At 42.7% G+C, this 144,179-nt stretch overlaps 3 protein-coding genes across 5 annotated transcripts; 1 reads left to right on the forward strand and 2 right to left on the reverse strand.

The window, feature by feature from the left end:
• Positions 1-350: 350 nt before the first annotated feature.
• Positions 351-19,087, reverse strand: ERLEC1 (endoplasmic reticulum lectin 1). The gene is made up of 14 exons (XM_048518775.1): positions 18,700-19,087; positions 15,587-15,691; positions 14,900-14,980; positions 13,662-13,739; positions 13,446-13,509; positions 12,640-12,680; positions 12,049-12,272; positions 10,327-10,456; positions 9,538-9,705; positions 8,678-8,737; positions 7,376-7,500; positions 5,615-5,692; positions 2,340-2,415; positions 351-649 (listed from the first exon to the last, which is right to left on the reverse strand). The coding sequence occupies exons 1-14, from the start codon at positions 18,859-18,861 to the stop codon at positions 578-580; spliced, it is 1,464 nt and encodes a 487-aa protein (XP_048374732.1). The 5' UTR covers positions 18,862-19,087; the 3' UTR covers positions 351-577.
• Positions 19,088-19,183: 96 nt separating this feature from the next.
• ASB3 (ankyrin repeat and SOCS box containing 3) lies at positions 19,184-66,781 on the forward strand. Of its 3 annotated transcripts, none has more exons than XM_048518753.1 (10): positions 19,184-19,295; positions 47,357-47,562; positions 50,115-50,273; positions 51,004-51,116; positions 52,534-52,669; positions 56,453-56,630; positions 58,569-58,766; positions 61,533-61,775; positions 63,135-63,268; positions 66,217-66,781. In XM_048518753.1, the coding sequence occupies exons 2-10, from the start codon at positions 47,367-47,369 to the stop codon at positions 66,465-66,467; spliced, it is 1,608 nt and encodes a 535-aa protein (XP_048374710.1). In that variant the 5' UTR covers positions 19,184-19,295; positions 47,357-47,366; the 3' UTR covers positions 66,468-66,781. The 3 variants fall into 3 exon arrangements, with proteins under 3 accessions (XP_048374710.1, XP_048374700.1, XP_048374719.1); XM_048518743.1 differs by lacking the exon at positions 19,184-19,295 and adding an exon at positions 45,213-45,404; XM_048518762.1 differs by lacking the exon at positions 19,184-19,295 and adding an exon at positions 48,223-48,298 and having other exon boundaries at positions 47,420-47,562.
• CHAC2 (ChaC glutathione specific gamma-glutamylcyclotransferase 2) lies at positions 29,012-45,167 on the reverse strand. The gene is made up of 3 exons (XM_048518789.1): positions 44,808-45,167; positions 36,393-36,428; positions 29,012-33,516 (listed from the first exon to the last, which is right to left on the reverse strand). Exons 1-3 carry the CDS (start codon positions 45,015-45,017, stop codon positions 33,127-33,129), a joined length of 636 nt encoding a protein of 211 aa, XP_048374746.1. The 5' UTR covers positions 45,018-45,167; the 3' UTR covers positions 29,012-33,126.
• Positions 66,782-144,179: the final 77,398 nt, after the last annotated feature.

Raw genomic sequence — 144,179 nt, forward strand, 5'->3', positions numbered from 1 at the left:
AACGGGCAGTTATTTCATCTATTGTGACCAAAAGAAGACTAATCTTAGTGGATTTACATTATATGAATAATGATAGATAAGAGTGGATTTATATAATTTAGAATATGATAAAAATCAAGACTCATTGACTAACCCACAACAACCAGTTGAGTCCAGCCGTGAAAACCTTCGACAAAGCCCTAACATTGGTTGCTTGTGTCTCCATAGTCTAAGAACAGAAGTTTCAAGTTTCGTTCTCATTCAAACAAAATTGCTGAATTATCTTTTAAATGGACAGTTATTTCAATCAAGCTTACAATGCAGACTTTGCATAACGGACTACATCCCCACAATGACAAAGGACCAATGAAAATGTTCAATATAAGATTTTACTTTTAAAAGGTTTATCAATAGCCTCTTATATACATATAATATTCACAAAGTGGTCATGATAATTCTTTGCTTCTTATATGGGTCTGCTGGTGTGGTCTTTCTGGCTCATCTCTCCTCTCTGCTGTTGGCTCAGGGGGAGAGTACTCTGTGTCCTTTTCTTTCTGCAGCTTTCAAGGCTCCGAACTTTTATATCTTCTGCGCTCTGCTAACTGGGCACTGAAAGCAGTCCATATTCATCTGCAGTATCCAAAATTTTGCAGATTACTGGTGACTCCACCTGAAAAAAGTCACCAAAACATTAGGTGAACCACCAACAAATGATCTGCGACCAGCTGAGGATTCCAAGATCTTTTAATATTCCTGTATACCAGTCTTATTTTAATCCTGTTCTCTGTCATTCATATGCACCGCAGATTTCTTATATACCAATGTTAACGAACAATTTAGATCCTTATATACCAATGTTAACTAACGATTTAGATCCATTGGCGGAATGTAGCCGGGGAAATTTTCTGATGATTCTCCTCTCCTTCTACAGACCTCCCATATGCTGTTCCCAAGAGCCCCCTGACCCCTGGGGCACAGCTGCAGACAGCACAGCAGGATGCAGCAGGAGGAGGGAAGCTGGAATAAAGCTGCCTTCTGAGAGCATTGCTCTGCTGATCTTAGATTGAACCATCCAAGTCCCGTCTCAGAGAACAGAACAAGGAGGCTGTGCAGAGAAGCAGGCATTATTCTTTCATTTAAAAGTTTTTTATTATTAAAACTTTAAAAGCTTAGATGCGAAAAGAAACAAAATAACAGAAAATAAAACTGTAGCAAGTATTAACACACTTAAGAAATTAATATTTGCTCTTTAGCTACCTTTATACAATTATTTCTTAATTATTATTATTTCTAAAAAGTTTTACAGGAAGCAGCTTCATTCTTAATGGCTGGTATCACCATGGAATAGTGCATACATTTTCCTGTGAAAATGGAGTGGGGTGAGTACAAAACATGTCAATCCCTCATCATTAAGTGCCTTGATACTAATTAACATGGGCCCCATATTCCCCTCCCCACTCCTGAATAATTCTTGACCTCTGCACATAGCCCTCTTGTCAGGACAAGTGATGCTGCCAACACTGAATGTCTGCATTAGACAGATACCCATACATATCCAAAATGTTGTGTATGTTCAGTCTTAATGGTGGGCATCTATTCCTGAATAGTAACTCAGCAAAGAACTGCTTTCCTCTGGGTTTCTGCTGCTTAGCTAACCAATGGGCCCAGGGACTTGGATGTACTGCACAAGAAAAAAACAAGAAAATGTCCCACTTCTTTCAATGGGGTGTGTGTAATCCACACTGAAAGGAACTTTTACATGGATGGTGTCCAGTTTGGTTTTGGTATTGTTCAAAAGTTTTTCCTTTAATAAGGGAGAAAATCTCCTTTCCCCCAAAAAAGTTCCATGTTAATTCTAGTGTTAGAACTAGACAAAGCATGCTTAGTACCTCTCAAAGTAAAGAAAACTGAATGTGAAATAGCAGCCTCTTAACTGGCCTCTTCCAATTTTTAAAATGCAAAATGGTTTAGAACTACTTCACCCAAAATGGCATTTGAACTCTTTCCACGAGGAAGGGTGCCTAAAAGGTTTTTAATGAGCTCTTACAATCAATTTTGTGCTATTATGATGACCATTAACTTTAAATCAAGGCTCTTGGGAAATGTGCCATGGTTCTGCATGCTGTTTGTTCTCCCCCCATCTGCATTCCAGATAAAAGCATTTAGAGTGGGCAAACAGCCACAAGGGAAAAAAGTGTACCCTTTACAGGGACAATACACTCCCAATCTCAAAATGATGGAAAACAGAAAACTCCACCTGAGCACTCAGGTTTTCTGTAGGTGAAAGACATCATTGTGACAAACTGTTTCTAGGAAACCAGCAAAGTTCAGAGCAAGTTCAAAAAAACAGCTATACATACCCCAAGGATGTACAGGCAGATCTGTGGTTCTAACATATACACGGTTACTGCATGAGGAGAATCCGATTCTTTACACCTTAAGACAGAAATTATTGTTAGTGGGCTCTCTGAAATCTACAGGAATCTGATTATGATTATTTTGCAGGTTTACAACCAATTCTTATGTTTGTGAAGTAATCTTAATGCTAAGATACTAGTATCATATATCTAATTGCAAACTAGGCCATAAAGCGTGGATCAAAAAAATAAAAAAAATTGAGATGGGGTAGTCAGGGAAGATTCAGGCGTGCAGAAAAATCAGAAAGCTTAAAAAAAAAAGACACGGGGGGACTAAAATTCCCCAAAAGAGAAACAACACTTGCAGCTTTAAGAAAAGAATGCCTACTGAGACAACATTCTGAGATCTCAGGGCTATTTTGTAGGTTCCTAGGCAACCTCAATAATATCGTTCAGCTTTACAAGACTTGGTTTCTGTAAAACGCCATGGGAGGGCGGAAGGGACTCAGAGGTCAAAACAGCATTGGAAAACGTCATTTCCCCTATCCCTATCATGTATCCTGATGAAGGAGGACTGACCGCAGACAGGGCCAGCAGCGACCACTGGAAACTCACTACCCACATAATCTGCCTGGGACTAGTGGTCAGCCTTTTTTTCAGGGAAAGAGAAAGCTAAAGAAGGGAGCACACAAAGACAGTTGGGTCAGGAGATGGGAAGGAGAGAAGGATGCAGGAAAAGAACAGAGGCTAAGGGTCTGCCAGGGAAGGGAAAGAAGAAATACTGGGAGATACGGCTGATAATTTGGGTACACCCAAATAGGAATACCACCCCCAAAGACCATTTTGGCTTTCTTTGGGTTGTGTTCAGATGAAAAAAGAGGCACCACTTTAATGAAGCCGAAATGGAAAGCTGAAAAAAAATCAGTTTTTTAGGTTCATTATCATTGTAGGGCTCTGGTTTTTTGAGACAGAGATGCCAAATTTGCTGCATAGCTGCAGATGACTCTCCTTAGGAAAAAAACCAAGTTTGATTTAAGAGTCCAATTTTATGGGCTCCCAAAGGGGATGCCCCCATTCATCCTCTATAGGACACAATGGTAGAAAATGTGGGAGCCCATAAAATTGGAACTCCAACACAATCTTCACCCAACTTGGGGGACTCTTGTAAGAGAGGCACCAGCAACTGTGCTGCAAATTTGGTGGCTCTACCTTAAAAAAACGGTCCCCCTAGAATCCTGCAAACTTTTCCCATCAGCTAACAGGCCAGCTGACATGAAAACTAAGTTGGGGGTGCGAACACAATGAGCGTAAACCAGCGAGCTCACACTGGGCCTCCTTACGTTCAGGTTCAGACTGAATATCCCCAGCCTGCCTATTGAGGGCAGCAGATCCCAGGCCTGCCTCCTCAGTATGGTGCTTACAATGGTCCAGTGGCAGGATACCAGCAGATGGGCCTTCCTCAAGGTTCTCTAAAAGCTCCTCCCACCTCTGGACTCCAAGTTCTTTCTGGACTGCCTATCTGTGGTCAATTTGGGAAAGGAGATGTGCACAATGAGATTCCTGCTCTGACAGTGCTGGCACATAGACTTTCTGATTCTCTGCAATTCATGCTTGGCACAGTACCAACCCCAGCTTTCCTGTCAGCTAGTTTCCAATATCTGTCACCTCCAACGAGTACACAGCAGCTGACCAATCGTATGGCAGGGATGCAAACAGGCAATGCTTCAACTTTAACTCCTCCCCCAGTTATGGGCTATGGTCCTCCTGTGTCAGTTCCCCTGCCTCAGGAAGTTTTAGCGCAACAGGATCTAGCCAGTATGCATCTTATGCCAGCCGGGGAACCCTTCCTTTTAGCTGTCCAATGGATTGCCTCCTACCAGTTTGTTTCAGGTCCTTCCCATGGCACAGCCTGCACTTTCTGGTCCTCTGTCCACACTATACCTTCCCTCTCAAGTGCCAGGCTCTGCCCCACCACCAATTTCTGCTGTGGCTGGAGTTTCCAATTACCTATCTGTGGAAGGAGCTTCAAGGTCCCTGGTGATGCAGGGTGCATTAGGTAACATAGAAGAAGAGTTTGGATTTATACCCCACCTTTCTCTCCTGTAAGGACTCAAGATGGCTTACAAGATCCTTTCCCTTCCTCTCCCCACAACAGATACCCTGTGAGGTAGGTGAGGCTGAGAGAGTTTGGAAGTCCTGTGACTAGCCCAAGATCACCCAGCAGGAATGTAGGAGTGCGGAAACACATCTGGTTCACCAGATAGGTCTCTGCCACTCAGGTGGAGGAGTGGGGAATCAAACCTGGTTCTCCAGATTAGAATCCACCTGCTCTTAACCACTACACTGCACAGTTCTCTTTAACTTTTAAAAGGAACAGATTCTCAGGATGTCACTATTTTTCAAGGTAGAGGCACTAAAATTTCAATGGAAATGCAGGTACCTCTCCTTATGAGAGCCCACAGGTTTGGTGAAGATTGGATTAGGGGGTCCAGTGTTATGGGCCCCCAAATGACAAACATGACTGCCTATAAAATTGGACCCTTGCCCCAAACTTAAGGGATCTTAAGTAAAAAGAGGCACCTGAAATTAACGCTGAAAATTTGGTGCCTCTATCTCAAAATCAGGGCTCCCCCAGAACTTTGCACAGACTTTAGTTTGGTGGAGAGAAGATTAAGAAGTGACATGATAGCCATGTTTAGATATCTGAAGGGATGTCATGTTGGTGAGGGAGCAAGCTTGTTTTCTGCTGCTCCAGAGACTAGGACCAGGAGTAATGGGTTCAAGGTGAAGGAAAAAAAGATTCCACCTATACATCAGGAAAAACTTCCTGACAGTAAGAGCTGTTCGACAGTGGAATGCACTACCTCGGAGTGTGGTGGAGTGTCCTTCTTCGGAGGTTTTTATAGAGAGGCTGGATGGCCATCTGTCTGGAGTGCTCTGATTATGTGTTCCTGCATTGCAGGGGGTTGGACTTGATGGCCCTTGGGGTCTCTTCCAACTCTATGATTCTATGATTCCCAAAAAGTGCTATGCTGCTGAAAATTTTTCCTACCACTGTGAGAATAGTGGGTAAATTTGTCTTAGTTTTATTCTCTGGTTTAAAATTGCTTGATTGGCCAAGCTATTTTAGACCAGAAAATCCAGCTGAGACAAATTTCCCCACCATTCTTGCAATCTCAGCTTGCAATCTCACGTACCACAAGCACTGTCATTATGGCCAAATCCCAATCTATGTAAGTCAGTCTTGAACGGAATAATTTGTTCAGGATGCCACTCACTTCAACTTCACTGTCACCTGTCGGGGCTTGCCAGTTAAGTCGCATGGATCTCCGTTTCCATAATAGTGAGACACTGTTCTGGCAGAAAAAAGAATTAAAGAGTTTAATCACAACATTCTTTTCCAATTTACCCCTTAAGTAACAAGAATTAGCCAGTCATCCCCTAGCCTCCACAACACTAGTGTAAAGCATCAAAGCCAAATTGCTGCAAGTCCTAACTCTGTGTAGAACTTGGTAAAATGTCTGTAATGTTATAGTGAGACCTGTAGTCCTTGCCCAACTTGACTACATATGATGAGAGACAAAAAGAGCCACACCAAGACAAAATGAAAGCAGGAAACAAATGGTGCAGACAGAAACAAATGTTTTAATAACATTTGCAACTCCTACACATTTCGCATATAGATTCATCAGGGGGAATCTTTCAGATTCTTTTTAGTAATGTTCCCATGCATGCACTTGGCTGCATGGTAGACACAACCAGATCCCCTGGTGATTACACACACATCATATAAAGTTGTCATCTAGTTAATGGCCCTCAGTGAGATGGCTTGCAGGTGTACATAATAACCCAGCTAACTTGATTCAATGGGAAGCACTCTTTTCTCCTTTAGATAATCCAGTGTAGGGGCAAGATTCACAACCCTGTCCTGGGTTTGTCATGTGATCTTCTAGTAATCACTTTAGCCTGAGTTATTAGATAATCTTGCTTTATTACATTACAATGCCAAAGTTGCTGCACTGTAACTCAAAAATCAAAATACTCAAGAGATGGGGATGGATCTAACAGTTTCTTAGTAGAAGGAACAGACTATCTTTCCTTCATGCCCACCCCCTGGTCACTTCTCACTCTGGCTAAGTTGATTTCCAGGTTGGTAGAACACACATAGATGCCCAAGTGGGTCAGGAGGGTTGCAGTGTGAAGGGAAAAAATTGTTCTTCCTGCCTCTTCTATCAGTGCAGCTGTGCAGATGGAAGGAGGGTGATTTCACTCCCTTTTCCTCCTCAGCACAGCCCATGGCTATTAGTCCATGTAGGTCCCACAACCCTTGGAATCAATTTTCCTGGAACTGGAAAGACTTGGGGGGGGGGGGAATGTAGGGACATTTTGTGATCTTTGTACCCACAGATCACTCAATCTAACCCACCTTTCCCATGAAATCACTGGCACAAAAGCTGACTTTAAGCTACTTTAATGCAGAGGCTTGGAAGTAGCCGCTCATAGGTTGCAAATAAAGTCTTATCTGGGTGACGTGTCAAGAAAATTCTTGTAAAGTGGAAGACAGCTGGCTCTTTGTTTCCTCTCAGGCCATTCAAGTTTAATGTGCAACTAACTTCTGTAGATTCATGCACAACCTGCCTTAATAAACTGCTGAACAATGCAACAGTCGTGAGTCTGAACTTTTAAGTTGTCCTGTTGTGTAATTTTGATTTTCAAGATGGAGCCTAAACAGAAGCAGTGCAATAAAGCGGTTGGAGCAGCAGATTAGAATGGGGGAGATCTGGGTTCAAATACCTCATCAGCCATGACACTCATGGAGTGACCTGGAGCAAGTCACTCTTTTACCTCAGCCCACAGGGCTGATGCAAGGATACAACACAGCAGGGAATAGTCACCTTGACTTACTTGGAGGAAGGGTGGAATGAAATATAACACAAAGAAGAAAGACTGTCTTTCCTGCGCTGGTTTTAAGGCAGGTGCTAGAATAAAGTGACAATCTCTTTTTCTGCAGGTTTACATGAAAACTGATGCAGACGTACTTCACAGCTTTCTGGCCATCATCTCTTAGCTGATATGCTCGGGCCTCATTGTTCTGTGCCCAGTGATTATGTTCTGCCTTATTCCAGGTCCCCACAACTACTGTTGTTTTGCCCTTTTCCTTATCCTTAAAAAGAAAAAGAAAAGATAAATAAGGGTTACTTAATAACAGGGGTGTGAAATGGTATAGTATTGCCCGATCTTGTCAGATTTCAGAAGCTAAACAGCATCAGTACTTGGATGGAGGATCGCCAAAGAAGTCTCTGCAGAGGAAGGCTATTTCTAACTTGCCTTGAAAGCCCCTTACTGGGGTCACCATGGCACATGCATATGAAAGCTAGCAACACCAGTTTCTCATCCAGTCACATGGAAACCCAAGACAACAATATTCTTGTGAAAAAACCCCAGTGTGAAAAGAGCATCCACCACATCCTGAAAAGTGTTAGAAAGTGCAGATTTTTCAGGCATAGTAACATTATTTTATAAAGGTGGGAGTGCTTTCACGAGCCATTTAAACCACATGACTCAAAAAGATAATATCATGTTACAGTGACTCTCCCACTGCCAAACTGATTGTGTGCTTTCTGTGTACAGATCTTGAGAACACCAGGAAGTGCAAATGCAAGGGGAAGTTCTCATGCACAAGTCCCATTTAAATGAATGTGTGCTGTGTAAGGTGTAGGTGCCCAAAGTAAAAAGATCCCAGAATGCATAATATTCTGGGGAAAAGTTAGGCCAGTGATGTTTAGCTGTTCAAGGGTACATCTTGCTGTATCTGAGAGGCTTGCAAATACAGACTAGGTATGGCCATTCCAGATTGATGCCATCCAGATATCTAATTTCACTACATTTTTTCATGGAATACTTTCTGCACCTCAAGTCCTGACCTTATTTGGATGGGCCAAGCTAACCCTATCTTGATAGGTCTTGGAAATAAAGCAGGATTTGCCTTTGTTAGTACTTAGATGGGACACCACCAAGGAAGTCCAGCGTTGCAGCCAGTGGCAAACCACCTGTATTCCTCTTGCCTTGAAAAGTCCACAGGGTTACAAGCTGACTGTGACTTGATGGCACTTTCTATCACCATCTTGAGTCTGAGCAACAAAGGCAAGACTACAAATACAATACATAAAATTCCTAAATCTCTGAACTTGTCATCTCATCTACAGTGGTGAAATTTTGGACCAATATCATGCCTCAAAAAGAAGCCAGCCACAAGAGTTTACACTCTGCTTTCAAGAGCTTTCAAAAAGCAACATGTGGCCATCCAGTGGCAGAACCTTTCAAACATCATTTCTACTTACCTCGTGATACTGATGTACGTATTTGCCGTAGCAGAATTCATACTTCCACCAGCCAACTCCCTACAAAAGGCATGGGGGAAAAAGTGATGAAACATTATGCATCTTCTTTAGAACAGTGATTCAGCATGCACTTATCACTACAGCTTGTACATTTTAAGCAGAGACATAATTATTGCATAGTGGAGGCATTTGCAATGCCTGGTATATCCACCAGCTTTAATTAAAAGTTTCCTGGGCATCACCCAGCTACTCCCCATACACTGTTGCTGAACAGCTGATCAGCACTAAGCTCCTTCTTAAAGGGTCTAGCACCCCCACCCAAGTGTGTTGGACAGTGTTTTTACAGTGCCTGTTCCCCATAATGGAAGCTCAAATGGGTGGTGATGTATTTTGCCAAACTACTTTTTAAATTTGGGAGATTAAAGAGCACTTTCAGGGCTCAATGTGGTAGGCAGGACTTTATGAAAGGAAATTTAGGAAAAACTTGGTGAATATTTTCAATGCAGACTACCATTCACTAAATCCCATTTGTGATACTTATTAGGAAGTAATAAAATGACATTCAGGAGAGGAAAAAATGGAAGGTTTAGAGGTTCAACACTATTTGTCATCTCAATTTGTGTTATTTATGAGTTTTTTTGTTTTTAGGAACAGCATGCAGTAATCTCATCAAATATATTCTCAGACACAGGAAATATTTTTCAAGCCAATTTGCACTCAGCATTAAATTAGAAAATGGTACTTGTGCACGATGAAATGGCACTGAGATTTTTTCAGCTTTGAGGGAAAACTGGATGTCATTCAAAACCAGTAACAAGTGCAAGTGCACAGATGTGCAAAATCCAGTGTGTAAAGCTCACCCCATGGAAACAGTAAGAACCACTAAGGAATTCTTTGATGAGCTGTTCATCTGTCAGTTTGGAGATGTGTGTTGTGCCAACTGTCAACAGCTGGTTACTTCCAACAGCAACTGGTTTGTGAATGGATGAAAATTTATCTTCCTTTGCTGAACTAGTTTCTTCCTGAAACTAAAAACAAGAGGGTTTTTTGCAAACACTTTTCTTGCACACCGGATATCAGAAGTGAGCTGGGCAACTCGTTTGGGGAGGCATAGCTGTAATCTCCCAATCCTTCAGTCTTTGGGCAAACCAGTATTACAATGCCTGGCAGAAATTAAGCTTCAACATCCAAGATAAACTAGTCATTTTGTTCCGTAACTGGACATTTCATAGGAAGTCCCCTGCAGGTATATACATACGTAAGTGCCATCTTGCTGCAACTGACTTATGCCTGTCCAGGCAAGAAAGAAGAAGCAGTGGTTTGTCATTGCCTTTCTCTGCAAAGAGAATGTTTATATAAAGAATGTCTGGCAATCTTTGTGAATAACTTTGTGATATACTGTGCCTCTAAAAGTTAACAGAAGCAGAAACTTGCCTGGTTACAAAATGCAAGTTTTTCCTTGATCAGTGATGGTATATAAAATAAATAATTTGGCTAACTGGATGTGACATCCATGTTTGGCCTTCAACCAGACAAGATGTCATGGAGGAACCTGGGACCCAGATTTTCAAATGGCAGGGGGTGCAGATTATCCGACACAATCTGCGATCTGCATTTGTAATGTCATCATTGAGCTTCAGTATTCTTACCTCTTTGGCCCTTCTCAAAGGCATCTTCAGCATTTCTTGCTGCTTCTCCAGCTGCTCCAAGTTATGAGGCTTCAGAGGGGAGCCTGGCAGCGATTGACAAAATATGTCGTTCACAGGAGAAGATCTGAACCTGTCCAGAGAACAGCAATGAAAATGGAAGAGGCACACCACGTCAGTACTATATGCACAAACACATTGGACACATATTTCTACTAACATTTGTAACAAGTAAAGAGCTGAACATGAGACAGGGACTGAAACTGAGAGACTGATTTCACCCAAGTCCCCACCTCCAGTGAGGTCAGAATGGGATTGGAGTTTTAACACTTGTACCAGGTATTTTAACCGCTTTTATTTCCATCCCACAAACTACCAAATAAAATGTGTTCCTGATATTATAGGCTTTGTGGGAGTGAAAAAATGCCAGGGTGGTCAAATGTAGTTTGAGCCACCTATGTAAACACTAATAAGAGTCCTATTGTCAGTAATAAACACTAAACTTTGAGGCAATCACCACTAATATTTGTGCCAGAATGGTGGTGGTAGTCTGCATTGCACCCCATTTTGTGTTTGTGTGCTGCATTTCTTTGCGTTGGCAGTTTTTTTTCACACAACATTAAATATGTGCAAATAACTTTCCAGGGAAGCTGCTGTGATCTTCTATGAGAACCTCCTCTGATGTCACATGGCTCAAATGAGTAGATATTATCAGCAAGCCCTAACACTGTCTGAGCAGGCTTTTAACAGGCTATGAATGCCTCAGTGAAACACCCAAGAGCAAGAAGATTAAAGGGCGAGAGCAGTTCTTGGACGTTCTTTTTCACTGACCATATGTACATAAACTTTTTTTGTTGAGAGATGAAGGTTAAATTGACCTTTAATCTCAAAATCCTCAGCAAGTTCCACGAAATCAATGGAGCTGATTTCCAAGTCAACTGTTGGAAATCCAGTGCACACTTCAGTGCTCAACCACGTGTTAGACTGAAGTCAGCCAGACATGCTTAGGATTCCCAGTATTCAAGGAAAGGCAGTGAGCTCTTTCTTTTTCCACAGCTGACAGACGGAAAGCCCCAGTTATCCTTCATGCATCTCATCTTCTGAATCATGGGAAAGGAGGCACTTTAAAGAAAACTAAAAACAAATTTAAATCCCACTTATATAAGGACACAAGGCTTAGGCACACTGAACTTTTCCTCATTATGACCCTGAGTAACATTAACTGCAGATAATATATATTTTGGTTCAGATGTTTTTGTGAAGGTATTGCCTGTTGCCTTTCAACACTTTAAGGCAGAAAGATGCTTTGTGCCAAGCTTTCCCAACACACAATAATCTGGATTAGGGTCAGGAAAGCACACAAATGGAATACATCGCAATGCCGGTAAGCAATTAAGCAGGAGAGCTCAGCCTTGGGGATACTGTTATTGGTAGAACCACATAAAATGCCATGAATCTCCACTGGACAGATGAAACAGCAGTGAGTTTCTTTGGGATCAGCTCCTAGGAAGAAACCTATTAAAACAAGCCCTCTGGATCTAATTGATTAGGTTCTTAATACACCTTTCTGCTAGTATGCTCAAGCTGGTTAGCTAAACAAAATTGGACAAACAAATCACATCAAAACAAAATAATAGAAAATTGAGAACTGCTTCCCTCTCTCCTGGTGGAAGCTGACTCCTGTAACCACACAACCTTAGCTGAAGTTTTATTTGAAATACTTACCTATATTTTGGATGGCTGCATAACAAGGGGGTTAAAATGACGGCTTCATATTCACATGTAGTGACCTCTGCTACAGATAAGATCTCATGCTTTGACTCAGGATGGCACACATACATAACTGTACTTGATCTGGGTTGGTTTTGTCTCAAGCTACATGGTGTGCCATTGCCCATTTCGACTGGATAGTACGCAGTCATCTGTCCTTCTATATTTTTTGTAGGAATCTAGATTAGAAAGCAAAGGAAAACAAAAAAACCAAGCATTGGTTTGGAAAGTATCACATACGTACTTATACTAAGCTGGTTTCCCCAAACTTATTTTCACATGAAGTTGAGTGAAGTTGAATTGTTATATTAGCCAAAGAAGGAAAGGGGAACTGTAATAGTCTACAGAGTTGTATCCCATGGGTCTTTCCCTCTAATGACAACTCTTTCCCCCAGTGCAAGAAGTTTGTGTGAAGGGAGGGCTGAATGTGTGAAAGAAAAGGGCCACTGACAGCAGGAAGAACCCACAGGGCCTGAATTCTTCAGTAAAACAGCTCGTGAGGAGAACTATTTGGAGCGGGGGAGGGAGAGAGCATTTCCTACTTGCCTCTTTTCCACTGTCTTTTTCATTGTCATTATCCTCTTGTTCTAGAAAACATTAAGAAAAGCACATGCATCAGATTCAGCCACTAATTCTTCAGCCATAAGAATCTCTCTTAATACACTACTCTCTCTTTACATAAAATTAAAACCATTCTCAGATTTGATAGCAACATTTTGGGATAAGCTACAAATTCAGCAAACATAGGTTCCCAGTCCCACATATACTGAATGGCATGAACGCATGTGTGAGGGAACAATTTCTCAAAGAAATTGTGTTGTCAGGGACACTTAAACTACTTCTGGGATGTCTTTGCTGTCTCTGGGCTTAATTTCTGGTGGTAGGGAAACAGTCCTGGGACTCCATGTATTACAGTGCAACAGTATTTGATGTGCAATTGACACAAAGTCACAGAAAAGAATCTCTGGTCCTTTCCACATACCCCCCAAAGCATTAATGTAAGGTTTTTACCTACTGTACCCATCATATATCTAACCTGCCTTCAAGCCCACTTTGTAGCAGGCATGGCACATAAACCCAATTTATGTGATCTTGGCAATTATAGGATTTGCTGACTGTATTTGCAAGCTGCCTCAGCAAAGAGACACACACATTGGAAGGGAAAAGGTGCTCAATATCATTCTAAATTTTCTTGTACTGCAAATCATGAAAGGCAATGTATAGACTGTGGCTGCGGAATAGTTAATACATGTCTATATTCCTGCCATTTAAAATGGTAGCTTCTCTTTTCAGTGAATGGCTGAGGTCTCTCCTCTTTTTGAGCATCTCACTTAGAAGGCAAAATGACAAACCTGGATCATGTAATGGGCTCTTCCGCAGCATGTTCCCAAGATAGTATTCTTGGATATTTGTTTTCTGCAAACAAAACAAAGGGTGGGTTTTTTTGTGCATTAATTTTTACTTCAGCAACATCTTACCAAAAACAAAAAATGCAGAAAGTTCAGCAATGAAATTTCAGGTTTCAGTTTTATTTTGACCTTTAAGCTGAAAGCTTTAATGAGACCTACCTTCCCAGTTTCCTTTTCTTCATGATACTGACGAATATGTTTACCATGGCAGATTTCATAAGTCCAATAGGATTCAATCTAAAAATGTATAGTAATTAATTGATATAGATACAGACCAATCCACACAGTAAGATCTATTTTTAACCAGTGAAGTATCAGTCAAGGCAAAACCATGGAAGTCTGTTAGAACTCAGGTAGCAAAAAGATATTAAGAATAAAATACTAATTTACTATCCCAAAATACATTCCAGAACAATGTCCTTACTGCCATCTACTACAATATCTGGGGTATGCGGAAATCTGCAATCTGATGCTTGATGCCCCACATATATACTATATATTGTTAGTGATAACCTCTTTCCTTCTGTTTGAGTCGCAGGGGATAAATGTAAGGCGGTTTTACATGAATCTGTGACATTATGTGGCTACTATACAGCCAGGGATTTTAATCATGTGCAAAGCTAATTAACATCTCAAAAAATACTTAGGCCTGTGAACATTTTGTGAGTTTGATCGAACAGATCCCTTCAACAGCAGCATCTTCCCATGGTACAAAGAAAACTTCTCTGATGTAAGATGTTTATACATCAGAGGAAAAAAACCCTGCCCCATGAGAAAATGCCACTGTCTGCCAAAATGCTAAAGATCTGCCAAAACCAGCACCATATGTTCTACACTAGGCCACCCCAAACAGAGAGAAATAAATGTGATGACAACAATGATGTTGTGCTTCAGAGACAAATGTTCCTAGTATCTCTGAAGTTCACCAAGGCAGCATCAGACCTTCCTGAGATGGGGAAGGGGGGAAAAAAGGATCAGCATATTAAAACCCACACAATCCCTCCATGATCTCAGCTAATGGCCAATTTATTCAGCACTTGATGCATGCAACTGTTCCCTTTCAACTACAGAAACACACCAAGATCCATTTCTTCCTAGTAACTAATCAGACACATTATCATTTAGAATTATATTTTAATTCATTCAGAATAATCAGTATACTTTAAGGCCACAGTTCAGTGTGAGTAACATCCGCTGATGTACGGGGATTTGCACCTGAGAAATTGCGGGCAAGATGGAAAACTAAAGGCAGTCAATGTTTGCAAAAAGGTTTTTTGTTATAAACACAGGCGTAAGGAACTGGGAATATTTATCTCTGCCCAGAGCCCCTTGGGGAAGGGCGGTATAAAAGTACAATAATAAAATAAAAATAAAATCTCAAACCAAAGTGGACGTACTCGGTAAGAACAGCTACTTTGTTTAAAAAGAGGCTCCAACAATTCCGCAGTGCTTGGCCCTTTGTAATCCTTTTCTTCCTCCTAGAACAACAAAAATTAAGAATACAGGTCAGCATAGCCATAAATGAACACTATGGAAGAGGCTCATTTGTTCAGTTAGTCACTGAAACCTCACACAGAAAAGCTTGTTACTGGAAAACATGTTAAAAAATGGAACACACTATAGATTCCCGATTGTTTTTTTTTTAAGGCTCAGTACTTGCTCTCATCCTTCACAAGGTAAAATATGCCAATAACTTGCTTAACAATTAAGGGTGAGGGTGCGGTGAACCTGACAAGAATTCAAGGAACCAATAATGCAAACCGTAACATTAGCAGAATTGCCATTTTCCTCTTCTTTCTGCAGCCCCTTAAAAAGCTGTTCCTGAAGTTTGGGAGGAAATTGCAGACATTATGGGATCAGGATCAGGAGTCCACACAAGTGTAGAGACCGTGGCCTCCTGCTGATTCTGTCCTTTCACCGCAGCACCTTGACCCACATCACATAATGTAACTGATAGCCTTCAGAAGAGGCTTTTTGGAGGACACAGGGAGAGGCAGAAAGAAGAGGATGTTAATATTATAAACATATAAAATAACTGATAACTGGATGCAGAAACACTGACTAAAAAAGAAATCCAAACTTGCCTCGTCTCTACTGGCTATGGCTGGAAGAACACACTTGTATTTTTCTTTATCTGCAGTTGTCATAATAACGTAATGATCTTCTCTGTACAGCACCCCTGCACCAGGCTGAAAAGCAAACAAAGAAAAGAGAAAGTAGCACTGCATTAGATATCAACACACATTTTTAAAAGTGGAACAGTAGGGCTTCACAAGGTAAAACAGATCTGCAGGCAGGTTACTGTCAGGAAAAATTTCACAGTATCAAACCCAATCTTTGACCCAGCTCACATGAGCAGCTTCTTCCTTGCTGAGAGAATTATGGCTCTGGAAAATGGGAGTTACAGAAGTTTATTCTTGCTGCCCATGAGCAGAAAAACTGCATAGGTGGGTAGCTTAGTGATTTTTTGTCCCGGTAGCCTCTGGGTCTGGTAGCACTATGCTTTATTATTTACTGAATTTATATCCCATCTCTCTTTCATTGAGGAACTAAAGGCAGCAATACATAGGGTTCCCAGGAGATCTCTCAAGCATCCCTAGGTAGACAAATAGTCTGACTCAGTTTAAGGCAACTTCATGTGTGCGCTAACTAAATGTCAGCCAAACAGAGGCATCATATGCTCTCCAACCAGCTCCTGAATATGTTATGATGCAATCTGGAACAACAGGTTATTCTTTTACTTGACCAAGCAAAACCAGCAGATTGCTTTAACTGCCGCGTCTTTTTTTTAAGGGTTCAGCTAGCTGCAGATCTCACAAAACACAGAGCAAGCAGACCAACATTCTCCCCTCAAAAGGAGAGCTAAGTGCATAGAAATGCACATCAGATGGTTGTAGCTGAGTATGCAGAAAAGTGTGGCAGGCAAACCAAAATCTGTGAACTCAAAATATACTTGTGATCATCAAGGAAATTTTGGGAACAGACCTCTTCCATGAGCCTGCTCAAATGACACCTTAAAAACTTTTTCCAGCTGGACATAAGGTCAATTGGATAGTCTGTAAGTTGTATGGCTGAGGCTAGTCCAGTTGCATGAGATCTCAGAAGGTAAGCAATGTCAGCCCTGGTTAGAATTTGGATGGGAGACCACCAAGGAAGTCCAGGGTCATTATGCAGAGGCAGGCAATAGCTAGCCACTTCTGAATGTCTCTTGCCTTGAAAACCCTACAGGGTCGCCATAAGTCAGCTGTGATCTGACAACACTTTCCTCCACCACTAAACTGGCTCAATGATTTTAAGGTGGAAGTGGTTTGGTGGGGGAAAGTGTTGTCAAGTCACAGCTGATTATCAGAGGTGGTTGGCACAATACTAATTTTCTTCTCCACAGCATTTGTACATAAATATTTGTCTACCAGAAAAATTGCTGTCTTTGTAATACAGTCACCCGCCCACCCAGGAAGAACAACTAGTAGACATAACAGACAATCTACTCTATCACTTGAATCAACCAAATAAATGTTTCTGAGAGCTTGTAAATTACAGGGCTTATCTGAGAGACTGACAGAGCAATAAACTTTCTAATATTCATTAGAAAGATAAGAGTAGGGACCATAAGGACATAACTGCAACCAGTGGTTCACACAGTGCAGCTGCGTATGGTAGCCAATGGCTATTTTCATCTATTCAGCTTTACAATCTAATCCTGCTACAACATTTTCTGTAACAAAAAGACAGTTCCTGCATTAAATTAAACATGTACACCTGCATAAAGAAATCCATTTTGTAAATTTAATTTATTCTTTCTTTTTGGTACACTGCTAGAATTTGGATCTTTAATTATATAGTTACAAGAATTCCCTGTCAACCTACGTGTCAGGGACCTCAGGGCTCCCTCACTTTGAGAAATCATCCTCAGCTTCCATTACTTTGAATCTCCAGCAATGCACATGGTACCTTTAGGGCTTCACCAGTTAGTAAGCTGTATATGGCCCTTTAACAGCTCACTGTCTGACACTCAGCCAGGATGCAGAAATGTTAGGTTGAGGCATAGCTGAGATGCAGCAGCAGGTTCCCCACAGGAATTGCTCAGATTCCCAAGGGAGTTCCCAAGGAGTGGAACTACCAAAGAGGCTGGCCTCAGGACAGGACCTTCATAAGGCAAATGGGAATTTGCCAGAGAGGACATGCTGGCTCTTGGTCCTCAACTTGAAAAAAACAAGGTAAGGAGAGAAGAATGAAGGAAATCACCTTTCCTCTGTCTGAGGGAGAGTAAGTAGCACTCTGCGTTTTCACTCTTGCATCCATATAGTTTGTTCCTTTATTACTGTCACAGATACTATGCAATCCATTTACTGTGGAAGATGAAACCCATCAGTTCCACCTACTATGAATGCTTAAACTATGTCCATTTCTACCATAGGATGTTTGCCTTCTTGGATAATGTCATGCAAAATGTAGTTCAAAATACACTGATTATGGGAGTAATGCTTCATTTGTCTTACTGACAGAGACTACCAAACTTAAATTGAACGTTTTTAAAAACTAGGCTGTCCTTTGTCCAGGTGTGTTTTTACAAACTACATACATATGCAAGATCTTTGAGCACAGTGAGCTCTGCACTGAAAAGCAGTCAGCTCACATTGGGGGCTGCCATACTCAGGTGAACAGATAGATTCGAGCCTTGTCACCACTGCTTTGCAAGGCAAGAATTGTTTTGAAAGGAAAAGCAGCAGAACTCTCCTCACTGTTACTCTGAATCTGCAGTAGACCAAATGACAAGAAAGAGGTTTGTGTCTGTGTGTGTGGGACTAGGGAAGTGGTTTGGGAGTCAAGGGGGCAGTAGTCCAAAAAAGTGTGGAAACCACTGGTGTATTGGTTAGGAGTGGCAGACTTATTAGGTGAACTGGATTTGTTTCCTAAACACAAAGCCTGCTGGGTGACCTTGGCTAGGCACAGTTCTCTCAGAACTCTCCTAGCCATACCTACTTCACCGGGTGTCTGTTGTAGGGAGAGAAAAGAAGGCAACTGTAAACCGCTTTGGGACTCCTCAAAGTTGAGAAAAGCGGGGTATAAATCCAAACTTCTAGTACAAATCCTATGTTCTACCACGAAGCCACGGACCTCGTCGCTGAAACTACCTAGTCTCTTCTGAAGCCCCTCTCCCCAGCAGCCGCCCCTTCTCTCTCCTCCGCCCGCTCACCAGGCTGAATTCGCTGCCCGGCCAGTTGACTCGGAAAAGGACGTCATCGCTGAACTGCGGGAGCGATCTGCCTCCCGCAGCCGCCGTGGCCGCCGCCTCCAGAAGCCCCCACAGCAACCACACCGCCGCACCCCGCTGCTGCAGTAACTGCCGCCGCCTCATCTCGTCAAGCCCGGCCGGGGCGGGGGCGGCGGCGGGCACTCCTGAAGCCTCCAGTCCCCTCACATCCAAAAGCCGGCCACGTCTACTTCCGAGGGGAAGTTCACCTCACTTCCTGAGAACTAAAAAAAAATTCCTCAGAAATAAACTTATCTACCGACTGAATGAGCCGCTCTGCTCTTCACTCTCCATGGTTCCCCGCCCTCTGTCTCTTCACTGTCCTCAAATAGGAACTGGCGACAATCTATATATCAACATCCGGGGTATGTGCCTCAGAAATAAACTTATCTACCGCCTGAAAGAGCCGCTCTGTTCTTCACACTCTATGGTGCCCCGCCCTCTGTTTCTTCACTGAGTCGCTCCTCAAATAGGAACCGGTGACAATCGTTATATCAACATCCGGGGTATGTGCCTGTTGCTCTGGGAGACGGAACGAGGTAAGGCCTGCAGGCCTTTGGTCAAAGCGCAACGGCAATCCGACTCTAAATTCCCTTTCACCACCTTTCTGTCCAGTTTGAGTAATTCTGTCCAAACTGGCTTCTTTGCGGTCGCTCGCAATAAATTCTTATGCGTCCCGCCTTCGTCAAAGTGCTTTCAGCATGAATGTGTGATGTGGCTGCGCGTGCGCTAACTGCATGTGTGCATGCGCAGCGATTATTCCGACGGCGTTTGAGGAGGCTGGGATGGGACGATATAACTTTTTTGCGGGTGGGGGCGGAATCGAGGGTCGCGAGGGTTCAGTGTTTCTAAATGTTTAAAACAGGAGGTCAAGAAAATCCCACCAGAAAGAGACGAATAGGATTATGGAAAACATGGCTGCAGCCTGTGATGCACACATTGTGGCTTGGTTTGGTAGCCTCTGTAGGGCTGTCAAGTAACTCTTTGTTGTTATTAGTGATTTATTAGGAAGTAGCACACGTGAATTCTTGCAGCAAGTAGTAAAGTGTTTCTGTGTGATTGTTTCAGTGCACGGGCACTTGGATCACTGGCAACTGTTCTATTCAGTTCTTTCCCTTTTTAAAAAGCATCTCTAAGAAACCTCTGAGTCCCATAAAAAGATCTTGGCTTGCTGTTTTACCAAAGACCGTTTTTGCCTGGGGCAAGATTTATTAATGGATTTGGGTAGTGAATCAAGCTCCTTGAGGCAACACAAATATATTTTAATATATTTGAATGATATATATGAAGGGTCTCTTACAGCCCTTTTAGTCACAGGGGAGGGATTCCTTCAGCAATGGCTGATGATTCCATAGCACTTTCTGCAGATGGTTCCATAGCACTTTCTGGTCCCTGGTGAAGTTCCACTTGCTACTGTGACGGACCTAAGTGGCAGGCCGAGGCAGAAAAGCCACAATATAAAGTGTTACTCCCTCATAGAGCCTGATTGTGTGTGGGAATGGGTGGAGTTTTAGGAGGAGTTAGAGCTTCAGACGGGATTTGAAGGAGTTCAGCTGTGAGTTCCAGTTCAAATGTGTTTTGTGTGGCTTTGGTGGGAAGGGAGAATTGGTGAAAGAGGGACCCTACTGTTGCTAGGAAGGCAATTACTTCTAGGGACAGATTCCTAGCCATGGTTTTTAAGAACAGAGCTAGTTCATCTTCTGGACAGAGTGAATAGAACTGAGGGGAACTGACTTAGAAAGAGTTGTGTTGGGGAGGGACCATTTTCTTGTCAGAAGGGGAAATCACACTGCATGTTGGAGAAGGATTTCCATCCCTAGTTCTTTAAAAAGATTTTTTCAAACTCTGTGAATTAATCTTAAAGTTTGCTAAATCTGAAGGGAAAGCAAGTTGAAGAAAGTGCTCCTTTTAGTGTAGTTAACAGGCGCCAGGATTACAGCAGAAATCTCTGGGTGCTTGCTTCGATATAATCTATGGAGCATCTTGAAAGGTTATGCCATTTTAAAAGCATTAAGAACTCTGTGATAAACTGATATCTTTTCCAAAAGCTAATTACCATCTGTGCAGAGTTTTGAAAACATCTTAATATCTGTAAATGAAAACTTCTTTCTTTGTTGACAATAGTTCCTCATAACCTGATCCCCTGGAGGTTTTAATAAGATTCTACTATTTATTTGTTGAATTTAAAAAAGCCTCTTGCACTGTTGTCAGAAGTAAAGCAGAGAGTGAAGGGGGTTCATTTCAGGTCCCTAAACTTGTTCAGTTAAACATTCATTTTAAAGAGGAACAGGGTAGAACAACTTAAGAGAACTGCCCCAAAGGTTGTATACACACAAAGCTCATCAGCAGCAAAGAAAACAAGATCTTAGGAAAATTAAGGAACATTTGTTGTCTTTGAATATTGGGAGGTGATACATTTTTCCTCTCATGACCCCCCATTTTCACAGCTACTTCTTCCTCTTTTATTTGTCAGCCTCCCAGTACTGCTAACACCTGGCAGTCATGCTGGCTTGAACTTAATCGTTGCACCAGTAGCTCCTTGAACCCTTCATTGGGAGGGCTGAATAGCTAAGAGGAGGGTAATTCTGCAGCCACTTTGGTGATGGAACTGAGCTGCCAATATGCTCAAAGCAAGAATATGGTCATCTGACCACACCATTCCCAAATCCTCCTCAGGGATTCTTCTGTGTTGGCATTACACTTGCCATTCCCTTCTCAAAATAATTATTTTAGCATCCCACCTATCCCTACAATGCCTTAATAAATTGATTTTATTTTCGTTTTAAAATAGTCATGTTTGGTTCTATACTGAGCCACTTTTGGGCTCTAGAACAGTTGGTTCCAGATCCATGAACTAGACTGTCCTCCAGCCCAGTGCTATCTGTTTGGACTAGTAGCTGCTTTCTCAGGTTTCCAAGTGAAATCTTTCCCAGCCCTTCAAAGATCTTTTTAACTTTGAAATGCTATGACTCACAGATCCTATGTTTTGCTAAGCATTGTCTATTGCTGAACTATGCCCCTTCTACTGATTTCATATCATGTTTCAGGCAGCATAGGATTAAGCTGTGTGACTGGGAATTCTTAATGTTTTAGGAGACCCAACAGCTAATACGTGAAATGTTTGTCATGAAGCTTTTAAAAAATTTACTGAGATAGCATGGACCATGTTCATTACCAATAAAAGATGGAAAAGTTAATAATATTTAGGTATTTACAGAAGGCAGTTGGTTGGGTTTGAGCTTTACTGGTAAATCAGATCATTTTCTCATACTTTTGAAGTTCTTAAGAATTGTTGGTAAACACAAGCTACATAAGCTTTCACCAAGCTTCTGACATCTGCCACACCACCCTTACAAATCAATTATACAAAAATAAAAATGATAAAGATGTTTGTAAGCCACCCTGAATGTGGCTGGGATCAGGGATTTCTCCAGGATCTACCATTGAAGAAAGGAATCCAATTTCATTATGATTTTAATTTGTGTCTAAAATGATGAGCTGAATACACAAAAATTTGTAATGTGGATTAGACCAGCACAACGTGAATGGGAGTAACTCCCATAAATTCAGTGTGATCCTCAGTAAACATGCATAGAATTGTTCTACTGAGGACCATATGTTGCATCTGTGGTTTCTTGAACCTAAGTGCATTTAGTCAGAAGTAAGTCCCACTTACTAAGCAAAAATGACACCAAGAGGTGAAGGTGTTGCTTTTAATGTGCATGTTATTTTGAAGAGCATTCATATGCTACAAAATATTGGACTCTTCTCTGAAATATTTGAAATGTTTTCTCACTTCATTGAAAAATGTACATAAGATGTCATCTTGAAGGCCTGGTGTGGATGACAACAGCTCAATATAGGTCAGGGGTAGGGAACCTGCGGCTCTCCAGATGTTCAGGAACTACAATTCCCATCAACCTCTGTCAGCATGGCCAATTGGCCATGCTGGTAGGGGCTGATGGGAATTGTAGTTCCTGAACATCTGGAGAGCCGCAGGTTCCCTACCCCTGATATAGGTCAATAGCTTAAAAGACTAATTATTAAAGTAATAGTAGTAACATGAGGCATTTGAGCAGTTCTTTAGAATGTCCAAAGAACATTAGAATGTCCTGCACAGTGAATTCCTGCAACCCCATAAGTGTTATACTGAAACTTTAATCTTACAACAGAACAACTGTATTCTGTATTCTGTATTGATATCTGTATTCTGCTGTATTGATTTCTGTATTCTGCTTGATATCTGAATAATATTCTTAAAATGGCATATTCAAGAACACTGATTGAAATGAAGTAAATCAGTTAAAATCAAATAAATAATATCATAGGGGTGTAATGTAGTAAATGATTTGCTCAATGCTAAGACAGTATACTCAGAATTAAGTCCTACTGAGTTACTCCCTTGAAAGTAGTCAAACTTTCTTTCATTACTGATTCATATTTTTCATGGCAGAGTCATGCATACACAGAGAGCTGACAAGCCCCCCTCTGCCTTTTTTCCAATTCTTGTCAATAAGAGCATTCTATGTTCTTGTAATGATCCTGTACAAATGAAAAGGGAAGCAGCAGCTCAAAGGCACAGCTAACTTATGTCCCACTGTGCTGTTTCTGCAACAACATTTCATGCTTATTCTGACTGGAATCTCAAGATTTTTGGAGCAAAGTCTGTTTATTTTGCAAGTGTCTGCCTACTGTGGTGGGATGATCCCTTGCCAGGCAAAAACATGCCTTGATGTAGCTTAGTACACAAAGCTAATAAGTTGTTTGTGGCTGCTGGCTGAGAGAATGGGTTGATGGGTGCATGGTTGGAAGTGGTGGCTTCTTTTCCTCTTCTTTGGCAGAGCACAACAGACAAATTAGCCAATACCTGTGGATCTGCTCCTTTCATCTCTTGGTGGAAACATCCACAGGATACCACAGCAAGCAGCAGCAGACTCTTATAATGGAGATACATCAATATGCAACTCAGCTGTGATTATGAACTAGGATCTTGTTTAAATCAAAGGAAATCCATACTTGGTTAACATATACCAGCTCTGTTTTCTTGTTGAATAATCCATATGTAGTACGAAATTACAGTAACATCAGATAAATGCCTTCTGTCTCTGTTGATTCTATTTTCCTCCGTGTTTTGTTTCAGATTTCCTGGAGGTAGTTTGTGACTTAATGGTGGCACATGTAAACTTAAAATTTGTGTGTGTTAGATCAGGTAGGGGCTATTGTTTTACAACATAGTTAAACAACAGGATTTTGGGAGCTGTTAGGCCTCCTGTCCTTCTGAGACATCATCATGTTAAATGGCTGTTAATCTACTTGTTCATCTTGTTAGTTTTAAGTAATGCTGCAGAGTTACTCCCTTGAAAGTAGTCTTTACTTGCTACATATCCCTTCAATAGCACTTCATCAGGGGGAGAACTTATGGCTCCACTAATTACATATGACTGTTTTCCCCAATTTGGATTTTGAAGTGTGTGAAAAGAAACAGACAGAAAATTTTCAAAGGCTTGCATCTTTATAACATTGGATTTGATGTAATTATCATATTGAAATAATGGCAGGAAGGAGCAGCTGGGATATGAGTCACAGAAATACCCACATTATAAAGATGGAAGCTCTATTTATTTCAGAGGGAAGTGTTTATTCGAAATGGTGCAGCTTTAGGTGTGCCTTTAGAATAATAGAATTATAGAGTTGGAAGAGACCACAAAGGCCATAAAGTCCAATTGCATGCCATGCAGGAATACACAATCGAAGCACTCCTGCCTCTGTTTAAAAAACCTTTAAAGAAGGAGACTCCACTACACTCCAAGGCAGTGTATTCCACTGTCAGGAAATTCTTCCTAATGTTTAGGTGGAATCTCTTTTCCTGTACCTTTAATCCATTACTCCTTGTCCTAGTCTCTGCAGCAGCAGAAAAGAAGCTTGCTCTCTTCAATATGACATCCTTTCAAGTATTTAGACATGGCTATCATGTCACCTCTTAACCTACTTTTGTCCAAACTGAACAAACCCAACTCCCCAAGTCTCTCCTTGCAGGGCATGGATTCCAGACCTTTTACCATTTTTGTTGCCCTCCATCCCATTAGCATTTTGCTATCTTTTCCACGCAGTGACCCTGTCATATCCTTTTTCTTTCTTTTGCTGCAGACATAACTAAAAAAAGAAAGCCTTTTAAAATAGTTTTTTAACCTCTATGGCAAGCCTGAGCTCATTGTGAGTCTTAGCTTTTCTGACTTTCTCCTTACACGTCTTGGGTATTGTTTGAATTCCTCTTTTGTGATTCCCCCCCTTTTCCATTTCTTATACATGTCCCTTTTAAATCTTAGCTCTGTTGAAAGGCCTTTAGATATCCATTCTTAGACACATCCCATTTTTTTCCTCACTGGAACTATTTGAAATTGTACCCTCAATATCTCACTTTAATGAAACTTGCACCCATCATGCATTCCCTTGTCTTTTAGTATTCTTAACCATGGGATCACAACCAGTAGTTTCCTAAGTTTACTGAAATCAGCTTTCGTAAGGTCTAGAATGTGTGTCTGACTGTGCTTGGCATCCCCTTTCCACTGTATAACAAACTCCAGCAGAATATGGACATTCCCATCTAAGGATCCTACTACTTCCACCCCATTAACCAGGTCATCATTGTTAGTTAGGAGCAGATCTAAAATAGATGAATCTTCTTGTTGCCTCTTCCACCTTCTGGACCATGACATTATCTGCAAGACAAGTGAAGAATTTGTTGGGCCTTGTAGTCTTGGCAGAGTTTGACTCTCAACAAATATCAGGATAATTTAAATCTCCCATTACTGCCACTTCTGTTCTCACTGAAAGTTGTGGTCTTCTGTTCCAGGAACACATCATCTAGTGCTTCAGTCTGGCTTGGAGGTTTGTAATAGACCCCCCACAATGAGATCGCTGTTGTTTTTCTCCTCAATTTTTGCCCCAGTGCTCTCAACCTGGCTTCCAGGATTTTAGATCTCCTCATAGGTCTAATCATCTCTGACCTATAATGCTACTTCTCCTCCTTTCCTGTTTAGTCTGTTTCTCTGAAACAGGTTATACCCCTCAATTATTACATTCCAATCATGAGACTCATCCCACCAGGTTTCAGTGATGCCTATTATATATTTGCTATGCTGTGTTGGCAGTTTGAGTTTGTCTGTTTATTTCTCATGCTCTGTACATTATTGTACAGACACCTAAGGCCATGGGTTCTTTTCCCTGGCCGCTTATTTAAGGTTTTTTTTTAATGGTTAGGCTCTTGAACTATCCACTCAGTTCTCTGTGTAACCTTCAGACTATTATCGCTAGCACTACAATGAACTCCTGCTCACTTGAATACTGTCTCTCTCCCCCACGGAACTCAGTTTAAAGCCCTCCTGATCAGGTTTGTGAGTCTTCTACCAAAAAATTCCTACCTACAGCCATCCCTTGCATCTTCATGAAACTGCAGACTATGGTCCAAGAAGCCGGTGGCGCCACCTGCAGAGCCAGCTGTTCACCTCCACTATTCTTCTTTCCCTCCCTGGGCCATGTCCTTTGACTGGGAGTAGAGAGGAAATGACAATCTGCGCATCAAGATCCTTTAGATTCCTTCCCAGAGCCTCAAAATCTCTTATGATGTCCTGAAAGCTACGTCTTGCAGTGTCATTTGTTCCCATGTGCATCAAAAGGAAGGGATAACAGTCAGTGGGTTTGACAAGTTTTGTCAGCCTCTCTATGACATTATGGATTTTTGCCCCAGGGAAACGGGACACCTCTTGAGATAGCACGTCAAGTCTGCCAATCACTGCTTCTGTTTCCTTCAGCAGGGAGTTCCTACCACTACTGCATGTCTCCTCTGGGGTTTTGCAAGGGCCATTCCATGGGCTGAACCTTCTGTCACTTGCACCTTCTCCAAGAACTGACTCTGTTGCTCCTGTGCCTGTTCCTTATCCTCACTGACAAGGAAGAAAACTTCAAATCTATTCTGTAGCTTCAAACTCACAGAATACTCCCTGTACCCTCTCCTTCTATGTGTCACATTCCTCCAGTAGCCCATCTGTTGTGTTTGAAAGCTGCCGTCCTCCTTAGAGAGATCTGTGGTGTGTTCCCTACCCAGTACTGGCTTCTCCACTCTGTCAAGGAAATCCTCATTCTTCTTAGCAAGCTGAAGAGTAGATACTAGTGCCTCAAACCGCTGTACCTTCTCTTCCAAGAGAGTAATCAATTTGCACTTGCTGCCGGTACAGCTAGTCACATCCTCCAGCGTAAAAACAAACATACCACAACTGTTGCAGGTGACGGCAGCAACTCCCTGATGATCCATATTTAGTAGTCTTAAATAGTACAGAAACAGATCAATGGGCCTCCCTTTCAAAAAGTCCCCTACTAAACTCCCCACAAAAAATGGGTGTTAACCTTGCCTGTTTAGCTAAGTCCCTGTTTAGTGAGCGCCAGGGGCTGAGCCTAGTGGTTGAAGCCTCTACTCCCAGTCAAGTGTCTAACTCACCTTCTGCACACTCCCAAAACATTGGTTCTTATTGATAAAAACTCTGTGCACCACTAGGCATGTGGGGTTTCCCCTCAGAGTGCTCAAAAGAGCTGAGTGGCAATTAAATAGAGTTGGTGACTCACCAGAGGCCCTATCTCTCAGAAGGTTGAGGCAAACACACAGCCCAAAACAAAGAAACCCCAAACATAAACAAAAGCCCTCCCAAGCCCTCAAAAAACAAACACACAAGCCCTCAAAGACACACACAATTAAATAATACCCTCCCCCAATAGAGCTTACCTTTTGCTCTCTATTCTGTTCCCTTCTCCTGCCTCTCTGAGATGTTTGACAACTTGGAGAATAAGGAGCAATTTATAAAGTTAAAAAATGCCCCAGGGTACAAAAACATTATGGTGACCTGTTATGGAGTTTTCATGGCAATAGACTAATAGAGGTGGTTTGCCATTGCCTTTCTCTGCACAGCAACCCTGGGTTTTCCTTGGAAGTCACCTATCCAAATACTAAACAGGGCTGACCTGGATTAGCTTCTGAGATCTGACAAGGTTGGTCTAGCTTGGACCTTCCAGGTCAAGGAACAAAAACATTTGAAAATTTTTATGTAGATTTTCTTCATGTGTTTTTTTAAATTTGAAATGTTTGCTAGTCATCTAATAGTGTTTGTTCCACATTAAAAACCAAACTGGGTTAATGAGCCATACTGGTACGAGTTATTTAATATGCAAAACAGCAGGGTGAATCTATACAAAACACTCTGTCTCGTGTCAGTGTGTTTTCTAGATCTGGATATTTTAGCACTTTGAAACACAATAATTTCTACCATTGCAAAAAAACAACAACAATTTTGTGGGACTTTTTCTTACCCAAGATATGTTGAATTTTGGTTTGTGGTAGAAATATGCCTTAAATGCAGCTTGTGTGATGTTATTCCCTCCCAGTGGCATGGGACAATTCTAAATCATCGCAGTAACAGTTTCAGCGAAATAATACATAAACTTCATTTGGCAATGTAGTAATTCATGCCTGAGTGTTAAATATGTGAATTGACTGCATTGCAAAATACTGCACTGGAGATGACATCAGGTGGGCTGAACATTCTTGTCTCTGATGGCTCTAATGTAACACCAGACCATAAAGCCTGGAGGAGCCTTCGGCCAACGTACTTCTTCCTTGGTAATGTACCACTCAATGAGTGGAGGCTTTTACCCAAAAATGTTACATCCACATCAAGTCAAAGTTTACTGTCTTCCCTCTAAAACAGAATCCCAAACTATGGTAGGCGAGGCCATATGTGGATGAAGAGTGACTTGCCATGAACGTGGAAGTCACGGGGACAAACAAGCCTGAGGATTCCTGCGTTCAATCACATTGAACAAATTAGCGTACCTGAATCATGACACAAACAAGCTAGCCGTCATTTGGTGCTGCAGTTGTTATTTATTTATTTAGAATCTCTTGGGCTGCCTCTCCAGAGAATGTGCCAGAGCCATCATGATGAATATGTGTGTGTGAATCACCACCCCAAATAAGCTCAATAAAGATGATGCTCTTCTATTAACAAAGATTAGTTCTCAATGTAGCAGAATCTGACATCGATGGAGGACTCTGTTCCATATTTTTCTGCCTTACCCCAGTTTTTGTGGTTTTATGTCCAAGGCCATAAAATGCGTGAGTGTGATTTCATGGATGCTGTTAAAATGTCCTTTTTGAGATATGCTTTAGTCTTTGAAAAGCTACAGTTAGACATGTTTTCCAGTGCTGTTGGATAAATGAGGTGCCTTTTATTGTACTGAAGTGATATGCACATAATGGAATGTATTACAACAGTGGTTATTGCAGTATTTGAATCTGGAAAAAATGCATAGAATCAACAGTATTTGGTATATACCTGCAATTAGCCTAACCAGCACAGGAAGGAATTCACTACTCTGGCCTTTGCGTGCTTCCCCCCAAGGATTACCTTCAAACTATTGCTTAATATGTAATTAAGGAATTCAGTTTTTTTTCACCTTCATGACAGTTTTGGGGGGAAGAGAGTTTTCTGTAGAAAAGTAGAGATTGGATACTCAAATGATAATTACTTACTGAGGCTTATTTTAAAATAGATTGGACTCCATGGATTTGTTACACTGACGGCAACACTGACCCTTGGTGAAAGAAGCTTAGAAAGGCACCATCGGTAGCAGAACTGAGATCTATCAAAACCCATGTGGGTTTAAAGCATCCTTTCAGAACAGCATTGACTTACATTTTTGTTGCTGGAAGCAATTAAAAGTTTAATTTACTATTGAAGAGCAATGCATTTAAGGCAACAGTACAGCCCTTCGCCACTCTTCCTTCAGATCCAGTATCGTACTAAAAGGAACTGCTTGTTTTGCAAACAGAGAGGGCATATATGTGATATCATTGCCCTTTTCAGCGTTTTATTTTTTATATACATGTGGACAGAGTCCTATTTGGAATTTATGGCTTGTATCTGGCTATCTATTTTTTTGGAGAAGCTGAATGGGATTTTTGAGGGGTTGTCCTCCTTTGCCTAAAGTAGTAAGAGTCTTACATCTTCCTCAAAATCTAAAGTGGTTTGCTGTACACCAGGGGGCGCTGCTGTCTGCCCAGCACAAATAAAAATCCCCTTGCCTGTTTAGTTGGTTTCTGGCCAATGAAAGTGAATTAAGGTAAAATCCTTGATTTAGAGAACTCAATAGTAAAAATCTCCATTGATTTTAACAGAGTAGGACTTTCTTTAGCAAAGGCTAATCTGTAAGTTATCATATAAATGATTTTATTGCATAAACAGTATTACTTTCTGGAGTAATTATCCAGCTCAACCATTTCCTCACTTGTAACTCCATTTTCCAGGGAACTCAGAAAAGCTGTTTAAAGTTCTTTAAGTACTTTTTGTGGGATCTTAGCTTTTGAATAGTGTCTATCTAGTATATGATCCTCCCTCAAAACATTTTTCTCAGTTTACTGAATATAGGTATCCTTTCCCTGCCACACACACACACACACAGAGAGAGAGAGATTTATAAGTGACTGATAAAAAGAGAGAGACAGAGAATTGGTTTATGGACACAAACGTAAATAATGACCGTGCTGTTACTGATATTAAATCATAGGCTTCATTGTAAACAGTGGACATATAAAGAGAAAATTTTGATAGAAGAATAGGAAAGTGCTTGACATTTGGAAAAAAACCCTTTCATATATTAAAATACAAAAATATGCTTTGTTGAAGGCTTAAAGAAAAATAACTTAAACCAAGAAGCCAGGAAATTCAGTTGGGACGGAAACTCCTTCTGTTAGTCTATTGCAAGAATGAAGCCCAGAAAAGTTAACACAGACTCCGTCAATATTGTTGGAAATTGTGCAAGGAAAGTAAAGTAAATTAAACAGAACTTTCAGAAGTTCATGATTACCAAGGTTAAGTCTTTGTAACATTGTGTGTGACCTACATCTCCATTCTAACACAATGGTCTGGATCTACAGAGCTACTTCAGGCTCGCCTTGCGGGATTTTTGACTTTTAAGGTCAGAGCTTCCCACAGCATACCATAAGTTGCTTTGGCAACTCACTGTGGTTTCAAAAGTGTTTTGCCATGCAACGGGGGAGCAGATGGGGCACACAGAACTGACACATGAAGCATACCAAATCAGACCACTGGTCCATTAAGGTCAGTAGTGTCCGTTCTGACTGGCAGCGGCTCTCCAGGTTCTCTTGCTGAGGTCTTTTACATCACTCATTACCCAGTTTTTTTACTTGGGAGATAGCAGAGATTGAACCTGGGACCTTCTGATACCAAGCAGATACTCTACCACGAAGCTCTGCTCCCCCAAGGGTAGTGCCAGTGAAATAGGGGGTTATTATCAAGCAAGTTTTATTTTAGATGAGCTGTTCAAACTTCAGTCATTAATGAGTTGACTCTGTAGTGTTCTCATAGAAATCACTGACCTAAATCATTCCTTGCGCTTTTGAACTCTTATCCATTTTTAAATGATCAGGAGTTGGCTGCAAGTTCGTGCATTTCCTCCTCCCCACTCTGGCACAAATTCCTTATTTTCCCAGCTGTTCATTTTTATCCAAACCATTATACCTGCAAGGGAGGAAATGGCGCCCAGGGATACCACCGCCTCCGGGTGCCCCCCTGTACTTGGGGGTGGGGCTTGTGGGCAACTCGGATGACCTGCTGCCACGGCGCCCATCCAAACCTCTCCTGCTCCCTGCAGACCGCCTCCTGCCCTCCCCAGGCCCTGGGGGGGGGAGAAGCCGGCCTGTAGGGAGGTGGGGGGGCAGGGCATTGTGGCCGGTGGCCAAGGAGGTGGCCTGCCGCCATGGTGCCCGTCTGAGCTGCCCCCGGCCTTGAGGGCCTGGGGAGGGAAGGATGCGGCTTGGACAGGAACCTGTCTTTAGGTACCTCCCCTGTCCCCCTGGGTGGCATACCCCTGTACCTGCATGAATGCTATCCAGGGTCCCCATATTTAGAATGCAGTCCTATATAGAGTAACTCTAGTCTAAACCCTTTGAAATCAAGGGCTATCAACAGGAAAAACTCTGTAGAGGATTGCATTAATAGTTTAACCAGTTAGCATTGATGCAAATATAAACCATAGTTTAAGCCAACAGGGAAAGGGTGGTAGGAATTCATGCCAAGGGGGGACCACAAATGCCCACATCTTACTTCCATTTTCTTAACTATGGATAAGAGATCAGCAGTGTGACCTGTGTCCTGGAATTACTCTGACACATGGAGTAATTAGGCATTCTCCCTAGTGCTTCTGAAGGTATAGAGAATTTTGAGTATTGGCTTTATTACTAGAACTTAAGTCACTGGAATTGTTCCAAGGTAGATTTTAGCACATTTAAGTATTTCCAAAAATGTTACATCTAATGATTATGGATGGGAGTTTCTGAACATTGCTGCTATTGTAGATTCAAGTCATATCCCCATTTACGTTCAACTAAAAAAAAATCCTTGTGATTTAAATAAATAAATAAGGCACCAGCAAGTATGAGTTACTCAGTTTCCAAAGATCTTGACACTACGAGCATCTTAAAATGAAAACACAATTTCTTTTACCTGTAACTGTTTGCTCATTTTTATCAAATGGCAAATAGTTTATATATAAATGATAGAACCATTGAGACCATGGAACTGAACTCAGTGATAATTATCCTATAATATAATGTGTACTTACTAAATATTTCTAAAATAACTATATGAAGGACCTTGGTCCTTACATAAGAATATCTTCCACAGTGTTCTAATTTGCAAGCTGCTATAGATTGGCCCTATTGGGACAACTCTTGAGTAAGTGTAAATTGAGGATTGTGGCCCAAGGCAACTAATTCTCAATCTTATGCATGTTTACTCAGCAGCAAGTCTTGTTTATCAAGGAAACTCACTCCTGAGTTAGTATGCACAGAATGGCATAGTGTTATAATCCACGGCACATTATAAACTGGCCCCACTGGTTCTCCTGTTGAATTAATGTGCTTTGAGGATTGTGGTCTGTTGACACAGTTTGTCTGAGTGCAGAATTTAGTCCCAGGCTACATATTTTTTAAAAAGGAAACAAAGATCTAAATAACTTAAAATCAAGAACATTTTCCCTCACTAAAGAATTTCTTCATAATTGAGAAAGGGAGAGAAAAGCATTTTTAAAATTCATCAAAATTCAAAATCCCCCCCCCCCCCAGTAAATTACTGAAAACATATTTAAACGTAGTTTTCTACTGACCAGTAACAACAGTACCCTGAATGAAACATTAAAATGGATATCCTAAAGTCCAGGTGGAACATCTCCAAGTCCTATGCCTGCTGTCAATGAAAATATTACTCTGATGATGAAGAAAGAATTTGAACCACAAAGTGATTTTTATATGCAGTTAAGACCTTGGGTTTGTTCCTGCTCCAAAAGTTTCTTTACTAGTTTCTCTAAAGTAAAAAGATGGTCATCTACATCTTCTGGCACAAGATCCCTGAGGGAATTGCAAAGTTCAAAAAGGTATTCAGTGTTCCTTCCACTGGGACCAACTGCATCAAAAATCTGTTGGGCGATCTCTTCTAGAGGTGCTGGCCCGAGGTAGTTAGGGTTTTCATAGGTTCCAATATATAGCAGCACATCAAAGGGTTCCACAGAGGGATCTTTTGGATAGAAAATGACAGTTGTAGTCCTGTAGCCACCTTTCTCTCGGAAGTCAAGATACGCTTTTACTTCACCTTCTTGTCCCAATGGCAGTTTGTATGCCACACCCCATACACAGCCCTGTCAAAGAATACAGCCAGAGAAGTTAAACATTCCAATGTTCTTAACATAGACGTATGCTGGTGGAAGTCTTCAAAGGTATTTTATTTTATTTTATTTTTTGAACTTCTATACCGCCCCATCCCCGGAGGGTATGAAGAGAAACTTATTCTAAATCTGGCATTTTTCTGTTTTCTGCATCCCTTTTCCATCAACGATACATGCAATCAGTTCTCCTTAAAAGAAATAAGCATATTAGGATACTCTGATGCTCCTGCAAAGGTATGCTCTCAAATCTGTATTTCATGGATAATGGAATGGGGTGGGAGGCATTTGCAGTGTAAACTGGTAATGATGCAGGGGGGAATCCTGAATCTTTTCCCCCATGGTCTTTCAATTCAGCCTGTTTTCTTCCTGGCCAGGTTTATTTCTGATCTTGGAGCCCAACTGGAAGAAGAATAGGAGGTGGGGGAAGAGATACCAGGGGAGGAAGGATTGTGGGGAGGAGAGTGGTGGGCAAAGGAAGGATTGCAGATTTCCCCCTCAGAATATTACATCTTATTTCCACAGCTCTTCGTCTATTGAAGAGGCATTCCTGTGCTTTGAAGTTGTACGTTGCTAGGTGCTTTTGGCTCATTGAAAGTCTTCGATGAGCACAACTGTCTACTGCTAGAGGAGCATGTCTCATGGCAGAGAACAGTGCTGCGCCTGTGAAAGCAAAGCAAAGCACAGGACCAGACCACGGCTTCGTTCTTGTGAATACTGTCCTCCCACATTAATGTAACCAGGAATATAGGGATTGGCTTGTCCCATGAAAACTAGTGTGATGTAATGGTTAGAAAATTGCATAAGAATTTGAGAGACCTGGGTTCAAATCCCTACTTATCTAGGTAGCACATGGTTGACAGTGGGCTAGTAACTCTCAGCCCAGCCTACCTTGCAGAGTTGTTGTGAGGATAAAATTAGATTTTCCTCTGCCCTTTGCTTGGGGGCAGCATGGGATTAAAACCAAATTAAATAGATAGTTGTCTGCCTCATAGTGTGTGGCTCTAGCTTAAAACATGCTTGCATTTAAAAGTTAGTTTATAATGTTATGTTGATCTTATGCAGCGTTATCAAATATTTATTAAACAAGTTGTAAGAAAATCCACATTTCCTGTTGGACAGATTGTTCAGCTGTCACCTTGCTTAAGTTCAGCATGTCTCCATTTAATTTTGTACAAGTGCTGTAGTTAACAAGGGGAATTTTACTTAGCATGAGGAGAACGAGGTAGGAAGAGCCCTGGAGATGGTAGATTCCAGCTCTGAATGGCTCTACCCCTTCTTTTTACTTGCTGTGCTGGTTTTTGGTTTTGCAAGGCGGCTTTCACATATAGGGAAGCATTTCAGAACTTGATTCACCCCCTGCATAATGTGGACCAAGCTTCAGTGACATAGTCATCTCAAAATGAAAAATACGCCAATCAATAGTCATCATTTTTCTACACTCTACACTTTTACTGTATGAATAGGTGAAAATTATTATGGAGTACAGATTACTTTCATTGATTTGGATTTTGGTTTTCACAACTAGAGTCGGGGGAAAAAAACAAGGCCAACCATTCTGTGCTCATGGAAGCATCTGCTGGTTAGCATAATGGGGTCTAACTGCACAGTAATTGAAAAACACTTACCAGAAAGTTACAGAAAAGTCACAATGACAGACACTGCTGCATTTTGCTTGCTTGTTTTGTCAACTACAAAGGTGGCTAAAGTCTGGCTGCTATTAAATTCATCTCTGTGTGCTGCTAGCATTTCCGAAAAAAAACCCCTCTATTGTTTCATGTAGTTTGCCTTGACCACATAAATCCTGAAAACACAGGGAATTTCATGTGCCACGTTGCACTTAAGGATTACAAAATAAAGCCCATGGTATCAGGGAAACTGGAGGGGGGCCAGAGAAGAGCAAGATCAGTGTTATGCAACAGCTTCCATATTAACTGAGGTTCTAAATCGGCTAAGAAGAGGGATACAACTAAATTACATACTACTGTACTACTATTTAGCATTCATAACGTTTTTGAAGTGCTTCATATATAATAAGGCCCACTCCCCCTCTGTGTATATCTCCAAACTTGCAGAGGCAAAGGGAGGGGGCTGGAAATAAGGATTTGCTAAAGGCCAGTCTGTGAGCTCAGGTCTGATTGGAGAACGGAACTGTAAGCTTCCTGGCTTGCATTTGCGAAGCCGAAGGACACGTGACTGTGCAGCTGATGGCACTTATGGATGCGCTTGCCACGTCTGGAAATAGTGGCTTTTCTGGCCGTATTATTTATATGGAAAACATATGAGAGAGTTGGTGCAGGCTAGAAACGAAAGGCCAGAACGTCTCCCCCATTCATCATATGAAGTGAGGATAAGTTGTGCTCTGATTTGGGTTTTTTTTTCAATATTCACAGATCCACACACTGCAAATGCCCTTTCCACCCACCACTTTTATCATCTTGGAGAACGCATTGGAGAACTCCGGTTTACCACAATAATATGTGTCTCTACTGTTCGCCCCCTTTGATGAACAAAAGAGAATAATGTGATATTTTTATGTACTTTATAATGTGCCTTTTTGCTGGACATCATGATAAATTATAACATTCAAACATTCAGTAGAAACATAAGATGGGGATGACCGAGTTAGCTCATATGCACTGAGAGAACAAGGAACTGGGGGAGACCGACTCTGCTTGCAGCAGCCATCGATAACGCTTTTCCAATCTGATGCTGAGGGTGGGAGCCTCTGTGGGCAAAATGCTATGCTGCATGAAGAGAGTAAAGAGCCGGAAAGAATTGTATAAAACTGTATTATCAAGTATATTCCACATAGTCCAAGACAATGTATATATGAAAGGCAACTACTATACCTCAGGATCTTCAATGAGTGTCACAACTCTTCCAGGCTAAAATTAAAAAAAAAAAAGATTTTAGACAAAAATGTATTTTTGTCAAGTCATTCGCATGTGCTGATGTAACCATACAAGGGTAACAACCTGGTATAATTCAAGAACAAGGATCAGCTGTGAGGAGACTAAATGGGATATTGTGTAAACCAGGAAGAATGTTTGGAAAATTATTCTTTTTATACAGAAGAAGAGGAGGAGTTTAGATTTATACCCACCCCACCTTTCTCTCCTGTAAGGAGATTCAAGGTGGCTTACAAACTCCTTTCCGTTCCTGTGCTCACAACAGACACCTTGTGAGGTAGGTGGGGCTGAGAGAGTTCTGAAAGAACTGTGACTAGCCAAAGGTCACCCAGCAGGAATGTAGGGGGGGGGAATCTAGTTCACTAGATAAGAGTCCACCGCTCATGTGGAAGAGTGGGAAATCAAAAATTATTTCTCGAGATTAGCGTCCACCTCCGCTGAACCACTACACTATACTGGCTCTCATAAATAATAAAGTATTTTACCACTTCATGAATAATCAGTTTTTTCCCCCACATTCAACTTAAATTTGTTGTTTCATATTAAAATAATGCGAATGGAATCTCAATTTTTTTGTTACTTTACAATATGAAGAAGAAGAGTTGGATTTATATCCCCCCTTTCTCTCTTGTAAGGAGACTCAAAGGGGCTTACAAACTCCTTTCCCTTCCTCCCTCACAACAAACACCCTGTGAGGTAGGTGTGGCTGAGAGAGCTCTGAAGAACTGTAACTAGCCCAAGGTCACCCAGCTGGCGTGTGTTGGAATGCACAGGTTAATCTGAATTCCCTAGATAAGCCTCCACAGCTCAAGCGGCAGAGCAGGGAATCAAACCTGGTTCCTCCAGATTAGAGTACACCTGCTCTTAACCACTACGCCACTGCTGTTCTTTTGTTATTTCATAGTAGTTAACATATAATTCATTTTTAACTTTGTGGCATTTTGTACATGAATAACAACTTATACAATCTAATGGCTACCATAGCCTATACAGAAAAGATAATTCTATTGTAATACAAACTCCTTTAAAATATCTAATATGGACTCAACATCAGCCTTTTGACCTTTAGGAGTCCTTTATATGCTTCTAATGATAGCTTCACTCCAGCCTTTTTGGTACAATTTGTCCAAAATGCAGAAAAGCTGTATGCAGGTTGTTCACTGGCAACCAAAAGTGCCTTTATAAATGATACAGTATTAACTGGCAAACCTGCCTTTTCCATGTTAGGTAATTATAAGAAAGACAAGGGTCCTGTAAAATTCCTTGCTTTCAATTCTTCTCCAATCTTTTAACCAATCCAAACTGCTACTCAGGAACAGATGAGAAACCCTCTTACAATTTGTTAGGTGCAGAATCCACAGAACACTCTAATTCAGTACACATAAGATGTTCACTGAGCTTTAGAGGGGGATCAGCCAAGTACAGTAATGTTGTTATAGTGCTGAGTAGAATTTTGTTCAGAAAGTCAGTAGCCTTAAGAACAAGATCTACCAGACCACGGCCACACAGCCCGAAAACCCACAACAACCAGTCTGTAGCCTTTGTTAAAATGTAATAAGTTTTTTTTTCATTTTTGTGGCTTCAGAAGTGCTGGAAATTTAATGTAGCTATATAGAATATTCTACATTTCTGCTCAACAATTTGTGATTTTTTAAACTACTCTACAGTTGATGGAATTCCATTTTATCAGGAGTAATATTAGGGCCACTTTTCGGTTTCTTTGGAAAGGTATGAACTAAGTATATCTCATTGAACATGACTCTGGATTATTTAAGCTTCTGTTCTCACATCAAGCTTTGATTGCAGCACCTAACATATGGTCTTATGGCCATCTAAAGCATCTTTTAAAACCAACACTTCCTTGTTACATTTCTTTTACTTCTAACAATCAAGAACCTGATTTGATATTGAAGAGCACTGTGTGTAAAATAAAATAATCCTTTCCTTTTTCTCTACCTTCATACCTTCCAGTCTTTCATGCTCCCTTAGCCACCGACTTTATTTATTATTTAATTCATTTATACCCCATCTTTCTCCCTAGTGAGGACCCCCAAGCAGCTGATGTCATTCTCCTTGTCTGACTTGTCTGTTCATGATCCTAATCTTCAGATTTAAGTATCCACAGGGGGGGGGCATGTTGAGAATTAGATATATTGATGATGATATAGCATTGTTTTCTATCTCGGATCATCTCTCCTCATATGTCCCCACTCGGCCTCTGCTCTGCAGAAGCCAATCTACTGGCGGTCCCGGGCCTGCCTGTGGTGTGGCTAGCTCCACCCGGGCTAGGGTCTTTAGTGCCTTGGTCCCCGCCTGGTAGAACTCTTTGCCTCTTTGACAGAGCCCTGTGGGACCTTGAACAGTTCTGCAGGGCCAGTAGAACAGAATTATTCCACCGGGCCTTTGGAGCAGGATAGTCAGTGAAATCTGATGCCATCACCTGTATTCCAACTTGACTGTTTACACCAGTGGGACCAGCCCTTGTAACTTGCAACTGTGATATGTGATCATCACCATCTGGCATGTATATTGCTATTAATAGATTGTCTTTGTTATGGTTTTATATTATTTATATTGGGTTTTAAATTGTAATGTTTTTATTATACAGGTTGTACACCGCCCAGAGTCCTTCAGGGTGGGCGGTATACCAAATTTGACAAGTAAATAAATACCTCTCTAATTCCATTTTCTGTATCACTTTACATATTATGCCTAATATGTTCATCACTAAGCGAATGCATACTGTGTAAAACAGTTTGAGGTTTTGTGGAGTTTGTGAATAGATGTATTTCCTTTGTGCATTTAGGCAGTTTTAGATTATCCTGCTGTTTAAAGTTATGGTTTTTTCATATTTACAAATGGATGAAAGCAATCAGTGTTTTTAATAAATGTAACGATCTTATTTTTAATGTGAAAAACACACTGGTTTTTCATTAACATTCAGGGTGTTTTGAAAGCAATGCACAAAAATATAAATCAGGGCTGAAAGGAACACTAATTCCATGTAATGTTTCCTCTGCACAACAGTTAGGCACCTCTGGTTAGTGACTAACATTACTTGCCTATTTGTTTACTTTATTTGTACCAAGTGGCTTAAATCTTCCTCTTGTCCTCCATCTGATCCTCACAACAACCCTGTGAGGTAGATTATGCTGAGAGAATGTAACTAACCCAAGGTTGCCCAGCAAGCTTCCATGGCATGAGTGAGGATTTGAACCTGAATCTTCCAGAACTTAATCCAACATTCTCAACTACTAAAGCCCACTGACTCCGCTGGCACTCGTGGGGAAAACTGGAAACTGTGGTGAATTTAAAATCCTGCTCTCTAAGAGCATCAACTTTCTCTTCAAAAATAATATGTTTCCAGTTTTTATGGTTGTGAAAGTATTACTAAAAAGGGCGAAATTGTGTTTGCTGTGCTTTAGAGGAGGATCTGTCAAGCATGAGTCAGTTTGTTACAGTAGAATTGCCCAGGTAGGTAGAATTTTGTTCAGAAAGTCTGTAGCTTAAAATGTCTTTTTTCAGGCCAGCCATATAATAGTTGTTGCAATGTTCTGCAACTGCTCTATAGGCTTTGGTGACTATTGCTTACAGAGTGTTATTAGACTGCATAAAAATTTCAGCTAATGCACAACACATTTGTTGCTAAGTTCAAGGATAGATGCTGGTTCTTGCCTTTAAAAGACCTGGGCATTTACTTGAGAGCTAGTGTGGTGTAATGGTAGTGTGGTGGACTCTAATCTAGAGAATTGGGTTTGATTCCCCATTCCATATGAATGGCGGGCTCTTATATGGTGAACTGGATTTGTTTCCCCACTTCTACACATAAAGCCTGCTGGGTGACCTTGAGCTAGTCAGTTAGACACACAAAGGTAGAGAAAGGCAAGGTATAAATCCAAACCTTTCTTCTTCTACATATGCCTCTCCATTTCCCAAGTTCATTTGAAGAGACGTTGCTCTTTTTTCCTTCCCTTGCTATGGTGAGATTCAGAGGGCTGTAGAACAGGGCCTCCTCTGTTATGATGTCAAATCTAATAGCAAGCTCTCCCCTAAAAGATTTGACTGTTTTCCTTACTTTACAGCCACTGTTACTAGCCAAAATTTATTTTCAGGAGGCTTCAGTTCCTGTAATAGGTTGAGATTGACAGGGGGCCTGGAAGAGGGGCATGTGTATGTGTCAGGTTTTAGTGCCAGTTCAGAGGGTTGGCTCAGTGATTACCGTCTGCATGTGGAGAGATGGGAGCCCATTTCTTGGGAATACATGTATTCGGTAGAAATTATTATCATGTTTCACTGTGCCCTCCCATCTCTTTTGAAAAGGAAGAATCACTGAAAGAAGCCAGATTGCACTCATGCTCAGCTCATGTAGGGAATTGTTCCACATGTGGATACCACAGTGTGCATTTGAGACTTGGCTAAGTCCCCCATGTGCAGAGAAGCTTAGCATGAGTATTCATGTCTGAGGTTGCTGGGTGCTGTGTAGTTCATGGTTTGTCTCCTTTCCACCACAAACTCACTAGCTGGACATGTCTTTCCTCACGTCAGTCTTCCAACAATAATATGGTGCAACTGATCTACTTTCTGAAAAATACTCTAATTGCTTTCTGTTATTTAGTTATTTTTATCTTTGGTCTTGTATAAAACTCTGGTAATGAAACCTTCTCTGTATCATCAGGTTCCAACTGACATTTGGCTCAGTCTAATTAATACAGCTGACATTTATATATAAGTAGAGCTTCTGCTGATTTACTTCGTGTTTTCTTCACATTACGTTGTTATGAGTGGCCCATGATTTCATGTGGGTTCTGGAACAAACCTGTTCTAAAGACTGCAGGCTGGTGAGGTACAACTGACACATGTGTGGTAAACCATTCATACTCTGAATTACAGGCTGCAATAAACAGTAACCAGATTATCGCATATTTTCATTCACAGAAGAATGCCAATTATTTCTAAGTTTTGCTTCATGTATGTTGACAGTCAGCTAAGTGGTTTTGATGACTGACTGATTTGCCACACATGCGGCTGTAAATAACCCAGCCCTGCTCCCTCTGTGCCATTCTCCCAGATTGCTGGATGTTTCTGAACTCCATTGTTTCCTTCACTCAACAATGCTATTTAGAATTATATAAGCTCTCTCTCGCCCTTGCCTAGTGTGAGGCACACAAGGTTTCAAAGTACAGTCAGGTCTATTATTTTGATTCAGGTAGTTTAAAAAAATATGCGTTTTATGAAACCAGGCAGAGCTAATGCTTGACTTTTTAAAAGAATGTAATCTATAGGTTTGTGTGAATAGGTATGTAGAAAAAGAAGAGTTTGGAGTCATACCCCATTTTCTCAGCTTTAGGGAGTCTCAAAGCAGCTTAGAAACTCCTTCCCTTCCTCTCCCCGCAACCTTGTGAGGTGGGTAGGACTGAGAGAGTTCTGAGAAGACCGTAACTAGCCCAAGGTCACCCAGCAAGCTTCGTGTGTAGGAGTAGGGAAACAAATCCAACTCACCAGATAAGAGTCTGCCACTTGTGGAGGAGTGAGGACTCATATCTGTTTGATTTAGCCTAGATCAATAACTACATTCATTCCCATCAGCTCTCTCACCAGCATGGCCAATTGGCCATGCTGACAGAGGCTGATGGGAATTGTAGTTCCTGAACATCTGGAGAGCCGCAGGTTCCCTACCCCTGCTCTAGATTAGAGTACACCAGTATTAACCACTACACCATGCAAGTTCTAAGCTTCTCGTTGAATTGGGCAATTCTTCTTAAGGAGAAGGTCTTAAAGCTTAGACTGAAATAAACGTTGTTTGTCTTTAAGGTGCTACTATTTAATTTTGGTCTTTAAGAGGGTTGCCTTAGTTTTTTGTGACCAGGAAGAATGAAGGCTTTAATAAATATTGAAACAACAATAATGGCAAGTCTCTTTCTATACCAGAACAGTGATTAGGAATTGGTTTGGCACATATACTATGATGTATATGTTCAGAATTCATTACCAGCAGAATCATGTTCACACTAGTTGGTGTTCATGATACTGTATTCAAGATTATGCGGTCAGCAGCTGACAGGCAAACTATTTATCACACTTGTTTAGACAGGTAGCCCTTAGAGGTTATACACCACGAACAGAGTCTCTCAGGCTTAGCCACAGGGAGCATCCTCACTCAGCGCCACTGCATTGTCTCAGTTTTATTTAGGGTGTTTCAAATCATGAGACACGCTAACTAGAACTGAGACAGCAATATTGGCCCAGGCTGAAATAAGGGAAATGTGGGAGAACAGGATGTACTTTGTGGGTCCTGAAGAGAGAGACAGGGAGAGCTTCTGAGGCAAGAAATATAGGTTTATTTTGTTTCCCAACAAAATCCCTTGGCCCAGGCAGACAACACCTGTTCAGGTCATTTGTGCTGATATATTGTGCAGGGTTTTTTTTTTTGGGGGGGGGAGGGGAGACAGCCAGGGAGGAGCTTGCACCTTAATATGGAACAAGGACTATGTACTGAGCATTTCATATGCTCCTTCTGAACCTGAACTATTTCAGAATGCTGATTGGACATTTCGTGGTAGATTGTTCCTCCAAGTCAGATTCTGCTGGCTGTTATGGCTTTTTCAGGCTGTGGGGCTATGGTCTGGTAGTTTTGGTCCTAACATTTTGCCCTGTGGCTGAACAGTACTGGCTAGTATTCAACAAGTAAGGCTTTTCAAAAAAAATCTGAAGAAACAAACATGTGACTTCCCCACAAGATTATTTTTTATTGTGCAAATCTGCCCTCAGAATCCACATATCCACAAGCAATGACATTTCTAACAGTACCATTCAAGTATATTTAGCAGGGAAGATCCCCATTGTACCCTATGGGTTGTGAGTAAGAATGATTATGGATTGGGCTGTGAATTTGTCAGGTGCCCTGCATCAGAAACTGAGCTGACCAAAATTTACAACCAGACTTAATAGCGCAAGCTTACCCGTTTTTCTTGAAATATTTACAAGACTGGGAGCTTCTATAAAGATGCTGAACAGGCACATCTAACACCATTCTTTATAAAGTATAATTTCCCACGCTTCTTGTGCTACTGAGCGTGGGACAAATTTCAGGCTTGAACACCATTATCTTCTTGTAGTTCAGGAGAAAAAAATGTTGAAGCTGTAAAGGTCATGAGGTGTTTTTTTAAAAACGATACTGAAATGTATTCCATTAGCAGCCTCCATACCGGCCTTTACTGATCCCAATAGATAGCCTGGGCCTACATAGGAGATGATCCAAGACTTTAAGAGGAAGCTTATAAGGGAAAACTAGCATGGGAGCTTCAGACACTCTACAGCTGGTTCTATAGGCTGGTTTTGCTTTCATGGCCCTCTGCCTCATGGCCCTCTACATCTGGGACCTGCCATTCCTCCCTTTTGGGGAGAGGATTTCAAATACGGAGCAGCTGGATGCCATTTATATTTATTATTGTATTTTTATTATATTTATTATTGTATTTTTATTGTATTTTATTGTATTGTATTTATAAGACTTAGCTTTTACTGTTTTATCGCAGCTTTTAAAGATTTTGCCATTTTATTATGTTTATTGTTGTACACCGCCCGGAGCCCCTCGGGGATAGGGCGGTATAAAAATCTAATAAATAAATAAAATAAATAAATAAAGAAGTGACTCACATGCAGGATCAATTTCACTGGCTCCACCTTAAGTAATTTGAAAATACTGCTGGCATCTTCTAGCAGCTGTTCCCTTGATACTTGCATTGGTGATTTTGTAAGGTGCACAGCAGTGGTTCCCAACCTTTTTTTTTAAACTTAGGTACCCCACTGGCAACCCATTTCCCTAAAACTGTACTCCCCTATTAGCAAACCTATTACATAATTTTCCATGTTACCCCCCCACCCCACCCCAATGCTCTGGTGCATACCCCAGGTTGGGAACCACTGGTGCAGAGGGAACTAAACTTTTTTTTATTCTCTGTGGGTCAGAGAAATCGCAACATATGAAGGCAGGAGAGCATCTGGTTACCCAGTGGGTGTTTGTGTGAGATAAAGAACGTAACTAAAGCAATTGCGGGGACGGGTGAAGAGAATTCCGTCTGGATTCTGGGGTCTTCTCCAAGGGCAACTCTGTGGTTATTTGTTGTCCCAGACCTCGGGGATACCCGCCTCGTGTGCGCAGAGCACTTTGGCAGTGTCCAGCAACTGCATGGGATGGAGATGTGTGTGTGCGCGCAATTCCTGTTAGTCTGAAATCCCCCTTTTTGTCCTGCAATCCAACCCCATGCCCAATCTGGCGGAACCGGGTCCTTCACGCCAAAGCAGAACCAGGTGGTGATCCTTGCAAAGTTCGCCGCCCTGCCCCGTGCCGCTCACCTTGCCTGGCACTCCGCGGTGGTCGGTGCTGCCTTGCCAGAACCTCCTGCTGTAGCCGGTGATGTACCCGACCATCTTGTCCTCGTAAGGGAAATCCACTTTCCAGATGAGGGAGCCGTAGCCGAAGACCCACATGTTCCTCGCCCCGCCGCTCTCTGCGGCGCTCGCCCTGGAGTGGGGAGGCTGGCGGCGGCCCCGGGGGCTCTGCATGCTCCCAGGCTCGGCTCAGCAAGGCACCCTGGGGCTTGTAGTGCGTGGCCGGCCAAAAACCGCCTCGCCTCGACCGGCTCTCCTGCTCGCACGTGGGCGCTCCTCCGGGGGTGTAGGTGACTCGGGGAACAGAGGCCACGCCGGCTTTCCGTATCATAGCGGCGCGGAACTACAGCTCCCAGCGTCCCTTTCGGTACCAGGTAGCGGGGCGGGGCTTCTGGCCTTTGTCCGCCAGCCGTAGGATGCCGTCTGAAGAGTCCAGGGAAGTTTTTGGTGGAAGCGCGTTTAGCGGGGCTGTCAAAGCTCTCAGTCGAGGGGCTGCTGAGAAGGCAATAAGAGGAGAAGCCCGCTGTGTTCTTCTTTTGCTTCGCAGAAGTCGTCGTGCAGGTGAGAGACTATCCACAGCAAACCGCAGGAATGGAAGTGTGGATGAATGAATGGGTTTCAAAGAAACTTTTCCTTCACCTGCTCGACTGCGATATTTCTCAAATACGTGAATATGGTGGCTGGATCAATTCTTGTCTTTTTTTTCGCAAAGGAAATTGAATTTAAGAAAACCTGGTATCTGAAAACATACAGTATAGTGTAATAGACTTTGCCTATCTTTTTATAAAAGTAGGGTGGTTTTTTTTGTGTGTGTGTGTGTGTATATTGGTCTATAGGAGCTGGGAAACCCTGGTTCAGACCCCCACTTGTGGCATGAGAACTTGCTGGGTGACTATCAGTAGAACGCTATATAGAGATAGACAGTGAATGGTAAACCACCTCTGTTTGTCTCTTACCTTGAAAACTGTCAGGTCTTGCATTTTAAGTCAATAAATGGACTTTGCAGTATTGATTAGTAGTGTTTATTGATGAGGTATTGGAATATTAAAGTTTGGCAAAGCCTGTTCTGACAAACCTGGCCTTTGCCAGCCCCTTTATCTCCCGACAAGTCCCTCCTCCTGCATTCCCAAAAAGCAGTCACTTCCCAGCATCAAACTTACAGGAGCTCTGCTTTGTCATATTTTAAGACAGTTTTGTACACAGGAGTTGTTTTCCAATAATATCAGAATCAGGGCCTCCGGGGCGTTTATTTCCTTTCCTATAGCTGATGCTTGAAGTTTGTCCCCTTTATCAATTCTCAAGTTTGATCTGGTCTCCCCTTTATCAGGTGTTCCTCAGACCCTTAGAACATTTAGGCACATTTCTGCTCCTAAGCATTCTACATAAAGTTGCCAGTGTGCAATTCTTGGATTTTGCAACCCAAAACAGACCTACATCCTTTTCTTGTTATACATTTTAATTGATTTATACTTTGCTTTTCTCCCCACCTTATGCCATACTGTCTTCCATTTTATCCTCACAACAAAAACCCTGTGAGGGTAGGCTAGGCTGAGAGTGTTTCACTGGCCCAGGGTCACCTAGACCAGGATGTTCCTACATTCCCTTAATTTCTGGCTCTGCAACTCCCATCACTCTCCTGAGACTGGTGGCCAAAACTAAACCTAGCTTTGTTTTGTGATGAGTTTTTCCTGCCATGTTTCCACTCTGTAGGGACTCAGAGTCACTTACAATATGAGAGAAACCACAGGAGCAATCCATCAACCCGAACAAGCCTACCTGTCCTCTGCAGAGGAGGGGGAGGAACAGACGGTAAAAGCTGTGCCCTTTGTGGGGAAGGTCTCTCCCCATGTACTTCCAGGGGCAGTTTCTCTTTAAGCTTCTAAGGGCTCAGTAGAAGGAACACAGCAAGTGGTAACCATTCTGCAATTGATGGCACCAGTGACACTTAGGATGGTGTCTTTTGGATCTTTACTTCTCTGACTTGTTGATTTTTTTTTTAAGCACAGGAATACAGCCTTTATTGGGACCTACTGGATTCAAACTTGGATTTTAACTCATCTTGTCTAATAAAGTGTTATAGTTTCAGTTTGAGGTTACAATGATTTAACTGTAATGCGATAATAACACAGGGTAGGTGAGGCATGAAAGCAAAAAGTAGGTGGAGTTATCTCTGATAAGCCAGAGCTCCAAGATCAAGGACCACTTGGGGTATAATATCTCCCTTTCATTTGAGCCTTCTATTGTGTCTGGTTCCAGATCTAGCTAAAATCTTTCTCCTCTTGGCTGCTGTCTTTCATCACTCTTCATCCTCTGATGTCTTAGCTAGTTTTTTAGACACCAAAGCAATCTGAAGACATCTCAAGAGTCACAGGGATACAAAGCAGTCTCTTATACAACCTTGAGAGGCCATACTTCATATTAATCTCTGAATCTCCTATCAGTGCAGATGTGTGTAGTACTGTTGACTTCCTGACACAGTAATTTGTGTGGGTCCATTCTGTTTCTCTCCTTAGGTCTCTTGGAATGGATTTCACAGAAGCCTACTTTGACAGATGTTCAGCTGTTGGACTTGCAGCTAGAGAAGGGAATGTCAAACATTTGAAAAAGCTAATCAAACAAGGATACAGTGTTGATGTCCCTGATAACAGGGGTTGGATGGCAATTCATGAAGCAGCTTTTTATAACAAAAGTGACTGTCTGAAGGTGTTACTTCATGCTGGTAAGGACAAATTGTGTCTCATTTGAAAATGCTGTCATAAAGCAGAGGAGACCAGTTTTTATGTTCTTGGAGGCTTCTGTGTTCCAGTTCTTGGGCCTTTAACAACATGTACAGTGAATAATAAAGTTGGAACTGTTTGCCAGTAGCGAGGGGCACATGTGGTTGGATGGTATGAGGTCATTAATGGTGAGAGACTGAAAAACTGATATTTCCTGAAAGATCCCCATAAGAGGCAGGCTATCAGTGGACTTCTGCCTTTTAAGAATATGTGTAGAGTACCATTTGTAATATAGTAAGTGTGAGCTGCAAATCAGGAAATCTCTAGTTCATAACTCTGCTTTGCAATAATCTTATTAGGTCAAGTAAAGTAAGACTCTTTCACTCAACCCCTTATCTGAAATACGTTGATGATAGCAGTGTATCATAAACATATGTTACATTATCTTGGTGTAATCCTGAAAATGAAACTGTTTGGTAGTCTGCTCAACTTTGACTTCAATTTAAAAGGGGAACTTATGTACTTATGTAAGAGCTTTGGGTGCTGTGGGGCCACAAGATCTCCTCCTCTGCATTCAGGGACACAGTATCCCATACTAAGGGAACTGTTGGTACTGAATAATTCTTGATGTTTGTAATTTTCCTGCACACTTCTCTCTTCAGTTTGATGAAGGTGGAAAATTTCTAAATAGTGTGGTAAGAAATAAACAATTGCAGCCCCATGAGAAGTCCCTTCCAAGTAAGTAAAGGAAAATATCTTCTACCTTCTGGTTTTACAAATGGGCAGGGGGTTAGAACAAGCTTATTTGGGAGTAAATTGGATGAAGTGGATGGCATGCCATGGAATTGTTTGCCTTTGTTGTTCTAAACTTTATTTGAGGGTGGAATCCCCCTCCCCCTCCCAGCTGTAACCTACTATTCTGGTTGTCTGTTGTCTGTGTGGAACTTGGTGAAAATCTTTTGCCAAGGTCAGAAAGGATGGGTGGTGGGGAGAACAATGTAGCAAAGAGCCGGCATAGTATAGTGGTTAAGAGCAGTGAACTCTGATTTGGAGAAGTGGGTTTGATTTCTCACTCTTCCACATGAGTAGCAGGCTCTTTTCTGATGAACTGGATTTGTTTCCCCACTCCTATACATGAAGCCATCTGGGCTAGTCATAGTTCTCTCAGAACTCTCTCAGCCCCATCTACCTCACAAGGTGTCTGTTGTGGGGAGAGGAAGGGAAGGAGTTTGTTAACTGCTTTGAAATTCCTTACAAGATGCAAATGTGGGTTATAAATCCAAACTCTTCTTCTTCATGACTATCAGCAGTTTCTACGGATGGATCCCTGAATCCAACCTTAATTCTCCAGCACCCTTGGATCTCCAAGAAGACTACAAAGTGCATTATGCCCTTAAACATTTCTTGCATGACCTTTTTTGTTCAAATGTTCAGCCAGCCCAATAAAGACTTCTGGGGAGCTCAAGATTTCAAATTTTCATCCTTTTACAAACTAATTAATCAGGACCATTCCAGGGCATATTATTTCTCCAAGATCATCTTTTTAGAATTACACTCAGCCATGTGTATTTAAACAATGCAGACTGCTGTGTTTGAAGGTTGTTACACCCAAATACCAGTTGCTCAGCACCTGTGTACATGCAGAGGCTCAGAACCTGAAGACCTGTGTCATTTGATGGTCTGTCCACTTTAGCCAAAAAAAAAAAAAATTAGATGCAAGCCTGGCCAATTCAGGTCTAAGCAACATGGTGGAGATGGTTTTATTCTTCCTTGCAGACATGGAGGCAGAGATTTCATACAAATTTGCTTTTTTTGTTCTAGTTGGAAAGAAATCCAGGCCACATTGGTGTTAGCACAGAACAGTTAGGGACAATTTCTATTAGTCTGACAGATGTTTGTGGGTTTCTTTTGCTAATGAAATGAGTTTTAAAACTTTTCTAAAAATGTAACTTTCATAGTGCTCTAATCTAGTTGTATAAAAAGAGCCCATAGGTGTAGATTGGTAAACTGTAGTACTGCAGGGAAAGTTCTGCTCATTATGTAAGTTCGATCTTAATGGAAGTTGATTTCAGGTAGCCAGCTCAAGGTTGTTTCAGCCTTCCATCCTTCCAAGGTCAGTAAAATGAGTATCCCGCTACACTGGTGTAGGAAATGGCAGACCACCCCGTAAACATAGTCTGCCTAGCAGATGTCATGGTATTCTGTCATCCTATGGGTCAGTAGTAACCTGGTGCTTGTACAAGACACTATCTTGACTTTTAACCTAATTTTGTAAAATTTTACAATTTACTGGCAACTCTTTGTAGTGGCCTTTGGCCTCAAGCAGTAAAACTGAACTTGAGATCATCCTTCTGTTTCTTGTGAAAATTAAATGCCATCAGTTGGCTGCCCTGTAGCCAGATAATGGCATATTTTTTTTTGCATGCAATGTAGAACTAACCAAAATTGATCTACATTCGGTGTAAATTCCTTTCTCTCACTACTTCCCTTTCAAAACAGGTAGGTTTAAATCTTACATCCTTAGCAAGAGTAATCTACCTTTTATTTTCCCCAGCACCTTCAGATGACTACATTAGAGCAAAGACATTTGACGGTACCTGTCCATTGCACCTTTCTGCAAGTCAGGGAAGTTTGGAATGTGTTGCTGTTTTTTTGAAATTTGGAGCCAATCCTAATGAGGTTACTAATGATGCAACCACACCATTGTTTCTAGGTAAGTTTAACTTTATCTAAAAGTAATTATCAAATATATAAGGTAAATTTTCCATATTTGGATGTTCTAGTTCCATAATTCATCAACAACCACTGTATTAGTTGTAGCTGGTGACATAAAACAATTGCTAATGTTGAACATCTAACGTGAAACAATTTATTATGGCAATATAATGGCAAAGAATGCACAAATTGTTGAACAATAAAATGCTGCATCTGTTCTCTTCATTGTTATGGAGATGTAACTGCATCCCTTTCTTTAGTCAGGCTATCTAAAGTTTTTGGTTGCTAAAGCAAATGGAACCACTGTTTACTGATTTTCCAAATCTTGCCTTCTAAAATAGAAATTAGCAAGGTATAGGCTTTAAAGTCTAGTTTATAACTTGTGTCAAAAATCTGATTTTAGAAGCAAGGTCCAATCAGGTACCATTTGAGATTCTCTATGGAACGAAAGGAATAAATATCATTTTGCACCCATTGTATTTATTTACAAAGAAATAAGAGAGTGGTTACTGCATGCAGTATTGTGAAGCCTAGTTTTAATCTGTTCCATGTTTTTATTAAATCCTTTGTCTACAGAAGGTAGCAGTTAATGGCAGTGAATTTAGAATTTTGATCTCATTTACTGCAGTATAAATCTATGTGAACCATTACAGAATTCAATATTTGTGATTAAGCTTTAGGTATGTGACATATTTGATGGCAATAATGGCCTTCACCTCTGTTTCCAGCTGTTGAACATGGACACACTGATGTCATAAAGCTTCTACTTCATCACGGAGCCAATGTTAATGGGCCCCACTGTTGGTCTGAATGGAACTCTTTGCACCAGGCTTCTTTTCGGGTAACTTATAAATCCAGTTTCATCCATATGAAAAATGTTTTGTCCCCCCCCCCTCTTTTAAATGACAGCTTTGCATAGTCTCTGCTCGCTATTCCTTTTTTCTGATTTATGACAGGCTAGTGCAGAGAAGTCCATCTAAATGCAAATGACTATTCTGAGTATGGCAGGAGTGCAATGCAATTTGAATAGTAAGAATTTTAAACATTAAACTAGTTACTTAAAATTGTGCACTATATCAAATGTAACAATATATCAAACATTAATTTACTTGAAAGTATTTGTTCACTTTTGTGCCCCCCTTGCAAGAGGATCCTCTCGAGCAATTGCCGGATAAGCTTCAGACTTAGTAGCTGGTACGTTTGCCTTTTAGAGTGTTAAGTTGCATCCAGATGCTAACAAACTGTGGATTAAGTAACAAACTCTAGTCAGTCTACAAATCCAGTGTATTTGGGAAAAAACAAGGAATAGTGCTACTGTACATTATGAGTTCACATGTCAAAATAAACTACAGTTCATGCAAATTGTGGCCAGCAAGCCAGCTGTGAACCCTGCCCTTGAATTTGTAATTATGCCTACCAGCCAATCTTAGCCTATTCTACTGTTTGTATTCAGTGGTCATAACTAACCACGGTTTGATCACAGTTTGGTTTATTGTGACTTTTAAGTGAAGCCAGAATGTTTGTTGTCCTCCGTATGAATGCAGGCCAGCCAGAACCCTTGTTCTTCATGAGAGTACTGTATGTCTTCCTACTTCCATGTAATCTTGTTATCAAGATTTTCTGTCATCTTGGCTAGGATCAATTAATGGAAGAAGCACTATGGCTATAAAGCAGTAAAGATCCATTTTAATTTCTTAACTTTTTGAGTAAGCCTATTGTGCCCAAAGGTGAAAGCTGTGTTTTTGAAATAATTTTCAACACCGTGGCTTTCCATTTAAATAATGAAAGTAATGCAAGACTTCCACTGGAACTGCCCTGTTTTGAACAACATTTGCCATACACTTTTATGCCAAGAAAATGAATTTGTGGGAAGTACATCTCCTTTAATCAAAGCAGTCTGTTTTCAACAGGAATGGAACTTTTTTTTTGTATAAATTGAGTTTATTTCTGTTAAGATTTTTACCTGCTAAATCTCTTTAGGCTCTTTCAGCAATTAAATGTACCATGTATTTGAATAGTCTTAGGTTGGGTGGAGATGCTATATGTGCTCATGTAATTATGTCATTTACTGCTTTCTGACAAAGTCTCAAAAGTGCAAACTGGAATAGACATTCCTAAGCCTCCGAGAAGGGCTAGTGGCAGCAACAAATAATAATTCTCATAAGTTCTGTATTGAGTGAAAATGGTTGTGGAGGTTTCAGCAATGAATTGGATGACTTTGTTGCTCTGACGATAATTACATTTTTCTTCCTCTTCAGAACTATCCTGCAATATTGAAATTACTCCTTGACAAAGGAGCCAACACGGAATCAGAGGATGACTTTGGGATCACACCTTTATTCATTGCTGCACAATATGGAAATCTGGAATGCTTAAGGATACTTATATCATATGGTAACTATCAGTTAAGGGGTGGATGGTTGCAGGTGGGGCATTTTTCTATGAATGCTGACTGCATCAGCTGCTGCTAAATACAGGATGGTGAGTTGGTACGGGAAGCGTGACTGTTTAAGCCAATTGTCCATTTTTAGTGAAATGCCAGAGCCAAATTATACACCGGTATTTAGTTTTTCTTGGCTTTGACCACTTATACCAGGGGTAGGGAACCTGTGGCTCGAGAACCGCATGCGGCTCTTCTGCCCTTGCACTGCGGCTCCATGAGCCGAGCTGCCGGCTTCATCCTTGCCCGCCCTGCAGGCAGCAGGGTGGGCGCACCAATTGCCCGCAGCCGGCTGGGCCGTGCCGTGGGCTTCCCCTCTCGCCCGCCCCGTTGGAGTGGGGTGGGCACTTTCCCAGCGGCCGGTGAGGCTGAGCCACCGGCTTCATCCTTGCCTGCCCTGCAGGCAGCAGGACGGGCACACCAATTGCCCGTGGCCGGCTGGGTCGCACTGCAGGTTTCCCCTCTCGCCCGCCTTGTTCAAGCGGGGTGGGTGCTTTCCCGGCGGCCGGCAAGGCCGAGCCGCCGGCCCCATCCTTGCCCGCCCTGCAGGCAACAGGGCGGGTGCATCCATGCGCTTCTCAGAATGAGTGGAGTAAAAGGTAAAAAAACCCAATATATACAGTGTTATCTTTCTTTTAAATGTCAAAAATTATTTGCGGCTCCAAGTGTTTTCTTTTCCCGTGGAAAACGGGTCCAAATGGCTCTTTGAATGTTAAAGGTTCCCTACCCCTGACTTATACCATCTTAGTCTGTTTAGTGCTATAAGGTTGTAATACAAGGAGAGTTATTGCCTTGTATGGAACTAATGGCCTTGTTTGAGTTTCCTCTCATGTAATTCCCAGGTAACTTCTTTTCCAGCCTTGCAAACAATTACATTCCTTAGATGTTTAAAAGTAGACCAAACAGAGGTGGGTGGGGGAGGAAAAATTGCCTACTTTGGATCAGATTGATTTGTGAGGTGACAGATCGTTTCCTGATAGCTGTCAAAGCTTGGAGAACATGTCATGTATTAACATGAGGAGCAAGACCAGGGGAGAGGGGAGAGACCCACAGCAGATTTAAGGTGTTGTAGAGGATCCACTGTCCCCCAGGAGACTCTCGGACTCTATCTGTATTGTAACTGTATATTTTTAAAGAAAGCAAATGTCACAAAAATACCACAGTGCACTCTAATCTAAGCTGTACTTCTCTGCTTGATGTAATGGTTAAGAGCAGGTGCACTCTAATCTGGAGAACCGGGTTTGATTCCCTGCTCTGCCACTTGAGCTGTGGAGACTTATCTGGTGAACCAGATTAGCTTGTGCACTCCAACACATGCCAGCTGGGTGACCTTAGGCTAGTCACAGCTCTTCGGAGCTCTCTCAGCCCCCCTACCTCACAGGGTGTTTGTTGTGGGGCGGGTGGGAGGGAAAGGAGATTGTAAGCCCCTTTAAGTCTCCTAACAGGAGAGAAGGGGGGATATAAGTCCAAGCGCTTCATCTTCTGAAACTTAATTTGCTGAGGAAGTTGGGGGTGGGGTAGCATATAGCACTAGGATTAAATGCCTTTAACTGAGCACAGGAAGGTATCCACTAACAGTTATAATGTGGTTACAAACTCTTATGTGTATGTAAAATGAAAACAGCTCTGAGAGAAAAACCCTACTCATCATTATGCTGATCTTGGTGCCCTCCCCTTAGCAACGCATGCAGATCAGCATGAGTAAGCATATCCTCCTGAAACTTACCAGCTATTTCAAAATCAAAGATTAATCTTGGACCATTCATCGCACTCGCAGCTCTGAAGCTCTAAAATTCTTGCTCAATGTGCAAAGAAGAGTGGCAGGTTGCTAAATTCCTGCCCTTCTCAAGGAGATTGTTTTTCACTCCTTTTGACATCCTTCTGCAAAAGGTGTTGCACATGCCCACAGCCTATGTATGAAGTAAAATAAAGTGTAGAAAAAGACTAGAGGGAAGTGGTAGCTCTGCCTTAAAGTATGAATTAAGACAATTTAGGACAACTTTTCATTGTGTATCTATTCACAGGTGAAGTTTTTCTGATATTTTGATTGGGGGGGGGGGGCTTTTTAAATCCTCCATACAGTTTTTGTGCCTGAGGACAGCCAGTTTGGAGAACATTCTAAGACCCTTGCTAGGGATTGACATTATTGCCCATCCACTTGCACAGAGATATGAAAATCAGGGGGAATAAAGAACAAAAATTAGCGGGGGACTGCTAATTTTCTCCCCAGGGATTTTTCTCTCACTATTTCCAGTGGAAAAATTGGGAGATTTTGAGAAGCAAAAGTTCTGCTAAATGTTTACACCAGGATGTTAATCTATTTTTTCCTAACAGGCAGCCCAATCCACAACCCTGGGCCACCCAGGACAGTTCTGCTGCAATGCTGCCCGGCCGCCTCCAGAGGGTGTTTCAGTGGGGTGGGGAGGGTGAAAAACGCAACCCACCCTGCTTTTGGAAAGCCCTCCATAAGACTTAATGGACTTACACCACCCAAAAAGGTGGCATAAGTCCAAGGGCCAGGACTGCAGTGCAACTTATGCAAACCTGGGGTTGAAGCCGACTAAGGTTGGCTCTACCTTTGGGAACGTCACTCCCATGCCCCTGCTTTGCTGGTGAGGTTGGCAGCAGCATGGGAGCACTAACATGGTGATGAATATCATGTCAGAATGTCCTGGGGGGCCATGGTATCCTCCCACTGGTGTGATTTCTCCTCCACCAGGATAAGTGCCCAGGGAGGGCAAATCCTCTAGCGTGGGCCTGTGCTGCCTCCTCAGGCCAATTCGATTCCCCCCATCTGGATTGGGCCGTCTAAGAGAGTGACTTTGACTTGGTAACTAATTATGACATCTTTGTTCAGTTAAAATCCTTTAATGGATTGATGTTAGGAGTACAGACATCAAGGAGTACTTTCTGTAATTCTGTAATTAATATGTGACAATAATTTCTGCAAAGTGTATGGTAGAAGAAGAAGAGTTTGGATTTATACCCCCTCTTTCTCTCTCACAAAGAGACTCAAAGGGGTTTACAAGCTCTTTTCCCTTCCTCTCCCCACAACAGATACCTTGTGAGATTGGTGGGGCTGAGAGAGTTCTAAAGGACTGTGACTAGCCCAAGGTCACCCAGCAGGAATGTAGGAGTGGGAAAACAAATCTGGTTCACCAGATAAGACTCTGCCGCTTATGTGGAAAACTAGGGAATCAAACCAGGTTCTCCTGATTAGAGTCCACTTGCTCTTAACCACTACACCATGCTGGCTCATAGCTTAAAAAAAAGCAGATGAAGGAGTGTAGAATGGCTGAATGTAAATTCAACGGCAGCATATTTCTGATTCTCAGGGCAGAACTAGATGAGATTTTGGGAGTTCCATCGATGAATGCCTGCGTATTTTCACTAATGGGGCAAATGTTAAATCACACGCACAGCTTTGGGAACGAGAAATCCCACTTCATGTTGCTGTCCTTGTCAGAATTCAGGCTTTGTGCACATGACCTGCGGGGAACTCTCCTTACAGGACTTGCAGCATAGTGGTGTGATTCTCTCTTCAAATGGCAGGGCTGTCTTGCTGTCATGGTTGTCAACTAATGACATCCGGCTGAACCACATTGATCTTTTCAGAAGGACTGTACAGAAGTCAAAAGCAAGTTGCAAGGACTAATTAAATGGTAGGAATGTTTGCGACAGGTAGAGCTAATTGGAGGAAGCTGTCTTCCTTACGATTCTAAAAAATTCTTTCTCAGGAGCAATCGTCAACTGTCAAGCCAAAGATCGAGCCACACCGTTATTTATTGCCGCGCAGGAAGGCCATGGCGAGTGTGTGGAGTTGTTGCTGGCAAAGAGAGCAGACCCGAACCTCTATTGTAATGAGGAGGAATGGCAGTTGCCTGTCCATGCTGCAGCACAAATGGGGCACCACAAGTAGGCTTTAAGAGACTGCCGATAGCTTGTTGTGAACTGGCATGCATGGGTGATGTTGCAGGGGGCAGAGGCTGGGTAACGTCGGGTCATAAAATCTCAACCAATAGGTGTCAAGCTCTTCAGGGGGTTGAAGGACCAAATCCTTTGCATCCCCGTTGCAGTTGAAGGGGATCTGTTGCTCTCATTTGAAATAGATACCAAATTCTCAGCTCTACTTGACCTGGATCCTAAAACTGGAAAATCTAGAAACTGCCCTTAGAAGATTTGAAGATGAAGGCAGTGTCCTGTACAAGCACCAGGTCATTCATTACCCCAGCAGACTTTGTTTGATGGAGTTGTTTGCCATTGCCTCCCCCAGTTTGCCATTGCCTCCCCCACTTTACCCTTAGCAAACTGGGTATTCATTTTACCGACCTCTGAAGGATGGAGGCCAGCTGCCTTGAGCCAACTGCCTGAAACCGACTTCTGTTGGGATTGAACTCAGGTATTGAGCAGAGTTTTGACTGTTGTACTGTAGCTTACCACTCTGTGCTATGGGCTCCTTAGAAGACTTATTCGATTCTAAACCCATTTGCTTCACTGAGCCTTGGAGACTCCAGAATCCAGCTTATCTTTTCCAGGATGGTTTTCCTAGCCTTGAATTCAGGATTAATATTTGTGTGGTTTTGATTACCATAAGCTACGTTGGAGACCCTCCTAAATGGCTTTCATTCCTTATGTTTGACAATACTCTTGCAGATAAAGGAAGAACTGTGAGCTTGGGTTGGACAATGGCTGGCTGAATATCACATTCTTAGTCAATATAGCCAGCCAGAGATGCAAAGGAACAACCTTTGCATCAACTTTGTCAAATGTAACACACTTTTAAAGAAGCCATCAGAATGTGTTCAACATACTGTAACTCTGAAGTGATGTCAAAACATCTTACTGCATTTCTATGAGTCTTGAACCTTTAGGATCACAGAAACATTATAGAGAGGTGGTCCCATAACTTCAAACACACTCATGCCTATCCAAAGTCTCAGTTATGTAGCAAAGAAGGAGTTTCTTCTTATAAGTGAGTCATGTCTCTCCTGGTTCCAACAGGGAGCTGATCTGGTTTCACAGTGGGTTCTTCCAAATAGAAATTATAATTCACACATGGGAGACTGGACCTCAAAAATGGGGCTGTTTATATATTCATTTGTCAATGGTTGATGCTATGTCCAGTGCAATCCACTTTTACTTTTCATTAGTTTGCTCAGTGGACAAACCAAAGAGCAATTTTCAGTGTTATTCTAAGTAACATATTGCATTAGAGACCACTTTTAGAAGATTCTTCATGTTTTAGGGACAGTGTAGAATGGTCCTTTGGTTCAAAGGGACTTAAAAGCTCCTTTTGCAGAATCAGCTTTTCACACAACCTTTTGTAAGTCTCAGTTTTATTTTTCTTAAAAATATGGAAATATTAACCTACCATTTAATTTGTATTATCTACTCTGACTGGCAGGATCTGCCCAGGATCTTTTAGGTGAAGATGACAAAGAATGAACCTGGAACCTTTTGTGTGCAAATCACACTGAGTTTGCAAATCACACTGAGTTTACCACTGAGTTTGGTTTATCTCATTTTGTTTGAATGACAGGTTTCAGTAGGTCAAAAAAAGAAAGAAAAAGAAAACTGGTTCTATTAAAACCTCTAGTAAATGTAAGTTTTGTAATTCAGAGTAGCTAAAACCTAAAAGGCACAATAGAGAATTCTGTGTGATTTTCACCATGCACACCTGTTAAAGATCAAACTATTTTAAAACCATGAATGCTGTTTAATTTACTTTAACATACATTAAGAGACAGTGAAATTGTAACTGGTATGATTTATGTTAGTCTGTAAAGCACTATAGGAAAGATCTTGTCTACACAGAACACTTTGGCTTTAACGCACGATTCTGCATATCTGCAGCATTCTGCACTTCCTCCTGCCGGTTACAGATCGGTTATGTGGCACTGCTGAAGGCAAACTGAGCCCCGTCTACTCAGCTATATATGGTGGACATGCAGATTGCTTGGAACTCTTACTTCAGCAAGGTTACAGCCCAGATGCCCAAGAATGTCCGGTGTTTGGCTACAGATCACCCCTGTCCCTGGCTTTCACGAAGGGGTATGTATTCTGCTTGTGGGTGTTATGGAGCTTGGTCAGGAAGGGTGGGATATAAAATTAAAATCAAAACTAGAGTGCTGTGAGAAGGAGTGAAAAAGTAGACAACAGCACAGGATAATATTACTAAGGTTTCTGTGATTTTACAAGCTTTCTACTTTCAGGAGGGAAGTGTGTTGGGCATGGGGCAAGTGGGGCACCTGTGCTGAGGAGAGGCTCCCAGAAGGCTGCTCAGTGAACTGCCTCATTGCTGCAGCCTGACAGTCAGTCACTTGGCATGAAGTGGGGAATGTGGGGAGATCTGCTCCCACCACCCTATAGCTATCTGCATAGTGGGAGGTCCCCACTAATACCCACTTCATTGCACTGTTAGCGCATGAGTGACATTTTCTTTTTGGTTCAAGTGTGCCCTGACATGCTTGGCTTGCCATTGTGGCGTGTAATGGGAGAGATTTATCTCCACAGAATATCCTGGCTGAAAAAGCAACCACACAGGCACTGCAGCCTCTCCTTCATGCCAATATTTTTCTGACCCATCCCTCAAAATGTGTAAGGGCAGATGTGCATGTCTGAAGCATGCATTTTCCCCACACGTCTCCTGTGGCCCTTCCCAGGCTAATGACTCTGGGGTCCCATTCTTGAGTTTTGCATGGAGCCTGAGAATCACTGAGACTGTTTCTTCCTTTCAGGGCATTTTTTTCTGCACTGATCTGGCTCTGAGTAACCACTGTCTACCTAACACATTGCTCCCTATTCTGTGCAGCAGTCCAATTTGGGATGTTGGCCATATAGTTTTCTCACATGGTCCAAGAATGCATTCTAGAACACATCCTGCATTCTCTAAAGCTGTATGGTAGAGGGAAAGGGTAGTCAAGTGGTCTTTCCTACAAGCTCATCTACCAGAATTGATATTCTAATTGAGAGAGCTTCAAAGGAAGACTGGCATAAGGTCTACAATTCGTGACCTGTGTGAGTGGTGCCTAGTGATAGCCAAGGAAGACAAAATGGTGGAGTAAGGTAGCAGGGGAGGAACGTTTCTGTGAAGGTGGTAGTGCTAGGAGGCCTGTCAGCACTTTTCCAGATAAGCTAGCAAATGACTGTGTTGAAGAAAGGAAAGAAGACAGACTCTGGGTGGGCAAGTTTACTCGTTCCTGGCACTTTAGTTAGGTTCTTCTGTCTCCTGGTCCAGAATAGGATGGCACCTGAATCAGTGATGGGGGAGAAAGAAAGATCCAAGTGAGCGTACATTTTGGTGATCATTCTAGTAGATTTTTTAAAAAAGGTTTGCTTTTCCTGCTGAAGACACTAAGAAAATAGTAATGTAGCCCAGTTTTTAATGTAGCCCAGTTCAGGGTCACATCCAAGCACTAAAGAAACTTGTCAGACTCTCCCTGGGGAAGCTCTTCTATTTGAAGGAGAAGCTTTAATTTTGGTCTTCATTCCTCATCTTCAAAGGGTCTTATCAGCGATCTCTGTCTCCTGAAAACTTGACATGATTTTGTGATAGCTGAGTATGTAATTAGCATAGTTCATTTCCACAGTCTCCTTTTGCCTGAAATTGTCTTGTTCCTTCCTCATCTCATCTCTGGCTTCCTTGATTTTAAAAATAAAGAGCGTTCCGCCGAGTGGGGTCTACAACGTCTAAAATGGTTTTTGTATTTTGTTGATGTGATTAGGGAATTGATTGGATCAGGCTGTGGAAACCTGTTTTCTAGGGTGAATTTTGTGCTAAAGTTCAGCTTTGTGTGGTCCAAATGTTAAGGGATACTGTACTGAGCACATTTGTGATTTTTAGGTTCATATTCTTAGGGGCTGTTTTTACATTACAGTAAAATAGTATATGCAGGTCCTTTTTTAAAAAAAGTACTGACTGACTGCTTGAGAACTACGAAGAAGAAATGTGTGGTATAGATAGTGTTGTAGTAAATATTCTGCTAAGAAATGTTGCAATGGCTACCAATCATGGCAGATTTTTCTCTGGTCAGTTTTCCCTGCTATCAGTATGAGAGCTAGTGTGGTGTACTGGTTGCGAGTGGTGGACTGTAATCTGAAGAACCGAGTTTGAGTCCCCACTCCTCCACATGAACAGCGGACTCTAATCTGGTGAACTGGGTTTGTTTCCCCTCCTGGGTAACCTTGTGCTGGTCACAGATCTCCGAGAACTCTCTCGGCCCCACCTACCTCACAGGATCTTGTTGTGTGGAAGAGGTGAAGGAAAGGTGATCAAAACTTCTTAGTGATATGACTTTTAGTAGAGAAAAGTGGGGTTTAAAAACCAACTTTTCTTCTTCGTAATTGCTTGAGAGAGGCTTCTGTATTTTTCTATTTGTGCCCGTGAAGCTGTTTAGCAGATAGCCAAAAGCTTTCTGCCTTTCCCTTCCTCTAGAAATTAGATATCAGAATAGGCAGTGCAAAAGGTTTTTAGAAGGGGCCCCCAACCTTGTTGAGCCCACAGGCACCTTAGGGATTTTGACAAGGCATGGTGGGCATAGTCACAAAAAAGCTGCTGCAGGAAATCCCTTGGGCACCATTTTTGGGGGATCCATGGGGGATCCCTGGTTTATAGAGTCTCTGTTCCTAATTGGCTTTTGAAGCTTAGTGTGTTTCTTCCCAATCTGCCCAACATAATACGAGTGTTTCCCCTGGAGTACAATACAGCATGCAAGCATTCCTTGGCAGAGTAGTTGGGGTGTAAAGGAGATTCTTTATAAAGGACATTTTCCCAGAAGCTGTTGTGAATTAACAAAATTTGTGTGTCTATTATTGCAGGTTGGAATTTATTCTCATTCTTCTGAAATATGGAGTCACTCTTCATGAAGCTGATCTAGGCCTCTGCCTGTCCCATGAAAAGTTCTCTTTATTTCAGTATTTCTTGAAAAAGGGCTGCAAGCTTCCTTGCAGCCAAAATATAGAAGAATTTTGTGCAGTTGATGTACAAGGCCATTACAAAGAGTGGCTGCCATCTCTCCTGCTTGCTGGATTTAATCCTATCAGCCTTTTCTGCAAGTCATGGTAAGGCAGATAACACACTTAGGATTGTAAATGTAACATGTCTTTATTTATGTCCCATATTTAAATCCTGCTTTTCTACAGTAATACCCAAGATAATACAAAAGAATAATAATAAAAAGCAGCTTGCTGTAGTATAAAAAAGTTTTAATCAAAATGGACAAAGCAAGGTAGCTTTACTGAAAACTCCAAGTACAATAAGCCTAGTAAAATTCAAAAATAAAGCTGAATAAGAAGATTAGTGTATTGTCGAAGGCTTTCATGGCTGGATTCAACTGGTTGTGGTGGGTTTTCCGGGCCATGTGGCTTTGGTTTGGTGGATCTTGTTCATAACTTGCATAGCAAGTTCCACCCAAACACTTACTGATTGGTTCCCCACCCTGGGACATGGACAATATATACCCCACTAAACATTCCCTTCTCACTTGACACAGTGTGTAACAGACTTCCCTCTGTGATACATCTCTGAAGATGCCAGCCACAGATGCAGGTGAAACATTAGGAACAAGATCCACCAGACCATGGCCACACAGCCTGGAAAACCCACCACAACCAAGAATATTAGTAGTAAACACAATTTGCCCAGATTGGGCCAGGTCCAGTACAGTGATGAGTTGTCTTCAGCCGCCTTCAGAATAATGGTCATTGCTGTTCTCTAGAAAGCTCGAAGGCTGGGTCAAGGGATTCCAGAGCCAGAGAGTCACCGTGAGAAAACCCTCGCCTCCATACTTAGTTATACGTATACTTATTTAAGTATTTATTCCTGCTTCACCCCCAATTGGGACCCAAAATAGCTTACAAAGTAAAGTCCAAAGAATGGCAAATTGCTAACTCCAGACACAAGACCTAGCACTATAAAACCTGAAATCCAGGGAGAAAATTTGTGTGGCAAGAATTTTATGAGCATGCCTAGAAAACAGCATGAAAATGCTAACTTTTGTGGCCTTAGTAAGTCAACATAATGGTGTATCTTTCAGAAAGATTGGGAAAGTAATCCTAACTGGATAGAGGAGAAAGTGCTTTGATCTTGATGAGTTATGATGATGGTCTACTCTTGCCTTCCTTATTTTTCTGACCTAAATAGAGTGCTAGAAGTACATCATGATTAAATTAACAGATAACTTGAAGAACATGATCAAAGCTACCCTTTGGAGTTCTCGTGCTATGTCTGATCTATATATACTGTGGAGAATTTTTACTTATTTCTTAAAACATTTATGCCCATCCTTTCCCAACGGCTTAAGGTGGCTTACAACATATTATTAATAAAACCCCAAATTATCCCCCTTAACGAAAGCATAAATATTATAAATGCTGTTGATTCCATTATGCAAAAACCTTGGTCTGTCTTCTCACTACTAGGATATCCTCTGCAAACAGTGATGCCCTGAATTTTCTGTTAGAGTTCACTGACTGGAAGAGACTTCCTTGGGATTTGGAGCAGATCCTTTCTGAGCACAAAAGAACCTCTGCTTGGGTACCCTGTCATCACTTTGGTAAGTAAACAACCAACTAATTCAACGGAAGGCAGACTTTGTTTCTGGGATCTACTTAGTTTTTTTCTAGGCACAGATTTTGAAAGCTAACCCATTAGGATCTGGGTGGGTTGAGCCAGTTGCAAAATAGATGTTTGTACAAAAATCGTAGCATTTTGGAGTGTTTTTGCTGTGCTCAGGTGCTTTCTTCTGCTTTTCCCAAGGCAAGGCGACCCCCCCCCCCCTTTGTAACTTGCCCTTCAGGGAAAAAATAAGACAGTCGCCTCAGTTTTTCCTTTCTTTCATGCAGGGGGAAAGAGTTACGAGCATTCTCCTTTTTCTTCATAGAGCTCACACACATGAAGGAGGAGAGGTGAAGGGGGAAGCGTGCAGGTGCTGTCATGTTCTCATCCAAAGCTTAGGGGGTGGCATGCCTCTGCCTCCTTCCCTTGAAACAGAAAACAGTGAGAAGTTGCTGCTGCAGAGCCTGAGGCGGATTCCGCAAGGGCCAAAAACAGCGGTGTGAAAATGGTTTAAAACGGTGTAAAAGGGTTTACACCATTTTCATTCTGCTGTTTTGAGCCCATGCGGAATCCACCTGAGAGAAAGATGAGGAGTCATCACAGCAGTACTGACGGAGGACTACCTGGAGTGTCATGGATTATTCCTCAGAAGGGCTACCAGTGGGCCTGAGTGACCGTCTACCTGCCTTGGAGCTAATTCTCTTCTTTATATGCTGTTTGCTTAATAGTATAAACAAGAGGGGTTCTGCAAGAATTTGCAGGGGGCATCTGATTTTACCTCTTCCCCTTTTCCTGCTTCCTTCTCTCTAGCCCACCTATCAGCTAGCCTACCTATATCTGTGTGCGTCCCCCACCCCCAGTCTTTAGCACTCCCTTCTTCTTTCCCCCTTTCTGTACACAGGAAAAATTCTGATCACAAGGTCCAGGTGCATAGTGGAAAACCCGAAAGGATATGCAGGAGTCACATCAGTTTCCCCTGTAACCTCCCCAATACTATTTCCTCTTTGCATCTCCTGGCAGCCCCCATCTCCTCATCTTTCCCTCTGCCCTTCTGTTTTTCTCACTCACCAACCAACTTTTTATCTGTTTCCCATCTTCAGCCATATTTATTTTTTTGCTTCATTTATACCTGACTGTCTTAGTTATTTTGGGGAGTTAACCCCCCACTTTTTCTTTAAAAACTGGTAATATCCCACAACTTTTCCCTGCCTGCAAGTTGTGTGAAGGGACATTTTGGGCTGCAGCACAAAGTGATAGATAAGGAAGTCACATTCCATTAACAGAAATCCTTCAATAAGTGTGAACTTTACATGGGTCAAAGCCATTGTTTTGTGCATGACCTCTTTAAAAATAGGCAGCATTTTTTAAAAAGTGTGAAGTGAAGCATGGCTTTACATCTGTAAAGAAGGAGTTAAGTAGCTCTGAACAGGTCAAAAAGAACTAATCTGTGTTCAGTGATCCCGAGTGTGCTTGCAGTTTAATGTAAAACTTTAACAAGGTCCTTGATGTATCCAGCGTTCTTCGTAAGAATGCAGCAGATCCAAGAATATCCATTGGAGGGCAGCTAGTATGCTGTGGTTTACTCCCTGCTCTCTCCCTGGTTCAGACACAGTTTGAGCTAAAACATAAACAGATTTCTATGATTTTTTTTCTGTATCATGTCTACTGTCAAGCAGCTCCTCTGAAGTAAGGGTTACTCATCGCCTTAGGGCATGGAATATTCAATTGCAGTATGCAGGAACCTTGGTAGAAATGGATGGGAGCAGTGGTCATGACTGGTTTTCATTCATTTCAGTGAGGCTTTTGTTGGAAGGAGCAGCTCTCTGTTGATTGAAGGTTGTATTGTACACAATATGGGTGGACACGCTCTCTAAGAAATGTGACTTGTCACAGCATAATGCTTCTGTCTTGTGTTGGTACAACATACCATCCAATACTTGATTATCTGAAGAACCACCTTCTCCAAGACGGTCTGCATATTGGCTAAGGCTCTGCTGCGGGTACCACTGTCCCAGGCGTTCTTTGTTTAACATTGTTGCTTACAGAAGAATTATACCCTGCCTTTCTTTTCTCATCAGGGCCACTAAGGTGGCTAACAGATTAAAAATATACATAATAAAAATATGTCTTGCAAACCATTAAAATCAGAAAAGCAATTAATACCAAGCTAAAGCACATATACGAAAACATAAGCAGGGCAGGAAGGTGGGATGCCTGATAAACAAAGACGTATTCACCTGTTGGTGAAAGATGTCACTGAAGGGGATAGACTAGTCTCTGTGGAGAGAGTTCCAAAAGTTTGGTACCACAACCAAGAAGGCCCTCTCCTGGATTGCCACTTACCTGATCTCAGAAACTGGAAGCAGGGCCTCTGAAGAAGGTCTTAGAGGTCAAAGTATGGAAGTAGGTGGTACTTCAAGTATGCTGGTCCCAAGCCAGTCTAGATAGGCCAGGACTGGAGAGATGTGTTCCCTATGACTTTTGCATTCTGCACCAGTTGAAGTTTCTGAACAATTTACAAGGGCAGCTCCACATAGAATTCAGTAATCTAATTTAGATGTAACCAGGTCATGTCCTATGGTGACCAGATCTTTTCTGCTTAAGAAGTGGCAGTACATCTCTGAATCCCAGTTGCTGGAAACCAGCCACGTGGGAGATTGCTGTTGCTTTCTTGCCTTCTTTGAAGTCTTCCTAAAGATATCAGGTTGGATACTGTGGGCAGCAGGATGCTAGACTAGATAGATCTGTGGTGTGATCTAATAGGAACTGTCTTAGAACTTGACTGCAAATCTGCAGTAACCTCTGCTTCCTCTCATGGAAACTATTCTCTTGGCTTACTTCTTTTGCGGGGAGTTGGGGGGGAGTCAGTATTCCAGATGAGCGGGAGGCTAAAACCTTCTCAGTACTGTGCTCCTCATAATTTCATTTATTTCTTTAATGTGGCAGAGTTCATCCCTCCTTTGTCTCACCTTTGCCGCCTGGAGATCCGATCACTTTTGACAAGCGAACGTTTACGATCAGACCAGTTTATCCACCAGCTGCCATTGCCCACTGGTCTGCAGGACTACTTACTGTTCTCGGATGTCTTAACAATGCATGGTGTTGCACGGTCTTCACTGATCCTGGGAGAACTGCATGAAGGAGATGCTCGGCCACCTTTAGGCATTTCAGGAACTACAGAGAGAAGAAGAACTTAGAGATGATGGGGTGGGGGCAAAGTACCAAGGACTTCAGATAGTTTTGTGGAAGCGGGTTCCATGATAGAGATGTCAATTATTGCTTGTTTATGGAAGATCTTTGATTCTCTTTTAAGATACAGATCCTAAGCAGAGGTTCACCCTTCCAAACCTACTGAGTTCAGTGGTCTTAAGAAAGGCCATATTGTAACATGTCTCAAATGATAACCATTACTTGTAGTTTTTTCCTCATCACAGTTCAGCATTCCAGTTCATGAAAACAGGAATGAATACTATCAATGACAATTCTAAAATAAAGACCAGCTTTTTTACAACTGTGTCAACATTGTTGCCTTTCTTCACAATCAAAAATATAACTGATCCAGGCATTAATTTAAACATTACTACAATTCCTTAATTCTGCAGTGCAATGAAATGGGTGTCTCGAATTAATGTTTTGGGGATCGAGGCTAGGAAAAACTGGGATTGGTGTGGGTGCCCTGTGGAGAAGAATCTAGTAACTGTGGGCCTCCCTCATGAGAGGGAGGTATCTAGAGGCAATAAACACATGGGTGGAGGAGCGTGGACCTGCCTGTTCACGTAAGTCATTCTCTAGGACCAGCCCTGAGCTGTGCCATCTTGTTAGATTTTGGTCCAAGGCGATGTTCATCACTGAGAAAAAGCAGCCTCCCTCTCTCTCTCCCCACCCCAAACTCTGTCATTCCTAGGCAATCTCTGCCCAATCTCCAGGAATTTCTTGAGCTAGATTTGGCAATGCTACTGTGGACTGAAACAGTAGCTCTAGAGAAACACCATTATTTTTCCTTAGTTGTTTCCTTCAGCTATTCCATTTGTGGAGTCCCTCAGGTCAGAATGACTTACTATATTTGCACGTTGTTCTGATGGTCCCATGACGATTTTCCAGTGATCAGTCAGGATACATTGATGTGTTAAGACTCTTCTACTTCACTATTCCACCCATGCCTGCCATTTCTCTAGATGGAGCTCTTTGCACAAGGTTTTGCTATCAAATAATTTATAAATCCTTAATTTCATTTTCATACAAGTAATGTTCTGTCTCTATCTTTTTTTTAATGGCAGCTTTGCAGAGTCTTTATTTGTTATTCCTTTTTTTCTGATTTATGACAGGCAAGTCCGTCTAAGTGCAAATGATGATTCTGAATATGGCTGAAGCTGCAGTGCGGGTTAAGAATTTTTGGCAAACAAAATATTGCTCACTTGTTAAGAAATTTATCAGGTGTAACACAGGCAATAAATCAGCCCTTGTTAAATGTTCGCATTGTTTTTGTTGCGTGTCAGTGCTTGGGGATCCTCTGAGATGGGACACCATTGTAATGCCTCTGGGCGCCATGGTGCCCACTGACACCTTTCCTGGTGCCCACCAAGTGTTTTTAGGAAGTAGGTGGGGTAGGATAGGGTCTTTGCCCAGCAAGCCTTCTGACTGACTATTGGCTGTGCAGATTTTTTTTAAAAATGTTGCTTTGGCAGCAGATATGTTACTGAAGTTTAGCTGTGGCAATCATTTTGTGGCAAATTCCATTTCCTATGGCAGGCATTTTGTTGCTGCAGTTACAAGATTGAATCAGATAAATATAGTAAACAATTATGCAAAAACACACACGTGTGCATACATATGTGTATGTAATTTTTCTTACCTTGACTTCCAGAGAATCCACATTTCCATGATTTTAGGATTAGGGAACAGTCAATTAAATGGCACTGCCAAAAGATTGCTCTAGAATACATGAACTATCACACCAACCCCGCTACCTTATACCAATGCAAATTCAGGTTCTGGATTGGAAGGAACATATAGTATGGCAAATACAGATCATCTGAAGAAGTGCAGTTGTCAGAAGTATGTGTGTGGCTGCCACCACTCCCTGCCCCAGATTGCTTCTTTTCCACACAACGAATACCTTTTAGGTGACCAAATGAGTCTTGAAGACACAGGCAGAATACAAGTAGTTTATTAAAGAGGACTAAAAACAGCAATAATTCAAGTCACATATAGAATGAGAACAGTAAAGGCCAGTAAACAAAATAAATAAAAATCCTAACGTGTCCATCTTTACTGTCCCTAGCCACCTGTTGGAGCTAGGCCTCAGGCCAACTCAGCTCTTCATGGATGAGGGATTCCTCCATCTGCAGCAACCTCTCCCTGACCTTGCTCCTTAGGAGTGAACCACCCTTGGTTTAGAGCAAAGGTTTTTTATGCATTCTTTCCAGGCTCCATCTCCTCCACCCTGATTGGTCCTAGTTTCTCTCCAAATACTTTTCTACCAATCACAAGGCTCAGAGGGAGCCTGGAATATGTAGGCCTGCTGGCTACTTTAACTCTAGGCCTACGATCATGACGGGGTGAATGATCAGTTTTGGAGTACGGATTCCTTCAGTTATGTTGGGCCTATGTAGCTTACTAGGCAACCGCCCTGAGCCCCTTGGGGGAGGGCGGTATAAAAGTGGAACGAATAAATAAATAAATAAATAAATATAGGCCTTCTTAGGGCTTGTCAGCCACACTCTAGGCCTACGATCATGACGGGGTGAATGATCAGTTTTGGAGTACGGATTCCTTCAGTTATGTTGGGCCTATGTAGCTTACTAGGCAATTTCAAGCCCACTGGTATAAAAGGTTTAAAATCAGTGGTGGAATTTTATTAGTTTATCTACTGGTCCCCCCCACCCCCCACACACACACTGCGTGCTCCTTCCCGTCGCTGCTGCAGAGGAACATGGCTGGCCCAGTCAGGCCCTTTCCCTCCACCTTCCCACCTTTTTGATGTTGGGCTGCCGGGGTGGGGAGGCAAGGAAAGCCGATGAGGCTTGGGCTGGGTGCTGCTGGGTGGGCTGGCCATCGAAGGGGCCGGGCTTCTTTCACTGGCCGGCTGTGGGGATCGCCCCGGCAGGGGCATACCTAGGCAAACTGGCGCCCGGGGACAAAACCTGAGTTTGGGCCACCCTCCCCCACCATGACCAAACAATGATTTTTTGTACCAGCTCACAAAACACCTCCCACTCCCAGCAAAACATACATGGCTCTCTCCGCACCAACTCTTTTCCTAATTTCCTAATCACAACAACCCTATGAGGTAGGTTGTTAGCCTGAGAAACAACTCCAAGCCAGTGCAAGTCGGTATTAAGCATGTAAATCTCTCACAAATCACCCCCAGCGAAACATTTACCAAACAAATGTCAGCATCATCTCTCACAAAACACCTCCAGTGGAATCCACTCCCAAACAGCATCACTTTCAATGATGTTTAAACTAGGGAGCTCAGATTCACTCAGCAGGCTTCATGAGTAGGAGTGGGGAAACAAATCCAGTTCACCAAATAAGTGTCCACTGCTCTTGTGGAGGAGTGGGGAATCAAACACAATTCTCCAGATAGAGTCCACCTGCTCTTAACCACTACACCACGCTGCCTCTCAGAAGCAGTCTTGATTTCATCTGCCATCACCTGGAACCAGCCCCACCACCCCCAGGCCTGAGCTGAAGACTTCTCCCTTTGAAGCAAAAGCCCTCGTTCATTTATTCTGCTTGTGCTTTAATGTTCATAACCTCCAGTTGAATGGGAAAACCCGGTAGAGTTTATACGGCTGCTAATATAAAGAGCTTGTGGAGGAAGCCACTGGAGGCCAAGTCAATAAGGTAGGCAGTTCACTGGAACATGATTCCAAATTCACAAGAGCGGCTAACCATTGGCTCTTTCCCCAGCCCCCCTCTCCCATCATAAGGGTTGGAGGTAGCCCCATATCTCTTTGCTGTGGTGAGACCAGCTGGATGATGGGGAGGGGCTGATTTCCATGACCTTTAGCAGCAGTGACCTCTGGGCTCTTGTGACATCACAGTCCCAGCTTGACAAAGGAGGCCTTGTTACCATGGGAGCACTGCTAACTTCAGAGGATGGCAAGCTCAGGGGCACTCAGTCCAGCAACAGGAAGAGGTGGGAAGAGGAGGGATCCACAAATGGTCCTGGGGTATGATCTCTCCAGCTTGGAAGGGTCAGTGTGGAGTGGTACCCAGGGGGTCAGAACAGGACGTGGTATAGGTGGGCTTACATCCCCACTGAGCTGTAAGACTTAAACTGTGCTGTGAGGACTGAAGATAAAATTCTGGACAGGAGACCCAAGGACATTGTGGAGGAAGTGTGAAGATCAGTAGTAACTGATTAATGAATAATTAATGTATTTTGGTGTGTTGCCTATAGGGCTTGTTGTGTGCTCTTCCTTCCAGAGAGCTGCCAAGGGTCCTGGGAAGGAGAACCCAATAGGGTGAAGTCAAACTGCCCCTGAGTTCTCAAACAGGCTCGTAGGTCCTGAATCTCCCTCTGTTTCTCCACCAGGCAGCAAGCGTGCGGCTCAAAGCGGACAAGGGAGGAGGCGAGTGGAAGCACAGAAGAGGAGGGTGATCCTGTGGATGGGAGGAGATCAGGAAGGCAAGTTCTCCTGCGGGTGCGGAGACTTGTAATGTAGGCAGCTGGTGACTCATGACCTGAAGCCTGGATGAATGGATGAATGAATGTTTAACTATAAGTTTAACTAATAAAATAAATAAATAAATACATAAATACATAAATAAATTAATGGGTTAATAGGTTAATGGGGGATGGATGGGGTTTTTTCATTGCTGCGAAGCTTTGCTTCCAGCGTGGATCACTGGCGTGTCTGGATGATGAATGGGTGAATGGTGGGTGGATGGGGGTTTGGATGATGAATGAGTGAATGGTGGATGAATGGGTGGAAGTGATTGTAGAAGCCAGTCTGCTTACACTGTTGCCACCTTGCAGGGATGTGTGAAGCTGGTCTTTTGGAGAAGCCGGGCCATGAATATCGTCAAGAGGACAACAGTGCTGCTGCGGCGCTCCTTCCTTCCTTCCCCTCTGGATTCCCTTTTTCTTGACAGAATGCAGAATGCAGTGGCCGTGTCACCCATCTTAGCTATTTGTCTTGCCAATCAAGAACATCAGAAACTGGGTGTCATGGACATTATTAGCACTGAATGGCACTTCATGGTGGATTGTGGGAAAATCTCGCCTGCCCCAAATGATGAACATGGGCATCGGTATCCCAGTTCCAGATTTACCCAGCAGATGTACTCTGTCACTTGTGGACTTTAACATTTATTTCATTAAAACATTTATTTCATTCAAAATTTCATTTATTAATTATACCACAGTATTATTTATGTCTAAAAAGCAAATATATATGGATGGCTTTGTACCTATTTTCATATCTCTATGACATATTTCTATGACATATTTTAAGTATTTTCTTTAAAGGAGGAAAGAACTTCTTGTGGTAATATGCTGCCACCTGGGATTTTGCAGGGCAAGAAACTGTAAAATTCAGTCATTCTGATCCAAGGGTTTTCCTCATGAGTGTCATGATCATATGCCAAAGAAGGGCTTTTATATTAGCACTGAATCGGGGTATGAAGCATCTGGTGTTTTATGTGATTGGCCGTGACATCATAAAGCAAAACTTTGAGAACTATAGTATGGCTGTCTCTCTGGCAACAGTGACACAGGCTCTAATTCAGAGCCCAGGATGGATGGATGTCACATCCTAGGCATGACAGGTTCTCAGTTGGGGGCAGGGTTTATACACCAAACGTGATGCTGTCTTCATCTGAACCGGATCAAATCCGGCATTCTTAGAATTGGACCGGAAGGCAGAGCTCTTCAGCCTTTTGTATCATTCTTGAACCAAAACAAATATGTGGGTTTTTAGAAGAATTTGTAGTCAATGGCTGACGTTGATAGCATCAAAGAATGTTTGGGTGTGATCTGTCCTCCTCACAAGAAGCCTTATAACAGGCGTCAGCAGGATTGAGAGTAAAAAGGTGGGCAGAAGACAGAGCAACAGGGCCCAGCTTGCAGAGGGGACCTTTGCGTGCCACACAGCAAACACGGGTGTGTATGTGTGTGTGTATAGTGAGCACTGTGATTGGCCATTACATCATAAAGCAAAACTTTGAGCACTATAGTATGGCTGTCTCTCTGGCAACAGTGACACAGGCCCTAATTCAGAGCCCACGATGGATGGACGTCACATCCTAGGCGTGACAGGTTTGCAGTTGGGGGCAGGGTTTATACACCAAACATGATGTGCGCTGATCTGGACGGATCATATCCGGCATTCTTAGAATTGGACTGGAAGGCTGAGCTCTTCAGCCTCTTGTAGCTTTGTGAGATTAGCCTGTCCCAGGGGTGTCCAACTCTGGCGCTTCAGATGGTCATGGGCCACAATTCCCATCAGCCTAATTGGCCATGCCAGCATGGGCTGATGGGAATTGTAGTCCATGAACATCTGAAGCACCAGAGTTGGACACCTCTGGTCTATCTTCACCACCACTTGGGACACTCACTGAAATCTCAGTAAAGATAACAATTGGAATGGGGGGTGGGCAGATGGAAGGGAAGAGTCTACCTTTCCAAGATGAAAAGAAAGATTACATGGTGTTTTTTGAGAAACAGCAACTTCCTTGGTATGACAACACACATACACACATATTTCTTTATAATGAAAAATATATTAGAAAAAATAACTACACGACCTTCCCAAACCACATGGGGCCATCACAGGTGAAAACCACCAGGTAGGGGGATGCTATTCCAATGGATTTGGGTGCATGTTTTAGAAAGGCAACGGAATCAACTTCCAGACCACGGAATGTGCTTAGAAAGCAGGGAGAGCTGTCCTTAAATAGAATAAGGGAGGAAAACGTGACCCAGGGGTCAGAGAAAGCCCTCCAAATCTAACATGAAGACTCCCAGTTGCTATTCTCTATCCAAGACCTCCTCTTCTCCTTCAGGATTCAACTGTGAGAAAGAAAAGTCAGTCACCTAGAAAGAGAAGGGAAAGCATGTTAGTTGCTCTGGGCAGGCTGGGGTGGCTCAAATTTCCCCAACTGAGAGCCCATTCCGGACATCTCAACCTCTGAAAGAAGGCTAAGACAGTCTGGGGTGCCACATGCCCATCTTGCCTCCCTACCCTAGAGCTGAGACCCCTGAAAAGGCTGGTCAACTTGTTCCAACAAGGAATACCATCTTCTGCTTGCTTTCCCCCTGTCCACCCAAGCTGTACCTCCAAAACCACATAGGTGTATGCAAATTCATCTGATTGCACTTTAACATCACCTGGAGGAGCCCCTTGAGCTCTTCGTCCGCTAAACAGTCCAAAAGGTCTTTTTGGGGGGAGCAGAATTCCACGGCCACCTTCCCATTCTCTGAAACAGGCAAGCAAAAAAGACCAAATCTCTAACTATTCAAAGACCGTTTTATTGAGCCTTAAAATGCATGCAGGAGTCTGCAATAATTGCTGTTTATAGAGCATCCACAAAAACAGCTTTTATTTTACATGAAATGAAGGCCCAAATCCAAGTGGATTTCAGAAAGGAAGGGAGCCAGAGAAACAGAGGCCACTGTGGCAGAGTGATCAGGGAAGGAGGGGGAATTGGCCCACGTAGTCCTTCTTCCTTTGCTACCACTGGGTCAGCACAGAAACACTAACACAATGACAACTGCGTTTGGTCCCCCAGTGACCCAGAAAAACCCCTTTTTAGCTAAGGCCGTTTCCGCACGGCCCTTAAATGGCGCCCTGGGGACGGGATAAACGCCGTCCCCAGGGAACCATTATATGCACAGCGCTGGCTGCTGCTAAGCAGCAGCCGACCTGTCGCGTCGCTCCCCAGAGGCGGCGTCAGGCGCCCTGGCTTCTTTAAAGTGCTGTTGTTTTCCCCAGACAGCGTGTTCCCGGCGGCGCGGTGCGAATAGCACCGCCGAGAACACGCTGTTTCCTCTCCCCGTCCCAATCACCTTGTCCCCGTTGTCGGCCTGCTGGCCATCGAAGCCCTGCCCACGCTGTCCTCCGACCCCTGGAGGTCGGAGGGCAGCGATAAAGCACGGCCAACAGGCCGGAAGCGGACGTAGTACGATGATGAGAGACGAGGGAAGAGGCGGCTCCATGCGGAACCGCCTGCCATCTGCCGGCCTCTCCAGAGGCCGTCCGCATGCTTGCATGCGAACGGCCTCCGCCTCCACGCCGGCAGAATTCTTGCCGGCGTGGAGGCGCCTCGACGGCCGTGCGGAAACAGCCTAAAATATGATCTGAAGTCACATCATGGCTCAACTGAGAAACGGAAAAAAGGCCTTGAAAGGCATGAAAGGGTGGGCAGCTTTGCTCCACCTCTCTCTGTATTGGCTGCAGGTGGAGTGTCCAACCATGGCCACTCAGTAGTTCCACCTTCAAGCAGTCTGTTTTAGAAAGTAGGTGGAGCAAGGTGTGGATTGGCTGTGAAGATTACAAGGTATCCTATCAAACAGAGCTTCTGCCTGAAATGTTGAAGAGGTACTATTATATATATACCTCATGCCTTGTCATTTTATATTGGCTTCATCATCTGAGGCAGCCATTTTGTAATTGGTTCCACCTCCTGAGGCAGCCATTTTGTGATTGGTTCCAGCTCCAGAGGCAGCCATTTTGTGATGGTACCCACTGCTCTGCGTCAGAGTTCCAGAGGTGCCCACAGGATCAAAAAGGTTGGGTAACACTGACCTAAAGGTATGACATCACTGGTGTTAAGCTGGCATCTAACCAATCTATGGGATGGTAAACCACAGGGAATTCCAGGAAAAAAATAAATTAAAAGCCTTACCTAGAACTATGAGGAGAATCTTCTGAAATGCATCTGAGAGTGCTTTTTGTGCCGCAAGCTTCTGAGCACTGCGCATGGCTGCAAGGAACCCTGAAAGAGAGAAAATGCCAGTAAAATATCCAGAGTCATGCAGGAGAGGTTTGCACACCAGGGTCTGGTTGGTGCTAAAAACTTTTAAAATTAATGATTGATCCCAAAAACTCCATGGCTTGAAAAACTCAGATTCTAAGGATCTTTTTAGAAGCAACTATGCTTGGCAGTGGCGTTCCTGCCTAGGGACAGGGGGTACCCTCTGTCCCCGGGCGCCCCCCATATGTTCACGTGGGGGGGCACCAACATTTCAGGGTCGTTTGTGTGTTTTTAAAGTTTTTAAGTGTTTTTTCACATTCTGGCCTGCAGGGGGCGCATTTTTAAGGCTAGCGGCACCAAACTTTCAGGGTACCATCCAGAGACTGTCCTGATGATACCATCCAGAGACTGTCCTGATGATACCATCCAAATTTGGTGATGTTTGGTTCAGGAGAAGCAAAGTTATGGTCCCTCAAATGGGTAGCCCCCATCCCAGGTTAGCTCCCATTGAAAACAATGGGGATGGGTTCACCCCCTTTGGGGGTCCATGACTTTGCTTCCCCTGAACCAAACATCACCAAATTTGGATGGTATCATCAGGACAGTCTCTGGATGGTACCCTGAAAGTTTGGTGCCGCTAGCCTTAAAAATGCACCCCCTGCAGGCCGGAACGTGGAAAAACACTTAAAAACTTTAAAAACACACAAACGACCCTGAAATGTTGGCGCCCCCCCACGTGAACAAATGGGGGGCGCCCGTGGACAGAGGGTACCCTCTGTCCCTAGGCAGGAATTCCACTGCGCACAGGCATTTTCAGGCTGCGCTGGCCGTGGCTGGCGTCCAAAGCTGGGCACCACCACACAGCCAGGAGGCCTGTCCCCCACTGGGGGATTGTGCTGGCATTGTCCAGCCATGCTGGATGGCGCCAGCAAGATCCCCCGCCATGAGAGGGGCCTTCCTGGCCACATGGCAGGCCAGGCTTTGGGTGCCAGCCATTGCCAGCACGGTACCTGGGGTGCCAGCCACCAGCCATCGCTGGTGTGGTAAGTGGGGCATGGGGGGAACAGGGAGGGCACCTGGGAGAGGGGGTGATGGAGCTTTTAGCACCTTGGAGCAGCCTGCTGGCAAGGTGCCCATCTGCTCCAGGGCTCTGAAAGCCCCTTCACTCCCCCTCCCCTGGGATGGTGGGATTCTGCCAATTTGGCAAACTTAGCAAAAAAAATTAGCTACTGGTTCTTCCGAACCGGCTGAATCCCACCTCTGGTTTAAATATTACTGCAACTCATTCAGTGCAGTTCAAGCATAGCACTGTCTTCTCCAATGACTGAAAAGTGTGCAAACGAAAATTCCACATGAATGGCTATCAGTGATGCTGCAAATTAACACACAAATGTCAAGGAAACATGCTGAAAAACATAAAAAAGTTGTAAAGAAATTAATCATCAATCATCTATGAATAATTTACTTTTTTTTTTACCCTTGTCATTTAGTTGTTGCTGCCTGCCCTATATCTAGCAGCCATCAGAAGAAAGTTGTAGTTGTTGAGCTGTTTCTTATTGTAAATAGTAAATGCTTAGTTGCAATGAACACATCAGGAAGAGCAAGACAGCTAACATTTAAAAACTCTGTTTTGAAAGTTACATGCACTGTTCTGCACTATAAAAACAGCTGCCAACAATATAAACTTTCCTTCCATACAAGGAATAATCACAAAAGTGATTTGTGTGCTCAGTATAATAGGTTGGATTGTACACCATTCTCCCAGCTCAGTAGACAAAATCTGAAGCCTTCCTATAGTTTAAGAGCTCTCCTATTGGAGGAAGAGCTGCTTCAATTGGAGGGAAGCTCTCCTTCCCTCCCTTGCATGCCCCTCCCTCCCCCTTGCATGCCACCCCTCCCCCTCCCTCTGCTAGGGTTGGTGGGCCATGACCAGATGCCGCGGCCCCGCCCTTGCACGCCACCCCTGCCTCCCTCCCCTTCCCTTGCATGCCACCCCTCTCCTCCCTCCACTAGGGTGGGTGGGCCATGTCCAGATGCCAGGCTCCCTCCCCTCCCTTGCGTGCCACCCCTCCCTCCCTCCTCTCAAGGGTGGTTATGTCCATCCCAGAAAGTCTTAACATGTGCACTACACAAAGTTGTTCTTCAGTACAAAATCCACCCTGGTAAATATATTCCCACTGCCCAAGCAAATCAATTAACATCTCAGGTTGCCAACCTAAAATTACAGCTGATCTCCGGACTGCAAAGATCAGTTACCCTGGTGCAAATGTTAGCTTTGGAGGATGGACTTTATGATATCAAACCCTCCTGAGATCTCCTTCCAGCATCCATCCCCGAATTTCCAGAAATTTCCCAGCCCAAAGTTGGCAACTATGTGTTTGTGTATGTGCGTGAAGCACAGTCAAGCTGCAGCTGACTTACAGCAACTAGGGCTGGCCAAAGAAAGGGCTTTTTCGGGATCCCCCACCCCTCCAAATTAAAAATCTGAATATGTTCAGGAAAGCTAAAAAGCTGATGCAGGGCATTGATTCTTTTTGGCTTTCTTGAAAATTTCAGATCTTTTAAAGCCAAACCCGAAAATTACCAAAAAAAATGTTGCCCCATCCCGAATAGCAATGTTGGCTTTCAAGGCAAGTGAGAAGCAGAGGTGGTTTGTCAGTGCCTTGTTCTTCAGAGTTTTCCTTGGTGGTTCCAAGTACTGACCCTGCTTAGCTGCCAAGATCTGACAAGACTGGACTATACCATGGTGCCTTCCCTCCTGTTGGCAACCCTATCATCAACAAAATAAAAGTTCACTTTTGCCATAGAGCCCGGCTTGAAAGCATAGTTTTTTATTTTTAAAAACAAGAAAGCAAAAAATGAGATGAGGAAAGAAGACAATGGCAATCTGAAGAAGGAGGAGGTTGTAGAAAGTGAACTATGCTAATGAAGAATATACTTATTCAATTACAAAATCATGTCAAGTTCTCAGGAGACAGAGATTGCTGATAAGATCCTTTGAAAGCAAGGAAATTAGAATGAATGTATGTTCTACAAGCTTCTGCTTGAAAGAGAAGAGTTCCCCTAGAGAGATTTTAACAAAGTTCTTTAGTGCCTGGACATGACCCAGAACTACGATAAGTCGAAAAAGAGCTTACTATTGTTTTAGTGTCTTGAGAAGGTGAAAGCAAATCAATGGGTTGTTTTTTTCAAAAAAAAGTTTTAAAATCCCTGCCAGTATGATCAGTGTTTCTGTGATCAAAGGCTCATTCACATGGGACTTCCTCCCTCCTGCATCATTGATTTAGGTTCCATCCAATTCTGAACTGATTTTCACTAGATCCAGGGAATAGGAAACTAAGGATGTGTATTCAGATATACCCAGTCAAAATATATACTTGTCAAATATCTTCTCAGTATTTTCCTGGTATATTTGGGCGTCTGGATGGTGTCCAGATTTTCCAAGATGTTGGAAAATGGGTCCCCCAAAATCCTGGAAATATTTAGGAGAAATTGAGAATGTTGGGAGCCACGATTTTAAGACTCCCAAGAGCATTCCCCTTGTCAATTCTACTTTGTTTCTTTGTGTTCTTGAGACTTGGTATTGGCTGCCATGTTGTTTTGGCTTTGATTGTGTTCTTTGAAGTTGGTTTTGTTGGTCTCGCAACATTGTATCCTTGGCACAAGTTGGCTTGTGTTTGGCACAAGTTACATGCATCGCAGGGGGTTACCCAGTGGACAAATCATTGCAGAAAAATTTCCTTGAAGGGAAACAGCTTGTAAAATCACTGATACCAACATAACATGCTCTTTGTCTACACCCTCACCATTCCTTCAGTTCCTTAACAGATACAAGCAGTTCTTTTTCCTGTCAAATTTACAGCTGATTTATGATGACCCTAAAGACAAGAAATGTTCAGAGATGGTTTGCCATTGCCTGTCTCTGAGTCAGTACTCTGGTCTCTCATCTAAATACTAACCAAGGTCAATCCTACTTAGCTTCCAAAATTTAATGAGATTGATTGGGCTAGCATGGACTATCCAGGCCAGGGACAAGCAGTGTGCAAACCCTGTAATGAAAGCCAGAAACAAGAGTGATCTGCAGCCAAAGACCATAAAATGCATTTACAAGATGATACTTTGAAAGCCTAGCCCCTGAAATGGTTGGGATCGTTCAATAGCCAAATATCAATTATAGTCTAGAATATTACACCCATATTGCATGCAGTTCGCTCAACATGGACCACTGACACAGCTCTTAGTTGGAATAGAAATTGGCCGCAGCCTGTTTATTAATCAGCACCATAGGAAGCTGGGTGAGCATAAGGAACACATCTGCTGAACCCAGGCCCTTTGGACAGCAATCGCTAAATCTGGCACTATTCCCCCAAGGGGATTTGGACAGAAAGTTACTAGGTGCTACTTGAGCACATACCCGTTTAGTGACACCCCTTCCTGCCGGGGGTAACAAGCTCTCAAGCAGAGCCACCGCGGCTTGCACCATCAAGCCCTCCACTACCCCCAGACCTCTTATTGAGCCCCCCAACCGCGGGAAGATCCAGCATGCGAGCTCTGTCTTCTTGATATGGATGTGCTCCTATGCCCCAACATGGCCACTGAGCTGATACCAACAGCTCCTGCCCCAGCTTCCCGAGCCTGGAGCCACCATCCTCATGAACCATAGGCAGCAAAGCATCCCAAACCATGCCCTGACGTCCCAGCCAGCAAAGTCTCAAGATATTGTTCAGACCAAGATTCGAGCCCCATCCGAACCTTGCAGCAGAACAACTGTCCTGGTGCACGATGCTGTGTCCCACCAGCCATATATAGGTTCACTGGTCCGGCATAACTAGAAAACAAATTACAACAAAAGGTGAGGCCGCAAATATGCCCAGAAGGTCAGTGACCTTTTTTGCGCTGACTATCCCTCTGGACTTTTGCAAGCTGGTGAGCAGAGGTCATCCAGGTCTGATTGTGTATTAAATCCCATTGTAGCCCAGGATGATGAGATGCACTCCTCCAGAATGCCTCATCGTAATCTAATGCAGTGGAGTCCCCAGCCAGCGAGCAGGCTCTAAGCACATTTGCCCAATGCACCACTAAATGTTATGCCCTCAGCGGATAAGCTGCTCCAACTAGAGCCATGTACTCAGCTTAACCCTTTGACCAATTGTCAAATGTACACTCTCCCCTCCTAACGTGTCCCTTTCTGTTGCCCAACTAGGAACCAAACAAACTTGGATCCCCTTCTGGTCTCAGTATAGTGAAGATGTCCACAAAGTAGCTATCAAATCTCTTTCTCTGATTTTTCTGAAAAGATGAGACCCCGGGGATCACCTGCATCCCAGGCAGAGGAGGAACCCAGGCCTGCAGATGCCACCTGGGATGGAGATACGCTAGTGCTAAGCTGCCTCCTGGTGAGCCAAGCAGGCATAGCGGGTACCTGTTCCCCTCGCACCCAATAATCCCCAGCCTTCTGTGCAGAATCTTCATCCGTCAACTCACCAGATGAGGAAGTGCTAGGAGACCGCTGGGAGGACAGAGAGCACTGAGCAGACTTCCGCCCTCTGCGCCTGGTACCCGTGTCAGTACTGCTGGCTTGCCCTGCAGAAACCAGCCCTCCCCGTCCTGTCCTGTCCCACTAACTGGTGAGGGACCCGTGGTTGAAGAGGCCTGCTCGCCCCCACTTCATAACAGCCGGGAAAGGGACTCTGAGGAAACGCCTCCCTTGACAGACCCGCAAGCGAAGGGCCCAGCAAAGGTTGGCTCCCATAAGATAACCCAGGATTTGAACCCAAGACCTGAGGAGGAGAAAAATAAGAAAAAGGACCACTGTTTCCCGGTGTGAAGGCCAGTTGGGCCCCATCAAAACCACCCGGCCACTGCACGAGGAATGGCACAGGTGTCACTTGGCCTGGCCAACCCGTTGCGATAGGTGGGGTCATGTAAGGTGAGGAAACATATACCCCAGGAAGACAGGTGGGAGCTGGCATGTTATCCACCCTGCACTGCTCCACGGGTGTAGGAGAGGTGGGCAACCCCGGTGAAACCACTGGTCCCACTGGCTGTTCCAGAGCCGGCTGCTCTGCTGACCCCGCTGCTGCGCCACAAGACCTGGGACGTGTTGCCTGGCTCGTGTCCTATGCATTTGTGATCGTTATGGCTGTGCTGTCTTCTAACCTTTGAATATAAAATACAATATTCTCGTATGTCTTTAAATTTTGGTAGTCATTGGTGTGATTCATCATTGCCCATGCACAAACAATTTTTTTTCTATGGAGCTTTACACATTAAAGTACATCAAACAAATCTCATTACATTTTGCTGCCTTGTCATACGCCAGAGTAAATTCAGCTGTAGTCAGGGTTTTAAACAATTTTGAACCTTATGGGGGTGAGGAATCACAATGTACTTATTTAGATTTCTATCCAGCATCATCAGAGCCCTCCTCAAGGCACTTTACAATTAAAATAATGAGTTAACAATATAAACACAATTAAAGTAGATTAATATAAAAACAAGCAATTGAAACAAGCCATTTACTTTTCACAATCCTTGTTAGCTACTTTAATTCTGTTTTAACAAGATATTTGAGGTTGATATTTAATAAAGGGATTTCTTTATTGATTTAACCCAGAGGTTCCACAGCTTTGTGGAAGAATAGATGGTTTGCATGCAAAAGGTTCCTGACTGAATCTCTGGTGCCTTCATCTGAAAAGGAACTCAGGCAGCAGGCACTGGGAAAGGCCTCTCTCTGCTCAAGACCATTCAGAGCCAGTCCGATCAAATTGTACTCAACTATATGGGGTATTAGTTATCATGGCAGCGCCTCCTGTGTGAACAGCAGCCCAGGGACGGCGTTTTTGCCATCCCTGGGCCGCTGTATTACTTCCCCATGTTCAGTTTATTGGAAACCTCCATTCTTTTTGTCTTTAATATATGTCTCACGTAACTGTAAGTACGAAAACCATTGACAGGATTTGCCCTGTATCTCAATTTCTGATCTGTCTTTTAGGATAGGTGTTTTATTTTCCACTTTCAATAAGTCTTTATACTTTAACCATAGGTCCTTCTCAGCAAATTCTCTTAGCCTGAGTGATTCCACCCTGGAAATCAACTGGGGTGTTTTATTGTAAAAAATCATTTTGTATTTCTGCCATACTCTGGGTAGCGCTTGTCTTTGTATACTGTACACTGCCCTGAGCCCTTCGGGGGAGGGCGGTCTATAAACCCAATAAATAATAATAATAAAATAATATATATGTGAATTGAAGTTTTTGTAATTTTTGTTTGTCTCAATTGGCCATAAAAAATCATGCCAACCCTTGAATAAGTTATAACCTTCAGATATTTTATTCTGGCTTTCCCCCCATTCCAGATAAACTTTAGGATGGTGCATTTCCAGATATTAAAAATCGAGTTGGAGAGTATTATTGGTAAGTTTTGGAAAAGAAAGATCAATTTGGGTAATACATTATTTTTTATTACAGCTATTCTGCCTCGATAGAGACAGGTGTAAAAATTTCCATTTGTTTAAATTCTTTTTTATCTCATCCCAAGATTTCTTGTAGATATCTTCAAACAAATTATTGTTTTTTGTCCTCAGGTTGATGCCTAAGTATTTAACTTTATTTACTATATCAAAGCTGGTTACTTGTTAAATTTTATTCTATTATTTTGTGTCATATTCAACGGTAATACTTGTTTTTTCTAGACTGAGCACATTCTAATTTCTTTAAGTGTTGAATAGCTATGTGGGCAGTATCACCTGAATCTTCTAACATCAGAACTAGATCATCAGCAAAGGCTATATATTTGTAAATCTGATCATTAATTTTAAGACTCTTCCACTTTTTCTCATCTTCAACATTCTTGAGGAAGGTACCCAAATACAATATAAATAACAGAGGAGACAATGGACAACCCTGCCTCGTACCTTTCATTATATTAAATGGTTTTGTAATACAATTGTTAATTTTTAGGGATGCTCTCTGATTGGAATATATTGCTGTAATTGCTTCAAGAAAGGGACCTATGATTCCTCTCTTAGATGCCTTTTGGGCATCTAAGAAAACTAACGCTAAGTTAATATTTGGATATTTTTCTGCTAGTTCGATAATATTAATCACTGTTCTTATATTATCTTTGGATGACCTGCCTTGTAAAAAGCTTATTTGGTTTTCATTAACCGATCGCAACACATATTCTTTCAACCTTGTGTTCAAAATATTTGCGAACAATTTATAATCCAATTTAAGTAGGGATGTTGGTCTTAGGTTCTAAAGTGGTATTTTCTTCCTTAGGGATTAAGGTTATCATTGATTCTTTCCAAGAATCTGGGAAACTTCTAGCTTTTATAACATAATAGATTTTTTTCAAGTTTTGATATTGATATGTCGGTGAAAGTTTTATAATATTTTTCAGATAGGCCATCTGGACCAGGTGACTTATCTTTCTTTAAGCCTTTTATCGCCTCTTGTATTTTTACTTTTGTGACAGGTTCATTCAATTTCTCCAATAATTTTTTATCAATCTCGATAATTTTAGTATTTTATATTTAACTACTTTAATCACATTCTTATCTCTTTCTTTCCTAAGTTAGTTAGATAACCACCTACCTGGCTTATTAGTCCATTCAAAATCTTTTTGCTTTAAATACCTTAACTTTTTTTGTCATCTCATCTATTGCCACTTCTCCTAATTGAGATTTTATTCTATCAGTTCTTCTAAGTATTTTCTTATTGCCAGGTCTCTGCCTTAATTCTTGTTCTGTTTTCTCTAATAGTTTGGTTAATTGATGTTCCTTCTTCTGCTTCTTTATAATACTCTTATTCTGTTGGATAATTAGGCCCCTAACATAGGCTTTACTGGCGTCCCAGACGATCGCTAGGTCTTTCGCACTATTTTCATTTAATTCAAAAAACTTTTCTATTTCTTTCTGAATTTCCCTGTGCTTGTTCTAGCCAGTACCTTCTAACTAGTTCTCTACTGATCTTGCCATTCTTTAATCTTTGTTCCTTTATATTTTTCAGGTTACTGGCATTTGATCTCAGTTTTTTGATCTTCTGTTCCAGGCAAATTTTCCACTTTGGTTTTGATGGTTGATTTATCTTGAGTTTAGGTATTTCAATGCCCAGTTCTCCTTTGACCACTACAGCCACACTGTACATGAACTGATTGGTTTGTTTGATGCAAGTTGTTTCAATTGTCATCAGTGCCTTGTTTACATTCCTCATTATGGGTGCCATTTGTTTTTTGGGCACCATTTTCAATGCTGGCAGCTGCTGTCTTTCCTCATTTGATTGCGCTTATTGGATGATCTTTTCCCTTAGTTCTTTTTGTCTTTGTCAGTCCATTCATTTTTTCCATGGGGACTTTCTCTGATGGTTGCACTATTCCCTCTCCTGTTCTGGCATTTTCATTTGGCAGTTCTACAATTATTTCTCCTGATGTTTCTGGAGTATGTATTGTTCTTACTTTTGGTGTTGTAGTTGATTTCTTTTCACAATTTTTCTGGATTTATTCCAATTTTATTTTCTAGATTCATTCTGTATGATGCATCTCCTTTGATCTGCCAGTTTGATCTGTCAGTGACATTTGAATCAGGGTATTGCTGTTTCCATAGTTTGTACATTTGCGTCAAGTATCCTCTTTTTTTGGCTCTGAGTTGTAGTAACAAACCATGATGGCTCAATTTTCTTGTGCATCATACTTCTTTCTTTTGGATGGTTGGTCCACTTGAAGTCCACTTGTCAACACCCCAACATGTGATGCAACCCTTGTTAACCCATGTGACAACCAATGCAGCATGGAATTATTTTTCATTTGTATCACCATATTGTATGGGTTGGAGGACACTCTTAGTCTGGTTTCTAGGTTGAGATCTGTCTGGCTTGGGATCCCCTTTTGGTAGTATACCTCCAGAATAGTTCTCAATGTCATCAAAGCATGCAAGCCCCTTCCCCAAGATAGTGTCCATGAGGGGTATTATTATTATTTATTCAATTTGTATCTTACCTTTTCTGATTGAAGTCGAGCTCAGGGCAGCACGCAGCCATCATCAAAACAACATTTCTAATGGATAAAAACAGGTAGGTTATATCTTCATGTGAAGCTCCTTATATGATATGCCCTTTCACGCAGGCTGAATAACATACTTTCAATCTACTTCCGTAATCATTAGCAAATGGATTTTGCCATTTCAAACAATAAGAAACCTTTGAAAAGTGGATTGCAAGTGCATTATTCAGCATGTCTGAAAGCACAATTTTAAATAAGTCATCTGAGTACCATCATCTGAGTCAAATTCCTGGTTTGTCAAGATTAATATCATCGATTCAGACTGGCAGTGGGTCTCCAGTGTGTTAGGCAGAGGCTTTCCACATTGTCTACTGCTCAATCCTTTTAATTGGAGATGCCAGGGATTGAACCTGGGACCTTCTGTATGTCAAGCACGTGGTCTATCACTGAGTCATAGTCTCACCCTCCTGAAAAAGAACAGTCTCTTTCCCAGCATCTGCTTCCTATGATCTTTGAAAAGAAATACCAGGGAATGCACTTGGGATCTCTTGCATGCAAAGCACTCCATTTCAAATGATATGCAAGAAACACCTGTACAACTGGGCATTTTATGTCAGGCCCCTGAAGTCTGTGTGCTGTTATTATTATTTTTTTAAAAAAGATAAATAATCTTATGACTCTCCTTGATCCTGCACCAGATATAAAGGTCATCCAATTATCTCTGGCAATGGCAAAACTTCGAACCACCTGCCAGGAGGGAAGGGAGGAGGGAGAGAAGAGTTCAGATACAGTATGTGGTAATCAGTTTCTGACTATAACCCCAGGAGAATGAAATACCAGTTTTTAATAATGGAAAGGTTAGGCTTGATTCTGATCAGAAAATGTCTCTTCTCTCTGGTGTACAAGGTCAGCAAACATGTCGAGCTGGCTGAAGCCGAATATTTGTTTAATTAATCTCTCTTCGTGGTGTCAATCAGTTTGTCTACAAGTAGTTTCAGTGGGTTCGATCCCATATAACATTTCTGTGGTCAGAAGGGGGGGGGGGATTTCAATTATTTCCTTTCATTTCAGACCTTTAACTCCCCCCGTGCTGTTCTTTAGGGATCCCCTGTTCCCCAGTAGCAGAATTTCGGAGGGGGGCATTTTGGGCTGCAATAGGAGAAAGGCAATGAGGTCATCAGTCTCTGCTGACAGAAATCTTCATGTGTTATAATTGTTGGCATGATCCAAGCCATTATTTCCTCCACTTCCTTTGGAAAGATAAGCAGCCCCCCCCCCCTCTCCTGGTTTTTAAATGCAAGGTTATAAATGATGCTACTGAACATAAATAAACCAATGTCAATCTTGCAGGGTGTCATCTTCCCCCCACCCCTTACATGAACAAAGCAATAGCTAAGTAGTTTGGAACAGGTAAAACCAGTCTTTTTTTTTTAAAGGCACCAGTACTCAAGTAGAAGATTGAGCTGATTTCCATCAGTTCCCCCTGACATGTGTGAGAATACTGTTGCTTTCTCGTGCTTCTTGCAGGTTTCTTGAAGGCATCAGGTTGGTACTCTGGGCAACAGGATGCTGGCCTAGATGGATTTGTGGTCTGATCCAGCAGGGATGTCCTTAGAGCTTGACTGCAAACTTGAGGTAGGGGTTGCAGAGACCTCTGCTTCTTCCAGTGGAAGCCATTCTCTCTGCTTCCCTATTTTCTTTGGTCCTGGTTTTGTGTGGAAGGGATTTCTGCACGAAATGGTCTATCATTGCTCATTAATAGGCTAAACATCTTCACATGGTTTACAGCTTTTAAATGTTTTTTCTCATAGTAATCCAATGTTCCAAATAAGAAAAATAGTTTATAGGAATACATATTGCCATTTATCATTCCTAAAGAAAGACCAGTTCTTCACAAATGTGTCCACATTTCACAAATACGTCCACAAATTCCTTAACATTTGCAAGCCTAACTGATCCAAACATTAATTGAGATATTACTACAGTTACCTTAATTCTTTAATGCAGTCCAATTGACATCTCCTCTTAGTATATCAGGAGTAGGAATAGAAAGAAGGCCAGATTCTGTATCTTGGAAAACCACTGGTTACTGTATGAGTATCAATGGGCCTTTCCCCACTCTCGTCGTTCCCCTCTATGCCGCGCGCTGCTCTCAGCCCGCAGCATCCCAGGTGCGTGCCTGGCCGTCCCCACGACCCCGCGCTCCGTGCGGGGCCATCAAAAGGCGCCGTTAAGACGAGCGCCTGGGATGCTGCGCGCTGAGGGGAGCGACAGCAGCAGCTTCGGGGCGGCTACGCTGTCGCCGCCCCTCTCAGTGGGGAGTGCCGAGGGACCCCACGCTACTCTCCTGGAGTAGCGCGGGGCTTAAGGTAAGTGGGGAAAGGCCCTCTGTTTCTTCCTGTGGGGAAGCAATTCGGATTACAACTATGGCAGAGGAGCAGATATGGACAGTAATTTGAACTCTGAGCAGACATCTGGAGAAGGGAGAATATAAATGTGCTAAATCAATAGTTTTGGGTTTGGTACAGAGAGACTTGGATTGCCCACTCAGCCATAATGGTTAATGCCTTTGGGATAACTATTCTCTGTCATCTTGACTAGTCCATGAGTTTGAAGAATAAAATGCAGGATAGTAGAAACAAGATATACTGCCCTGAACTTGGAAGTGTGGACAATGCTTCTGTCCCTTGGGCATACTGAAGTGAGATCCCAGAGACAGAAACCAGGAGGAAAATCTGTAACCATCTTTCCAGTGCATCTCCAGATATTCAATGATGTATCCACCAGGGTAAATCATGCTGAACTGTCAATAACATCATTGAGTAATTCTGTGTGGTGTTTTGTGGATTGGAGCAATGGCTTCAGAGAAACACAACTGCTTGCTTGACTTCTGCTTTCCTTCATGAGATCCAGTTCCTGAAGTGCCTCAGGTCAGAATAACTCTGTTCTATCATACTGGCATCATGTCTGGATTGTCCCATCATTACTAGTAATTAATTTTTGTTTTAATTAGGAAAAGCTTCTTTTTTTTGGTATTTTCCACAGATGGCAAAGCATGAAGATGTAGAGATGTGTTGCAGATGCCTGTTTATTTATTTATTTTTATCACATTTCTATCCCGCCCTATCGCCAAAGGGCTCAGGGCAGGTTACACGCTAAAAACAATACAAACTCTTCACCTTAAAACACAATATAAATACTATACATATTTCTGCAATTTTTGTGATTTTGATTCTTTTGTACCTTGCTGGTCAATGACCGTAAATAAATCATTGATTGATTGATACTATACATAAAATAAACAGATGGCAAGTAATCCGAGTAAGTTCTTTTTCTTATTATTCCCCCTTACCTCCCTGTACTGTTTTGGTCATGAAATAGATGGTCAGAGGTAAGTCCTGTTCTCTCCTAACCTTATCCCCCCAGCCTCATCTGCAATATAGACATCACAATACTGGTCCTGCCTTTACAGAGTTCTTGTAATGACTCCTGCAATCATGTATTTTCAGGGCTTTGAATCCTTAACATGCTGGCACTACCAACAGGTCTCAAATTCTGGCAAACCAAGGACACCCCCATTTTGATTTTCAAAAAATTGAAAGCCAGAAAACCCTCCCTTCTGCTTTCAGTAGCCAGCCAGCCTGTTTTGCAAACACATGCACAATAAACTATGTATGATGCACAGAGGTTTCCATCATCTGACATCCACAAAATGCTGCAGCGAGACCTCGGTTTGCTGTGTTTTAGAAACAAACTGAATATAAGGTTCTCCTTCAGTACCTGGCCTACAAGGTCAGATCTATGTTGCCAATTGGTTGTCATTAGTAGCTATTATTTTGGTTATCACATGAGTCACAGAGCTTTGCTAGTTCTGGAGCGGCTTGCCTGGTTTTACTGAAATCTCTATGCAATAAGGGCTGTGGAACTGGTGAAAGAAATATGAGGCTTTGCCAGCCACTCTGGATGATCAAATCTGAACACTGGTAACAATGTCTAGTTCATCGAAGGAGGAGTCAAAATCCTTTGGCGCAAACCCAGCACAGGAAAGGTTCCACTGCTTTTCCAATATCCATGTGGGTCAAACAGCCTCCCCCATACATTGATGTTCATTGAAATGGGCCACCTCTAAGTAAACAAAACAAACTCTACTTGAGGGCTTAATGCTTTCTCCTGACCTTCCCCAGCTTCTCTTCTTGCAGCCTGGATTTTTGAATGCTGTAGGATAGATTGGCATCGATGGGGACTGGAGGTGTCTATCCAGACCCTCCATCATTAGCCTCAATCACCATGAGGGGCCTGCAAGACCTTAGATTGAAGAGGGGGCTGCGTTCTCACTCACCTTTTCCCTCCTCCCACTTCTCTTCCACAGCCCATAGAAATATGAAGCAGCATCCTCTTCTGAATGCTGTGCAGCTCCTTTTAAGGCATCCACGCTAGTCACAAAGTGCCTCTCCCACTGCTCAGAAGGGTATTTTTCCTTACAGGAGACTAGGGCCTATTACGCATGGGATGCTTACCTTGGAGCTCTTAGCTGTGCAGTGGGTCTGTGGTATAGTGTCCTCGTGCTTCTCTGTTTACATGCAAAGAGCTAGTTTTTGCCTGCCTCACAGTTGCTTGCTGAAGTCTCAACAGGCCTCTCCTTTTCCTGGTTCTCTTAACCCCACCCATCAACTATTTCTTAAAGACACAGATCTCATCACATCTGTAGTTGCAAGATAAAAGGCTTTGTTAAAGCCCTTTAAATTGCAGTTTTATCAATACACCTGTGATTGCAGTTATGTCGATATTCTTCTGGTCCATCTCAAAAATGATTCTCCCCCAAATGAAAGGGGCAAAGCAATTCCCTGGACCACATGCCGTTGAAGAAGGGGATCATGTGCTAGATCTCCCTCCCTTTTCTTCCCCTTCACACACACACACACACAACACACACACACACTCTAGTCTTGCTGCTGCTGCTGGAGAAGCAGAGGCTTGTTTGAAATAAAGTTTTAAATAGTCCTCCTGATCACCAGGGAGGATGAAAGTAGAGAAGGGGAGATGTGATGGAGCCAAAAAGAGACCCTGCTTGTACTGTTCCTTGCAAAAGTCAGCTCTCTGTAATTATTATATCACAATATCAATATCTTGATATTAGCATTTAGAGAAGCAGGAAGGACCCGGCAACATGGAAGTGGGTGGGAGAGGGAAGGCATGGACAGCAGTGCGAGGGAGTGGGAAGGGTGGAGCTGAGTAGGCTGACTGTGGGCAGAGGAAAGATGTCTGGGAAAAAGCTGTGCTCACTGACAAACCTGCCTGCTCTGGCCACGAAGCAAATTAAAAGTTGTGCTAAAAGTGGTGTCGCTTGCTGTGGGTAGAATGGAAAGTGAAAACGGAGCTTGAGGAAATACATCCATAGAAGAAATCTGGCTGCAATGGACATTCGCCCCATTACACACCAGATACCTTGTGCATAATCTGCCTGGAAGTAGTAGTGGCTGATGCTGTAGTTATGTCCTGGCCTTCCTTCTGCCTCTCTCAGCCTTCCTGTGAAATCCCAATATGTGGCAAGGTTACTTTGCTAGCCACACTTTTTAATTTTGCTAGCACTCCAAAGTCGTCTTACTGAAATTTAAACAGTGGGAGAGATCAGAGAAGGAGGGAGATGTAAGGATTCAAAAAGGATTCATGTGAGCAAAGGGATTCACAAATGGGTTTACATGTGGGGTTACCCAAAGTAGGTTGTCTCCACTTTTACTTGGGGGAAATAGCTTTTGGAGACAGATCTTAGTGGGAGAGAGAGGGTAATTGAGATCAGTAACCTTTGTCTACAAGAGTAATTCAGAGATGAAATCTCTTCAATGAGCAGGCAGTTGTAAAATTAACAATTAGGTTTTATTAATAAAATAATGAAAAACAAGGAATATATTTTTAAGCACTGAACATACAGAAACAAAGCATACAAGAGCTAACCAAAAGAAAAAGGAGAGCAGGATAGAGATTCAGGGATGGGTAATTGTTGCCAGTCTTGCAGAGGAGGGCATCCAACAAAAGTAGCATTGTGGAATAGTGTACATACATACATAATTTATTTACGGTCATTGACCAGCAAGATCCAAAAGAATTAAAATCATAAAATTTACAGATATTACAAATATACAGATTAAAACAGTTAACAAAATACAGATAATAGACCTCAGGAACTCAGAACATCAGCTCAAGATAATGAGTGGAAGGTCAGTCTAATAATAATTAGTAATAAGGATTAGCTGGCAGAGCCAGTAGTGCTCTGTTGGGCCTTCCTGATTTTACTTGATATCCAGGCAAACTTGGCAACAGAATACGTTAGTGTGGAATAGTGTCTTGTTCTGATTTCAGTTCCTATTCCCTGTGCCACTTATGGGAACCTATAGCCAGGAGGGGGTCTGGGAACTTACAGTGTGTTCCACTTCAGCCAACGACAAGGACTAAGCCAGAGGCTTCTTGGAGAAGGATGGGAGAGAGTGAGGTGCTACTCCACATGTGTTCTGCAAGGGAGGTGTAAGTGTATATGACAGCAATGGAGAAAGAGAGAGGAGCCATTTAATAGAGGGAGAAGCTCTTAGGCAGCTAGACAAACAAAGGTCGTAGGTCAGGATGTGTTGCGAAATGAAAGAATGGATTGAAGATGCTGGATTTAACGAAGAGCCATGGAACAAGAGAATGAGAAGAATGAACCTCCTGCTGCTTGCATGAAAAAATCAACAAAGAGAAGGGGGGAGGGGGGTGAAAATGGAAAAAATGTATAGATGAAAGAAAAATACTAAATGTAACAAATGTATAAATACTCTATACAATAAAAAATTTATATATATAAAAAAGGATGTGTTGCAAAATGGAGGCAGAAAAATATTGTGAGCTGCAGCTGTGGAGCTCTTTGAAGGACTTGGTGCTGAAAAGGACTGAAGGAATAATGTTTTCCTATTGGCTTATCTTCTTTATGAAGTACAGATGTTTTGCATTTGAGGAAATTATTATCGGTCAAGTGAGTATTTGTTTTCATACTTTATGGTGGAAGCCGAGCTTCTTATTGACTGACGATAAATCCACTTCATGTGCCAGACTGTGGGACAGCTAAACTGCATTCTTGCAGCCGAGAAATGTTCAACATTTGACCAGGGAATAACTTTCACAAGCTATTTATTTTGAGTCAATAAAGGTCTCTGCTTGTCTCTACATCCACCATATTAATGCTGCACTCTCATGGAAGATATACAGCTCAGTGTTGTTTTATAGCGGGAAGAAGAGAGGCTGAAGCTAGCTGACAGCAGCTATCGCGGTGGTAATATTATTGAAAGCCTGTTGGGAAATGACTGAAAATTAATAGCGTAATTAACCTTAAAATCAGTATTGCTTACAAACAGTGTAATCTTTTCAAGCCATTTGTTACTGTCACATACTTCCCGGGTCTCATTTTTGTCACAGAAGCAGAGAAACACATAAACAGAAGGATATTTATTTATACATCTATTTATATTACATTCTTATTCCACTCTTTCTCCCAAGAAGAGGGGGATGGTGTTTTGTGATCCGACCCCCCCCTCTGAGGAGGAAGTGACTGGCCCAGCAGACTTTATGGATGAATAGGGATATTAAAGCAGTTGTGGGGGCGGCTGTGGCTCCGTGGTAGAGAATCTGCTTTGTGAGCAGAGGGCCCCAATCCCTGGCATTTCCAATTTAAAAGGGGTCAGGTAGTAGGATCTTGACTCATCGTTGCAAACTACAAGTTGGGAAATGCCTGGAAATATGGGGGAGGAGGCAGGGGAGGGCAGAGTTTGGGGGAGGAGAAGGGTCTTAGCAGGGGTGGGATTCCATAGAATCTGCTTTCCAAAGTGACCATTTTCTCTGATAGAACTGATCCTTGTAGGTTGGAGAGCTGTTTTAATTCCAAGAGAACTCCAACCCCCTCCTCAAGATGGACAATCCTATCTCAATTTGAGACCCTGGAGAACAGCTACTGGTCTAACTAGACAGTGGGCTTTTCCACACAATTCATTTAAAACGTTTTGAGGCAGGAAGGAAAACATTTCCTCCATGGAGGTCCACACTGTTTTTACCCCCAAACATTTTATTTCCAGCCTCAAAACGTTTTAAACAAATCCCTTTTTAAAACGAGTCTCTGGCTGAAATGTTTTGAAAACGTCTTCAGTTGATGTGCAATCTATTGTCTGTGTTTCCCATGCTTCTCTGCTTCCCTGAACTTCCTCCTCAGTCCCATTTTCTGAACTCACCCAGTTCCCCGTCACCAGTTAATTTCAACATTTCCCTGTTGGTTCTTTTATTTTTGGGGAAGGGGCAATCTTTGGAGCACTGAGTATATGAGGAGTATAGAATGCAGCACGAGGCTGTGAACCTTTGAAGCATCGATGCAACCCAGAACTTTTTTTAAAAAGGAAAAATCATGTACTGCTGGCTGGGAATCATTTCAAGGGGGTGAGTGCAAACAAAAGGGGGGGATTGAAAACGTTTTACAAACATTTTATAAATGTTTTAGGATATTTGTGTGGAAAGGGCCAGTATTTACTTTGATAGATCAATGGTTTGATTCAGTGTAAGGCAGCTTCACATGTTCAAGTATATATTTGGGTCTTCCCAGCCCAAGCCCAGCATTCTACCCACTATACTGCATCTGCTGTCTTGGTTGCATAGCAGGGATAGGTTGATCACACCATAATTCAACCATGAAATTATCCACAGGACATAGATTAACGTTGCATATACCTGTAAGGGGGTTCTTGGGGCTTTGAGATTGCTGTGACTTTTATGCCATGAGTAGAAGAAGAAGAAGAAGAAGAAGAAGAAGAAGAAGAAGAAGAAGAAGAAGAAGAAGAAGAAGAAGAAGAGTTTGGATTTATATCCCCCCTTTCTCTCCTGCAGGAGACTCAAAGGGGCTTACAATCTCCTTGCCCTTCCCCCCTCACAACAAACACAAGGTGGGGCTGAGAGAGCTCCGAGAAGCTGTGACTAGCCCAAGGTCACCCAGCTGGCGTGTGTGGGAGTGTACAGGCTAATCTGAATTCCCCAGATAAGCCTCCACAGCTCAGGCGGCAGAGCTGGGAATCAAACCCGGTTCCTCCAGATTAGATACACGAGCTCTTCCTATGCCACTGCTGCTCCTGGTAACCTTTCCAATCTTTCCTGCTGCTACTGATAAGCATTGCAAAGTATACCATGATGCTGCACTGGCACTCAAGGCCTTCAGGATATTGTGTACAAGCAGTAACATGAGATCTGCCCTGTCAAGATTCATTTTGGACTAAACACAGTCTGTTTCTGAAGCACAGATACTAAACCCAACCTGACAGAATGGACATTCGTCCGAGAAGAAGTAAAAGCATAGGCCAAGAGTGTAGCCATTCACTTATGTAGACGTCTTCTATCTCGTTGAACCTGTGGGCTCTTTTGGAATTTTGAGAAAAGGGTGTGGTCACACAACAAATGGCTGCCATGGGAATGGGGCCAATCACAAAATATCTGCCATAAGGGCTGGGTAAAATTGTGACACAATGGGAATTTCAACAAACTGTTCCATACCAAACATCTCCCTATAACCGTGGTGGCGAACCTTTGGCACTCCAGATGTTATGGACTACAATTCCCATCAGCCTCTGCCAGCACGGCCAATTGACCATGCTGGCAGGGGCTTATGGGAATTGTAGTCCATAAAATCTGGAGTGCCAAAGGTTCTCCACCACTGCCCTATAATGAAGAGAGCCTTTTCCAAATGGGTTTTCCCTACAGCCGTGGTGGTGAACCTATGGCACTCCAGATGTTCATGGACTACAATTCCCAGCAGCCCCTGCCAGCATGGCCAATTGGTTCACCACCACTGCCCTACAGCCACAGGGATAATGCTTGCTGTGTTTGGAAGCACCTTTTATACCAGTGAAGTGCAGAAAAGTTAGGAAGCACATCAGTGGATAAAATGCTAGGCACTAATGAGTCCTAGTCTATCATCTGGCACAACTGCTTTAATGTATTTGGGTGACAAAATTGCAGAAAGCTGGCAATTTGCAAGAGAGGAATGGGGCAGGGACTTGTATACTATCAACGGTTTAGTGCCACTACATCACTTCCTGTGTGACTCCAGAAGTGATGTCATCATTTTGATGTGGTGTTCCTAGATCGCCAGAGTCCTAGTGTGCCATGCTGATGTGATGATATTACTTCTGCATGTCACACTGGAAGTGATGTCATGGCATCAAACACCATGTGCTTTCCCCCTCATTCCCTCCCCTCCACTACTAATTTCCACAGCAGGAGATCTGACAGCCCTAGATACATCTTACCACAGGTTCTTGTGACTAAAGTCAAACACACATTGTCTATAGCTGCCACATTTTTTGGGAAGTTGTACTGTGTGGTTTTTCTTATCAGTCCTATTTCTGCTTGATTTGGGAGCAGTTGTGCATTTTTCAGTAAGCTAAATTGGAAAGTGAACTATGTTGATTTGATTTGATTTGATTTGTAGGTTGTCCTTCCCCTGACAGGCTCAGAGCAACTTACTGAATAAAACCACATTGAATTGAATAAAAACCATAATATGATCTGGAAGACTATAGGATAATCCAGAACAATAAAATAGCAGATCAATATCTCATTTGCACCACAACACCACAACATCAACCAAGGTGGAATAAACATATCGAATGTAACTATAGCCTCCCATGACATACCACTCATACAATCATTAATAAGAAAAGATAGGGGAAAGGTAAAGGGAAGCCAGCTAGTTTAAATACAGGTTGTTAGTGAACTTTCTTCTGTCATTGCAGAGTGGGGTTTCAAAGTAGATGTCAACTCTAGACTGGAAAATTCATGGAGATTTGGAGATGGAGCGCAAAGAGAGTGCAGTTTGGAGGAGACCTCAGCAAGGAAATCCCAGGAGAGCTCTAGGTCCCCTTTGGAGATTGGCAGTCCTCAACCCGGGTTTCCCAGATTCTGATCCAAAACTCCAGCCACCCCACCAGTAGTGTCTTGTGTTTCCAGGGGCCTCTTAAAAATGGTTCATGGTTGTAATAACTTAAGCATGCCCAGTACCTTGTCCCTAAATGGAATTTCTGAACAGACTCTGTTGGAGATGACGTGAAGAGATCTAGAAGATACATATGCAGTGGCTCATGCGCACATATAAGCAACCACCAAATTAACGAGATAGTATTTACTTGAATCAATCCTAAAAATAACACTTTTACAGAATACCAAATCTCTTATTAAGCTTGAAATTCTGATTTATCTAGACTGGTCTTTAATTTATAGCATGGGGTAGCTGTCAGACTGGAATATAAATGGGTTTGCTCTGGTTTTTGGAGGCGGTGATAATCTTTGGTTTGATTTTTAAACGTGGAGTGAGAATTGTGTCACTCCCTCCATTTAATTAATAAATATGGAGCCAGTTAAGACTATTATTTAGCACTGCATGGATCAATGAAGTACGAATAAAGGCACAGCCTTATAAATCATGAAAACTGATACAGGCTAAGGAAATTCACTGAACAACCACCAGAGGGAGCCAGTTGACATGCTATTGCTAATGGAAACATCAAGGGAGAAGAACAATAATCCTTTTTTTTTCTGCCAAGCTATAGCTGTTTGAAACACACTGAAAGATGTTGCTTTTAAAAAAAAGAGTAATTAATTTAGGGAGAATATTGCAACTCTGTATGGTAGCGACATTTCTTTATCTTCCCTGCTGTTAGGAAATGGATGATTAAATTGTCCATGTATATATGTATGTAGAGAGAATATAATTATGACATTCTGAATTTTGAAAGAATACAAGGAATGATTTTAGACTTGGCTGGCCTGGGAAATTTTACCTTAAAAGACACCATTCCCCCTGGTCTATATTAAGTAATGCAGAACTACTTGTGCCCTAATTATGTATTTCCTGTCCATCATGCTGTTGAGAATGCCCACTTCATCCTTAAACAAATACTATGTAAGTAGCAGAAAAAGAGTTTGGATTTATACCCTGCTTTTCTCAATTGAAAGGAATCTCAAAGTGGCTTACAATTACCTTACCTTCCTCTCCACCTCTCTTTAAACCTGCAGATTGGACAACTGTTTTATTTGTTTTTCCCCATCGTGATGTTTTATTTAGGTTGTCATCTCATTAGGGGCTGAACAACTCTGACTTTGCTTGTATGATTCAGTAATGAATCCCACTTTTGGCCTTTTTTTTAAGTTAAAATCAGACTATTTAAATCTATCAGTCAATACACATGGATGTCACTACATAAATCATAATGGAAATCCCTACACAGCCACACACATTTCCCAAGGTGGCTGTGAGGCTTAAATGGATAATCCCTGTACTCTCAGACATGGTCTATGGTTCGGTGGTGCAGCATGTGATTTATATGGAGACAGTCCTGAGTTATGTCCCTAGGAACTGCAAGGAAAGAGTCTCAGAGTTTCTATGCTTTAGACTCATTAGAGCTGTTACCAGGCAGAGTTGACTGTACTGAACTAGCTGGACCAATGGTCTGATCTGGAATAAAGCAGCAGCATCTGTCAATGTCTTTTCCAACTGGCTGAAGGTCTCAGGTTAAGGCAGAAAAGGCCTTGCCCAGAACCATTTATCTGAGATCCTTTCACGCCAGGGACTGAACCTGAGATCTTCAAGCTTTGCACTGCTTTTGAGCTGTGATTTCTCCTGCAACATTTTTAACGTAGGTTGCTTAGGACTATTCCTAGAAAAGATGACTAAGACATTTAAGAAAACAAAGTAAATGCACTTTATAGCTATCCAACACTCCTTCTCTTGGCCATATTTTGCTAGGGCTGTTACGTGAAGTTTCCCCCTTTCTGCTCATGAGGCAATCTTCTCATCTGATTTCACATCAAAGCATCCTTTAAGCAGACAGTTCTTTCACCAAGGCATCAACATGTTTTTTTAAAAAATTATGTCCCTCTGTTTATCTCAGGCTCAGATCTAGGAGATCCAGAGGGACAGACGCCCCTGGCAACAGGCAGAGATGAGGTGGTGGCAGGGTGTGGGGGAGGCTCACTTTACTGGAAGAGATGGCTTGTTCTCAGTGCGTGCGACCCCTGATTAGGCTGCTTCTAGGAAATGGGAGAGACTCAATTGCCCAGCAGAGATGGCTCATTCTGCAGCAGGTGTGCCCTACTTATCTAGGAGGTGGGAGAGAATCAATTGGAAGAGAAGGCTCCTTCTGTAGTGTACGCGCACCATCTCCCCAGTTAGGCTGCTGCTAGGAGGTGGGCTAGGTTCAGTTACCCAGCAGTGATGGCTAGTTCTGCAATGAATCCACCACATCCCTCTGTTTAGGCTACTGCTAGTTGGTGCTGCAAGGCCTCAGCAGAGATCGCTTTGCTGAAGGCCATGAATAGACCTGCCTTCTCATCTGATAGGCTTGGGCTTCCCCAAAGAGCCTGATTTTACACCTTGGGGCGAGAACGGAGAGCCTGTTCACATGCATTATGTGCCACCAAGTCACCTCTGACTTATGAATGAATTACCTCCCAAACATTCCCTTGTTAACAGCCTTGCTCAGGTCACGCAAACTTAGAACTGTGGCTTCCTTTATCATGTCAATTCATGTCACCGTGAGTGTTCCACTTTTCCTGATGGCTTCAATGTTTCCTAGCATTATTGTCTTTTCCAGTGACCAAACTATAATAGCTTCAGTTTAGTCATTTTAGCTTCTAGCAGCAGCATTACCAGATAAAGCTTTTCTTGGGCTGGAATTTATTAGACGTGTTTGGTGTTTCCCATTTCAAACATGTGAGGTGTGTTTCATGTTTCCCATGTTAAAATTATGTGTGCTGCATTTTTAAAAATGTCTGGGAATAAACTAGGCTGAAAAACTTTCTCCGTGGGTTGGGTTTTTATATGCAGAGGAGTTCAGAGAATATTCAAGCATTATAGATAGATAATGAATAATTACACAAGCACATTATTTTAACAGTTCATTGAAGTCAACATCGTTTATTCTGTCATTTAAAGGAGTTGTTGATTATATACAGTGATTTACACACACACACACACACACACACACACACACACACACACACACACACACACACACACACACACACACACACACACGGAAGAGATCATTTGGTATTTTTGCCCCCCTTAAAAAACAGTTCTGGCTCTGTTTTGGCTTATGAACTAACACTTATTTTCTGTCCTAGCATGCCTATGTATAGATATGTTTCCTGTACGTACACAATTGTTTAAAACAACCATATTAGACAAAGGAGACCCCCCTCCCCGGCTTTTCTAATTCTATAAGAGTTGCCCCTTGGAATGTAATTAAATCTGATCTCTCTCACTTGAAGCTGAATGAATAATTCATCAACTTTAGGCATAAGCAGGTTTCATGCTCTGTGAGATTCTCAAATGATGCTCAAAGGTTACTTTTTTTTAAAAAAAAAGAAAGCTCAGACAGTTCCCTTTCCAAAACACAAGCTGGCATATGTATGTGATACTCTCTCTCTCTCTCTCTCTCTCTCTCTCTCTCTCTCTCACACACACACACACACACACACACACACACACACACACACACACACACACACACACACACACACACACACACACACACACACACACACACACACACACACACACAGAATAGCAGGTTGCCTTGGATACCGTGTTATAGGGTAGCAAGGTTTTGGATATGTACATATATCTTTACATACAATCTAATGTGTCTTAAAGCAGTGTTAAATCCATCCTTTTGCAATATCCATCTAATAAAACATATACTCTGTATGTGAAAGGGAAAGAGACATTTAATGGCCTGGATAATTTTCAGAGAGAAAAACAAAACAACCAGGTCAGAAAAACAGAACAGAAGATGGAATCAGAGAGGCAAGAGATTAAGTGGAAATAAAAGAGAGGTACCTAAGAAGATAAAATCAAGTTGAGAAGGAAAGGACAAGACAAGATTGTGTACTAAATGGAGGAAAATGCTCAAGGCATGGGATGTAGCAGCAGTTCTGGAGGGGATCAGTGCTTTCTTGGTTTTATTCCCCTATACTTCCACAGAGTGCAGGGCAGCATATGTGGGACTGGATTTAATCTGTTTTTCTACTGGTGGAAAAGGAAGGAGGGGTCCGTTGTGACTGCCCATGAACCAAAGCTGTGCAATGTGGCTGTAGTAAGGAGGGGATTTGGGCATTATGGGGAGGATCCATGGCTCAGTGGTAGAGCATCTGCTCTGAATTCAGAGGGTCTTAGGTTCAGTCCCCAGCATCTTTGGTTAAAAGGATCAGGCGGCTTGAAAGGTCTCCATCCAAGACCCCAGACTGCTGTTGCCTGTCTGAGTGGGACAAGACAGACCTTGATGGACTGTTGGTCCAGTGCAGTGGGAGGTAGATTCATTTGTTATTGAGTTCAGAGGCTGGCTGAATCCAATCCATGGTTCTCCCTGTCTCTCCAGTTGGAATCCAACAAAACACTATACCAAACTGGCTTCAAAGACTGCTTGGGAATCCTCTGATCATACACAAATGTTGACCTACCCTTCATACCCTGCCTTCTGAAAATATGGATTTTATTTTCCTGCAATATGTACTGGCAAAAGCCAGCATTTATGTGTGAGTAGCAGAGGTCCAAACCAAGAGCAGACCAAAAGGACAAAAAGGTCTGTTTGCAAGATTAAATCACTGAATGAGTTATTCCAGATAACTAAGGCTGGAAGTCTCATGGACTGTTTCTTGATTACCACACCCTGCCAAGGTTGTTGTATTACAAAGAACCTAGGATACACCTCATTACAAGGTTTTGCATTTCCTCTGTCTTTAGAAATCATCTCCCTAACAATCGATCCTTCCCTGATTCACTCAAAGCCTCAGTCAAATTAAAATATCTGGGCAGAGACTCCAAGAAGACACTCTGCATAAGCCCATCAAGGCTCTCCTGATACAACAAGAAACAATACCCTGGTACTTAGAAAAACAATAGATGAGCTACTAATCAGCTCAGCCCAGCAATCCCAGCATGGAAACCCAGAAAATCCAGGAAACGAAACTTACTAGCTCCCGCCCCTACCTATGCTATGGAGTATAAAAGTACAGCACACCCCAAGTTCTTGCTCGCTCTACTCTAGCGCTAGCTGGCTAGCTAGCCAGCTCCCAGCGAGCTCGCTGGCTCGTTCCAGCTCATTACTGGCTCCTTCCAGCTCATTACTGGCCTGAACCTCTCTTGGTCAAGTTAGTTTTGAGACACGATATCGTCCTTCGCTTGGATTTCCATGCTGGCATAGGAATCCCTGCCTTCTTCCAGAACTTCTCAGCTGAACTTAGGTAACGTATAGTCCCCGCTGCTTCCCTTCCCAATCTATCATCCAAACCTATTTTTCCTCCCTGCTTATATCACTTAGGAACTGTGTGTTTGCTTCTTTATGCCTCACTGTATGAATGTATGCACCAAAAACTTACAAAAATATTTAAATTCAATTTGGTCTCTTTGTATTCTCTGTGGAATGTTTCAAAAGCCAATTGCAGAAGGATTGTTGAACTTTTCCTAACATGCATGTTGTCCACGGTATAGAAAGTATTTTCTAGGAAGGAATTATGTTTTGTATCTTAGTAGAGCTCTTGAGTTATGATAAACATTTGGCAGAATCCTTTGATCTGTCAAGTGTAACTAGGTACTGTAAAAAGAATTCGCATTCCCTGCTTTGGATATGTGCAAGAGCTCTGTTACCTTTTTCTACAACAAAGGTGAAACAGCAGGACACCCTACAGATAAAAGGCTCGTTTTCTTTGCTCTGCACCTTGAATAACATTAATCAAATGCTTTGAACAAAGCATTGGGGCTTACCTCAGGCACGCATCTCGTGCCATCTATTAACAGTGTCTTAAGTGGAGATTATAAACAAGGCAGGAAAAAATGAGATCCTTTCTCAAAGTTTTGGCATGCCTGCAGTTGTTTCAAGGGATCTGATTTGTAGATGTGTGCTAAGTGCTGTCAAATAACTTCTGAGTTATGGTGACCCTGTGAATTAATGCCCTCCAAAACATCCTATTGTTAAGAGCCTTGCTCAGATCTTGCAACTGGGGCTGGGGCTTCCTGGATTAAGTCAGTCCATCTCATGTTGGGTCTTTTCTTGCTGCTTTCAACTTTTCCTAGCATTATCGTATTTTCCAGTGAATCTTGTCTTCTCAGACAAGTAGACAGGTTGTAAAAATAAACACCTAGGTGAAAGCTGTCAAGATATCTGCTCCATTTGATTGTTTTTCTCCAGTGCTTCCTAAGATTTACCAAAATCCAAATCTTTCATGCACCTATGGGTGCCCATAGTTTGTAGGAGTTGCCATTTGCTTGCATTCTTGAGTGTAACCACCATGGTTGTTATATTCTTATTCATCCTATGAATGAGCAGATGAGAATTGTTTTTTTCATTCTTACACAGTCCTCGATATATAGATAAGATATCTCTGGCATAGAAAGAAAGGGTAGAGATCTCTAGGAGACACAGATGGAGCTTCATTGTTGCCACACAATTAAAGTCCAAGGAGCAAATTAGGTGTCTGGATTAATTTGATTACTTTCTCAGTTGGAAGGTATGAAAAACTGCATGCTGGTCAAAGTTCTCAGTTGGAGTTGCAGATTGTCTTAGTAATTCTACATTCTGAATCTTTTAAAAACTACAACATAATTCCCCTGTCTTCAGCAAAGAGCCTGTGGGTTAAGTCTGCTTCTCATATGAGGATATAGATATCATATTCACATAGCTATTTCTCTACCTCCAGATAGGGGTTCCTACACAGCATAGCACTACCTACGCATACATTCATTTAATGCAGCAGTACCTAAAAGGGTTACATATGATTTTTCAAACAAGAAATGCTATGTATATAAGATTTTTTTTGTCATGTATATGATTGATTGGGTGACAAGACACAATGCATGTGTCCATTTACTGTGTGGTAAAATAGCCATGTATATTCACCATATGTGATGCCATACTTGTCAGTTACATGCCATTTTTTAATGTAGAAGTGATAGATAAATAGGAAATTTGTCATGGGTTAAGCTCCCTTGTGTCAGCCCCTACCAGCATGGCCAATTGGCCATGCTGGTAGGGGCTGATGGGAATTGTAGTTCCTGAACATCTGGAGAGCCGCAGGTTCCCTACCCCTGGTCTATACCAATTCATCCATCCCATCATCCCATCATCTGCTCCCAGTGGCTTCTTTTGTCCTAGTTGTAGCTACCTTTCCCCCCTTATAATAATAATGAATAATAATAATAATGAATTAAATGTTACAATCTTGTATTATCTGGTGGAAAGTGCCATCAAGTCACACCTGACCTATGGTGACCCAGTAGGGTTTTCAAGGCAAGAGATGAACAGAGGTGTTTTGACATTACCTGCCTCTGCTTAGTAGCCTGGGACTTCCTTGGTGGTATACCACTGAAGTACTAACCAGGGCCAACCTTGCTGAGCTTCCAAGATCTGACAGGATTGGGCTAGTCCGGGCCATCTGAGTCAGAGAACCTAAATCTATATTGAGTGAATTTGTCCCGTGTTTTTTATTAGCTGTATGCACTGCTATGTGCATTTGCCATCATCCCTCTCACAACAGGATTTGAGACCACCTGGAGAACTGAAAGAGGCAAAGGACTTGAAGATGACTTCAGGGTACACTTCAAGGTAACTCTGTTAATTATCCTTTTTTTCTGGATTTGAGGAATCCTCACTCTTTGGTGCATTCATTTCAGACTGTGCTTCAAGATCTATGGAGTTTGTGCACTAGAAATGCCCATGGGTCTTTTTGCCAACTAGCTCTGTAGTTTGGATTAACTGTCAAAATAGTCTGGATTCTTGTTGGAAAGGGGGCATCCCATTCCTGCTTCCGGACTGCGTGTCTTTGAAATGGGAGAGATGATAACCATTCCAAGTGATGTTTCTAGGAATTTCAATTAGTTATGTTCTCAAAAGCCCTGGTCCAATGAAGGCCTTAAGAGGAAAGAGGTAGGATGAAATAAAATAATTGTTTATTGTGGCTTCTCCACCAGTTTTCATTGAGATAGAAGTGAAGAATACAAAAGGTTTCCAGGTTTTATGCTGATTACAGAGTAATAAAATCAGCATCATTACAGCATCATCAGTGAGGTCAAATAGACCCACCCTTTTACTAGCACATGTGAATCTCCCTTCATAAAACCCATGATCTAAAAGGCACACCTTGGTACCTCCCCTGGGTGGAGATTTTACATTAAAATGAAGCCCAGGCCAGGCCAAATAACACCACAAGGCCAAATGCCTTGTGTTTATTCTGGAGGCTGGGTGGGGAGGGGGGATGTTTTAGCAAAACAAATATATGTTTCTCATTCTTCACTTGCTGATCAAAGCATATTGGCATTATTATACCATGGGAGAAATGCACTGAGTGACAGGATGTCTATGAAAGTCTGTCAGGAGGGCCTTAAGTGTGAATTCTAACACCCATTTTGCTGATATCTCCAAGGACAGCTTTGTTATGTTAACTGGACTTTTCTTTGAACTTTTTTACAGCAGGGGTCCAAGATACCACTAGCTGGATGAAAACCAGTGAACCTATATGACAAGGAAAACTTTAAACTATGTATTATTCTTTATTGATGTCCTAACATCTACTCCAAACAGAACTATACATTTTATGAATGGCTGGCATATTGAGCTGTAAACAATGAACTTATAGCTAGTCGCTAGCATTTCAACAAACAGGAAAAAAACATTTTGCACTCACAGCAAAATACTAAAATGTTTGCAAAGGAGGGGCTCTTATTCATTCCACACATACCCCTGAAACCCACACTCTTAAAATAATAAAGCAGTGCATTTGTTGTTGTCATTTTCTTCTCAAAGGATGACACCGCACACGGACCAATAATAACATGGACACAAATGACAGAGCTTGGGATGAAATCCTGTGGGCCTTTCCTATGATGCTGAACTTGTGACATGGAAGATACATCTAGAGGCAATCCTAGTTCACAGAGAAAATGGATATTCCTCCCACCTTGAACTGTGGAAGTAATCTTTTAATCCTTATTAACGATACACAGAGATGTATATGATTTTTATTGCTATTGCTAACCACCATATTCCCCTTTGACTTTGTGTACACATATCCTCTGAGATCAATCAATCTGTAGTCTGACTTAAGACCCCCCACCCCCAGATAATACTGGGAAGCCTCCATACCTCAAAATATTTCTGCTCTCCCTCTCTCTCGTTTCACTTTGAAGTTGAGTACATTATGTATGTCATGAAACATTTATGTTTGGAAATGTATTCAGTTTCCCCGTATTGTATCCACCAAGGGAACCAAGAAAGAAGTTTCACACAGGGAGACGATGGGTATATCAAGAGATCCCGATAACATTGCTTCGAAGGCAGGCATAAAGCATAAACATGTGTAACAACTCGGAGGCCTTTGATGTATGTGTAATATCCCCCCCTCTACCTGCAGCCCAACCCCACTGTTTTGCCATATTTTACCTCAGTTTAAATAGTGAGATGGTGTGTATGTGTGTGTGTGTGTGTGGGGGGGGATCCATATTCCCTCACAGATGTTTTGCTTGCCCAAATTATTTTCCAAGCAGAAGCAGTTTTACAGTGAAGCTCAGTGCTGCCTTGTGCTAATGAAGGACTGGCACATGGCAGCACATTCACGTGATAGCAAATCCATTGCCTGGTGCCACTGATGTGTTAAAACTACCATCCCAGTATCTTTGCCAGATTTGGTATCTAAAGTGCCTCACATTTTCCTCCAGATAGTTAAGACATCATAATTTTCATTTTAATTTTTTTCTACTGCTCTTGCAATCCTCAGAGAAATGATAGTAAAATAAGAATTCAGAAAGTCAGAAACAGTCAATTGCATTCAAACTGTAAAAAGTAAGACGACAAAAAGTGAGTAATGAAGAAGGACTCAAGATTCCTATCAGTTGAGAGGACACAATTTTGCCCCCCTTAGCAAAATCAATCAAAATCAGTGAAATGTCTGGAAAAGCAGGTAAGCCTTAATTAGGTGGCAAAAACTCAAAAGGTCAGACAATCTTGGCATGAATGCTACTACTTTATCAAGAAGAGCTAGAAGACTTCCTCTGGTCTAAGGAGTATCCCAAAGTCAAAGGAAGGCTGCCTTAAGTGGACTGGAGGAAATTCTTCCCGCCTAGGATTGTTCCTAGGAACTTTGTGGGTGGGGACATGGGGGGTACATAGCAGAGTTTGTGCCATACATCACTTCCAGGAAAAATCAGAAGTGAAGTCAGGTAGCTCTAGGAATTGCTGTGAACCAGCGATTCTTAGAGCAACCTGACATTGGCCCTTTCCCCACTTACCTTAAGCCACGCGCTACTCTCTGCAAGTAGCGCGGGGTCCCACTGCACTCCCCACGTCAGGGGCGGCAACAGCACAGCCGCCCCGATGCTGCTGCTCTTGCGCCCGCTCAGCATGCGGCATCCCTGGCGCTGGCGAAAACAGCGCCTTTGGATGACCCCGCCCAGAGTGCGGGGTTGTGGGGATGCCCAGACGCGCGCTAGGGATGCCGCGCGCTCAGAGCAGCGCGCAGTGACGGCGGCAGCAGGAGAAGTGGGGAAAGGCCCATTACTTCCAGGGTTTTTTCCCCCCTGGTAATGACATTATGGTGTATTTGACATAGCTTTGTAAACTTTTCTCCTGCTGCTAATGGGTACAAAGGGCTGCCAGCAGGAGGCCTTCTGCCATAGGGGAAGCCTGGAAACCCTACTCTAGTCATTAGGTTTGCTCCACACCTGTTATCTTCTGTTGTTACTTCATAAGCTTGATCACATCGAGTAGAGCTTCAGAAAATGTCTAATTTATCCTTTTCTATTATTTTTGTGATAATATTGCATACTGTGATGGACACTGTTTTGGGGGTGTGCCTGTGTGAAATCTGCCTATAAGCCTTTTAATAAATAAATGCCAAGCAATGGATTTCTCATATTGTGTCCTCCCATTAGTCATTGCTTTCTGACTTGTTCCATTTTATCAGTATCCTGGGTGTTGTTATGCTTGCATTCCTCCCACGAGAGTCACACTGCAAAATGTGTTTTGTCATTTTCAGGCCTTCTAGATGTACATGGGAGAATGCTAGTTATTAAGGCCCCACTGCATAACAGAATTTGAAGTGTTAAAAAACTTCCTAACCTTTATGCACACATTCTTGGCTCAAATAGGTAATATTGCAGGATTGGACAGAATTACAAGGGTAGCTTGATTTAATAATGTTAAATTTTCACTAGATTAATGGTAGTGGAATACAGAGTGTTTTTATTTTGATAACAACACAATAAAACAACAGATGGACAAATGTACAGTGGATCAAAAGCAACAACTTTTTTGCAGATTTTGGTACAGCTGCTTTCAGTTTCAGAGTCTGATCTGACAGATTCTGATTTAAATTCTGGTGTTGCTGCAGTTCAGGGGTAGGCCTGTTTAGAAGAGAGCTCAAAAATTCTGTGGCAGCCGTCAAGTCTTTAGGCTGAAGCAGCTGGTAATATTATCTTTAGCTGAACAATATCAGCCCTTTAAAACTCTAAATGAAGGGTTTTTTCCCCTGACACTAGTCTCATTCATAAACATGGTGAAGTCTTTTCTGCTCCAAATATCTTCTATGGATATTGTTATTATAATCCTTTGAACATATGAGAACGTAAGAGCATCCATGGCTTATCAGACCAATGGTCCATCTAGTCCAGTGTTCTGTTTCACACAAGATGTCCCCCAAATGAACCATCACCATACAACCTTTTGAGAAGTTGGCGAAAGGATTCTTCAGGATTCTGGAACTTTGGAATAAAGATTTTCCTGGCATCCTAATTTCCATTCCCTATGGCTAGGGTTGCCAACCTCCAGGTGAGGTCTGGAGTTCTCTTGGAATAACAACTGATCTCCAAACTCCAGATATCTGTTCTCCTGGTGGATGTGGCAGCTTAGAGTGTGGACGGTATGACCTCACATCCCCGTGGAACCCCCTCCTCAAGCTCTACCCTTTCCAGGTTCTGCACCCAAATCTCCAGGAACCTTCCCAACCCATTAAGTGTGGTCAAGTTGCAGATGACCTATGGCAGTGATGGTGAACCTTTTCGAGACCAAGTGCCCAAACTGCAACCCAAAACTCACGTATTTATTGCAAAGTGCCAACACGGCAATTTAACCTGAATACTGAGGTTTTAGTTTAGAAAAAACGGTTGGCTCCAAGGTGCATGTTACTTGGGAGTAAGCTTGGTGGTAGTTGCTGGCTTTGCTTTGAAGCAACCGTGCAACGCTTTGAATGGGTGAATCAGGAGGGTTTACTCAGAAGCAAGCCCCATTGCCAGCAACTGAGCTTACTCCCAGGTAAAAGATCACACTTTAGTTCTTCCCATGAAAATCAGTGGGGTTTAACAGCGCTTAACAGGGTTACCTACACTGCTTCCCCAAAACTAGGTCTAAGTTTAATGCTAATAACCTCCCTGAAATAATTACACTATTATCATACTGGGGGCCTGGCGAGGGAAGGGGGAGGGGTGTGGGGGAGAGGGAAGTAAAACTTTCGCTTTCTGAAACCCAATAACTCCACCCCCACAAAACAGAAGTAAAAAGGCAGTCAAGGAAGGCAATCCTAAGCAAGAATGCTGTGCGAGGGGTGGGATAACTTCAGGAAAGCTAAATTTGTAGAGCAGCCATCTGAACTGCAGTTTTTCCTTCACATGTCATCACAGCACTTGACTTCTCACAAAAATGCAACAGGAACAGAAAAATAAAAGCATGGAGAATATTTTAAAATGGATCTCTCTGTCCCACATTTGCCTGTCAGAATGGCCCTAATTCTGACAAGAGGGGTGGGAAGGGATGCTCAGGATGGTAAGGGATGCTCCTCTCCCTTTCCTGCCAGTTGGTTGGGGCCTGGTTTAGCTCAATTCTTTATCTCTGTGAAGTGCCTTTTGTCTTTTGTACTTTTGCTTTGATCCTGTGGGTACTGGACTGGCGTTGCGAGCCTAGGGACCTTGCAAGATCTCTCCTCCTTGACCTGGGCTCCCAGGTACTAAAAGCCCCATCACTCTCTCTCCCAGAGGAGGGGGCCCCTTAACAAACAGTTCACTCCAATCAGGGCGAGTGCCTGAATCCCACCACTGCACCTGCCCTGCTCTTGGCAGACGCACTCCTCCCAATGGAAACCCCTCACCTGGACTGCTGCTTTTTAATCCTACCCTTAAAGTTTTAGTTTGGTCCCAAAAGTTACACACAAGAAAAGTGTCCCAGCCTCCAGTCTCCCAAGCTTTGCAGGGGAGAGGGGTACTTGTAGGGTTGTAGATGGTACTTACAGCAAATCGGGTCGACTCAAGAGGACCTCCCTAAAACTCAGCCCCAGTCTCAACGCATTTGCTGGCAGCCACCTCTGGCTGCGCGAGGGGGGAAGGGAGAGGGGGAGATGACGGCATGTATGCCCACAGAGAGGGCTCTGAGTGCCGCCTTGGGCACCCGTGCCATAGGTTCGCCATCACGGAGCTGTGGCAACCCAGTAGGGTTCTCAAGGCAAGAGAGTAACACAGGTGGTTTGCCATTGCCTGCCTCTGCATAGCGACCCTAGTATTCTTTGGTGGTTTCCCATCCAAGTACTAACCCTTTTATTTTCTGGCTCCCTCTGCTGAAAATAAGTTGAAATCGGGGTGTTAATATTTTTGTTCCTTGAACATCTTACAACTCATTCAGTGGAACATACAAGTTGGGGGTACTTAAGCAGCCTCCTGCAACTGCTGCGATTTCACAGATCTAATCTCTAGTTTCTATTGCACAGCTGGCAATTTTTCACTCATTCCTAACAACTTGTATATATGTAATTGTTTTTCACAGTCACCCCCCTCCCCCACCACATACTTAACTGTGCTTGTGTACTAACCTCAGGGAATGAACCTGCGAAGTTCTGAATTAATAGGAGTTGACTGGCCTCTTGAACCTGTCAGCAGCTGGGAACACTTGGCTACAGCAAACATATTTACTATGTTATAATTTGGCAGCAAATGCTATTATTTTTGCTTCTGGCAATGGCCCTTCCACCTCATTTATCTAATAAGACTAGTGCATAAGTGTTGAAGTCTCTAGGAATTTTCTTTCATCTGTCTTGTGTTCCAGCTAATACCAGCACTTCCAAATTATGATGTCTTCATTTCTCTTGTAGCCACATGCTGCCTGGAAAATTTTGCCTGCCCATAGTGAGGCACCAGCTCTTTCCTAGCTCATGTGTTTGTCATCAGCCCCAGAGAGTGGAGGCAGGACTGGAAAAGCAAGATAGGTATCTGGTAAACACTCAGAAATGGGGCGGGAGGGGCATGGGATATTTTAATCTTCCAAGTCATTCTGTTGTTGATCTTAGGGACCTCGTTGCTAAACTTGAGTTCATTATCAGTTCAGAACAGTGGACTCCCATCCCCCACCCCACTGAATAAGAACATCGGATTCCTATAGCACTACACATACCAACTTTCTGCCCCCAAACACTTTCCCTATTCTCTAATCAAGCTGAATACGAGTCTTCATCCTGAGTATCTTCTTGGCAATACCCCTCCTACTTTCTGATGAAGATATGAGGACTCAGGAATTTCTGTTCCTACCTGTATCTGACAAAGAGAGGTTTGTGTCTGGTGACCACCTTTGTGGATGCCCAACCCTCCACAGCCAACACTTTGATCCTTGAAAGCTCATATCCCCAAACCCTTGTTGGTCTCTAAGATGACATTGGACTTGAATCTATCTAGTGAAACCCAAGTTTCTTTTTCCTCTGACCAAGTAGGACCCGCAAAATCATTTCTATCCCCTCCCAATGAGATGGGTGTGGCATGCAGTCCAGAGACCATCAGTGATCAAAGACCATTATAAGAGACTGTCAGATGAAGAGCTGGATTCATGCACAAGCTAAGTAAGTTGCAATTTCAGTCCTCAGATTGAGATTGCATTTTAGGAAAATGCATTTATATTTTCCTTCCAAAAGATAGTGATTTTATAATATTAACATTTTGATCCTTATTAAGCTACCTAACCCTTTAGATAGGCTTGTGAAGGCCTGTTGTAGAAATAAGTATGTTTACAGCTTGTAGAAAGCAATGCTTATAGCTTGCAAAGAGCAATAGCTTGGATGCAAACTGAAAATTTTAGGACTTTGAATTGTTTGTTTGAAGAAAGCAGTTAATGCAGATAACTGTCTTTGCAAGACTTGTGTGGTGTTATTATCTTAGGTAGACTCTTACTCCCATCCTCTTGCGCCTGGTCAGGAAGAAATAGGCCTTTATTGCCTAACAATAGAGGAAACTCGTTGAGTGAAATACATCCTCCAAGAGTGCTGAGTTGCAAGCTGTAGATTCAGCAATATGTCACAATGTTCCAATCTTCAAGGATATTTGGGAGATTCTAGGTCTCCTCTCTTTGCTTCTAGCAGCACCTCCTCTGCTCTTCCCTGATAAGGGTATAACACTTTGAATTGTTTATTGTTTCATGGCATCAGCTTGGCCTCTAATAGTTGGCTGTAACTCTTATGGGGTGATGGGTTGACCTGAGTTGCCCTGGGAGCTCATTACCATACTAAAATCCCTTCCTCTAAGTGCTAAATGCCCACCTATTTTAGTTCATGGGACCTCTATTTTTATATGATAGGAATACATTAAAGTGATGTAACCAATTATCTATTGATATTGTACTGTTGATTTATGTATGAACTACTATAGACCCAAATGCCTGAAATGTAACCTCCGCTTCTGCCTGGGTCAAAGGACCAACTATTTTGTTGCAGCTTAATAAATCCTTTTTATTCTTTTACACCTCTCACCTCTAAAATCTCTTATTGGACTCCAAGTCTTTGGGGTCCTGATCCTGATCCACTAATGAGTGGTATCAAGATTACAAGGGGCATTTTCAATATGTACATTAAAACATTATTAAGAAGTGCAAATTATCTTTGGGGGTGCAATGCTATGGAGTCTTGACCTTGATATAGATTAGGGCCTTAATCTCACTCTAAACAATGAAAAAACCTGGGTTCAAATCACTGCTCAGATATGTCATTTTTCAGCTGATCTTAGGCCAGGAATTGCCTCTTGAGCTAACTTACTTTGCAAGGAAGGTGAATAGAAATATGATCTCTGATATGAAGGAGACTGAAAAATGGGAATCACTGAACAAGTGATTCAAGTCATCAAGAAATACGAAGGCTTATAAAGAGATGATCACTCTCATCATAGGTCTCATTGAGAGCCAGAGCGGTGTAGTGGTTATGAGTGATGGACTCTAATCTGAAGAACTGGGTTTGATTCTCCACTCCTCATATGAGCAGCAGACTCTGATCTGGTGAACCAGGTTTCTTTCCCTACTCCTGCATTGAAACTCCTTACGGCTAAGAAAAAGCAGGGTATAAAAACTGACTTTTCTCCTTCATTTTGGCTTTATATTTTACAGCTTGATCATGAGGACCCAAATTTCCATTTCCAGACTCAAAATATGATCGATCTTCAATAACTGAAAATCAGTAAGAGAAATGGATATGAATATTATTTTCTAGAATCAATAACTTTGCATCAGGAAATTTCATTAGCATTTCTAGGTATGGAGAAATGCCTTCCACCTCAATACTGTATTCATTGTGACTGTACTTTGTCCAAGTACAGGAGGCCAGAAGCAAACTCCTAGCTGGCAGAAAGAGAAGAATAGGGGAAAGAAGGCAGCACTCTCCTGGCAAGGAGCACACCAGCTCTAATAGAACTGGCCAAAGCAGGGCAATGGCTACTAATTCATACTTGGTTGCCTGGTTTCACCCAAAGGAGGCAGAGATTGATTATAGCCAAATAGCTAAAAACAAACTCTTCCTTTGAGGGCAGGAAGATCCAAATAACCCCACAAAGGACAAACCTCTGGAAGGAGCTCTCTTCTATTTTGGACAGTTCTTTGGATGGTCTCCAGTCATGATGGACTAAATTTTTACCTAGGGACTTAATCTTGTGCACAAGGCAGGGGATAATGAAGGCAATTCCCAATGTGGAGATCTAAGGTATTGGTGAACTCTAAACTACAACACCTTCAAAGAATTCTAGCCTGTTGTAAATTAACATCTTTTAGGAACCACCAAGCCATTTGTGTACTGCTGTCTGCTCCACAGCAAGGGTCAGATTCTCAGTTGCACATAGGTTTCCCCTACTCTAACTCAGTGGTTCTCAACCTGGGGGTTGGGACCCCTTTGGGGGTCGAACGACCCTTTCACAGGGGTTGCCTAAGACTCTCTGCATCAGTGTTCTCCATCTGTAAAACGGATAAATGTTATGGTTGGGGGTCACCACAACATGAGGAACTGTATGAAAGGGTCGCGGCATTAGGAAGGTTGAGAACCACTGCTCTAACTCATCACACTGCAGATGAGAGAATCTCTGTGAGTTCCAAAAGCAGGGAAAATGTTACATCTTCCCCCTGAGCAGGGAAAGCGAAGCAGATGATGCATTACTCCCTCTCTGGGTTTTCTCAAGATCTTTGGCATGATTTTTTTCTTTCTTTTTTTAAGTAGAAAGCTCTATCAAAGCAGCAAAGGAATAAGCCAGAGAAGCAAATCAGAAGTCATTTTTTAAAAAGCAAATAAAAGTTTGCAAAAAAACCAACAACCCCAGCAGGCAATGGAAATAAGGAAGTGGTAGGTGGGCAGTACTTCTACAAGTCCCACCATTATACTAACAGCAAGTGATCTGAAGGGCTTTTTTTAAAGAGTAGCAGTGAAGATCAAAGATGGGAAACATAAAAGGTGCCATAGAGGAGGTTGCAAGAAAGCAAGCAAGACAGCAGCAGCTGGACAAAATGGCAGAGCGACTTGTCTCATCTAGGAATGCTTCGCAGCAAGAGACTTCCCTTTGGAACAGAAAACTGCAGAGAAACCCTAATGTGAAATATATAGTCATGCCACAAACAGTCAGTGCACAAAAGACCCTAGTGCAGGAAGAGAGGACTTTGTGTTTTCATCTTTCCTTTGTTCCCTTGCTAAGCCTGAAGATTTAAATGGTCCATTTTGAGCTCTGTAAATCATTTATCTGGACACTCACTATGTCCCCCCCCCAGTTTTTCTGTCAGATGTGTGGTAATGGGGAGGAACAGCTCAGAAGGTCGCCATTCCTGGAGCATGATAACTCAAAACTGTGAAGATGTGATAGAATTCCTCTATGCATGCAAGCAGAAGTGTAGTGGGAAGAGCAGCAACGTGGTGGGCTCTCTGAATGGTGATATGGTTAAAGAATGTTAGATGTGACTCCGCCCAGTAGGAGGAATTTGAAAGCCCTCCTCACCTTCCTAACTTTTTCTGGCCGGGAAACCATTCATTGACCTGTCTTGTCAAATTTTTCCTGCCTTTTTCCCTTTAGGGACTGAGGTGCGCCCTAGAACTCAATGAACCCTCAATGAACCCTAACCCGAATCTGAGCCCCTGCCTCATCCTTGACCCTAACCCTAATTTACATTTTTCAAAAAATATATTGAGTCATAAATAGTTACCCGAACCCTAACGCTAACCCCAAACCTGACAATGACTGTCGCCCTAGTCCATGTCTGCGCCCTAGAACTCAAAGTAACCCTAACCCGAATCTGAGCTCCTGCCCCAGCCTTAACCCTAACCCTAATCTTGAACCTAATCCAAACCCTAGCCCTAACCCTAACCCTAATCCAGGTGCAAAATATTAATACATTTCTCCCACATGGAAAAATGGCCAAACCATTTCCTTCAACCTAGACCCAAACAGGTGGAAGATGTCAGTGACCAACAATCAATGGACATCAATGTTTTTATATCAAATATCTGACTATATAAAAGGCTAGCAGGTGGATAATCTATTTACATGACAGGGCATAGCACTATGCCAATAAAAATTTTGGTTGAAAGACTGTACCCCGAAAATTATTGGTGACTCTGGACTCTGTTGCAATGCTTATCTGTGTTATGTTTGTATTAAACATTTATTTGCTTTTAATCTTCATATAAGTCCCTTCATCAACTTGAAGAAAAATCTGGATATATATTTTGAAACAAACCTACTCCTATCTATCTTGCAGTGGTTAAGGGCACTCAAGTTTAAGTTTCTTCTCCCTTAATGCTTCCTCTATTCAAATTTCTCACTTCTGAAATCTACCTCATCACATATAATTTCTCACTTCTGAAATCTACCTCATCATATATACAGTGGAGAACAGAAGTCATTTTCTTAAAAGGGTCCTCTGACATATTTTTTGGATCTCCACTCACTCCCCCAACACATTCACCTTTCAAAGTATTTTTAAAGTTTATCAATAGTCTGCCTTTCTCATTGAGGCTCAAGGTGGATTACAAAATTTGCAAATGCTGCAATAAAAATGGTATAAAGCACTCAACAAACCATGCAATAAGGCTAGAGGACAAAATTAGAAAACAATGTAATTTTAAAATACTTCAAGACCAGACATGCAATAAACAATGCCAACTGGATCGCAAAGGCACAAAGCAGTGTAGTAAAAGCAAGGTAATGCAATAAACTACAACCCTAATCCCTTTATAAAAGTGCCCTCCTAAATCATTTCAAATTACTATCAACCTATTCCTTTTATCAAAATGGATTCCTGAACAATTTGCCACGTGGAATGAAGATCAGTGTGGAATGACAGAACTGTGGGAGCTTTCCTGACCTCTTCAGCCAGTCACACTCTGCTGTGTTTGTTCACTCATTTCCTTGCCAAAGCTGAGATACTCTGCTCTCACTGTAGCTCAGGCCCTTTCCGCACGGAGGCGGAAGGGCTTGGGTCGGCGTTTCTGACGCCGACCCGACAATGCTGGGACGTCCCAGAAAGAACCGGGAAGACGGCGCCACTGGGCACCGTCACCTGGTTGACTCACCTGCTCTCCGGCCCTCCGGCGCATTGCCAGGGCCTGGGGACATGCCTCCCCTGCCCTGCGCACCTGCTTCCGTGTCGCAGAGCAGGGGGGCATGTCCCAGGTCCCGGCGACGCGCCGGAGGGCTGGAGAGCAGGTGAGTGAAGGCAGGGAGTGGGGTGGGGGGGAGAAAGCGCCGGGAAGCCGCTGCCGTTCGCACGGCAGTGGCTTCCAGCCGGCGTTTTCAGAAAAGTGCGCTTCCCAGCGCACTCTGAAAACGCCGGCTCGGCGCTGGGCGGGTGGCACGAGGGCGAATGGCGGCCTGGGGATGGCGTTTTTGCCGTCCCCAGGCCGCCATATTCCGCCCGTGCGGAAACGGCCTCAGACTGCAGGCTATGGCAGGATAATGCATGAAGGCATCATCACCCAGCTGTTCAGTTTGCAAACTAAAGCAGGACACTATGTGATGAACTTATCTTCTGGCAGCCACTCTCACATGCAGGAAATCAATTGAGTTGACCTCTTTAGAAATGCTTGAACACCCACCAGCTGAATCACTTTGGGCTCGTTGGTCACAAGCAAGGAGCCAATTTTTTGATGGTCTGTTTGGCCACCGTAAGCAGCTTGAATCAGGACAGTGCTATTGTATGGTACATTGCAATTGGCAGTATTTCACATATGCTTATTCTAACTCAGTCCAGTGCTACTCATAGTTTCCACTTCCCCCAAATTCCTGTCCTCACTGCTTGCTGGTTGGAGGCCAATCATTTCAGTAACCAATGAGCAAATCCATTGGTCAATATCAAAACTATAATTTTTTTAAAAAGCCTTACTGATTGGTGTTAATTTAACTCTCAGTTATTGTTAAGGTTATTTTGCACATGAACATTTTCATGCAGCCCCGTGGGAGTCATTGTATCCTCCCTGAATAATTTAATTACCTGAGGCAACAATCCATGACTTAGGGAGAATTGACTTCACCTACTGCACAGATGCAAAGGTAGCTTGCAAGGCAGAAGGAAATGAAAGCAAGAGTTACTGTGCCACTACAAAGCTGCCAGGCAGCTGTTTGATCTGGATGGCAATGAGATGAGGACACTTGGATCTCAGCTGATGAGTAAATGTAGAAGTCTGACATTTGCCTTCCAGTTGTTTGTCGAGAGGCTTGAGATGTTCATATTCAGCCTCCCCCCGGTATTTCATTAATTTGAGGCAAAAGGATGAATTTTAGACTCTAGGACAGTGGTGGCGGAAATTTGATTCTCCAGAGGGGATACAATTATCAGCCACTGCCAGCATGGCCAATGATGGCCATGCTGGCCATAACATCTGGAGTGCCAAAGGTTCGCCACCACGGCTCTAGGACATATAACTTCCAACTTGCCACATTCTAAAGCTGTGATGTCTTTAGAACGTGTAGATTTTAATCAGAAGGCCCCACCATCAATAGCTCAGAATTCCAGGCAGATGGGAGGGTCCCATTGTTACTTAACAGGTCATTACAAGTTTAACCATTATTCCATGACCATTTTTCTAAACTCCATAAATTTTAAATTCCATAAATATTAAAATATCAATTGAAGGCTAAAATCCTATTCCGCAGTGTACACCTGGGACTCCTGTTTATGGGCTGCTGCACTTATTATGTGTGCCACTGCAGGCCATTTCAGTCGCTGAATCTGCTTCCCCCACATTGACTGTTTTGGCTCTTGAAAAGGTATGTATGGTGGAAACAAGATCACTTGGTTCTGCTGTGCTGTAAACCCTCACAACCTTTAAAAATGCCTTTTTTGTAAAATGGCAGTGGCATCTGTGGCCGCCACAATATCTAGCTTGCCTCTTAGGATAAAAAATAAAAAAGAAGGTCATATGTAATTTAAATTGGTCCTGTGTTTCCACTTGAGATGAAACATGGGTTCTGATAACATTGAAGACTAGTTCTTTAAAGCCATGTATGTCAGCAGAGTGGCGAAATTGACTAGACCGGAAGAAAAGCCACTTCTGGGTCAGTCAATTTCAATCTTTGTTTGAAGTAAATGGACAAGTCCTTTTGGTCACAGGAGGTTATACTGATGAACCAGCAGTTAATGCTGAAATACTGGAAGGACAGAAATATCTCTCTTTCCCCCAAAAGGAATCACATCTACAGACCTAGATTCGTGGGACCCAGGTAGAGACTGAAAGAGCAAATTGTTTCTTATTCCAAAACAATGTGCCTATATAACTGAAGTTGTACAGTTGTGTAGACAGCTTTGTGTCTTTAACTACATTCATTATTTCCCATTTAGTCATCCTATAAAAGTTCCAATGAAACACAAAATAAAAATTAAAAAGTGATTTGCGTTCAAAATTAAACAGCAATGAAGGCCAACTTTCTACTAACACAGAAAGTAAAATTCAAATACATTTTAATTTCCCCCTAAAGCATTTGTATTTGTCTATAGTCTCTTTCCCCCATTACCACTGCTTAAGCCTCTTTCCAAATAAGGTTACTGTATGTTAGAGAAATAAAGTGCCCCTCCCTGCTGTATTATCTTAATTTTATTTGTTTAGGATCTTGAATTAAACCCTTTTTTTTTGACAGATGAAGTGTATCAAGGGCTTTTGGTTTCATAGTGGGAAGTGTATTATTATGCCCAGGTCTTTCTGCTAAACAACCAAACATGTAAATCAAGATTAAAATGTATTAGAGTGGGTGAGCCAGAGGAAACCACCAGAAATGCTCCAGTTCCTTGTTAACCAGAGAAATATTTGAACTGCTGCTTTTGTTGTGGCCTCTGGTGATGCCCCAAAAGGGAGTGAAAAAGCTTGAAGATGGCAAGGTGAAGTAGTTATTTATCATATTAAATATGACTCACTTTCCACCATCTGCTTTTCTGTTCATTTGGGGAAAGCTTGTATTTATAGGGGCTGGGAAAGATCTGACTGACAGGGATCTTTAGGGAAAGGAAGCAAACATCTGACATTTGCAGATTTTTGTTTTCTTTAAGGCTGAATGCAATATGAATGCAATATATTTCAGGATTTTCTTTGCAAATCACACTCTCCAAAATACACTTGCCAGCTGTGATGAAAAGGAGAGGAACCTTTCCAAGCACCTCCACATGTTAGCAAACTCTCTCCTCCATATCTCATGCCTCAAGCCTCCTACTCCTTCTCTCACTAAAAAAAAAAGTGCTTCTTCTTCCTCACCCTTACAGAAATAATACCTGTTTTTGAAGATAACCCCTGGATCAAGAAAAAGGCACTACAGGAATACAGCTCCCAATTTGCCTGTATGGTTCTTCATTTAATTGTGCATTTGTGCTCTTAAAAGCCCTTAACGAGAGAGATGCATAACAATTATTTTCCTTAGAGTCTACATTAAATCCATAACTATAATTTATGATTAGCTGGGAAAATACAGTGAATGTGCCTGGCCCTCAAACAGCCCCATTCCCCATGGGCATCTACTGGATTTTTCAGGAATCAATAATATTCTGGGATCTTGAATACAAATTTTGGCTGACCGGAATATACCTGAGAAAAAAAACAAGTTATTTTGGGGGTATATTTTTGATTGGGAAATATCTGGGTGCATACTTTGATTGGAAGGGAGTCTTTGAAGGGAGCATCTATTTTGCCATTCTGGTCTGATTTCATTTTGCAGTTGTTAGGAAACTGTAAGCAAAACTCAAACGTATGAACATGAGCTATATTTGTGGCAATCAAATTATTCTGTCTTTTAAAATGTGTTTATACCTTTCCTCAGTCTGCATCTGAAGCTATTAAGTTACTGTGTCATCAAAATTTTATGTCCCATGAATATTTATTGTTTCCTATATTTAAAAGTTGGCCTCCATCTTGTTTTTTAAAAGATTAAACTTTCATAAGGCTTTGCTTGTGGAACTTTTTTATTGAATACCTCAACTGCATGTCTGGTTTAAGTTTGCATATTATGAAAATGCTTTCCTCTGTGCTGGCATCTCACCTACTTTATTCATAGAGACTTTATCCTGAAAGCATTTAATGCAAGTCGATTTTTGTATGCAAATACTCCAGATGAGCGAAGATGCTCATGTTTATGAATGTTAGTAGCACTGGAGGTAACAAAATATAAGAATTTGAGATTTTTGGCCGCTCCAAATATAGTAATGGTATGTGCTCCCCATTTCTCCAAGTGACAAGAAGTTCCAGGGGTAGCACTTTCCAGGATGATTTCCTTTGGAGAAGAGGGAATTAGAGACTTAGGCTATGCATTGCAGTCAAAAAGGCACTCCTACAGAGTGGCAGAGAGAGAGAGAGAGAGAGAGAGAGAGAGAGAGGTTCCTTTGGGAAGAATAGTCTGTGATTTCCTGGGAGGATAGAGACTGGAAAGAGCAGATCTTGACTCTTTAATGTTTCCTTTAGACCTACTAGGGCTACAAAGAGAGCAAGATGTGTTCTGCTCCCTCCTAATCTTAATAGTGCAACTATCAGAAGGATGAAAAATAAATATTTCAAATAAGTCATGTTCTAACTAAAGAGAATGCTATGGGGAGGAGAAGGAAGAGGGTCTGGAAAGACTTTTTCAACAGAAATAGCTTGTCCTGGCTGGGTTTTGAACTTGATCAGTGCCATATTTTTCAAAAACTGTTCTTCCCATTAAGTTTCTACAGTTGAGAGAGAGAAAGGAAGAGAATTTAATTTCTACTCTGCTATGAAGCAAGAACTGTATTAGTAATCAGCCAATGGAAGACATCATCATCGTATAATTTTACCTTCTGTTTTTATTAGTCTTTCATCTCTCTCCCTCTTGACTACTTTGATTTATTGTAAAAGAGTCTGTGAAACATTTGAAATTAGCATGGTCACTCATACAGGCCGGCAGGCAGCAGCTCTGGAGCTCTTGGGATGCCTAGTTCCTCCTTTAAGGTTGCTGGAGAATTCCAGAGCAATTTGAAGGCAGATCTGGGAAATCATTGAGGATTCTAGATAATTTGGGAGGAGGAAACATGGAGCTTTAAGGACTGGTTGAGTCAGTCACTAGAAAAGGTGGAATAATTATTCATAAGGTGTGAAGAATAGCTTAACTTGTATAATTTATTTTGATTGTAGAATCAGAGGCTAGCTGTGTGTCTGTAGCAGAACAGCTAGATCTGAGTCCAGTAGCCCCTAAGAGACCAGCAAGAGTTCCAGAGTACAAGCCAGGGCTTTTCAACATGGGGTTCATGGGTACCCTGGTGCCAGCTGACACCTTTTCTGGTGCCTGTCAAGTGTTTTTAGGAAGGGGGGGGGGCAAGGTAGGACTTTTGCCCAGCAAGGCTTCTGATTGATGACTAGAGGTTTCATTGGTTGTGCAGATTTTTTAAAACTGTTGCTTTGTCAGTGGCTGCCACTCCAGCACAAGGATCAAACTACAGTACAACAGAATGGGAGGTGTCTAAAGAAACCAGGGTGAAGGTCTAAAGAACTTTCAATTGAGGTAAGATTTAAAAAGGAGATGTACAAAAGATGGAAAAAGGGGGAAATCACCAAAGAGGGATTCAAACAAATAGCCAGGATGCGTAGGGAAAAAGTGTAAAAATGAACTCAGGTTTGCTAGAGAGGCTAAAAACAATTTTAAAAGGATTTTTTGGTTGTATCCATAGCAAAAAGAAGAACAAGGATATAGTAGTAGGGTAGGAACTCGTGGCCTGAGCAAATTCAGGAACTACAATTCCCATCAGCCTCTGTCAGCATGGCCAATTGGCCATGCTGGTAGGGGCTGATGGGAATTGTAGTTCCTGAACATCTGGAGAGCCGCAGGTTCCCTACCCCTGTGCTAGGGTCACTTTGTGGAGAAAATGGCAAAATGCTAACAGGGGATAGAAAAAAAAGGCAGAACTACTCAACATCTTCTTTGCCTCAATCTTCTCCCAAAAGCAAAACAGTGCTCAATCGGGGGAAATAGAACAGAAGATGTGACAGGAGAAATTCAGCACAGAGTAATTAAAGGGATAGTACAGAGATACCTGGCTACTTTAAATGAATTTCCAGGGCCCTATGAACTACATCTCCAGGGCCCTATGAACTACATCCCAGGTGTTACCAAACTCACCTATGGTATACCCCCCCTCTGCTTTAAGAATGGTGTCTCTACCCATCCTGCCAACCCTTTGGGTGCCTAGCACTTCCTTGCCAAAATGAGGATTCCATTCTCTGCACCGGCTAGTAAACCCACAAAACACAGTAAAATTTTGTCTGGGCTTGCCCTTGTCAATATCTGCTATACTCTTGCTATACCCTCCCTAAAGGTATAAAGAGAACACAGTGACACTGTCCTGGAAGCTTCTGCTTCCCATCTCTAGCCCTGAACTATTCACTCAGTGAAAACAAAGGATTTGTTAATATGTTTGCCCCAAGAGTTCCTGTCATGTTGTACTAACCCCAAACCTCTTCCTCTGACTAATCCCTCCTCAACGACCACCTCATTTACATTGTAATTGTTATAGAAACTGTAATTTCATCAGCTTCCTCCCACTTGCAGGCATTCCAAAGCTTGGCCTACCAAATTAAGGTCTCAACCATTAGATTAATGACTCAACACTTAAGGTTGATGTCTGTCTCCAGTCTTTCCCTGGAAAGGCAGGACTCCTCTTTGTCCTGGGTGGTTAAGGGCCACCCAGCATAACCCCGACGGTCTCTTTTTCCCTACAAGGAGCCCCTCTCCCAGTAACAATGTTCAATATATCTGGAAACCTCACTGACTGTTGATGTTGTCCCAAAATGCATTATTCTTTCTTCTACCAGAGCAAATCATGGGTCACTCAACTCTGTTCATCAGACCATTCTGCTCCAAGATCAGGGGATTATAACCCTTACTCCCCAATTCCCTTCATCTATTTCAAGCATATCCACTCAACACTGCTTATATCCTAGGACTGTGTGTGTGTTCTGCTGCTTTGATTATTCTGTGCTTGTTTACCCCTAGTATCCCTTGATAAAATTTGTTAAACTTTATTTGCTCTCCTGTGGATTTTCTTGCAAAAGCTGACTTTTGTATACGTAGGGAATAAAGACCCCGAGCTTGCCTGACCTTCTTCTAAGCCGAGAGTCTGCTTTCGCTAATTCCCCACTCTAAAAGGAACAGACTCTCATCATTTTGGGTATTAAAAGAACTGGCAGAAGTAATCTCAGAATCACTGGCAATAAACTTTGAGAATTCCTGGAGAACAGGAGAAGTCCAAGCAAACTGGAGGAGCGCTAATGTTGTCCCCATCTTCATAAAAAGTGCGAGGGGGGTGGGGACCCAAACAATTACTGCCCAGTCAAACTGACATCAATAGCAGAAAAGATTCTAGAGCAGATAATTAAATAGACAGTATATATTTGATAGAGTGACAAATTTTCCTAGATAGAGTTTCCTAGGAAAAGCTTCTGGATTTTTTTTAGCCCAGAGTACATATGCATGATTTGGAATAAAAGGGAGGGTGGAATCACTCACTCAGTTCTGCCCTTCTGTCCTTTTGACCCCAAGATGAAGCCTTCCCACTGAGGAGCTTTACCAACATGATATACCTTTGCCAATACATATTTTTCTTTTGTCTTGAAACCTACTGAAGTGTCAGCTTTTAAAGATTTTTATTGCAAAAGGAAAAGCCTGTGTGAAGAGGTTAGCTCTGATTTTAGGGTACAATATTCTTCTTTCTATTATGAAATCCATTGTACCACTTCACTCTGAGGCACATAGTTTGGCATGCCAATCAGCTTTATGAAGACTTATCGTCTTTCTTTAGCTGCCCAGCAACCTTTGAAATTGCGGGCTGTGAAAATGCCTTGCCCAAGGTAATAATCTAAGTAATAGACCAAAGCCTGGCATTCTTCTTTAAAACCTTCAGTAATTTTCTCTGGCTTCTGGGGAAATGGCTCATGTTCTTTGAGGCTGAATGAAAAAAAATATTCTAAATTTCTGCCAAATTGAAATGTCAAAAGTTTCTATGGCTCTTGCCTGGTTTGAATGTCCTCTGATAGCCGGTGAAATGCTTGCCTCATTGGTTGCACAAGAGGCTTGCACAAATGATTTTAACAGTCAATCTGACCCAGTTGGGGTGAGATGATGTTGCACAGATTGTCTTGCACATTTCCACAATGGCAGCTCAACAAGGAGTGCTGCATGAGGCTTCCACATCTCACGGCTTTTGCCTAGGGTTGCCAACTTCAAGGTCTGTTCCCCTGAAGGAAACGGTAGTTTCAGAGGGTGGACTCTATGCCACCTCTCACCAAACTCTGCCCTCCTCAGGCATTACCCACAGGCCTCCAGGAATTTCCTAAGTTGGAACTGGCAACAATGCTTCTGTCTATTGCCTCCACCCAAATAGCTAACAGCCTTTTCCTCCTCATTCCCCCAGTATCTTTAGACACATTGTGGCAAGGTATACATGGCCAAAAGGGGTTTCCACTAGGGTTGCCAGTGGAACCCTGTCTACCAGTGGTGAATGCGGGGCAGTGTTGCCAGTTTTAAGCTGGGAAACTCTTGAAGATTTGGGGGTGGAGCCTGGAGAGGACAGAAGCCTCAGTGGGACACAGTGCAATAGACTCCACCTTCCTAAGCATCCATTTTCATCAGGGGAGCTGATCTCTGTAGTCTGGAGATGAGCTGTAACTCTGAGGGACCCCCAGGTTCCACTGGAGGCTGAGACCTCTAGTTTCTATACATAGGCTTACCAGTCTATAAGACTGAGAAATAAATAAATAAATAAATAAATAAAGAAAGAAAGAAAGAAAGAAAGAAAGAAAGAAGATTGGAGGAGTGAGGAGAGCAAGAACTGAAGCTGTTCATACTTCCGAGCCATTGAGGTAAAGGCTGCAACTTCCTTCCAACCCACTGCCAGAGATTGCTGCTTCAACTGTCCCAGCTGCAAACTGGACAGGAATTTTACAGTAGTAGACTGAAATGAAATCCTTTTCATTGATTTGCAATGTTAGGCCATTTCCGCATGGCCAAAGGCAGTGGCTTCCCATTGGCTTTGATGAAGCCGGTGGAGCATTGGGACCGTTCACATGGTCTCATGCAGGCAGTCCCAATGCCTTACTGCCACAGGGGCGGCTCCGCATGGAGCCGCCCAGGGTACCTGCAAGGGACTTACATTGCATCCCTCTGCAGCTCCAAGCGGCTGGAAAGACACGTCCACACTGCCCTCCGACCCTTGGGGGTCACAGGGCAGTGTGGGCATGTCTTTCCAGCTGTCTGGAGCTGCAGAGGGACGCAAGGTAAGTCCCTTGCAGGCACCGGAGGGGTGAAAAACGGCACCCTCACACCAGTGCGGTTCGCACCGTGCCGGCAGGAAGACGCCGCTTTTCAAAAACCTCGCTCAGGGAACGTTTTTTCCCTGTCCTTGGGGCACTGCCCCCCCCCCCAGGCAGAAACAGCCTTAGATCCAAAGGCAGCCTCACTGCTTTCATTGGATTCAAACTGGCCTTCTTCACCTATCTGTACTACAAAAAGATCTGAACAGGCCAGACTTTCTGGAGATAAAAATAATATAAATGTGGATCTTTGTGTAATATCTGGTCACCCTGTTTTGAACGATCAAGGCAGGGTCAGAGGCCTATGCTTTATATGTGCAGCATCTCATGTTCTGTGGTAGTCATTTCTAATCAAAGAGATCAGGAGCTGAGAAACACAGTTGTCTGCCTGGAGTCTGGCAGAATTGCTGTCAGGCACAGATGACGCATTCAAGCCAAGAGGGGTCAATGGGCTGAATCAATATGCAGTAGCTCCATTTCGCAAAGATCAGGCTATCTGCTTATAAAGGTTTTTAAGATGATTTTTGCAATCAGACTTTCTTGTGGAAATCTTTCCAAGCGTTAAACTATTTCACAATTTGTGAATGTCTGAAACTGCAAAACAGGAATGCTATAAACTAAGCTAGCCCACTGAGAGGGCATCCCTGCACCGTTAGCATCTCCTGCTCTGTTGCTACAACAGACCTGCCTGCCTTTTTTTACTATGTTCAGCGCTTAATTGCACTCTGTTTCAAAGATAATAACAGGCCCGGGATGATATTATTATTATTGTTTAATATGACAGTTGCCAGTTCTTTAGCTGGTTTTTGGGCTTTCATTACAATTCAAGCCTCACCTAGAGGCCTAAGATGTTATAATGTATCGGCGTAGTGTTTGTGTCAATCCCAGCAGGGCTGCCATCTGAATCTGACAGATGTTGATTTTGCCGATTTGCAGATGTTTCAAGTGCCACCCTACTGTTTTCACAATGGCTTCCAGGGTGCTGATTACCGGTTTATGCCATAGTCACTGAATCTCAATTTTCAAATCATGGTATTTAGTGACCTTCTCATGTTCTTTATCATCATCATCGTTGTTGTTGTTGTCATTGTCATCATCATCATCGTCCAGTTGACTTTACTTCATCCTACTTATATTTATTGTTCTTTTTCAAAACACAGAAAGCTCTAAATTTTGAGGAACAAATACTAAATGTATTTGGTAGATGATTACTTGGGCAATGCTCGTTGGGTCACAACTGTGTATAAAACAGGGGAATGCTGGTAAAGATTCACAATGTTTGTATTTGTTCTGCAAATTCTGCATGCTGTCCTTTGTACTCATCAATTTCCTTTCTTTAATGTTATATATGTTATGCCTTTTTTGTTCAAGCTAACCACTGCGAAGATTATTACAAAACCCACGATGCAGTGTAACTATGACTGAGATATTTCATAGAAAAATTAAGCATGCTTTCCTAAACAAAATTCTTACCCATATAATTATGAGGTATAGATAGTTTCAGAGGGTAGCCTTGTCATTCCACAGTGGGACATATAGATTCAAGTAGCACATTAGAAACTAACAAGATATTTAGGATATGAGCTTTTGAGAGTCAAAGCTCCATTTGTCAGATACATACTGTGAATAAATTCAAGTTTAGCAATCTCTCAACACAAGTTCAGAACAATGGACTCCCGGAGTTGAATAAGGAATAAGGATTCTTATCTTTCTACATATGCAAATTTTCTGCCCCATACAGTTGCCCTCTGCTGTAATCAAGCTAATTACTATGCACATTTTATCTCTGCACCCTGAATTCCTTCTTTGCAACACCCCTCCCTCCTTCTGACTGAGCTGTAAAGATTCCGAGATCTCTATTCCAACTTGTAGCTGGTGAAAGGAACGTTGACTCTCAAAAGCTCATTCCCCCAAAATCTTGTTGGTCTCTAAGGTGCTACTGGACTCAACTCAACTATAGCTGAATTACTAGGTGTACACTCTCAGAGTGACACAAGATCTTTGGTAACTTTGGAAATCAGCATCAGCAAGCAATATCCTAGTTCTGAGATGCTGATTGAATGCACTGAACATTTATTAGTGGAAATAAAATGCTTTGGGTGTGTGTGTGATCAATTTTATTTTGCAGCAGCAGCAAATACATATATTGACCAAGCTCACCATTATGAAGCTTAACAAATGTATCAATCTTTTAGTTTTAACTTCTACATCAGGCCCCAAAGACCAGCTGAAATTGTAATAAACCAGTGGGTGTCTGCATTTGTACTGCATTGACAGCTAGGCAAGGATGCTAGTAATAATACTGCAGTACAAGATCTTGGGCTGGTCAAAAGTAGTTTGTGAAATAGTGTAATTTCACAGGCCAGGGTAAAAACTTCACTTCTGATTTATACTGGCTGTATGGAATAAGATCCCCCCCCCCCCGCCCCCGAAACTGTTGTGATTAGCAGGATGGCCTTGAATCTTTTATAGAGGAGTGACACAGGAGTCAGGGGACTGAATAGGCCAAATGCTCTCCCTTGCACCCTTTCTCCCTCTTTCCTTCTCTCTTTCTCATGGTTCTTCCCCTTGGGTAACGATGAACCATAAATCTGTCCTTGAGTCAAGTAACACATCAGAGTGTCTCCTTATATGTGTACAGTCACAACATAAAATACAGAGGCAAACAAAATTGGAATTGTCCATTCTAGTGTCCATGCAACTTCTAGCTTCATGCAGCAAATCTTTTTTACAAGGAAAATGGAAGGGAAACAAAGCACTCAATTAGTAACTTCAGCTCCCTACAAGGTGCAGATCCCAAACTAAGAGATGAGAGGAAAACAAGCCAATAGACAACATAGCAAGATCAAGAAACTGTAAATTCTACCACTCATAGTGTTTATATATGTGTTACTTCTAGATTTAAAAATACTCAGTGTTACTTAATAAACTGAGTTCCTCTCACTTGGCTAGTCCAGAGTACTGCAACTCAGAGAAAGGAGGAAGGAGATAAGTTACCCAAGGTGGGACCAAATAGTGTGGTGGGAAAAATGGAATGGACCTTTGGTAAGAGAAGGATACCCTGACTAGGTATGGGAGAGACTGGCTGACTGAAGAGCAGATCAGTCCTGAATTGGGGAAGGAGAATATAAGAAAAAAAATTAACTAGTTTTTTAAAAAAAGTTAAAAAAGACAAAATAGGTTAAAATAGGGAAGGGAAGTGAAATGGGAGAAAGAGTAAGTTATAATCTTCCTTTCCTGAAGATGTAAAGATCTATGGTTGCAGTGTTGTAGTAGCAGAAAATGGCTACATGAGACTTTCTACAAAGTTTTAGGGGCATGGTGTGCCGTCTTTATAAACTCGCGTTCATCTGGGCTTCAATGCTGAAGCCTAGCCCTTGATCAAATATGGTGTAAAACAAATTTGGTGAAAGACAATGGCCGCTTCCGCATGGGCATTTTATGGCAGCCTGGGGACGGCAAAAGTGCCGTTTCCAGGGAGCCATTCGCACAGGGGATGCAGCTGCTGTGCAGCCGCGCCACCCTCGCGCCGCCCGACCGGTGCAAAGCTGGCATTTCCCAATCTTGCTTCCCCAGCGAGGTTTTTGGGAAACGCCAGCTTGGAGCTGCTGCCGTGCGAACGGCAGCGGCTCCAAGGCGCCTTCCCCCCTCCCACCCTTCACTTACCTTGTCTCCGGCCGTCCGGCGCATCGCCGAGACTTGGGGACACCCCTCCCTGCCCTGCGATGCTAGAGCAGTCACGCAGGGCCGGGGGGGCATGTCTCCAGGCCTCGGCGATGTGCCGGAGGGCCAGCAACACGCCGGGTCGGCTGGGCAATGGCGCTCCGCGGCACCGTCTTCCCGGCTCTTTCTGGGACCATTCGCATGAATGTCGGCGTCGGCGTGGAGTATGCCGACCCAAGCCCTTCCGCCTCCGTGCGGAAGCGGCCAATGTGAGATTCCTCTTGGGTATAATTGTCTCAGAACACTCTCAGTCCACCTAGAAGCAAGTAATGGCAAAACCACCTCCGAACGTCTCTTGCCTTGAAAACCCTATAGAGTCGCGATAAGTCAGATGTGACTTAACAAAACACACACACACACACACAAAAAAAACCTGTCAAATACTGAATACCATAGCATACCAGTTAGACTTGAATTCAAATTCTTATTCAGTCATAGCTATCCCTCCCTCCCACACTCTTATTCACTCTCTCTCTTACTCTGCCATGCTCTTACTCACTCTAACCTTCCTCACAGATTAGGTGTGAGGATCTGGGAGAGAAACCTATACATAATGTTCCAATTCCTTTTGGAGTGATAGAAATAAGATGACTGGGTAGATTGTGTCTCATACTGCCAAATAATAAATTGCATGCAAACTGCAAAATGTAATAAAATTAGAGGTGGTGATTTGGCTTCACCAAAAATTTCTGGGTTTTTATTACCTGAACCCAAAATTTAGTGATAATTTTTATTGGTGCTTACCGCTAAATAAAATGGAAAATATGTCAGTTACCCAGTATTGTTATATATAATATGACATTACATCTTACCTATCAAATACTGAGATCACACATCCTCAGGAGTCAAATAGAAACATGGAAAGAACAGGTTATGATTCTATGAGGGGTTAGCAAAAGACTTCTTGAGGAGTATGAGAATCTCCGGCTGAAATTGCAGGGAGATCTAAAAATGGGGACTGCTATGGATGCTAGTAGGAATATATTTACTCTGAAGTAAGTTCCCCTGATTTCAGTGGATTTTTATTAATTAGACTTTTGTAACTATGGTAATCACACTGTGAATTTGTTCCTTACATTTCATTTGTACATATTATACCTATTGAAGCCCCAGAACTACCCATTTAAGACAGATTAGTATAAATGGACTCAAGCTTCACTGAAGAATAGCTTTACAAGGCATTGGTACTGTTTTTCAAGCTATCAAAGCACCACCCCCCCTTTTCTGGCATGTCTCAGGAAGCAAACGCTAGTCCGAGGAAGCCAAGACGTCTTAATAGTGGTGTTTGAAGTGGAATTACATCCTTCTAAGGTCTAAAAAAGAAAGGGCTTAGAAGGGTATAATTTTGCTTAGGATTGCACTGTAAACCTCTCAGGCAAAGAAATGACTGAAGTAGCTGTTCTATTGCATCTACCTATTGTATCTATCCATTGTATCTATCACCTTCCTTTTACTTCATTTTCCAGGGGCGGCAGCATCAACCCCACCCCTGGCCAGTGATGGCACACCTAAACCCGGGCAAGGAGGGCGGGGGAGACCCCCGCATGCATCATCTCCTGCCTTTGCAATTACTTTCTGCAATATTGTATGCCATGTCTCAAGCTAGTTTTTATTGCATTAGTTTTTGTTTGCACTGTTTTCCAATTATAGTCCTACTGCATTGTTTTATTGGAGGACTTTGTTTGTTTAAACTGGTTTTTATCTTTTGTAATCCACCTGGAGTATCAGCGGGAAAGGCAGACTATAAATGAAGTTGATAAAAATAAGATAAATCATTAAGTTGTTCCATTTGGTTGCCTGTCCAGCTAACTGGGATCAGAAGCGAGGCTTCTTGAGACAAACCATCATTGGAGTTTCCTTCATACTGCTGTGTTCAGTTTGACATTCAGCTCTCTGGAGATAATTTGAAACTCAGACTTCCTGGACATGGGGTGCTGTGTGGTTTCCGGGCTGTATGGCCGTGTTCTAGCAGCATTCTCTCCTGACGTTTTGCCTGCATCTGTGGCTGGCATCTTCAGAGGATCTGATAGTAGGAGAGGAAAGCAAACTACTATCAGATCATATGAAGATACCAGCCTCAGATGCAGGTGAAACATCAGAAAAGAATGCTGCTAGAACACGGTCATACCGCCTGGAAACCACACAGCATCCCAGTGATTCCGGCCGTGAAAGCCTTCAACAATACATTCCTGGACATACATTGAGACATTGTTGCTAGGTAGCGTGGCATTTCTGACCCATCTTTGTACATGTCCTGGGCAAACAGTTTCATGGAGCGACAATGAGCAGGAAGCTATCGAGCAGCTCCTATCATTGACCAATAGCCATAGATTTGAAAAAGTAATCTCTTAGTACAAAGAAACCAATTATTTCAGTTTTCAGTTCTGGACCACTCAACTTTCACTAAAAGAGTATGAACCAATCTCCTAATGACCAAAGGTTAGTTTGACCTAGAGTGGCAGTTCTTAAAAGTCAGTTCTGGCCCCTGGAACATGTCACCATTAGCCAGTTTATCTGATACTACAGCAGAGTCTTCGTTGTTGGAAATTCTTAACAATCCAAGACTAGCTTTATTTTCTGAAAGAGATGCCTTATCTCAACTAAACGTTGTGGCGCATGCTGTACTAAGCCTAGGTGAACTAAGGAGTTTTTAGAGCCAATGAGTCTGTTATCCACCCCTAAAATATATGAACATCTAATTGCCTTTAACGTCCTACCTTTGGATATTTTACACTTTTGCCAAGACACATAGATGGTATCTTCTTGTATGTGTCAATGTTTGCACAGGTGCAAACCCACTCAACTTTTCTTCAGTATGCCTCTTCTCACTTTGGAGTTTCAGCTACAGAACACATTGTCACTGTAGACTTATTTTGATCAACACATAATGATGAGGGAATGCAGTGCTACATTCTACAAACCATGGCTGTTTCTGCACGAGCCAAAAAAGCTGGTAAAACGACTGTATAAACAGCGTCATGGGTGGGGAGTTTGCACAGCCACCACTGCAGAAATGACGCTGCAGCAACGCAGCAACGCTGCAGCAGCCCCACAACGGTGTATTTAAAAATAGCTTGAATGAATCTTTTCAAAAACAGTGCTCTGCATCTGCAGCCGCCGTCGTGCAAAGTGCCCACCAAGAATTGGTGCCACAGAGCCCACCCCCCACAATGGCGGCCCACACTGGTCAATTCTGGTGTTGAACGCCCATGACATCTACGCTGGGAAAAAAAGAACTCCGTTTGCAAAGCCCAGCCATGTGAAGTGCTGCGGTTCAGCTGATACGCTACCTGTCCATGGAGCGCCCGCCCATGTGAACACTCTGTTGCTGCAGCATTGCCAATAACACCAATGGCACAAAACTGTAATTGACTGTGCAGAAACTGCCTATGTCTGGAAAGCAAATTGGAACTTGTATACACTAGATGGAGCTCTCTGGCAGCCTTTATAAGGAGTGGTGAAATAGTCATTAAGGCACCACCGCATTCCCCATTGGATTGTACCACGGCTTAGTAATGGGGGGGGGGTATGATTACTAGTGTAGATGACAATAAATTATTCAGGTAGCCATATCCCAGACAGACTATGAAGAAATCCAGAGAAATTGCCCTTAGCAGGACAAACAATATGGCAGATGAGATTTAATATAGGTCCATGCAATTTAACACTTGTTAACAGGCAAATGGTTCTTTCTCCCATCCTGGATATTCCACAGGTATATATACTCCACTCGTTTTACTACCATCAGATCCTCTGAAGATGCCAGCCACAGATGCAGGAGAAATGTCAGGAGAAAATGCTACTAGAACACGGCCATACAGTCTGGAAATCACACAGCACCCCAGTGATTCCGACCATGAAAGCCTTTGACAATACATTAATTGCTATGAGTCCCCAGCTTTCATATTTTTTAAAAGACTCTGCCCCTTTTTGTTGCCAAGCTGTAAGAGGAAATTGAGAGAAACTATCAAAATGTGATATTAGATTATTATTATAATGGTATTGTGCTATAATACAATAACAATTGCTGATTTTTACAAAAAGACCTCCAACACCATTCAAAAATGGAGGCCAGGGGAATCCCGGGGCTCAGGGGCCAATGGCGGGGCTCAGGGGGCCAGACTGCCCATTGCCAAGCCCCACCCCACCAGTCTCCATGCAGCCCGGCTCCTGATGTCCCCAGGGCCTGGGGATGCCAGGAGCTGGCCTGCACAGAGGTCAAAGGGTGTGTGGCTGGAGTGCACACCGTTTTGATCATGTGTAGAGGGTGTCCAGCACCCCACGTGACTGAAAGGCATGCGTCTGGGGACATGGGTAACCCCTTGGCCCTTTAGGCTGTACGCCTCTGAGGAGTGGCACCCACCAATGAGCTTTTCCCCTTCAGCTGTGTTGAGTTTCTTATGTCTCTCCATTTGACAAGGACTTAGGCCCAGTTTCCCCTACTCCTTTGAGAATCCCAGCTTTGCAAGGTTCATAGCATGAATCAAGCAGCCTGTCCTTCCACATGGGACTGGCTCTGTGGGAGAATGGAGCACGCAGGCATGGGACAGATGCAGGTGAAGGGTTCAGGCAGCACTTCATCTCCCACTTGCTCACACATACTGCTGAGCTTCTGTGGTAGCCCCGGGCCCTTTCTGCAGGGCTATCCTCTGCTGCTTGCAGCCCACCTGGCTCATCTTCACTTGTCTCTACCTTCCATGACTGACCTTACCAGGCCTTCCCAGTAGTGGTGTCCACTTCAAGGTGTGCTCAGGGCATGCACCATGGCTGCTTCATCCTAGATACATCTCTAGATTGGGGGGGGGAGGGTCTAACAAGCCCTTTCTTTGTGAAACTGGGCACACTTTTTAGCTGGGAAGGGGGAAGTCAGCTGTCATCTCTTTCCTTCCTTGGCTTGAAAACAACGAGATGGATCTTAAAACTCTGAGGGGCATCCATTTTGGAGGAGAAGTGCCCTGGTTTGGGGCTAGTCTTAGAGGCCCCCCTCACTTTTATGAAGGTCTTTGATGGGTGGAGGGGGTCTGATTGCTAATAATGGAGCCTGGGGAGTACAAGGTTTGGTGAGGGACCTCAACAGGATATAAAGCTATAAAGTCCACCCTCCAAAACAGCCACTTTTTCTCCAGGAGAACTGATCATCTGGAACTCAATTATAAGAGAGAGCTCCAGGTGCCACCTAAAGGTTGGCAATCATACATCTAATTCCTGTAAATGACTTTGTGCAGATGGGTTTCCAGACTAAGAATCTAAAAAAATAGGTGTAGCTGATAGTGCTACTGCTTGTTCCTTCTGTCATGATTGCTTTTTGAACTTGTTAATTCTAACATTTAAGACTATCTGGTGAATTAAAGTGCAGGTCAGACAGACTAGTTCATGCTGCTATGACCCCCTGCTCTGGAAAATACCAGCTTGCACAGTCTCTTGTAAGCCGTCCATGGTTATTGTTGAAAGAACCAGCTGTGCTTAAATATACTCCTGGAAGAAAAGAATTCATAACATACCCACTGGCCTACAGAGCAAAGAATGGATCACTTAAGACATAGTCAAAATTTAACAACCTTATACTTCTGGAATTCATATTCATAAAAGTCAGTTGCTGTGTTCTTTTTAAGCCAGGGTCACAAGCTGGAGTTATGCTATTTGGATGTATAGTGGATATTGTTAAATTTTACAGAATGAAGTAAGTGGCCAGTACTCTCTTCCCCAAAACCCTGGTGTGATCAGGGGTGAAGGGGGGACAGATAGCTTTACCTTGTCCTTACAGGTGTCTCTGAATAAACAGCTTTACTTTCTCCCATTCCAACTAATGTATGTAATTCATTGTGATAAAAATGTAAAATGCTATACTTGGCGATGTTATGGTATGGTAATGGTATGTCACCACATACCACTGTCCTGGGTGGCTTGCTATCCACTGAGTGCTGTCGCTGCTTCATAGTAGGACTGGTGACTTGTCTATTGAATCTGTGTCCACTGCTCAGACTGAGGATGGGAGACGAAAGAGCCCGTGTAGTAAATTGGTTAGGGTACTTGATTGACCATAGGCTTAAAACCCCCTGTAACGTAAGGGCACTTATATAAGTTCTGCTTTCTGCGCTGCCACCAATAATATTTTTCTTCTATAGCCCACTCAATACTGATTTTCCACACGGTCACCACCCTGACTGGGGAACACAGACACACAGACAAATAAAAGACTGGAGAGGTTTTTATAGAACAAAGACTTAAAACGTTTAATTGCTGGCTTAAACAGAGGCTTCTCAGGTAAACTGGAGAGGAAACAAGCGTGCTGGTTTCAGAGATAGTTCGCTTAAGCTTAACGGTTACAGAGTCAGTTTGTCTTAAGCTTAGCGGTTGCAGAGAAATATTGTTTTTAAACTGAACGGTTTCAGGCACTTCACTTAAGGTTTTACTTTTCACAAAGATGTTTCTCAAAAGATGTTATTGTGGAGATTTCACACTCCCTCATAAAAACAAAACCTCTCAGTCCGCTGTTCCTCCTCACAAAAATCAAACACTCAGTCTTCGCCCTGTGGGATTCAGGCATACAGCCTCCCTCTCCCACAATCCTACAACTTGGCTTCTCTGCCACAGGATTTGGGCCTCCCAAGACTGATGTTAATGTGTAGGACAGGCTCTCCGACTGTTAGAGGTTTCCCTCACAGACAAAACAAAACAAAACAAAACACCTGAGGGCGGACACACGCCTCCAAACTCAGGGTATTCGGGGACTCAATAGCTTCCTCAGCTATTATCCAGCCCCACAGCAGTGAGAGAACTTGGCTGATTCACCTCACTCTGTCTCAAAAGAGTACCCGAAGGCACAGATGCTCACACAGAGCCAAACAGTCCGAAGACTCCAAAAAGAAGAACCCCTCAGCTCTAGCACTGACAGTTTATGTAGACTCTGCCTTTTTCCCTCTGGCCAATCAGGGCTGGCCAGGGCTTAACTCTTAAAGGGGCGGGTCCACCCTGTAACCTGAATGCAGGCTAAGTGTATTCGTCACACCCCCCTTGGGCATTAAGTTTACAGGATGTTTTTGAATCAGTCGTCCTATCTCACCCTAGCATTCATTGCAGGGTTGCTGTGAGGTTAAAATGAGGAGAGGCTATCCCAAGCTTCTTGGAAGATGGGCGGAATAGATCAGGGTATTTAAAAAGCTATGGTCCAATTAAATCCTCTAAATCAGTACCAAGGGTCAACTTCTCTAATGGGAGCATCTCCTATGTCTACTTATACTGTAAACTAATTAAGTTAAAATGGCCCACAGTTCAGAATACATTCATGTGAACACATGAAGGTGCTTTATAAGTTCCCAGGTGCCACCCAGTTAAGGATTTTATGATGCAGGTTTTGGAATTTTAATGTATTTAATTTGGAATTTGTGTTATGTTGTGTATTGATTTTTTTGGTTTTTACTTGTACACCCCCTAGAGCCCTTCGGGGGTGGATGGTATATCAAATTTAATAAATAATAATAATAAAATAATAATAATGAATCAGAGTAGCAGTTGGGTTATGACTGCATCATTTGTTTTGTGATTTGTATATTCATATTTGATCAGCTGAGAGTTGCAGTTGGACAATTTCATCTGGAGACATTTGCAACTGACATAGAAGTATTTATGATGATGATGACAATGATGTTATTGGAGTTGTAGTTTCTCTGCCTAACTTGACCTAGCTCAGAACTGTTATATTTTATGGATGATTTTAATAATGTGATGTTAAATCTGTCATAAAATTTAATGTCCTAATCTATTAAGTTTAGTGTGGAGTTTTGGAACAATAGCCTCTTGTCTCTGACTGGCCTACAAAAGCCAGCCTCATTCACTGTTTGGAATCCTGAAAGAGTTCTTGAGTGTTCATCCCTTTTCTTTAGTGGCATGGTATACTCACAGAGCCATCCTAAGCAGTTACATCCTGCTACATGTATTGACCTGGAAGGACTTAGAAAGGTGCTTAGCATTACACTGTTGCTTCTTCTTCCCTTGCTATCTCTGGTTGTGAGGGAGAAGAAGCAAGATCAGCTGTTTCAGAGATAAAGGATGGACAGATTCATCTGGTGGGCATGTAATCTATGCTTCAACAATTTAAATCAGACCCTGAAGCTGCAATTAGTTTGAAAGAAGAAAAAATACATGAACTCTGTATCTGGCTTTGTCTTCCCATGGAATTAAATTGCAGCTTGGGGGTAGATTTTAATCACTGGAAGAGGATAAGGGGACATGTCCTCTCCCCCAGTAAGGCTATTCTGATCTTTAGAATTGCCATGTGGGATTGCTAATTCACTTTCTAAAATATGGGAGATCCTAATCGCAGATTAAGTGTAGTTTGTCTCTCATGCTAACTCATCCCAAAATGTTGTGGTGAGGATAAAATGGGGCAAGAATGATGCCGCAGAGGAAAAGCAAGATAAATGCAATGATAAACAAATAATAAGTGGCATGGCATCCACACTTCTCAACCTATGTGAAGAAAAGGGAGAGAATTTATTACCTATTTCAGAATTCCAGTCAGGAAAGGAGCCAGAGTTGTATAAAGGCATCGGGTCATTACTAACCCATGAGGTGATGTCATATCACAATGTTTACTAGACAGACTTTGATTATAGGATGGTTTGCCATTGCCTTCCCCAACTTCGAACAGATGGAAGGCTGAGTCAACCTTGAGTGGACTACCTAGAACTGTCTTAATCCTGGATCAAACTCAGATTGTGAGCAGAGCTTGAATGCAGTACTGCAGCTTACCTTTCAGTGTCATGGGGCTCTCTAGTATGGTATAGCCTTGAACTGTTATCCGGGAAACTCAGGTTCAAATTCCTACTGTGTCAAGAAGCTTGATGGGTGTCCTTAGGCACTCTTTTTCAGCCTGTCCTACCTTTCAGGTCAGGGCTGTGAGGATAAAACAGAGGAAGGGAGAATTATGCCTACAACCTTGAGCTTCTTGGCAGAAGGACATGTATGAAATAAGGAATAAATAATATGAATAAGCTTGGAGCTGGATAGGCCAGGCTAACCTGATCTTTGCAGCTAAACAGAGATGGCCATTCATTGTGAACAAGTGTAAAGTGATGTATACTGGGGGTAAAAAACCCAAACTTCATATATTCATATGGACTCTATGCTGGTAGTGACAGACCAAGAAAGGGATCTGCGGGTGGTAGTGGATAGCTTAATGAAAATGTCAACTTACTATGTGTCTGCTGTGAAAAAGGCAAGTTTCATGCTGGCTATGATTATACAATGAATGAAACTGCTGCTTTCATACTACCCTTATACAAATCTATGGTGAGACTACGCTTAGAATACTGGGATGCATAATGTAGAGAGAGTTGACAGGAAGGAGCTTTTCTCCCTCTCTCATAATACTATACTGGTTCACATAAAGATGTTAGTATGGCCAGTTGACGTTCAGCAATTGAGAAAATCAAGAAAATGGAGAAAACGGAAAAAAACGATTCTAATGCTTCGACGTTACAAAATACAGTCTCATACGGATATGAGAATTATCATTCATTTTTATGCGCTGCCTATGCAAAAATAATTATTTTGTGCATTATTGAAAATGGTACTTTAATACAAGAGCATTTATAATTCACTGAATGACTATCACCAATACTTGCCTTTTGCAAACTGCATCATATATATTTTTTGCAAAATGGCTGAAGGAGTGGTGTTAGACATGTGTACTGCTGAAGAACCTTGCAAAGGGCAGACAATTCAACGTCAGAACCAGCAACTTGTTCTCAATGTGTATTCATGCATTCGAGAAGATCATTCGAGCCTAAGTGTAGATGGAGTTGTTGCAGAAACCTCAAAGTTGACTGGTGCATCTTCTATGGCCATAGGGCAAAGAAGCAATGATCCACAGCAGGTGGAGGTCTTGGAATGCCAGGCAAGAAACGACTTCATAAATGCAGGACAAAGAGAAGTAATGCAAAGTGTGACAGTTTTTCTTGCTGCAAAATTTGAGTTATTGTACGTAAGTATTTCTTCAAAAACAAGCCACCAACACTGAAGAAAATACTTAAACATGTAAATAGCGACCCTGAGCTGTCATGCATTTCAAAAACAACCCTTCACCACATTTTGAAAGAGTTAGACTTTGCCTATGATCGCTGGTATAAGGATTCTACATTGACTGACAAGGCTGAAATCATAGCTGGGGGGCACCGATATCTGAGACAGATTTGCCAATTTCATTCTGAGGGAAGGAAGCTTTTTTTTATGGATAAGACATGGGTGAGCATGGGGCACACAGTCTCAAGATGCTGGCAAGACAAAACTGTCCAGTTGGTGAAGGAGGCATACCTGAGGGGCTTGTCTTCAAGACTGAAAGAGCCATCTGGGAAGGGCAGTTGCTTGATTTGCGCTCACTGTGGGATTGAGGTAGGCTTTATGGAGGATGTATTGCTTCTTTTTCAGTCTAAAACAACAGGCAGTTATGATCAGGAAATGAATGGGGACATCTTCCAAAAATGGTTTGCTGAGTTGCTGCCGAAACTGCCTCCCACAAGTGTTATTGTCATGGATAATGCCTCTTATCACTCTGTGAGGACTGAGAAGATCCCAATAACTGCATCAAAAAAGGACATGACTAATGGAAAAGGCGGTCTCTTGGGAGCCAGAGCAAGTTAAGCCTGAGCTTATTCATCTGGTACAAAGAGAAAAGCAGATTCATTCTGTTTGAACTGATGAAATGGCTGCTGCTGCTGAGCATCAAGTGCTTCGCTTTCCTTCCATGCAGCATTGAACCCCACTGAGTTGGCATGGAGTTGGATAAAAGGACAATAAATACCACCATCATTAAACTGAACAACATTAAAATTTATTCAAGGAAGGAGTGTGTGCAATGGCTCCCAAGATGTTGGCCAGTTTCATCTAGAATGTGATCGAAAAGGAGAGGCTATTTTGGGATCTTCACCTTCTCCAAGAAAACAATGAACCATTTTCACATCTTAATCCTTTTAGGAAGGGTGTGAGGAAGGTATTTTTCAAGGTGGATATGAATGAGGGCAAGGCCAGACAAGATTTTACTGCCCTGGTGGGTACAGTAGCTAATGCATAGAATCAGCTTCCAATTTTGGCAAGGCACTGCTAGGCACCCCAAAGGTTGGCAGGATGGGTGGAGACACTGCTGTCTTAAAACAGAGCCCCCACCCACCCACCATGGATCAGTCTGGTAAGTTGTAACACACCTTCCCGTACTGCTCAAAACCTCTTTGGAGCTAGTGCAGTGCTTTCTTCACCACACTGTGCCCCCGACCACCACAGAACAATCTCCCCACCCCTGAATCTTCTACTGTCCAAGATTCGAAATAGACAAAACAAAGTATTTCTTCATACAATGTATAGTTAAACTCCCTGCCTCAAGATGTGGTAATGTCTGTCAACTTGGAAGGTTTTACGAGCGGAGTTGACATGTTCATGGAGGATGGGCTACTAGTCAGAAAGGATACTAGTCATTATCCGCACCTATTCTCTCTAGTATCAGAGGAACATGCCTGTTATATTAGGAGTTGTGGAACACAGGCAGGATAATGCTGTTGAGTCATCTTGTCTGTGTGCTTCCTAGATGCACCTGGTTGGCCATTGTGTGAGCAAACTGCTGGACTTGAGGGGCCTTGGTTTGAGCCAGCATGGGTTTTCTTATGCTCTTATATTCATGGTCAGTGTTTGGATGGGAGATCAACAAGGAATACCAGGATTGTGAGGCAGAGCCTGGCAAACTCAATCCGCCTGTTCTGCCCCTCCCCCCAGTAACTCTGTTGGAGGTGCCCTGTTCTCAGCTGGGACAGAAAGGTCGAGACACAAGCCAGTTTTAACAGTTCTAACTAGTGGGGCCTGGCCATGCGTTGCTGTGGCTTATTGTGGTGAAATAGGAAAGGAACAGTAGCAGCAAATCAATTGCAGAGGCCAGCAGTAAGTTCTCATGGAAATGCGCAGGCTGATACTGTGCAATGTCATTGATGTGTGTGACCGCATTCCTTGGGGGGGGGGAATGGAAAGGCACCCCTCCCACACATCTAGGCTGGCTGGTCACGATCCTTTACCTGGGAGTAAGTTAGGGTGGTGGCAATGGGTGTCGCTTCTGAGTAAACTCTCTGAGGGGCGTGACTCAGCCATTCAAAGTATGGCACGGCTGCTTTACTGAGCTTATTCCTGAGTAATGCGTGCCTCGGAGGCAACCTGGTTTTCTGAACTGTAACCTCAGAATTCAGGGAATCTAGGCTGGCTGGGCCCTCCCTCCCCTCCCTTGCATGCCACCCCTCCTTCTTTCCCCTCCCTCACTTCTCTTCCCTTGCATGGCACCCCTCCCCCTACCTTCCTCCCCTTTCCCTTTGCTAGAGTGGGTGGGTCATATCCAGATGCTGGGCCTGCTCCCTTTCCTTCCTTTGCATGCCACCCCTCACTCTCTGTCCCCTCCCTCACTTCTCTTCCCTTGCATGCCTCCCCCTCTGTCCCTTCCCTCTCCCTCCACTGAATGTGTATGAGAGTAGGTGTGTTGTGTGGTAGTAGTGGGTGAGGCGCAGTGAGTGAAAGGTACCTGCGTGTGAGGGGGGGGGGAACCCCACCTGACGTCTCACACAGCAACGTGTGTATGTGTTTAACTTCCACTCGAGTTATTGCCTATGTACTGTTTTCACTGCTCATATCTGGCTATCTGAGTGAACATTCTAAGGGCACGAACATTCTAAGGGTGACAGTTACACACAGGCAGCTGCATGGCCTGGTGTGCAAGGAAAAAAGATGTTTTACCTGGCTCACGTGTGTTGTCTGACAGTGGGAGGTACGTAAGAACACAGTCGGGGGAATGAGTAAGGGTCTGTGAAATTTTCAGAGCGTTTGGGCCGGCAGGTGCGAAGTTATTCTCAAAGCAACAAACGCATGGTTCCATTTTTATATATATAGATAATGGCTTTATTATTAGAACAACGAGACTCTAACTCCTCCCTGGCTCTAACTAATGGGAGTACTTGCTTGTCTTCAGGATGATAGGAGCTGCAGACTGTGTCCTTTTCTGGCTGCTTTCAGATGGATCACTGTCTCTTGCTTCCTCATGGCTCTGTTGGTCTTGGTCTTTGCTCTAGCTGCTGATTAACTTGCCTTGCTCTTTTTAGACCATCATATGAACATATGGACTCCTCTCTGGATCACCATATGGACACATGAACGTCATGAATATTAAGGGACCCAAGCTTCCCTTAGCACCTCTTTGCGACTGACAAAGTAAAAACAGGGGATGCTTGGTAAGAAGAGGAAATTGCCTACTGGGAAAAGTCTTAAAGGGGCAGGGACTAACTAAAATACCCTCCCAAGGAAGACTTAACAATAAGCAAAACCATACTGACTGTGGGGAAACTAAATCTTAAAGGGGAAATAACCAAAGGCTCTGTGGGTGCATGACACCACCTCTGTATGTCTTTCACCTTGAAAACCCCACAAGGTCATCTTACGTCAGCTGTGACTTGATGGCAAAAATAAATAAAAAGAAGCTGACTTACAGGTTATCCATTTTTATTGTTTATTAAAAATTTTATACCCCACCTTTCATCATGGTTCAACAAAGTACCACCTTGTTTTCGACATGGTTGCAATTTATTTATTTATTTATTATATTTATATACTGCCCTCCCCGAAGGCACAGGGCGGTTTCCATCAACAATAAAAAGTTTAAAACATCGTAAATATAATTTATCTAAAATACATAAAATATTAAACTATAGATGGCTTCAGCTCTTCTATTCCCCTTTATGAACCCATGGGAGGCCGGATGTTTTTATGGCTAGTTGACATCATCCCGGCTGGCCAAACGCCTAGCGGAACAGGTCTGTTTTACAGGCCCTGTGGAAACTTTGTAAGTCCCGCAGGGCCCTGATCTCACCTGGAAGCCTGTTCCACCAGGTAGGGGCCAGAGCCGTAGAAGCCCTGGCCCTTGTAGAGGCCAGTCGGATCGCCTTGGGGCCAGGGATCACCAGTAGGTCCACCTCCGATGAGCGGAGGGGCCTAGAAGGGCGATATAGGGAGAGACGGTCCCTTAGATAAGCAGGGCCAAGGCCGCGAATGGCTTTAAAGGTCAATACCAAAACTTTAAACATGACCCGGTACTCGATTGGCAGCCAGTGTAGTTGGTATAGGTGTTGCTCCAGAGAGGAGTCTGGCTGCCGCCCTGATTTCAGCCAGATGCTGCCTTGAACGATGCTTCAAAAATTCAGTGTTCAGTCTCACGATTTCCATCAGGAACTATGGGAAAGGCCAAAGCAAAGGAAGCAAAAAAATTCCATCTGGTGTCATCTGAAACAATGGAACAAAAGAATTGTGCCCCTGACAGCTCCCATTTGCTCTCGAGAAAACAAAACAGTTGCTTGGGCATGTAGCTGTCAAGCACTGCACTAAATAGATACCAAAATAGTTGTGCAATATTCTGTGCCTCAGCAGAGAGGGTTAACATGTCATGGTGGATTGCAGAAGCAATTAGGAAACATTGAACCATGAAGGGGGGTGGGGGGTGGAGGATGGCTTTTAAAAACAAAAATCTGCTCTGCTGTCCAAGCTAGACAGAAGAAGCAAAGTGTGGCAGTGTTGCTATTAACGGATGTGTTCCTTTATTGTTTGCAAGACACTGTGTTTATTTCTGTTTTCAGGTGCTGTTACAGAACACCCATTGTTCTCAGCAGTGGGGGGGGGGACATACTGTGTGAAAATAAAGTGTGAGAGACAGGTGGCTCTGGGAGCTCTGTCACGTTGCTTTTACAGCTTAAGCTTTTGTCAAGACCTGTGCTACCTGCAAATAATTAGGTGTAGGGATATATGTGTGTGTGTGAGGGAGGGAGAGAATGACAGACAGAAAGGGAGAGAAGGGATGTATCTCTGCATTTTCAAACTCAAATGCACAATTATAACCCTCGCATGGGCCCTAATCTGTGTGGTGCTCAGGCCCAAAGGTTCAGTGCCAGCCCAATCTGTAGAGCTGCCTGAGGCAAGCAACACCTCAGCTGCCTCAGCTGTTGTGTCTTCCTCACCTCAGTTTGTTCCCACCATGGCTGCCATCACCTCTGCTTTTGCCTGGGAGCTGGAGCAGCAAATCCACCTTGCCTTCCTACCCCTGCTGCCCGCCAGCCAACTTTAAAAACATTATGCTAAGCTAGGCATGC

The sequence above is a fragment of the Sphaerodactylus townsendi genome, linkage group LG01, assembly GCF_021028975.2.
Source record: "Sphaerodactylus townsendi isolate TG3544 linkage group LG01, MPM_Stown_v2.3, whole genome shotgun sequence".
NCBI lineage: Eukaryota > Metazoa > Chordata > Lepidosauria > Squamata > Sphaerodactylidae > Sphaerodactylus > Sphaerodactylus townsendi.

What these genes read in the sequence shown, in the direction of transcription:
- CHAC2 (XM_048518789.1), bottom strand. Translation starts at nt 45,017, where the DNA reads ATGCAGAGCCCCCGGGGCCGCCGCCAGCCTCCCCACTCCAGGGCGAGC. An exon ending in ACCGCGGAGTGCCAGGCAAG is followed by an intron (nt 36,429 to 44,807) that starts GTGAGCGGCACG and finishes TTTTAATTTTAG; the next exon opens with CCTGGAAGAGTTGTGACACT. An exon ending in CACTCATTGAAGATCCTGAG is followed by an intron (nt 33,517 to 36,392) that starts GTATAGTAGTTG and finishes ATTCTTTGACAG; the next exon opens with GGCTGTGTATGGGGTGTGGC.
- ASB3 (XM_048518753.1), top strand. Translation starts at nt 47,367, where the DNA reads ATGGATTTCACAGAAGCCTACTTTGACAGATGTTCAGCTGTTGGACTT. An exon ending in TGCACCAGGCTTCTTTTCGG is followed by an intron (nt 51,117 to 52,533) that starts GTAACTTATAAA and finishes CTTCCTCTTCAG; the next exon opens with AACTATCCTGCAATATTGAA. An exon ending in AGCCTTTTCTGCAAGTCATG is followed by an intron (nt 61,776 to 63,134) that starts GTAAGGCAGATA and finishes TCTCACTACTAG; the next exon opens with GATATCCTCTGCAAACAGTG.
- ERLEC1 (XM_048518775.1), bottom strand. Translation starts at nt 18,861, where the DNA reads ATGAGGCGGCGGCAGTTACTGCAGCAGCGGGGTGCGGCGGTGTGGTTG. An exon ending in TGCAGCCATCCAAAATATAG is followed by an intron (nt 10,457 to 12,048) that starts GTAAGTATTTCA and finishes TTCTCTGGACAG; the next exon opens with GTTCAGATCTTCTCCTGTGA. An exon ending in TCTGCCTGTACATCCTTGGG is followed by an intron (nt 650 to 2,339) that starts GTATGTATAGCT and finishes GACTTTTTTCAG; the next exon opens with GTGGAGTCACCAGTAATCTG.